Source organism: Macaca fascicularis, chromosome 6 (assembly GCF_037993035.2).
Source record: "Macaca fascicularis isolate 582-1 chromosome 6, T2T-MFA8v1.1".
Classification (NCBI taxonomy): Eukaryota; Metazoa; Chordata; class Mammalia; order Primates; family Cercopithecidae; genus Macaca; species Macaca fascicularis.
Window position 1 is genome coordinate 87,400,623 of NC_088380.1, and position 144,179 is coordinate 87,544,801.

General features: G+C 37.5%; 1 protein-coding gene and 1 non-coding gene across 5 annotated transcripts; both read left to right on the forward strand.

Annotated features, from left to right (window-relative positions):
* The first annotated feature begins 6,428 nt into the window (after positions 1-6,428).
* Positions 6,429-118,109, forward strand: VCAN (versican). 4 transcript variants are annotated; one of them, XM_005557318.4, is made up of 15 exons: positions 6,429-6,708; positions 19,243-19,318; positions 25,714-26,088; positions 29,174-29,348; positions 29,433-29,560; positions 47,664-47,957; positions 54,848-57,808; positions 72,464-77,731; positions 80,985-81,098; positions 83,408-83,521; positions 88,818-88,976; positions 90,349-90,431; positions 108,190-108,334; positions 115,789-115,971; positions 116,117-118,109. In XM_005557318.4, the coding sequence occupies exons 2-15, from the start codon at positions 19,249-19,251 to the stop codon at positions 116,242-116,244; spliced, it is 10,197 nt and encodes a 3,398-aa protein (XP_005557375.3). In that variant the 5' UTR covers positions 6,429-6,708; positions 19,243-19,248; the 3' UTR covers positions 116,245-118,109. The 4 variants fall into 4 exon arrangements, with proteins under 4 accessions (XP_005557375.3, XP_005557377.3, XP_005557376.3 ...); XM_005557320.4 differs by lacking the exon at positions 72,464-77,731; XM_005557319.4 differs by lacking the exon at positions 54,848-57,808.
* Positions 79,055-79,903, forward strand: LOC101867218 (uncharacterized). Its single transcript, XR_012414558.1, has one exon. It is a non-coding gene; the product is annotated as an uncharacterized protein (transcript).
* Positions 118,110-144,179: the final 26,070 nt, after the last annotated feature.

Here is a 144,179-nt window from a genome sequence, read left to right on the forward strand (position 1 = left end):
GAGACTCAGGCTGGGGATTTAGCTATGAGGCAGCCCTGGGTGTATGAAGGTAGCAGTAGGGATGATCCTGGTGGAGGAAAGGAGCTGAGAGAGGAAAGAGTTGATGGAAGAGTTCATACTTATCTCCAATATCCTAAGACTTGTCACCTTATCCTCCTCCAACCAAGGTAGCAAAGCCTGCAACCCTAACCAGGCTTGGTAGTGATGAGAATATTGGGAGTCACAGCAGATGTAATTGGTATCCCACCCATAGTCCCTCACCTGTATCATTTCTGGGCATGCTAGCCCAAGTTCTAATTGCAGCCCCTACCTACATCTTTTAGCTTATTGCTTTCAGTGGTCCCTTGTCCTTTGTGGAAATAAATCAGAGCCCAGTCTGCCTGTGCACAGGACAGAAATTGGACAGGATAAGCACTCCCTGGAGAAGCCCTCCACAAGCAAGTGTATAAATACTTCAGCTCCCTCACCTCTTAGATGGGATGCTTCTGAGGTGCATGTCTGTTCTGTACTGTTCCTGAGCATTTCTGATGGGAATAAGCTCCACTTACCCAGAGTGCAACCTGCTGGAAATGCACCTTTTGCCATCCTCCTTCCCTTCTCTGCCTCATTTCCCACTTCCTTATAGATGGTTGTTGATCTCACCTCTCAAATAAACTATTTGCATTTGAATTCTTCTCACAGGGTTTGTTGCTGTGGGAATCCAAACTAAGATAGTTAACCTTGTGAGATGATATGGGAGGGAGGAGGCAAGAAAAGACAGCTGCCACAAGACCGAAGATAGAACAAAAAGTTACCAAATGAGTTGTAGAAATGGGGATAGGAAAGGTCATTACACATTCTCAAGTTCTTTTGTGAGGGAAGCTTATAGATTGCATATTATATTTTAAATCATATTATTTTAACTTTATGATAACTAAGGAGGAGAGTTTTTCGCACATTGTTCTTTTCTCTTGTTTTCTAGTGACTACATTTGACACTGGTGCCCAGTAGTCAGAGACCCTAGTATCCTTAGAGTGTTCAATTTCCCTTAGCTTCTTTTCTTCTTAGGATGACAATCAATGTTTTTCTTTATCGTTCTCCTTTTTTTCACATAGTACAAATGTTTGACTATGTGTAAAATGTTGTCGTTTTACTAACTATATTGCATACACCAATGTATATAGTTGGTAAATATATATACCAACATGTTAGTAAAATAACATGTTGTTATTATATATGTAAATATATATACCAACATGTTAGTAAAATAACATGTTGTTATTTTACCAACTATATTATAAGAAAATAAGAAACATGATTTTGTCACGTGCAATAAAGTTAGTGTGTGGGATTCAGTGTTAATCACATATGTGCATGAAAAAGATTTTCCACTAAGGGAGATAGATTTGCTGAACTATCATCCTTCCTTCATCCATTTGTAGTCAATGGGATGTTTTTCTAAATGATGTCTAGCTGAACCAGCCAATGGAGACAAAAATATTTATGTATAATTTTCCTCTAAGTTCACTAGTCATTTTGTAGATCAGTTGTAACTTTGGCTACTCCAATGAGTTAATTTCTTTCTAGAGAGATTATAAACTCCTTAAGGATGGAAAATAATTGTTACTTTTTTGAATAATTCCTACTATCTAAAACAATGCACATAAAAGGTACTCAATAAACTTTTATTGAATTGAAGAGAGAAAATATAAAAAATTGAAAGCAGTCTGTTTATAATAAGTATTTGCTGAGCCTTACAGATCTTCTTCTCTTTTTTTGGGGGAATTATTACAACAAATATTTGACCTTTGATTTGTAGGGTTAAAATGTGATTTCTCATATTTTAATGGGAGCAAGCATTAGTCCTGCAATTCTTTTTGTCAATAGAATAAAAATGGAATGTATGCTTGCTACTTCTATGTGCTAGTTGATACCCATGCTGAACACTTTTCTCACAACATAGAGGTTTCCTTGTTTTCTGTCTTGCATTCTACCTTTGCTCACCACAGAGACATTAATGATGGCATGTGTCTTTTTGCATCATGCAGCTTTCCTTATGCTCCTTGTCTCGGTCCCACTGTAGTCAATTAAATACATGGAAACTGGTAGTCACTGAAAATAAACAGCAACTGCAAAAGTTTTGCCTCTTAAGAAATCTTCTGCATTGTATTCCGCCCTGCCTCATTGATTCTAAGATCTCTACCGCTTCCTTGTGTTCAGAAACCAGACTCTTCAGTTTGTCTTGCTCCAGTCAGACAAATGCTTTATAAAAATGACCTATATTTTTCAGACTGTGGGGAGGGAAGAAAAAGACTTTGAGAAAGTGACTAAGGAGGGAGTAAGAGTGATACAATCTTTGATTCAATTTAGTTGGACTGCGTTCTTTATGCCTTCATCTTTTTCTTTATAAAAAAGATAGCGTTTTTGATGCTCTGCTCCAGGCAGCCTCCCAGGGTGAGTGCAGATGTGCTGAGCCATTTGGCTGCCTTGAGGACAGACTCAGAGAGCCTCTCTTCTCACTAATGAAGTCATCTCCTCTCGGCAGCCCGGCCTCTCCCATCACTCCATGTTGGAACTTGGCTTTGGCTTGCATAGTTCTGTCGTGATGTAGATGGTCTTTCAGTTAAGTTCTAGAGAAATCTGCTCAACCATGAAGAGGACATTTACAGCATAGGAGAAAAAAAATTTATTAAAACAAACATTTTACTGTAACATTTTGATTTGGGGGTTGGCGAGCAAAAACTCAATATCTGATTTCTGGGAAAAATCTAATGTTTTATGGCTTTCTGAGGAAATTTGTCTGTGTTTAATTTATCAGACCAATTTTATACTTCAGGTTAAAGCACAATGAGATTGCCACCTTCACCTTGCCTTTTGCAAGATTTCTTTTTTAAGAATAAAAAGAAGGCAACAAAGACCTTATATTTCTGTATTTCCTAGAAAGCCAAAGAGAATTCAAAGTGCTGGATAAAATGTCTGTCCCTAATCTGTAGTGTTTTATTTTATTTTATTTTTTTAAAATTATAACACAATCTTAGAGGATGAGCTTCCTTTTTCTAGGGTCTTTGAAAGTTAATAAAAGTACATTTTTTAATCTGTAGCATTATTGCATCATCCAGAGAGGATAATTTGCTTCATCGTGCCTAGGACCAGTCAGATCAAGGAGTTGAAACTAAGCTCTTTGTTTTCTGAATTTGAATGGTACTGGAATCTTGTCATCCCTAGAGCAGCAATAGATGATGCCATGTCTAAGAGCAGTTCACCTGATCAATAAAAAAGGAGAAGTCTGAAATGTGATCCTAAAGAACCTCGGAAGGAGGTTTAGATGAAGATAATAAAATTCCCTGGAGACACATCTGCCATCTACACCTTTCCTCTCCAAGTCATTGGCTTGCTGCCCCTGAGCTCAGCCAAGATCCCAAAGACAAGATCAAAGCAAGGAAGCAAGGCACATAGCTTCTGGCTTATGGTTTCTTTCAGACACAAGCATTGTGAATGAAGATCTTGCTTTATTTATACCTGGGATCTTGGAGTTTTCATAAAGAATATCCCCAGTACAAGGACATGATTTAAAGGGGGACTCACAGAATAAGATTTTAATTACTGTTTGATTCATACTTGAGTGTAATGGACAAATAAATACAATTTTAGTTATAAAACCTGAAAAAAATATATTTTCCCATTCAAAAACTTCTGATAGTTTTGTCAGGCATTGGAGAATCAGAAATAAATGCTCTCTCATTTTCTTTCTCTTGATGAAAGAAAGTCATTAAAAACAGTTACATAGAAATAATAATACAACTGTAGACTCTATTCTTAATATACCCGGTATGTTTTCCTTTTTCTTTTTTATCCATTTTCTATTTTAGATAGCTAGAGGGGAAGGTCTGCCCTAGAGACAGAAAGAAGATCTCCATGGGATATAATTTCATTTTAGTTATCTGCTAACCTGAAGAAGTATTTAATTTTCTGAATAATAATGTTACAAGTCAAAGAAGAGAGAAGACAGGCAGTATAAAGCTTTTCAACATTGTGCATATTCTAATTCCTTAAGTCAGCTCTGAGAAAGTGCCTTTGTCCTGTAGAACTATTCGGTCAAGGGTTGTGATATCTCTTGGCATTAAAAGAAACTGTAAATTTTGGAGGACTAGAGAATCAAATTTGGCAACATAAATGAAAACATCCCAGAATGTAAAAAGTGTCTAACCCATCACTTTCAACCATGTTCCATTATGTACAGATGGCATTATTTATAGAGAATTTTAACTATTAACATTTCCCTAAAAATGGGCATTAATCTGCTATTACTTGCTTGTTTCTGCTCTAGTTCTCCTTTGTTGAAAGGTTTTACTTAACTGTATCATAAAGGGACAAAAGGATAATAGATAATAAACTTTTCAGACTGGCAGATCTGTCACTCACAAAAACGCCTTGGGCAGGTTACTTGAACTCTTTGAAGCTCAACTAGATTTACTCAAATTTAAGAAAGAGAATAAAAATCCGTATCTTGGAGTGTTTCACAGAAAGGTCTACCTTAATGTCTGGAGTATTTATTTCCATGAAGATTCATTTTATTTTATTTCTCCCCCTTCCTGAATCAAGCAATCTTGAATCTAAAGTTGCTATGAGAAGCACTGAAAAGACGACTGGACTATTAATGGTGTGACCTTGGGACAGTCACTTTCTGCACCTTAGTTTGCTTACATGTTATACATGAAGGTTGAAGTCTGATTCTGCTCTGTGACTATCATTCTAAATATCTGATGAAATCAAATTTCAATATTTGCAATGGTAGTACAATAAATTTACTAAGAATAAATAATTCACTGCAAAAACAAATCGATTTCCAAATGATGTAACTGATAGTTATGTTACTCACGGCAGTGAGCTGATAAATAACAAAAGAAATGAAAGATGCACATTGTGAGACCTGAAATCATCCTGACAAGTCTTCTACCTGTTTATCACTTAAAATCAATGACCACGCTGAATGCCTACAAATTACAAAATATAAAAGAAATCTTATAAATGTGCATGCATAAGAGTCTAGGTTACTAAGAGTTTTAAAGTGTAAGTTTAAACCAAACTAATCAAAGGAGTTGAGAGGAAAAATTGGCTTTCATCTTTAATCACTACTGTTCTGAGGTCCCATGTTTAATATAATTTTCTAAGTAGAGGCTTCAGAGAGAAGAGTTGTGAGGATACTTTCTTATTTGTGTAGAAGGAAAAGTTTGCCACCCATTCTAGTATCCCTAGTGTTATACTGATGTGCACCTTGGATTTATTTTGTTCCTATTGTATAAACTCATACTTGACTTCAAAGAAAAGGAAAATCTAAAGTCCCTCTTTTCTAAGGGGACAGAAATCCTTTGTGTCAACTGTTTGACCCTTTGCTCTATAAGGTCCTATTGGAAATCTTTTGTAGCACAATGCACGGGACTCTTCCATGTGTTGATGCCGTTTACACAGTGGAATGGGCCTCACTGAAGAAAAAAATCGCATAAACGCATGAAAGATTATGGTCTTATTTCCTGACAGCATGAAAGGTGATTGATACTTCCAAGAAGTCCCTGTTACTCAGGAAAATTATCAAATATTGTACTCAGAGATACTTGGAAAGACTGAATGAAAGGAAGAACGAAGAAAGCAGAATCTAGACTTATGTGGGGAGAGATTTGTGGCGGAGGAAAAGTATTCTCTTTGAATTCGACAAGGGATTTGCCTGGGGGAATTTCCTGTCCAGCCCTTTATTACCAGGGTCTTTTGACGCCGGGCTCCCCATTGGGCAGTTCCCTGGGAGTGCAGTGGGGAATTCTTACACTTTCCCTCTAGGTCTCCGAAGGATCTCGTTTTCTTAGTGTCTCTTTCAGGTTGGCAGGAGCCTTGAGCCTGACACTTCCCTTTGATGGGACAGGCAAGCTCTGTGGGCGCGTAAACACGCTGTAACCAAGTTCTTTGCTGATTTTACAGTTTTGTATGCTCCCGAGAAGAAGTGATCGTACTCAATTGTCTATTGCTGGCCTGCCCCCTAAGAGCCTGGGGGCTCCTTTCCCCTAACCCAGAACTAGCTGCACGGGGGGCGGGGAAGTGGGGGTGGGGAAGGAGTGGGAGGGCAATGGTTTCCGCGAGCAGAGCGATGTTACTGAGTGAGTGCCTGAATGGGGAGTGCTGCTGTCCCCAAGCCGATTGGTACTTCTTGTCAGGAAGAAACGCCAAGAGGTGGGAGTGCCTGGGGAGGGAGGCAGGCGGTCCCTACCGCAGGCGCGGGGAGCTGCCTTTCCGCCCCTCCGCCTGCTTTCCAAGCCTGGGCTCTTAGGAGTGGCTGAAGCTGTGGAGCGCTTTTGGAGCCTGTGAATGAACCCTCCTCCTCTCCCTCCTCCTTCTTCTCTCTGAGTCTCCTCCTCGGCTCTGACGGTACAGTGATATAATGATGATGGGTGTCACAACCCGCATTTGAACTTGCAGGCGAGCTGCCCCGAGCCTTTCTGGGGAAGAACTCCAGGCGTGCGGACGCAACAACCGAGAACATTAGGTGTTGTGGACAGGAGCTGGGACCAAGATCTTCGGCCAGCCCCGCATCCTCCCGCATCTTCCAGCACCGTCCCGCACCCTCCGCACCCTTCCCTGGGCCACCACGCTTCCTATGTGACCCGCCTGGGCAACGCCGAACCCAGTCGCGCAGCGCTGCAGTGAATTTTCCCCCAAAACTGCAATAAGCCGCCTTCGAAGGTAATCATGTTTCTTTTGTTCCCCCCTTAAAAAACAAAACCAAAAAAACTTATAGAAAAAACCCCGCGATCTTAGAAAAAAGAAGTACATTGCAATTGGTAGAAGGCTTTAATTAAGGCAAGGAGCTGTAAGGCGAAGTTAAGAAAATGTAGGCACTTAAAAAATGCAGGTAACTTTCAAAAGGGCTTTTGGGGAGAGGGATACAGAGGGACCTTGGTGTTGAAAAAGATTCAGACAAAAGAAACGCAGGGTGGAGTGGGGGTAAAATGACTAACGGAATTGGGGGAAGGGAGGGAATAAATTGTAGAGAAATCATAGAAAAGTGGTGGGTTCTTGAGCTGGAGAGAAGAGAGGGACCTTTGGCACTTTGATTTTTTTTTTGTTCTTAACACGCTCGAGGCAAAAGTTTGAATGGGGACTACCAAGACTTGCCACAGACAAGTCCCCGAAGCCGCCTTGGTGCAGGCCACCTGGTTTCCCAGCCCCTGGTGTGTGGTCAGTGCCTGGTGTTCCTGGAAAGCCACTCCCGGGCAGCTCCTGACAGTGCGACCCGGCGCCCAAGCAGCCTGGGACCTGCGCGGACCTGACCCCTTCAGACCGCAGGCAGTCTGGGAGGAGGTCTGGCCGGGGGAGGTGCAGGATCCCCGCCGTGTCTCTTTGACGACTTGGGGACTGTCACGGTTCTCTCCCGGCGCCCCTGGGTTCTTTTGTCCTGCGCGCGGTGCGAAGGGGCCAGCAGGCAAGGAGCAGAGGATGGGGGGTGGGGTTGTTGGAGCTCCGCGGAGGTCTGGGAGGCCCCTGGGCGGGAAAAGCCTGTTCTGAACCGGCAGGGATGTGCAGTAATTTTTCTCACCCTGAAGAGCGAAATGGGGTCTGTCGCTCCCATCTCAACAAGCAAACCGGCACCCAGAGCGCACTGCAGACAAAGGTGGCGCGGGGACCCGCATCAGGGGCCTCTGGGTCCAGTGCTCTCGCCCAGACTACAGGAGTCCTCCGTTTCCTTACATATCCCCCACCCCCTCCTAGTTCTCCGCTCTAGTTGAGCAACTTTACTGGCAGGTCTAGCGGCAGCGGCGCGCGCGTGTGCCGGGAGCCCCGGGGGACGTCCTTGGCTGGAGCGCCCCACTGTCCTGCAGAGGCGTGGGCGTTGTAGGGCGACATCCCTGGTGCATGCGGACCGAGGGCATCCGGGTTGTCCTGGCTCGTGGTCTGTGTCACTGGGCGTGGAGCGGTCTGGGTGTTAGGCAACGGAGAGCGGGGTACAAAAATAGTGTCATAGCCTAAACTATTTGCTCTCCAATCCAACTGCGTCTCGGCAAGTCCTGCATGTCCCTGGAAGATGCTGCGGGAAGGGGGAGAAATCTACACGGTGCCTGGAGAGTTGTCCTGCTGTGCGCACACCCGCGGCAGAGTCTCTCTCGGTCGCGTTTCTCATCTTTGTGTCTCCCTCTGTCTCCATCTTCTCTGCCTCCCTTCCCCTCTCCCAGCCTCTGTTCTGTCTCTCTAGCTTCTGCGTCCCCTCCCCCACAGCTGACAAATGAATGGCTAGTGTGAAATCCCTGCCTTCCCCGTCCTCCAAGGCAGCAGGGAGGGAGGAGCGAGGGAGGCGGTGCGCTCCTTCGGATCTGCCCCCACTTCAGCGCACAGGACTTGCAGAACCTAGATGTCTAGGAATTGGGAGTTTTGCGGCGGGTGTGGGCGCCCCCTAATGGACAAGTCCCGCACGGGTTGAGAAAAACGAGCCCCCCAGACCTAGCGAGCAGCTTTCACAACCTTGTGTTCAAGGATGGAAGGCCCTAGTTTCCCCTTAAGTCATTCATTTTGCACTCCACAATCTGCGGCGTACATCTAGGGGTTTGGACGACCCTGAAAAAAGGTCTTGGTATGTGCAAAGTGCGGAGACGCCTTCTCGCGAGTCGTCTGGAACGCACGCGGCGCCCTGAGTCGAGTTCGCCGCTTAGTGGACTAACGCACATGGCCTGGGTGGGGCCAGGTTTCAGAGGTCTCGACGCGCCACCCTGTGCGTCTTTAAGAAAGATAATACAAATGCCGCGCTCTCAAAACCCATAACCACTTGAACCCAAGGCTAGGGCCCCGCCCCAGGATATTGCAAAAGAAGGGCTTCTAATCCAAAACTTAAACTTCCTCAACTTAAGGGCGCGCGTCAGACGCGAAAGTTGAGAGAAGGCGGGCGGCAGGAGGAAAAAAGAAAGGGAAGGAAGGGAAGTGGAAGGAAAGAGGACAGTGGAGGGGAGGGAAAGAAGAAAGGAACGGAGATGGGGCAGACGGCATTCAAACAGCCAGGAACGGACCGGAAGGGTTCGTTTCGGGGTTTGGGTCTGAATTTTGAGACTCGTTTTAGGATACTCTTTTTTCTTTCCCAGCGGCAACAAATGTGACTGCAGAGGCGTGTCGGGATGGAAGGGTGGGAAAGAACCAGACGAGCGGAGGTGGGCCAGTCCCGCCCAAAGGGGCTGGGTCTGGGAGCCGCCCCCACTCGCTCAGCCCGCGCCAAGGGAGGACCCGCAACGGGCGCTACCCGCAGCGGCTGGGTTCGCCAGCCGCCACGTGGGTTGGAGCTTCGGCTCCCAGCCCGAGACGGGTGTGACTTCCTGGGCTCGGAGACTGCAGTACAGCCGCACAGGCGGTCGGCGCAGCCGAGGCCCCCACCCACCGAGGCCAATGGGGGCGGGGCGGGGAAGGCGGGGCCCGGCTTAGCCGAGAGCTCCGAATGGCCTGGCCCGGAGGGCTCCGGGCCGGCTGCGTCTGGAGCTGACCCGAGTTGCATCCAGACCGCGCTAAACACTCTTATTAAAAGGCTGTTGAAGGGTTTTTTTTGTTTTTTGTTTTGTTTTGTTGTTGTTTTAAGTTTTTTTGCTTGCTTCTTGGGAGTGGTAGGAGGGGCATAGTGCTTTTGTTTTGAGGCAAGGGAGAGGTTAACATTTACTCCAAGCAAACTTTTTATCAGAAAAATGAGACGACTTTATACTGTGTTCCATTTGTTGACTTTTTAAATACATTCACGTCAGTCTAAAGATCATTTTTAGTCAATTAACAGATTAATTTCGTTCGACTATCATAAAGAGTTCGCCTGGAATGGCAAATATTGCCATTCGACAAGACTAATAGAATTTCATGGGGACAAATATGGAAGGGCTGCGAGTGTCACTGAGGTTCCTGTGCGTCAATGAGGAGCCTTAGCGGGAACCTGGCGGGGACTGGAAGCTCAGCACCTATTTAGGGAGTGGCTGAGCTGGAGACCTGGACAAGCTTGGCGCAGACGAGACGGTGCTACTTAGAGCTGCATTTTAAGTCCTCCCATTTTGCTCTATATTGGAAGAACTGGGTTTTAAAGATCTCTTCTATCACCTCAGATTCTGTAGCTAACATCCACGTCTTTTTCTTTTTGTCTGCTGAAAGCTGTGACCTAATTGTTTTAAGTACTTCTTGACAATTTTGCCAAACCCATCCTGAAAATACATAAAGTCCTAAAACAGGATGTTGTGAGTGTGATATAAAAATAGGAAGGTACCAATGGAAGCAACAATTAGTGTTCTGAGATAGAAGCGGTTCCCAGTTTGTAACTTGGAAATGTTAAGAGCAAGTACATCAGGGAGAAGGTCTCCAAGAGTCTGACTTCTTGCTCTGGGCTCTGAGTAAAGAAAGAAGTATGTTAGAATTATATTGTCTGCCCGCACTAATATTGCAAAGGGTTCCAATGGATTCCAATGTGTTTGAGCAATTACTTCCTCCAGCACCAAGTCCACAGTCCTTAATCTTCTTGTGAGAAGATTAGGTAGGAAGCGGGATGAGATTCAAGACAATCATTTAGGATTTATGTCGGAACTCAAAGTTTTGTTTCTTTTGGTAGATAAAAACAGAGTTGGTTTTAAATTGTATTTCCTGCTTTCAAAAAAACGAGGTTTGAAAGGAAACCCCCTAGATTTACATAGGTTTACAGATGTAAGTTTCTTCTTTTTCCCTGTGTTTGCAAACTGTAGGGAGATGCCTTTGATATTCCAGAATACCTGTATCTATACACTTGTAAATTCTGGTTGGAAAGGACTGAAACAGCTAAACCAAAGGTGACGATGATTAATGTTAAAGATACTATCCATTGTTCTCTCCTTTGTTGCATTATTAGGCTTAAATACTTTGGAGTTAATGATTGGTCACTTAATTGAGTAACAGAACCTTTGAGAGCACAAAGATCAACTAACTCTGTCTCCCAAAGTCTGGCAACTAAGCCCTCTTTTCCTGGTGGGATTTAAACACTTTTGTTGACGTCATTCATGGACAAACATCGGTAAACACTGTATTTAAAATGGGATATTGCCCTGTGATGGAGCAGAGCTTCTCAAGACACACGGTTCTTTTGAGGGAAAGAATTAATGACTGTATGTAGTAAGGTATTTTTTCACCACCCACCTAGAGAAACCAGTTAGGACTGACAAACACTCATTGTTGGGAGTTACTTACTCTGGTCTGAGAAAATATACTGATTGTTACATAGGTCTGTATTTTACCAGAAAACACAAAGCATGTACTCTCCCTGATTTGGAATCAGAAAAAGGGGGATTAGAGATGAATGTCTTGGCCAAGCTCCATTTCAATTAGCAAATTTTTGCCAGTTTCCTCTTGTAGCCTAGACTTGGTAAAGTACATATATATAAAGTCTCTCTCTCTCTGTGCATGTGTGTATGTGTGCGTGTGTGTGTGTGTACAGGGTTTTTAAACACTGCTAAGTTCTTACCATTGAATGTGTTAGAGGTGGTTGTATTTCAGAGGTCAGTACAAAGAATCTTTGTTTAATGTGTCAGTTCTGTTTTCTGAAACACACCTCTGGGTAGATTTACCATCTATAAAAGGATACAAATGTATATACTTTCCACATATATATACATCCTACCTCATTCTTCTAAGGATTTTAAGAGGTGTTTATGTCTGTAAAATGAGATTACATATTTTACAATAAACACATATATTGATATAATATTTTTATTATTAAATTATTGATTTGATATTACTTGAGGTATAGTGGAATGAGCACTGGACTTGGAATCAGAAAGTTTGAGTTGAACTCACTAGCTGAGAAAACCAAGCAAAGACTACTTTTGGATGTTTAATGTCATAATCTATTGAATGAATATGCAATTATAAAGATCAAAAGAGCAAGTACTTTGAAAAACTATACAATAAAGGGATGATAATATATTGTGTCTGTGGGATTCATACTGATCTAATTCTATAATTTTAATAATAACCGCATTACCCAAGCCATGTAGTTTCTACTAAATCTATAAAATAAATCAGAGAGGGGCATATTGTTTTAAAAATTGTTCAGTTTCATTAATCAGAAGACAGATTCCAGAAATTGACTTAAATGAAGTTGGACATTCAGTGGAAAAGAAGAATTATTCAATAAATGGTTTCAGGACCATTGATGGGTCCATGCAAAATAAGAATCAGTCTCTACGCAAAATAAGAATCAGTCTCTACCTGATTTCTCATCGTAAAAGAAATGTAAGATGAATCAAATATGAAATGTAGGGAATAACTTTTTTAAAATGATAAAAGAAAATCATAGGATTAAAAAAATAAGTTAGGAATAGAGAAACCTGTTCTAAGCAAAACATGAAACCCAGTGCCATTCTAGGAAATATTGATAGATCTAAGTAAAAATTACACAAAAGCAAATAACACATTTGGAAAACATCTATGACATATGAGAGACAAAGAGCTAATAACTCTCGATAGTCCATGGACTTTTATAAATAACTTTGAAAAGTTCACATCTATCAAAATATGAACAAAAAATTATGTACAGGTAGTGGCAGAAAGAGACATAAAGTTTTAAAATTATATTAAAAATCACTCAGCCTCATCTGTAATTAAATAAATAGTAATTAAAACACCAATGATATGCTACACCATTTTTTCACCAGAGGAGTAACAAAAAAATAATTTTTTTCTTTTCTTTTTTTTGAGATGGAGTCTCGCTCTGTTACTCAGGCTGGAGTGCAGTGGCACGATCTCAGCTCACTGCAACCTCCACTTTCCAGGTTGAAGCGATTCTCCTGTGTCGGCCTCCCTAGTAGCTAGGATTACAGGCACCCACCACCATGCTTGGCTAATTTTCGTGTTTTTAGTAGAGTGGGGTTTCACCATGTTGGCCATGGCGGTTGATCTTGAACTCCTGACCTCAAGTGATTCACCCACCTTGGCCTCCCAAAGTGCTGGGATTATAGGCGTGAGCCACTGTGCCTGGCAAAAAGAAAATAAAAAAGTTTGATGCAAGTTTGTGTTGGCCAGGTTGTGGAGAAACTGGGTCTCTCATATACTATTGTATAAATGTAAATAGGTTCCTCTACTTTAAAAAATAATTTGGCAATCACATGTTTTTGATTCTTTATCAAAATTTTTAAAAAGATGTAGATACTCTTTGATCCAGCAATTCCACTTCTCAACATTATTACATGGATGGATATTGGTACCAATGTCACCCAAGACAAATGGACAAGGATGTTCTTTGCAGCATTGCTTCTAAGAGCAAATATCTGGAAACAGTGTAAAGGCTCATCATAGGGAACTGTTTAAATAAAAGTTGCTGTATTCCACCTAATGGAAAACTATGCAGCTGTCAAAATAACATGGAAAAATTGTATTTGCTGATTTGGAACATTCTCCAAAATATAATGTATTTTAAGTGAAAAAATTGATAGACAAAACTGTGTATATAGTATACATCTAATTATGTAAAATGGGTGTATATTCATTCTTTTAACAAATATTTACTGAGTGTTCTAGGCATTGTGGATACAGGAGTGAACAAAACATCAAATACTGCCCTGTTGGAACTTTTATGATGGTAGGTAGAGAAAGGCAATTCCCAATCACATATGCAAAATGGTGATATGTGCTAAGATGAAAATAGAGCATGGGAAAGGGAATAGAGTACAGCATGTCTTAGGGAGAGTAATGAGAAAGGAGTTCACCAGACAGAGAACAGAGGAGTGCTAAGAGGTGACAATGTGAAAAAGCTTAGCCAAGTCCAGGATCAGGAATCCAGTTTCAGGTTAGTAATAAATTCACATGATGCTATTACTTGTATGAAGTAAATTCATGAAATTTCACACCTAAATCATGTGATTTCTCTCTGCATTACAATGATTCTTTCTGTGAGAAAGAACCGAGGAGCAATATGATACGTGATACTCATTACATCTACTTTGTAGCTGAGGTATCCTAGAAAGTTGGTTGTCTGGGGTAACTAGTTAGCAGAATGGTGGACAAAACCACCGTGTCTGTGCCCTTAAGTCACCCCTTGTCAGCTGATCTTCCCCCAAATCAAGGGAGAATACTAAATATCTATTTAATAGAATCTTGGCTTTCTCTCTGAGGCTGCCCATCCCTGGTGTGTCCCTTATCCTCCCTGCAGACATTTCTCATGGATAGGAGTTCTATTGACCTTGTCTTTTATGTCTCCCAGGCAATTAAACAGTCTCAGTACCCTGTACCTGGATTGTTCAATGACTTTCTTCCCTTCTCAATGACTTCACTGGAGTAGAAGGCTAAATATAGGCATTCGCTCTTGTATCTCTCAGGTCTTTCCATGCAGACAGACTTGTTATCACTAGTAGACGGTGCTTATAAGAGAGACATGGAAAAGTGGAAGAATGGAAATAGGGATTTGGAGTGGTGCTAAAAACAAAGAAAGAGGCTTCTGAAAGCTTTCCATTTAATAAAATCAAACATAGAAGACACAAGATGTAACTTAATGACCAAGGATGGGGCATAGCCTTGAGAAAATTAGAGAAGTGGAATGAATGCCTTGGACTCCAAGGAAGAAGGAATGGAAATGTAGTTCTGAGGCAGCTAACATCAATAAAGCCCTCTGATATATTTACTATGGAAATAAATGATCATCTTTTAATTCAAGGGTTGCAAACTTAGGTGACTGCAGGGTCGAGGCATGGAGTGGAAATGGGTAAGAGACTAAGTGGGGGCAGCAATGGCCGTGAGCACACAGACTCAAGGGGAGAGACTGCTGCTTGGTTAATGCTCATGATCAGCCAGCTGAAATATAGACTTAATGTTGCTAGACCTTCTGAGTTTTTGAAAGAAGTTAGAGATCTGATATTTAGTGTAAACGGTCTAATTTTTAAATTGAGTAACTCATTCAAACATATTTATGCAACTTATTCAAATGTATTTAGAGCATGTCTGATCTCTTCCTTGTATTCTTACCTAGTCTTAGGGGTAATCTTAGGAATAGTGATGTGTATACTTGTTATACCTATATAGATGGAGGACCATTCTCCTGTCCCCAACAAAAGACACTTTTATAAGGATTGAGTGTGGCACAAAGAGTTTGTTTTTAGTATTTAAATTGAGTAGGAAACTCAAATGCAGAAGAGCCTTTCCTTGGTCACACCTTTGGTTTTTTTATATGAGATTTGACTCTCTAGATATTGACAAACATATTATTGGGTCATGGTAAATCTTCAAGTGGACTGATTCAAAAGCATTCAAAAGTATTTCAGGTGTTAAGGAACTGTTAGCACTGAGTTTCAAAGGTGTTTCTGCATAAGAAATAGAGGCACTGATCATGTATTTGATTTACAAACATTCCTCAAGGATCTACTCTGAACCTGGCACTGAAGAAATATTGTGGGAGTTATTAAGTTGAATGAAGTACTAGCTCTGCCTTCCAGAAGCCTACTGTTCTACAGAGGAGATTAGACGTGTTTACAGATAACAATTTGAAGTACATAGCAATAAGTTATAGGATGACTTATTCCAAGCATAAAGTGTATAGTGCTACTATAGTGGTAACCTAGGTTATAATTTTCAAATGTAAGAGCCCCAAATACTATTCTTTTTACTCTTAGTGATATGAAACTATGTTAGAACATCTGCAGAAAGTCTGAATTAGTAATTTTAATAATAAATATTGCATACTGATATATTGTATATCACTGAGATTTATTTTATATACATTATTATATCAATTCCTGTGATCACTTCAATAAGTACTAATTTTCACAACTAAGTAGCTACGGAAAATGAGGTTTAGAAAGATATAGTATTTTACCTAAAGTCACACAATATAAGTAGAAAATGCAGAACTTGCATTCTGGGCTATTTGACAGTGGATCCCAAACTTTTAAAATTAGGCTTATAAAGATTTCCTGGAAAAAAAGAAAAATAAAAAATAGAGAACAAATTTTCCTGAAGGAAAGTAGGACATTATTATTTATAAGTATAATTAAATAAAGAGTTCTTATTTGGATTCAGCTAATACTCATGGAATGCATTTTCTTTAGCACCTTTTTATGAGAAAATACAATCTTACTTTGGCTGTGCAATTGATACCTTTATTTTTCCTTGAAATATTGTAATAGCATAGAGATGTGGTGTATACTTCCTGCTTGCTTTGCTGTCTTATCAGAAATCCAGAAACGTAGAAGCATTATGGCATTTCCCAGTTAGTGTTTAACAAAATCTATTACTAGATCCTAGTGATTATATGATAAATAACAAACTTAATTAGCAGGGTTAATTTAAGATTATCAACCATATGTTTTTCATTGTGAATTATCAGTTGGTCTATAGATGGAAAATATAGGATGTATAATGTATTAGCTTAAAAAAAGCTCTTCAGGAAATATCTAGAATTATATAATTTTAAAATTTTGTTTTGAAAAGGTCTAATTTTCATTTCAAAATATATGAAGAAATCAAATGCAGAAAAATATTAAGAAAACAGGTCTTAATTAATTAAATACTGTACAAATCCAAGCCCAATTTATGTTCCAGTGTTCAAGATCAGTTTTGTAATTTATGACTAATTCAGCATTTGCTTGTTTTCAATCTAGGTTTGCTAAATAATATAGAATTTATTTTCCAAGGAAGTTATTCAGGGTCCCAACTAAAAAAATATATATCAGTTAGGATGCTTTCAGCTGTAAGGAACAAAAAGTCACGATTTTATTGGGTTTAAACAATAATGACATTTATAATCTCATATAAAATGAAGTTCAAAGGCATGGTCCACTCTGGGTCTAATCCTTAAGGACTTACGCCTCGCCTTTGCTGATTCTTTCTCAGCTTCATTTCCAGAGGTATCTCACTTACTTATGGATGCAAAATCCCTACAACAGTTCCAGCAGAAATATTCCAGCATGATAATGTCCAGGGAAGAAAACTGACCACCTCTTCCTTTGTTCTCTTCTCAGGATGAATCTATCTTTCCCAGGGGCCCTTCCCTGGAGGAAGAGATCCCCTCACATCTCACTGGCCAAAACTATATTATATACTGTTCCAAATCCAATCATCGGAAAAGGGAATGGGACCTCTGAAATTGACTTAGGATATCAGGATCATCCCTTGGGCTGCGGTTTGACCCAGGTCCTCCAAAGTATATGGCTGAGGGTAGGCACTAGAATGGAACCAGAGTTGTGTTAGAAAGGAGAAACACATGGCTATTATAGAATAGTTCTAAATGTTACCAAGGAGGGCACAACTGTGGAGACCAAATAATCTTTTGCCATTCTTCTGAAGTTGGCACTTTGATTTCTAGATGGTTCCCCAACACTGGTACTTATCCTCCTCATAATTATAGCTGCCTTGAAATTTGAGCTCGAAGGGAACACTCTGAGACCCAGATTGTTAAATGTCTTTTCCAAAGTCATGCAATAAATTAAATGGCAAAGCCAGGGCAGTTTCTTGACTCAGTACAGGGTATTTTCTTTCATTCTTTACTCTTGAGACTTTAGAACTGTTGGTACCACTTTAAAATTCATGGCAAGAACTGGTCACTTTTGTAATTAACACCTCCTTATAATACATTTATTTTGTTTGTTTAGCCAGCTAGAAACTACATGGAGTCTGTGCTTTAAAAAGTCTGTGCTGAAGTCCTTATTCTCTGTTTTGGTATTATGTGCATGAACCACCAATTGGTTTCTTCTCACCTTACACTTGATGAAGATGTCTTTCGTTCAACATCTCTCTCTATTGCTCCCCATCTTCTTTTGCTCCATTTATGATCAGCTTTCTGTTTCTAAATAGACTTTGTGATCACCCATTTCTCTTTGTGCCAGCTCCTAGCCACTAGTTACTTGAGCTGTGGTCTCTATTGTTCTTCCTACAGCCTACCCACTTGTGGTTGTCACACACACATCCACATTGTTATATGTTCCCAAACTGTATTCTGGAATGATTTTGGCAATGGCTGCATTGGATGAGATTCAAATTAATAAAGCGTTGAGATAACTTCTGCTATTACAAGTTTCCTCCTGTTTTTATAGTCCAAGAGGAGCTACTTCTTCTTTTTTTTTTTTTTTTTTAAATTTATTTATTATTATTATACTTTAAGTTGTAGGGTACATGTGCATAACGTGCAGGTTTGTTACATATGTATACTTGTGCCATGTTGGTGTGCTGCACCCATCAACTCGTCATTTACATCAGGTATAACTCCCAATGCAATCCCTCCCCACTCCCCCCTCCCCATGATAGGCCCCGGTGTGTGATGTTCCCCTTCCTGAGTCCAAGTGATCTCATTGTTCAGTTCCCACCTATGAGTGAGAACATGCGGTGTTTGGTTTTCTGTTCTTGTGATAGATTGCTAAGAATGATGGTTTCCAGCTGCATCCATGTCCCTACAAAGGACACAAACTCATCCTTTTTGATGGCTGCATAGTATTCCATGGTGTATATGTGCCACATTTTCTTAATCCAATCTGTCACTGATGGACATTTGGGTTGATTCCAAGTCTTTGCTATTGTGAATAGTGCTGCAATAAACATATGTGTGCATGTGTCTTTATAGCAGCATAATTTATAATCCTTTGGGTATATACCCAGTAATGGGATGGCTGGGTCATATGGTACATCTAGTTCTAGATCCTTGAGGAATCGCCATACTGTTTTCCATAATGGTTGAACTAGTTTACAATCCCACCAACAGTGTAAAAGCATTCCTATTTCTCCACATCCTCTCCAGCACCTGTTGTTTCCTGACTTTTTAATGATCGCCATTCTAACTGGTGTGAGATGGTATCTCATTGTGGTTTTGATTTGCATTTCTCTGATGGCCAGTGATGATGAGCATTTTTTCATGTGTCTGTTGGCTGTATGAATATCTTCTTTTGAGAAATGTCTGTTCATATCCTTTGCCCACTTTTTGATGGGGTTGTTTGTTTTTTTCTTGTAAATTTGTTTGAGTTCTTTGTAGGTTCTGGATATTAGCCCTTTGTCAGATGAGTAGATTGCAAAAATTTTCTCCCATTCTGTAGGTTGCCTGTTCACTCTGATGGTAGTTTCTTTTGCTGTGCAGAAGCTCTTTAGTTTAATGAGATCCCATTTGTCAATTTTGGCTTTTGCTGCCGTTGCTTTTGGTACTTCTTCTACTCTTATTACTTAAAACTTAATACTACCCTTATTACATACAATGCACAAAAAGCGTGTGATTTATGACCTGCTCTAAACCTGAATGCTGGTGATTTACTTTGTGTTTTTCTTAATTTCTAGGCCAAGATGTTGATAAATATAAACAGCATCTTATGGATGTGTTCAACCTTAATAGCAACCCATGCGCTACATAAAGGTGAGTGTGCTAACAACTTCTTTGGTGTTAATTGAAATAAAAATGTAAGTGCTGGAGGACGAAATGGTAATGTGGAATCACTGGAATAAAATATTGATTTTTAAAATCTATTAAGTGCTGAAAACTATTAGTTAAAATATTATTGGACTAAAAACATTAGTTTTAAATAAATAAGTCAAAACAAAATAATAAATAGGATGCTAATGATGCAAGTGAGCTTTCAGTAACTTCCCTGATTACTTTTACGCTTTGCAAAAAACCTCGTATATGGTATTGGGCATATATTAAAATTCTAACACTATTTATCAAAAACTTTCCTATGCAAAAAAAGAAACACTATTAAACACCCAGCGGGCTAGAATTTGAAAAGAATTGAGAAGATAAAGAGAAAGCTGACAGCCATGTTTTTGCCCTTACTTCCCTTAATTTTCTTTTTTAAAAAAGCAGTTGGATATGCTTATGCCCTAGTTTTTTAATTTGAAATTTTATATTCTTCCAACTAGGGTTCTACAATTCCAAGTTTATTATTTAATATATTCAAGGTGATATATCAAGGAATTTGAAGAAACATACTATCCAAGAGTTTCACTCATCTGCTTCTGTCTGTCTAATGTACCTCTCCAGACTCAGATTCCATTTCCTCCTCACACGTATGTGTCAGACTCACCTTTTATGGTTCTCTAGATGAATTCCTTTTGCAAAAGTTTAAGTATCACTCTATCTATCATCCATCTATTTATTTACCCATCCATCCATCCATCATCTATGTATTCATCCATCCATACCTCCAGCCATCCATTCATCTGTCCAAAATCTTTCCATCTGTTCGCTTATCAACATCTATCCATTCATTCATCCATCCATCCATCCATCCATCCATCCATCCATCCATCCCTCCATTCATCCATCCATCCATTTCTCCCACTCACCCATTCATTTGTTCACCCATTGATGATATTTTTTGAATACCTTCTTTGTGCCAGATATTATTCTGGGTATCCAGGAATATACACATGAAGGACTCAAAATTGACGTATCTTTCATTAAACTTATTTCTCTAGTTATAGGAGACCAGCAATAAACAAGTAAACAAACAATCCAGGTACTTTCAAATTGATGAACATAAAACAGAGTGACATCATAGAGAGTGGCCTGAGTTGGAGGAAGTTGATAAGACCTCCTTGAGAAAGTGACACTTAAAGTGAGATGAGAATGATGACAAGGAACCAGCCAGCCAAGACCTGTCTGTAAATTAGGAAGAAACATAGTGTGTTTGAATAGCAGAAATGTCACTATAGTTGAAGAGCAGTGATCAAGGGGAAAGTAGGAGACATGAACAGAGAGATTAGCAGAAAACAGCTCATCTAAATAATAATAACACCCAACACTTGAATAGAACTCCCTATGATCCAGGAACTGTTTTAAGTGCTTAACATTAACTCACTGAAACATCCACACCCATGTATTCTATTGAGGAAACTGTGGTACCAGGAGAGACTAAGCAGCTTGCTCGAAAGCCCATACCCAGTAAGAAGCAAATCTTGGAGATGAACCAGTTCATGGGAGTGTGTGCTCTTTACCACCATGTTATACTTCTTATCTATATGGAACATTGTAGAGTTTTAAAAAGTCTAGATTTTCTACTCAGGAGGCTGAAGCAGGAGAATCACTTGAACCCGGGAGGCAGAGGTTGCAGTGAGCTGAGATCGCATCATTTCTCTCTAGCCTGGGCAACAAGAGCTAAACTCCGTGTCCAAAAAAAAAAAAAAAAAAAAAAAAAAAAAGTCTAGAAAGCATTGAAGGGTTTCAGCAAAGAAAGATGTGAGTTGATGAATGTTTTACAAATTCTATTTTTGATAATCTATGCAGATTTGATTGTAGGAGAGCAAGAGTAGCAGCAGAGATATCATTTAGGAGGTTATTGTGGTAGCCTGTGCATGACATGGGGGGAGGGGGGTAGTTTAGATCATGTAGCAGTAGAAATGAAGAGAAGTGAATTGGATATGTGGACATGGAGAAGTCAGATCCACTGATGGATTGGATGAGGTGTGTAGTGAGGGCATGAGAGGAGTCAAGGACAAATTGACTCCTGGGATGGCTCTCTTTCCCCTTTTCGCCTCCGGATTCCCCTTTCTAGCCAATTTAAAAGCTCCTCCTTGGCTAGGTGCAGTGGATCATGCCTATAATCCCAGCACTGTGGGAGGCCAAGGTCGGAAGAGAGATTGAGCCCAGGAGTTCAAGAGCAGTCTGGGCAACACAGTGAGACCCCATCTCTACAAAAATTTAAAAAAATTAGCCAAGCATGATGGCTTGGACCTGTAATTTCAGCTACTGGGAAGGCTGAGGCAGGAGAATTGTTGATCACAGGAGGTCGAGGCTGCAGTGAGCCCTGATCGCACCACTGCACTCCAGCCTGGGCGTCAAACTGAGACCCTATTTCAATAACTAGTAAATAAATAAATAAATAAATAAATAGATAAATTCCTCCTCCACCCTTGTCTCCTGTGCTGTTACAGGTATAATAACATCTACCATGCTCTTGGGATAAGTAATTGCTTTTCTTCCCAAGTAGACTACTGTAAGCTGCAAAAAAGCCTTTCATCTTCTAGCAGAGTGCCTGACACCCTGACAGCACTTAGTCATTTTGTGTGTTGACAAAATGAGTGAATAAATAAATAAATGCCACAGTGGATCACCCGGATGGTGTTTAGAGTCTAGGCTCCACCAACTGGATCATGAAGACACACTAATCAGATGGTGAAGCCTAAGAGTTGTCTTCCTCAAAGTTTTTGGGAGGTGAAGGTGAAGGTCACAGAGAGGAAAGGACAACAGCAACCAGTGAATATGGAGAAAAGGATATGAAAATGGGAGTGGCATTTGGATGGGCAATATTGGAAGGGAATTTACAGGGAAAGTAGTAGGTGACCATCCCTCGGCGGAAATTTAGACTTTCCACTTAAAGAAAGAACTCACACAACAAAAAACAACTTGCGGTGTAGCTCCTTTACAGTGTTTACAAAAATAATTTTGATAGCCAACAACATTGAGTAATTTCCGCATGTCTGTACCTATTCTTTGTAAATCCATGATCACTGTTATTAGATGTAATTAGTTTGGGACTAATTTCAGGAGAATTTTTTTATACGAGAGGTGAAAGTTGCAAATATACGAGCCATGTAAAACAGATATTCTGGATTTATAGTGGAAAACACAGTAGTAACTGGTTGTTGAGTCAAGACAAGTACTTTCATCTTAAGGTTTTTTCTGTTTATTCCCAGTCACTGACGAGGTCAACGACTAACATAAATGAACACCTTGTCTATTTTTATGGGCTTTATTTTAACCCAGGAAGAACTATTTCCTTTAACAATACATTATATTATCTTATAAACTGTCCTAATCTTTGATTATCTACCATTGACCTAGTTATTTTGATGTTCCCCTTATAGTAGGAAACAGTCATGCACAGTCATGAATAAGTGAATGAATTAGATAGTGATATTTGTCACTTGAAAGGGTGATAAATTCCCATATTCTCAATCTGACATTTATTTGGCCAAGATCTGTGGGTGTGTGTTTGCTCAAACTGTGCAGATGGAATTTACATCATCTTTACTCTGAGGAATCTACTGACAGAGAATGAGGAGTAGTTGCTTATTCATTATTTAGTGATTTCTCCCTTACTGTACTCATTTGGACCACAAACCATCGGTAACAGCCAACGTTTTGTTAGGATTCATTTTTATTACTTGAATTGTCAGCGTTTCAGACAAATTCCTGCAGGTAGCAGATTTCTTTTAAACATGCATACTCTGTAAACATTATACTCTGAACTACTGAATTTCTTTCTTAAAATATTTAGATTTAGTGAATTTCATTTTTGTGACCCAGTGCATTAAGACCGGAGATTTAATACACAAAAGATTTGACCACACAGCTTTTTGTTAATCTTGTTAAGATTGTATTCACATGAGTATATTATTTATATCCAACCAAAGCTTTTAATTTTCTTATGTATATAAACATCTAGAACAATAAACAGCCCTTGGGAAATTGCTTTTTAACACTATTTTGTTCCAACATACCTTTTCTTTACAGCACAGTTGTTTAGCAATACTCTATGTTTCAGAAACCTCCCTATTGGATAGATTGGGTTGAATCTTATGTCTGCCCCTGTATACTTAAAATTGTGAAGATAAATATAATTTGGTAAGAAATATTGAAGAATTGGAAGACATTTATTTTAAACTAATTTTAGAGGACACGATAAAGAGTTTCAAAATTCATACCAGAATTGAAGTTGATGATAAAGCTGTTTATTTTTCCATTTAAAAATAGTACTTTATTTGTGGCAAAGTTAGTCATCTAAATAATTCTTCAGGAAGGAAGATGAGATTTCCTAGAACATATGATGAATATAAATTTGGAGATTTTTAGATCACAAAATTCTCACCCTTTCTCTTCTCAGAACCATATCTTTGTGTTATCATCATCTCCCTAATTAGGTCCAAATTAAAGGAATATGAAATAGGTAGAAGGTACTTTCAGATAGTCCTCTGTGAACCTTATGGATTTATTAAAAAGATCATGAAATTACTAAAAGATTTCAGTTCAGATAGTAATTAAATACTTATAGAAATAGGATGCGTCTAGACTTTGAAAAGGAACTGAAATGAACACTTCTTTTGCTTAATTTAGGGGCAGAGGAAGCACACCAGAGCTAAAAGATTCCTTGATTAGGTGTCAGGAGGCATGTGTTCTGACTCAGGTCTCTCAGCAGCCATCTGGGAGCTTATCCTTCCTCTCAGTGGAGCATCCTTAGTAAGGAATTGGACCAGTTTTACTTTACAGTTGAGCTAAGTTAGAAAATTTACTTTGTAAGCCAAGGAGGCCATTAAAAGTGGAATTATTCCCTTGTAATGATATTCCAAAATGATAACAGTCTTAGCAATATTTCAAAGGATAATTTACTACAGCTAATAGCACACTTCATTTTGTTTTTATTTAATTTCATTAAGTGCCTTAAGTCTGTTTTGGATAAGCTATATGTAGATTAATAAAATAATAAATGCATGATGACAATGGTTATTATACATTTGAAATAAATTAATGATTTATATTGTAAGTACATTAAATATGATACTATATTAATTATTTTGGATTTATTTGCATCACATGAAATATTTTATAGGCCAATTCTTTTATTAGGTTAAAATTTTAATCTTTAGCAACAGAATTTTTTTTCTTAAAGGGTATAATATCTCCATAGTATCTTCTTGCAATTTTCAAAATGCTTTTCTCCAACTGTGTTTACATTGAGAATCCAGTGTTTACATCGAGAGTGATATCATTTCCAATGCATGCCCATGTTGAGATGTGTGTTTCCAATATGTTTGACCACTACCAGAGAGTTAGATATACATCATTTCGTTGGTTAAAAATCATTATTTCATTTCACCTAGAGGCTACTATTAACTTGTTGACCATATTTTCATGAAGTGAGCATTGTTTGTGCATTATCAACAACTTCCATTATTACTAACATATTGTCTAGCTTAATTAATAGAGGCTGGAAGATAGAGAGGAGAGTGGGAGAGAAAGGGATGGATTACTCTAAGAGTGAAAGAACGTTTATTTTGCATGTAATGGTGTTAAACTGTAGCCAATATATTCTTTATCATTAACAGTTTAAGAGTTTAAACAGAAGGACATTCTGCAGATAAATATTTTAGGAGGGTTAGGTGAACAGAAACCAACCTTTCCCCACTGTATAATTGAAGGTAATATCTCACTGCAAAGTGATGGTAGCTGGATTTGTTATAATTATGAAAGCCTTTGGTTCCAACACAGGACCAAAGAGCATCCTTCAAATGTTAGACTTTCCCTGGTTCCAGTCCTATGAAGCACTTTTTATTTCCACTTCATATTTGAATTTTGTTTTCATTTCCTCTATGGTAATGTGGCAGTTATCGTAACAAACATTTTTTGTCTTTTGACCTGTAGACATAATTTTCATCTTTCAGTTGCTCTTCTTAATGTTGGTCCAGTCCTTTAAACCTGCCCTATGGATTCTAGTCTGCCCTTCTTTGCCCTTAATTGCTTGATCTCTTATGCTTGCCTTATTTTATCGCTTATTTTGTTCATGTTAAACACTAAGTTAAAAATATTTTAAAATGAATGATGCGACGTACATAGAAATGAGCATTATTAATCCCTGTTGTTGTAAAACATCATTGAAATTGTATGCTATTCTCTTTATATAAAGTCATTCTAATTATTTCACATGTTGAAGATGTAACCAAACTATTATAAGGGCTGCTTATTCATTCACATATTGAATAGATTCAGTTTGGGTTTTTTAAGATTGTTAATTTGGTATTTTCTCTTTCCTCTAGTCAAAGTGGGAAAAAGCCCACCTCTGAGGGGCTCCCTCTCTGGAAAAGTCAGCCTACCTTGTCATTTTTCAACCATGCCTACTTTGCCACCCAGTTACAACACCAGTGAATTTCTCCGCATCAAATGGTCTAAGATTGAAGTGGACAAAAATGGAAAAGATTTGAAAGAAACTACTGTCCTTGTGGCCCAAAATGGAAATATCAAGATTGGTCAGGACTACAAAGGGAGAGTGTCTGTGCCCACACATCCCGAGGCCGTGGGCGATGCCTCCCTCACTGTGGTCAAGCTGCTGGCAAGTGATGCGGGCCTCTACCGCTGTGATGTCATGTACGGGATTGATGACACGCAAGACACGGTGTCACTGGCTGTGGATGGTAAGGCTTTTAGTATCTGCAAGAAGGTAGTATAACATGACACCTGGTTCAGAAGCATTGTGAAATAGCACTCAGAAGTAACTGTTGTTTGGGGTTTGGATGAGTGGAAAAACACCCATCAATTCAGTAGCCCATGTCTTTCACCAAAAATGAACTGGTATTCATTCAAAGGTCAAGGCAGGTGCATTTTTGGCAACCGCTTCATTGATTCCATGAAGGAAAGTATTGTGTACTGAAAATAACGAATACCTCAAGGCATGACACATAATTTAATAATCATTACTTCAGTGTTGAGTCTTATCAGTGATTCTTTTTCAAGACTCTAAAGGCAAATCTACATTTTAAAAATTATTACATATGTGTGTATGCACATGTACATACATATACACACATACATATACATATATACATGAAAACCCTTTCCCCCTTTTTTCTCTCTTAATATGATCATTAAACTATTTGAGTTTGCTTTTAAGAAATTCTATCTCAACTTACATTGAAGAAATAAGGAATTTAATAAAAACCCTGGTACATATCAGAGTCTTAAAAAGGCCAAGACTTAATAAATATTTGAACTTGATCAAACAGACATTTAGTATATTTTTTAAGATTAATATCCTAGTTGTTATCCATTAAGTATTGCAGTGAGACATTTTAGTTTCACCCTCTTTTCAGGGGTGGTTTATATGTCATTTGAATTTAAGTTGGGAGACAAAGCAAAGAAAAATTGCTTTAATTGGGTACACACATAATGCTGTAGCTCTTGGAAGCGTAATATTTTGGCAAGTTATTAAGCAAAATTCTAATACCCAGACATGATGGAACAGATTTTCTTCCAATCCTCCATTTCCCTATAAAATATTTACCTTTCAGAAATATATACAAAGGGTTTTATTAAAAGTCTTTCTTGTGTAGCCAAAAGGAAATACTTTGAATTTCAGATGCAACACATTAACTTTCTAAATACCCTTTTATATTCAAATTCTATTGCTTCCTTCTATAAATCTATTTTTATGTTGTCTAGGCATCCACTAAGTATCCTGGGTTCTTCTAACCTTTTTATCATTTATTTTTGTTAGCTTCACTACTGTGATTTCTCTCTCTCTCACTCTTCTGTTTACATATCACTTTTTAAAATCCCCAAAGGAGTTTAACAACTTCTTACAATTTTTCATCATTAAAGAATTAGCAATGGATTTGCCCCTTGCCCCTCTGAAACAATGAAAATCCTCCACTTAATCTCCTTAGCTCCATGGGGTCTTCAAATTATTCCAGCAACTGCAGATACTTATACAGATTGAAGTTCCCTGCCTTGGTCGAGGAGGCCTCTTTGTGCCCCTTTACTGCCAATCTTCAGTGCACATGGAAGATTTTTAATTACCAAGAAGACTATTTGAAGCTTTGATCAACATTAAACTAATCTAAATCTATTCAAATTCTTGCTTAAGCCTTAGAGATCATTTTAAGCTATCTCTTATATTCACCAGATAGCACCATATGTATTTCCTGGCAATTTTAGAGAGGTTCTATGAAGGTACAAATTGCCATTTGATTATTATTATTATTTTTTTGGCAAAATCTCCTATTTGAGTCATAAAATATCAGAAATGAGAAAATGAATGCTAGTTGTCATTGCATCTACTTAGTGCCTGTGCAGGTCTTTTTGTGTTGGCACTGATCTGAGGTACTTATCTATGAGATGGGTAGTCTTTTCCCCTGTAGTTATATTACTGTAGTAATATAACTTGGAAGACAGAGACGATCTGATGACAGAAGGATGAACACGTGGGAGACAGTCTTGTAGCTAGAAGTCAGGCTGCAGAAGATAAACTGTTGTCAATCCCAGGAAATTACTAGGAATAAGAAGAGCGGCATGTATCTTGGAAACCACAGTTTATTCCAAATAACAACAACAAAAAGTGTTCTTAAGTGGGAGGACTCTTAATAAAATCTCATTCATAAGACCTGGTTGCCTCAGTTTCTATTTTTCAGTGACTTCTCTGGCACATTAGTTCAATCCACTTTGATGTCTTGCAGAAATGAGTCATCATATTTACTCCAGCTAAAAATGGAGAGACTCTTGTTGACATGGGAAGAGAGGATCCAGAGCTCCACCCCCTTGCTTGCTCTATCCTCATCCCTTTGAAAATTTCTTGAGCCTTGGAGCACAATTCAGAACCACTAGTTTATACAACCCCTAAAATACAACAAAGTGGAATTTGAGGCAAGTATCAGGAGCTTCTACTAGGAAGAATTTGATAATTTATTTCAGGCTTTCTTTGGATAAAAATTATACATGTTATCTGTCATAGCAGAGACGCTACATTATGCTGGTCAGGTAAAGAATATGATAAACATTTGAATGATACATGGTGGTCTACTCAACATTTGAAAATCCTTTACCTAATTTGACCTTCACACCAATCAAGTAACATACATATTTTTAGTTCCACCTTATGGGTCAGGAAATTAAAGCTCAGAGAAACTGACTTGTATAAAAGTAAGGAGCAAATTAGGGATTGGAACAAGTCTTCTCACTCATAAATAGTCCAGTGTCTTTCCCACTCTGGTACATTGTCTCTGAAGGTAAATATCTCAGTGTTTTATATTTGGAGGAAGTGGTGTTAGTGAATATTTTTATGAGACAGGTGAGTGTTTCATGCATAAACATTGGGTTGACCCTGGATAAAGTCCTGAAGTAAAAGTTGATCTTGTGGTCCCTTTAGGTCTTTGTATCTTCTGCAGAATCTACTCCCTTTAGGTATCTGGTGTTCCCATGATAGACAGAATACTACCTGCAATCAGGACAACTATTGGGATTCAGTGACTTAAATCTCTTTCTTGGATCTAGGAGATCTGCTAGGAAATGTTCTGATGGAGCAGAATGGGATGTCTAGATGAATGGCATTTTTGGAGTCCCTCAAATCAACATGATTTTGCATAATGCTGCATAAAGTAAAAGTAAATGATTATTATGATATTACTGTGTATCCAACCAAGTTGATACATTACTCCAATGAGAAATTTTGCATAGTGCAGTGGGAGATTTGAACAGGCTGGCAATTGTCTGCTGTTGTCTTTGCAGGGGTTGTGTTTCACTACAGGGCGTCAACCAGCAGGTACACACTGAATTTTGAGGCTGCTCAGAAGGCTTGTTTGGACATTGGGGCGGTCATAGCAACTCCAGAGCAGCTCTTTGCCGCCTATGAAGATGGATTTGAGCAGTGTGATGCAGGCTGGCTGGCTGATCAGACTGTCAGGTAAGAGGTCTGGGGGCCACAGGCCTTCATTATTAACTTGAGAGTGAGAAGAAAGTGCCACTAACTAGCCATTTATTTCCCCAGATATCCCATCCGGGCTCCCCGAGTAGGCTGTTACGGAGATATGATGGGAAAGGCAGGAGTCAGGACCTATGGATTCCGTTCTCCCCAGGAAACTTACGATGTGTATTGTTATGTGGATCATCTGGATGGTAAGATGTTTAAGTTTCTGTATCTTTGTATGAACTGAGAAAATTGAGGGAAGACCAGAAGTGCATTGGAATAGAGCAATTCTTCGTGCTTGTTTGGATTCCAAACGGTGGCATTTTGTTTATACGACTGTATGATTTTGCGGTAAAATAAGCCGAAATTAAAGTGGAAAGGGAAGGAGGAGTGTGTAAATGGTTATGCAGGTTAGAAATGTCTTCAGTTAATGGCAGGTTTTCTTACAGTCATGCTGCTCTTGGACTGTTTCCAATACACTTTTAGAGCATTGAGAATAGAAAGCTGTAAGGGTGGTACCTATTCTGGTGAGAGCATAAGATAAAAATCATGTGAAGACAATCCACGGTGAATCCAAGTACTGATAAACACCCTAGAGCTAACTAAATAATTCCGTAAACTAGCCCAGAAGGAATTTTCAAGTTTCACTTCCTGTTTATTTTGTTACACTAATATTCAGAGCAATCCTTCCTTCATTCAACCAATCAATACATTAAACCAGTTAACACATAAAAAATCTCCTACTGTGATTTTTATAGGTACTCTGCTAGTTGTTAGAGATGTGAAGTCAGTTAAGATATAGCCCTTCCTTCTAAGTTGCTTACAGTCTGATTCTGGCACTGTCATTTCTCCGTTGCCTGAGTTAGATTCTTAAAGACAAATTTGAGTTCAATAGTGCTGACATCTAAAGAGCATGGTGCAGCTTTATTATAAAGGCGCAGGGGGGCGGGCATAGTGGCTCATGCCTGTAATCCCAGCACTTTGGGAGGGCTAGATGGGAAGACAGCTTGAGTTCAGGAGTTTGAGACCAGCCTGGGTAACATGGTGAAACCATGTCTCTACAAAATACCAAAACTTAGCTAGGTGTGGTGGCATGTACCTGTAGTCACAGTTACTCAGGGAGTGGAAGAAGTGGGTGGGGGACAGGGGGGCTGAGGTGGGAGGCTTACTTGAGCCAGGAGATAGAGGCTGTAGAGAGCCGAGATTGTGCCACTGCATTCCAGCGTGGGTGACAGAGCGAGACCTTGTCTCAACAAATACATAAATAAATAAAATAAAGGCACATGGAATAGAAGTTTCTACAAGTTTTTATTTTCATTTGTATTAACAGCTATTATTAGAATCCTAAAGGTATAGATAATAGTGTTAAATTAAATTATACTTTTAATTTTGACTAGGTGCACATAAAAAGAATGATCTGAATTTTCTTATGTTTAAAATGAGGAGGCTGGACTAGATAATTTCTATGGTCTCTTTCAACCTTAAATTTCTGTGGTTCCCTGATTCTGTGACTTGAATAAGCAACCTTAGAGCCTGAAAGCTAGAATATAAGCAGCTGATATTTTCCTAATGTCTTGACTAAATTTGCATCAGAAGGCCTGCTTTCAAAAAGGGTGCTTAGGTGTGGTTCTCTAGAATCTTAGCATTCTTATTTTCACTATCACTGAAGATTGCCAGATGTATTTTCTAAACCAAAAGTGCAGATGTGAGCAAATTTTATTTTTGTATACAGGAAAAGGGAAAACATAACATCCAAGCTATGGTTGAAATATATAAAACTAGAGCTTTTCTCTTGCGTTTATTTTAATTGACTTAAAAAAATATAATAGAAGATGGTTGGTAGGAGAATCTGATTAAATAATCTAGGAAATAAATTGGGTTGCTGCTATTTTGGTAAGGTGGGAATTTGTATCACTGTTGTTTTAACTTAGTGTAATATCTGCAAGGGTGATAGTTATAAACAATATCTGAAATGCTAGTAATACTAGAAATGATCCAGAGGTAGCTTTTGCAAAAGTATATGTAAGATCTAATTAGCCTAAAAGCTCTTTACCAAATATTATTTAAACGGTGGGCTTTCATGGCCTGATTCAAATATGAATAAGCATCCCAAGCCAGATCCCTTGGTGGCAAGATAGGCTTATGTACCCAGGAAGCCACCAGCCAGAGAGCTCTAGAGAACCCTCGTGTGTTTTTCAGTTTGCTCTGATAGAGGTACTATCAGCTCTCAGCTCTCTAAGGCTATAGACTGCCCAAATTCAAAATTATTTTTTCAAGCCCAGAGAGGGATTTTATAGAAGTCCCAGAAATTTCAGGGCCTCTGCAAGTATTGTTTGAAGAACTTTTGACAAGTCTTGGTGGTGGGAGTCCTTCCAGGGATTTCCTAGTCACACTGTCTTCATTGAATGATGGCTCCCCACAATCTGCTCATAGTATCATAACCAGTGTTCAGGAACTGGACTCTGTCAGAAGAGGAGCTCTGAGGATGAATGTATATCTCCCATGATGAAGGACTTACTAGTCTTATAGACATCCTCTCCCAGTTCCATAAACACAGTCACTTCTAAGGAAGCCAGTTTATGTCCCAATGTAACCAAACTGTAGTTTATAAAGTTATTTTGGATAAATCTACATATTTGGTAACTGAAAACTTGTAATGTGGAATATAGCATAACTTTACTTAGGGTCTTTATACCAAATCAACAGAATTTTAATCTTTTTGTTTTAATATGTAAAACTTGGAAGAGAAATATAAAAGAGTCAGTTCAAATATTAATTCAAGCACTCGCTGAAATTTGTGTCAGCAAAGTAACAAGGCATTTATTTGTTTCATAGAAGAAATTTGACAAATCTGGAGGATATTCACCATGTTTACAATAACATTGTTCCTGACATTTTTTTCCTCCTTGTTCATTGACTCTTGGACTAAGTATCAAATCTTTGGACACTGTTCTTTTCTTTCTTGGCTTGAAAGTGAGCAGGAATGGGGGTGAAAGGTAACTTTTATGGCTGATGAGGTAAGAGGAAGATCATGAAATCATTCTTGTAAGGCTTCTTTCATTTCTTAACTGAAGTATATGTCTTCCCTTTTGAAGTAAAGACCATTGGCTAATCTGTGAATTAATAAAAAATTCTTGTGGAAAGTTGACTACATAAAATTACATCTGATACTTCAATTACCATGTTGATAAAAGATTATTTGAAGGTGAGTCAAGATTCCTTGTAAGAGGCATTGCTAAATTCATGAGTCAAATAATTCCCACCTATATTTTATTGTATTTGGGGGAGCCAAGTGTGAGTGTATGAGAAATGGTGGGGACAGTAAAAGATTTGATGTATTCAGAATGCATGTAATGGAACACACACACACACAGGAGTTATGAACCAAGGTGCAATTAATTTAGATCAGAAGCCGTATATCCCAGATGGTCTGATGAAAAAGCCAATTAAGTATAAAATGAAACCTTGCTCAAAAAGGCAATTAATTTTCTGTTTTAATTTAATTATTTGTTGTGAAAGATATATAGTTGACAGAATGTTGACCTGTTTTTTCTCCTTTCTTGTTTTATAATGTCATATTTTCCTGACATATGTGTTTCTCTATAAAATGTAAATCATTGCACTAAATTAAATCCTGCCAGTTTTGGGAGAAAAATCTAGTAGAGTTCTTTTCCTAAGGTGGTGATTATAACAGTTATGCATATTCAATGAATACTTAATTCTGCTTTTCAAAATAACCTATTAAGTGTTAAAGAGTAATTACATTAGCTATATTCACTAGTAAACATTTAAATATCAGCTTGTGTTCTTAGAAATGGTCTGGAAATTATGATGGCTTATTAGACATGATTCAATCAGTAATATAATGCTATTATTAAGAAATTAATGAAATTAAAATTTATAAATGGGAATCTAGAAATTAAGATCCACAAAATAATCCTTATTAGGAATTTTAAACTTTGTTTCCCAGTAAGACAGATTTGGAAAACACTGGGAGGGTTTTAAGGTAGAGTTGAGATGATTAAATGGCTCAAGAAATTAGGTAAAGGATCGGAATTATTTAAGAATGAAATTAATAGACTGACTATTTATTTGGCTTCCTGATGGTAGCAGGTACTTTAAAAAACAAGTTTCTTTTTTAGGCATTTAATTTACCCCACAGATAAATTGGAGGATTGCAGATGAGGTCCTACTACCTTCTTTCATTGTTGACCCACTTAGTTTCCTTGCAAATGAGTCAATACTTCCAGTCTTGTCCCCAGACCTGACAAATGGTTGGTTCAGGAGTTTCTTTCCCTTATGACATAGGCCTATCCTCTTATGGCCTGCATTTTCTATATAGCCCTGCCTTTTGATATTTACTTCACCTGGGTTAACTACTATCCTACTATTCCAATTCCCTGGTTTTTTACACAAACTTCCCAGCACTTTGACAGGCCTATACTGTGGGCACTCTCTTTCATCTCATATTCCCTCCTGAAGACCTGGTTGATTCTTCTCATCTTTATCATCTCTGAACCTTGAATGTATGACTATAATTACCCTCTTGCAAATATTTGCTTATACTTCTTTCTCTCCTACTAAACTATGGATTTGGGGAAAGAAGGAAACATACAAGTTCATTTCTGTATGCCCAATATTTCCTTAGCATATAGTAGGTGCTCCATAGGTAGAGCTGAATAAATGAGTGAATTAATGCTTCTAAACCATTAATGCCTCCCTACTCACCTTACTTTACAATTGCTTTCTGGATAGTTTCACACTTCTCTAGGCTCCATCAGTATCCTACCAGCTTCCTGATTTTTTTATTGCTTTAATTTTCTTATTAGTTTGTTTAATTTCATTTTTGTTCTCTTATACATAAATTGTAAGCCAAAAGTCTTGTGGGACCTATGGGGCATGAAAGAATACCAAAAGAACTAATAAGTGAACAATGAAGATGTTAATTTCTAGTTTTGCATGTTTAGCCCCCGAATTCTCTTCTGAATTTCATACCCATATTTCTAGTTTGTGAATCACTTTTGAGTTTCATTTTTGGTTTTGGTTGTCACATATAGTCCCCATCACTTTAAGAGTACTTCGGGGGATCTGTTTTACTACCATCAAAACACTTAAACATCATTGCCATGTAATTCTCCTACTTAACATTGTGCGTTGGTTTTGTTGGCTTCATCCACAAGCATATACTCTGCCTGGTCTTCAAATCCTAGACCTGCTCTACTGCAATCTATTCACCCTTGGTTCCCACACTCTTCAGTGTGACCCCACACACGTGCATCTTGCCCTTTACAGACCCTTTGCTTGCTCCTGCTTGCAAGTCTGCTCTGTTCCTCTCAGGGAACACACACCCGTCATCCCTTCAACATTGTGATTTTGCCTGTGCTTGAAGACTTACTGCTTCCAGGATCCCCCTTTTGGCTATTGCAGCTCACACTGAAATTTCTTGACTCTGAACTTCTACTTTACTTAGAGTTAGTTCCATGTGATTTATTGCTTAATTGCTTTCTGGTTTCTTTGTGTTCATAAAATATAAAATGTTATATGTTTGTTTTATTTCAGCAAAATTATTGTAAGCTCTAGTAGAGATAAGACCGTAAACTTCTATATCTTTCCCAACTGCAATCAAGAGCCTGTTCCAATCACAGACACATAATAGTTATCCAACAAATAGTTGGTGGTAATTGTAGTATTTTTCCAATCTTTGTCTCTTCTGGAAACTGCCTTCCACCACCACCTTGCCATTTATCTATAACACTTGAAAAAATGCTTTGCATTATTTACCAAATTCAAAAAGATCTACTTTTTACCATTATTTAATCACCATGATACAATTTTTTTCTCTTTGTATTTCTCCTCTCACTCTTTTCTTTGATGTCTCTTAGAAATTACTCCTTCCCAGAGATACTCCTTTCTGGCCTCTCATGATAATTTATTTTCCTTGCCTTCCATTCCTTCCCAGCAAATTGTCCTCTCTGGGATTGCTTTTCTTGTATTAATACCTATTCATCAATTATAGGTTATTATTTTTACTGTTTCCTGATGTCAAACTCCAAGATGGCTTTGTCACCTCTGTGACTTACCTAATGCCTCCATATCATTCTTGTGACTCACCTAGAACCAGAACAACTTTTGCATTTTCGTTACTTTATGAGCTCCTTTAGATATGAAAATCTAAGCATTTAGATAAACATCATCAAGTAGGTCTTAAAGCAGGGTTAGTTCTAGCTTTGTAGAGGTTTTGATTGAACCAAAATCAGATATCAAATCTGGAAATTGTGTAATTTTTTTCCTATAGATTCTCAGATTGCCTGTTAATTTTAATGAGATTTACAGTATGTAATCCACAGAATACTTCACTGATGGAGGTTATTTAAGAATTAGTGATTTGTGTCCTTACTGGGCTTATTCAGTTAAAAAGCCACATATCAGCTTGAAGAGCCTCTTGCACACTATGATTCAGCTGATGGTTAAAATAGTGATTCTTGATTTCAGAATCTCTTCACATTTGTTGCAGTTGGGCCTAGAAGATGCCGAAAACTTTTTATGCTCTGTAGCTTCCTATATAGACTTTGGAGATTAACACACCTTGCTTGGAGTTGCTTCTGTGTACAGTGTTTGAACAGTCTACCTAAGAGCCAAAGAGGAAAGCAATTAAGCACAGCATGGGGGGAGCACCTCTGGAAGATGATGTCCTTATTCAGTATAGTGACTTCAGTAAGATTGACTGTGAGGTAGCTTCATGAGTAGAATGAGGAAGGAAAACATCTACTGTATGGTTGGAGTATTATTTAACTTAAATCTTATGAAATCTTTGTCAGGAACTTTTTAAAAGAAACCTCACCTTTGCCTGTAAGGAAACTGAGGCACAGACATTAAGTGATTGGATATGCCTTTTTTTCTTCTTCTACTGCCATAAACTCACGGGACCACCAAAGATTCCCCAGTAGAGCAGCAGACAGTCTTGCAAGCCAAGAAGATAAAAAGTACCCTCAAAGCTCCCCCAAATCTCTGATATCTCATTAGAAAAAATCATAATTCTTATTTGAGCAATGATTGCATTACAGATAAGATTACAATGATTGGGATTGCTGGGTCAAATGGTAACTCTACTATTAACTTTTTGAGGAAATTCTAGGCTGTTTTTCAATGTGGCTGTACCGTTTTACATTCTCATCAGCAGTATATTAGGGTCCTGATTCCTCCACAGTCTTGTTAACACTTGCTATTATTTGACCTTTTGTGTAGCCATCCTAATGAGTGTAAAGTAGTATCTCTATGGTTTTCAATTGTATTTCTCTGATGGCTAATGAGCTCCAACATCTTTTTATGTGCTTGCTAGTTATTTATCAATCTTCTTGGTAGAAATGTCTACTCTGAAACTTTGCCCACTTATAATTGTGTTGTTTTTTTATTATTAAATTGTGAGTGCTCTTTGTATATTCTAGATTTGCATGTCTTCTCATGTAAATGATTTACAAATAGTTTTTCTGATTCAGTGAGTTGTCTTTTTACTTTCTTGATAAGGCCCTTTGAAGCACAAAAGTGTTTAATTTAGATGAAAAGTCCAATTTGTCTATTTTTAAAATTTCTGTGCTTTTGGTGTCATATCTAAGAAAACATTCCCAAATCTCCAGTCATGAAGATTTATCTCTGTGTTTTATTCTAAGAGATTTATAAGTTTTAACTCTTTTGCTTTTATTTTGATCCATTTGGAGTTAGCTTTTGTATATGGTGTGAGGTTGGAGTCCAAATTCATTCTTTTGGATGTGGTCCCAGCACCATTTGTTGAAAAGATAATTATTTCTCCATTTAATGACCTTGGCACCCTGTTGAAAATCAATTGACCATAGGTAGATGGGTTTATTTCTAGACTCTCAATTATATTCCATTGATCTGTATGTCTATCTTTATGCCGGTACCACAATGTCTTTATTACAATTGCTTTGTAGTAAATTTTGAAATTGGAAAGTGTGAGGCCTCCAACTGTGTTCTTCTTTTTCAAAATTGTTTTCGTATTCTGGATTTCTTGAGTTCCCATATGAATTTTAAAATTGGCTTGTCAATTTCTGCAAAGAAGCCAGCTAGGATTCTGATATAGATTGCAATGCATCTCTAGATCAACTTGGGGTATATTCCCTCTTAGCAATATTATGGCTTCTGATCTGTGAACCTCAGATATCTTTCGCTTTTTTAAAGATATTCTTTCATTTTATTCAACAATATTTTGTTCTTTTCAGAGTATAAGTTTTGCAGTTCTTTTGTTAAATTTACTTGTAAATATTTTACTATTTTGATGCAAATGCAAATATAATTTTCTTAATTTTGTTTTTTGATTGTTTATTACAAGTGTATAGAAATGCAATTGATTTTTATATATTGGTCTTGTATCCTGCAACCTTGCTGAACTTGCCTCTTAGTTCTAATTGTTTATTAGTGGATTCCTTAGGATTTTCTTTATACACTCTCTTTCATTTTATAATCTTACTTTACATAAGTAGAACGGTCTTGACATAAACTCCTTGAAGCATGTGACAGTCATTTGCTTTAAGGTTTTGATGTCAGGGTTTCCTGGAGTTCTGAATCAAAAGAACTTCTTTGGAAATACAGTCGCCATTTACCTCCCAGCTGTGAAAAGCCAAAAAAACCCAAACTAGGCTGATCCTCCTGTGTTGACCTGAGGTCATTCTGTGCCTGTCAAACCAAATAACACGTTCAATCTTTTGTATATTTTGAAGACTCAGAAACCCAGAAATTTTTAGAACCTCTTTCTCACTCTAATTAAAACCTACTGCTCTGTCAATGGGAAAGAATGAGTCCAGACATTCTGAAAACCGTACAAATGTGTTTACATTTTAGTGGGGGCTTCCTGCATCTTTAACCTCTTCAAATTGACATAGGTAAGATCTTGTGTAATAACACATTTGCAAATATGCAGATTCATTTTCAAATGAATACAATCTGATTTAGAGAATATTAACTATCATAGTAGACTATGGCTAATTCTCTAATAATTAATTACAGGTTAATATTTTTAAAACTCAAAGACTATGCTTTAAGCCACATTATGCTCTACTTTAGCCTAATACAAGGGAGAAATTTGGAGAGGGCCCTCCTAGCTTTCTAGTCTCATTACTCCCAAATTAGAAACATTACCAGCCTAACACTAACTGTGGGGTCTAAAATGAAGTTATTTTGGCAGCCCTAGAGTTTTCTTGTCTCGGTTAACAGAAGATTGGCCTTTGTGCAGGTTAAATAATCAAATCTTAGAGGAAATTGACTGGCTTTTAAATTATCTACAAATGTTAGCCCTTAAAAGATTATATAGCTGTATATATTAGCTGTTAACCAATCCATGTGAAGCTGATGGACTTTGTGATTCAGTGGATAATAAGCATTAGTTTTTGCTGCTTTGATCTTATGTTTATCAATACAGACCAAAATACGACAGAGAGACAGATAGACAGAGAGATAGAGAGAGAGACACAGAGAAGAAAAAGAAAGTGTTGAAAAAGCTTAAAAGTCCAACACGTCAAAGCTAATCATTTTATTGAATTGTTGCCATTACCTTGATACTTGATATATTCTGTTAGCGATTTTATCATATGGGTATTTAGAAGTTCATTTTCATGTAACTACTTCCTGCTTACTCATCCCATTTACTTTTGCATCCATTTATTACTTATATACCATTTTGACCCAGATAGCAAGGAAATGTGAAAACATTTAACAATCTTGAACTTTTATAGTAAAACAACAACAACAACAACAAGCCAAAAAACCAGGGAGTTCTGGTCCCAAATTTCCAAAAGGAAATTATAAATTAGTCTATAAGAACTGATTTTCAGACCAAATAGTGCAGTATAGTAGAGCTATAAGCACCAATGAACAGAAGAAACATAATCATGTATCACATCACCCAGCAAATATACTCTGCTAGAAAACTGGTGAGATCTCAGCTTTGACTGCCACAGAGAGCAGCCCATTTGCTGCAGTCCAGGAAAGAACTGTGTAATTATCTGTGATTAAGTCCTCCTTTCACTTTGGTGATTGCAAGAATTGTCAGTGGGGGAGAAAGATACTATCCCAGTTTTACTCTAGACTCAGGCTTTTTAATCATATTGTTGAGTGACTCCTGAGTATAAACTAGCTTTTGAACACTTTGGGTCATTTTTAATGTTTTGATTTGTTTTCATCATTGCTTGCCATTTCAGTATGTGTCATGTTTGAGTCAGTCAAGAAGCAGCTTTTCCACTTAGCAAACAGAATTGTGAAAAAAATATACATGGTCCACTTTCTAGGGAGTCTTGTAGCAGCTATTGGTCAAATTAGAGTATTTTTTCTCTTAATTTCTGATGTTAATTCCCACAATTAAGATAACTTTAGTTTGTGGAATGTCATCAGATATTAAAGTCTTACAACATCTCTCCCAATTTCTTCTAGGGCATCCCTGGAAAGTTGAAATAACAGGAATATGTCAAAGCTATATGTATTTAATTTGAAATTTTGGAAAACTATGGCTTAAGATACTGCATATGCTTTCCATATGAATATGCAAATTATCCTATGCATGAAAGGCTCTGTTATATATCATATTTTATATGTACACTAATCTGAATATATATGTATGTACCTTGATGAATTTTTTTTTTATTTTTGAGATGGAGTCTCTCTCTGTTGCCCAGGCTATAGTTCAGTGGCACGATCTCAGCTCACTGCAACCTCTGCCTCCTGGGTTCAAGCAATCTTCCTGCCTCAGCCCCCCAGTAGCTAGGATTACAGGCATGCACCACAACGCCTGGCTAATTTTTGTATTTTTAGTAGAGACAGGATTTCACTGTGCTGGCCAGTCTGGCCTCGAACTCCTGACCTCAGATTATCCACCCACCTTGTCCTCCCAAAGTGCTAGGATTACAGGCGTGAGCCATTGCGCTCATCCTGATGAATTCTTATTATAACAATTTAACTTACTTTAAACCTGACATCTTAAGTAATGCATCACTTTGTTTATATAAAATATATTTGATATATTTCCTGATGTATTAGTCCATTTTCATGCTGCTGATAAAGACATACCCAAGACTGGGAAGAAAAAGAGGTTTAATTGGACTTACAGTTCCACATGGCTGGGGAGGCCTCAGAATCATGGTGGGAGGTGAAAGGCACTTCTTACATGGTGGCAGCAAGAAAAAATGAGGAAGAAGTAAAAGCAGAAACCCTTGATAAACCCATTAGATCTCATGAGACTTATTAACTATTACAAGACTAGCATGGGGAAGACCGACCCCCATGATTCCATAACCTCCCCTGGGTCCCTCCCACAACACGTGGGAATTCTGTGAGATACAATTCAAGTTGAGATTTGGGTGGGGACACAGCCAAACCATATCGTTTCACCCCGGCCCCTCCAAATCTCATGTCCTCACATTTCAAAACCAATCATGCCTTCCCAACAGTTCCCCAAAGTCTTAACTCATTTCAGCATTAACCCAAAAGTCCAGTCCAAAGTCTCATTTGAGACAAGGCAAGCCCCTTCTGCCTATGAGTCTGTAAAATCAAAAGCAAACTAGTTATGTCCTAGATACAGTGGGGGTACAGGTATTGGGTAAATACAACCATTTCACATGGAAGAAATTGGCCAAAACAAAGCAGTTACAGGGCCCATGCAAGTCCATAATCCAGTCTGGCAGTCACATTTTAAAACTCCAAAATGATCTCCTTTGACTGCAGGTCTCACATCCAGGTCATGCTGATGCAAGAGGTAAGTTCTTATGGTCTCAGGCAGCTCTGCCCCTGTGGCTTTGCAGGGTACAGCCTCCTTCCTGGCTACTTTCATGGGCTAGCATTGAGTGTCTGTGACTTTTCCAGGCACACAGTGCAAGCTGTCAGTGGATCTACCATTCTGGATTCTGGAAGATGGTGGCCCTCTTCTCACAGTTCCACTAGGGAGTGCCCCTTTAGGGACTATGTCTGGGGGCTCCAACCCCACATTTCCCTTCTGCACTGCCCTAGCAGATGTTCTCCATGAGGGCCCCACCCCTGCAGCAAACTTCTGCCCGGGTATCTAGGCATTTCCAAACATCTTATGAAATCTAGGCGGAGGTTCCACAACCTCAGTTCTTGACATCTGTGCACCCACAGGCTCAACACCATGTGGAAGCTGCCAAGGTTTGGGGCTTCCACCCTCTGAAGCCACAGCCTGAGCTGCACACTGGCCCTATTCAGCCATGGTTTGAGTGGCTAGGGCACAGGGTACCAATTTCCCAATCTGCATACAGCATGGGGACCCTGGGCCTGGCCCATGAAACCACTTTTTCCTCGTGATGGGAGGGGCTGCTGTGAAGGTCTCTGACATGGCCCGAAGACATTTTATCCATGGTCTTGGGGATTAACGTTAGGTTCCTTGCTACTTATGCAAATTTCTGCAGCTGGCTTGAATTTCTCCCCAGAAAATGGGTTTTTCTTTTCTATTGCATAGTCAGTCTGCAATTTTTCAAAACTTTTTTGCTCTGCTTCCCTTATAAAACTGAATGCCTTTAACAGAACCCAAGTCACGTCTTGAATGCTTTGGTGCTCAGAAATTTCTTCCGCCACATACCCTAAATCATCTTTTTCAAGTTCAAAGTTCCCACAAATCTCTAGGGCAGGGGCAAAATGCTACCAGTCTCTTTGCTGAAACATAACAAGAGTCACCTTTCCTCCAGTCCCCAAGTCCCTCATCTTTATCTGAGACCAACTCAGCCTGGACCTTATTGTCAATATCGCTATCAGCATTTTGGGCAAAGCCGTTCAACAAGCCTCTAGGAAGTTCCAAACTTTCCCACATTTTCCTATCTTCTTCTGAGCCCTCCAAACGGTTCTAATCTATGCCTGTTACCCAGTTCCAAAATTGCTTCTGCATTTTCAGGTATCTTTTCAGCAACATCCCACTCTACTGGTACCAATTTACTGCATTAGTTCATTTTTACACTGCTGATAAAGACATACCAGAGACTGAGAAGAAAAAGAGGTTTAATTAGACTTACAGTTCCACATGGCTGGGGAGGCCTCAGAATCTTGGCGGGAGGTGAAAGGCACTTCTTACATGGCAGTGGCAAGAGAAAACGAGGAGGAAGCAAAAGCAGAAATCCCTGATAAACCCATCAGATCTTTTGAGACTTGTTAACTATCATAAGAATAGCACAGGAAAGACTGGCCCCCATTATTCAATTACCTTCCCCTGGGTCCCTTCTACAACATGTGGGAATTCTGGGAGATACAATTCAAGTTGAGATTTGGGTGGGGACACAGCCAAATCATATCACTTGACATTTTATTTACTGTTTTCAATTAGAGAAAAATAAAACATTCTCTCATGGATAGGCAACATTTAGAAACAAGTTCCAAATCTGTGCTGTAATTACAACTTTGATAATTGTCCTATCAATTTAGCTGCTTTGATGAGGCTACTCCTGGAACTTATTAATAAGCTTCTTGTCAAACTAAAAAAAAGATGCTTGTTTTCCAGGAGAGCAACTATCCAGTAAATCTAAAAGTACATTAAATTCTTCAGGTACAACTATCCAGGAGCAGAGAGAGAACACAACCTAGTTCTATGCTAATAAAATAGGCATTCTCTCTCACTGAATGCTGTGCATTCCCCGTCTAACTCTAAAGGTTGTACTGTGATTAAAAACTCAGGAAGAACTTTTATTATTCTCATCAGAGGTAAAAAGGTAGCTTTACGATACCCTCTGGGTAGGAGCTTACACAGCTGGGCCAATTAAATCATGTTGAGAAACAGCAACTAAGCAAACTTGCCTATTTGATTTGCCTGATTTCCCATGTTTGCTGTGATCAGTGGCTTTCTCTTTTGTCCATTCCTTGGGTTCCTGATTTGACTTTCCCTCTAGGCATTAGATTTTATCTTTGGAGGCATCCTTCTATGACCATTCATTTTTGGACCAAGCCTGGATTTACAATTCTGTTGCTGGCCCAGGCTTCATTTCTATCTAGTTTCATTCCACTGTGCTATAGTTTACAACATATAATTTGACTTATAAATAATTCCTGACTATGGATTTAAAGACTGAAAATAGATCAATAGAAACTTTGAAAATGTTAACATCTTCATTTCTTTTCTCAGTGTGGAAATAGATAATGTTTAGCTTAAAAATCTGCATTTTTTTTGTGATATATGGGGTTGAAAGACTTATTCCTGGAATTTATTGTTGAGGAGAAAGCCTGTTGCTATCTGCCATACCTTGGTTTACTTTGTATAAAATGAGCTTCTTTTTAAGTAATGAGCTCTTTCTATGTTCAACTTAAATTGCTGTCTTAGACCCTTCATCAGAGTTCCCCGCTCTGCCTCATTCCCCTTTTTGCTCACTTGCAGTCTTTGACATAACCCTGGGAGGCAACTGGCATCATATATACTTTGCTTTGTTGTCTCCTGCTTCAATTCTGACTGGGTACCCAGTCTGCTCACTTTGCTTCTATCTTAAACAGGCTGAGACACACCAGAAACTTAGTACCAAGTTATGTATGTTGTAAGTTAATTGAGATTCCTCTTCTTGATTAAAATACACGTCTTTAGAGCAGTGTTTTCCAGAATATTCCATAAAACAGATTTGTGTACAGATGTCCCTGCTTAATAATAGAGGGTTGATACATGGAAAGGACAGAAGTTTGGACATTTAACTTATCACATTTGGTATAGATTGGGTGTTAATTATAAGAGATTAAAGGCATACTCAATTCTATAGTGTAAATGCTTCACTGTATCATTAGGTTTTTGAGGTGAGCAAGGTTATGTTCGCACTAAACAATTATGATTTAGGAAAGCTTAGATAGTTATTTTTTAGAACATAATTTAAATATTTTTTTTCTTTTCTCATTCTGTAATAAAACAATAATTATTGCTGAATAAAATAACCGACCACACATTATCTTAATAGATTAATTATTTTAATCCTCACCTTAAAGTAACTCAATTGATTCTGGTTAAATCTTCCTTTTTTCATCAGAATTATCAAAATCTCAGTGGTAATGTTTCTTGTAATATGTTTTATAAAAATTTTATTTGGAAAGTTTGAAAAATTTCTACACACAATTGAAAAGATAAGTTGGGCACAGTGGTGCCTGCCTGTAGTCCCAGCTCCTCAGGAATCTGAGGCAAGATGGATTGCCAGAGGCTAGGAAGTTGAGGACAGAGTGTGCTATGATCATGCCTGGGAAAAGCCACTGCACTCCTGCCTGGACAACTTAGCAAGACTCCATCTTTTTTGAAAAGGAAGGAAGGAAGGAAGGAAGGAAGGAAGGAAGGAAGGAAGATGAATGGCATTGGGGATAACAATTTAATCAGAGTAGTAAAATGATCATTCTATGGGTATCAAACAAATAATTGAAAATTGTATACTTCAAACAAGTGAATTAAATAATTGATATTCTGATATAAAGTCAGATTTAACAAGAGTTTCTACATGAAAAGTTTTGTAATTAGGTCAGAACTGATTTACTACTAATAAGAGAATTCTCTTTGTAACAGGCCAGCACCTACTGAAGCCTTTCTTTCTTTTAATACTGCAAACATGTTTGCTGTTTAAAACTGGGAAACCAGCTACCCGTGAAATCATGCTGCCATTTTTTCCTCATTAGCCCTTTGGTCTGGTCTTCCTTGGAGAAGTTGATGTCCCCCAATAGATAGACTAACAGTGCAGTTGGAGAAGCAGAGTTTTACTCAATTAATTATATTTATTTGCCCTGCTGTGGTTGGCCAATCACACTTCTTACTTCAGAGGAATGGTAGTTTTGCCTTAAGGTAGGAGTATCTCAGGAAATGCAGGAAACTAAGGCAACACAACTAATATTCCAGCTGTAATAACAAGTCCAAGGGTTCTACCTCTCAGGGAAAACTATTGGCACACTGCCTTCTTTACACTTGCAGCCCTTTCAGGCCTCAGGCAAGTGTTATTCTGAGGTGAAGGAGGCTGTTCAGGGTGATGTAATTTCTCTGCCTTTCTACATGTTGCTTTGAGCCAAGTCTATGGTGAGATAAAATGCCTGTTTCAGGCAGCAGTCATCTCTCCAAAGCTTTGTAGCAGAGTTAGCTTTATTTAATGTGCTGTTAGGAAGGATGGGGGAAAAAAGAGACCTAGCTTCTTAATAAGAACTTGAAGAGCCATTCATTTAACAAATCTTATTGAATACATACTATGTAACTGGCACTGTGACCCTTATGCTTTTAAAATGTATTTGGAAGGGAGACACTGTGAGAGCAGGGAGGGGGAACTTTTTCTTTGAGTGTATTGTTGTATTTGAGATTACTGTCCTTTGCCAGACTAGATAATTAAGAATAAAAAGCTATGTTCACCTCTACCATTTCTTTCAGTTAGGTGAAAGTAATTTCCCTCTCCCTTCTTCAAATAGCTCTCACTGAAATTTGGCCTAGTTTTCTCAATAGCAGTTTTAGATATATAGTGAGAAAAGCTGATATGTGTGCTTTGGCCATTTTCCCCATCACTAATTTTTCTTGTTTTATAGTGCTATCGCCCACTCAGAGAAAGTAATAGCACTATTCATTTTAAACAATTGCTTGTTACATCTGGATTTAGTCAGATGAAGATCCAAATCATGACAGCTCTTTGGATCCCAGTTGTCTAATATATCATAGAATCAGAGGTCAGCCTCAGTGAGATGGAAACAGGACTCTCAGCTACAATAGTGGGCTATCAACATTTTAACTTTCTATTTCAGTTTTCATTTCTCCTCTTGCCTGCAATATTGGCTTAGGTATTCTCTAATTCTGCCTCTGTCTTTGGTTACTTTTGCTCACATGTGAAAAACATAATTTAATTTGTGTTGAATTTATTTCAGCAAACTGTTATGTTAGTTAGCTAAGTAAAAGTCCAATTTAATAAACTCTAAAATTTCCAGAATCTTTCATTGTAACATGTTAAATGATAATGAATATACCCTCTGCTAATTAGACTTAGTAATAAAAAAAGCAACTGTCCAGCCTTTTCTTGTTAATCAGTCAGCAAATTAAAAAATCTGTTTAACCAATCTCACCACTTTGGGAGGCCGAGGCGGGTGGATCAGGAGTTCAGGAGTTCGAGACCAGCCTGGCCAACATGGCAAAACCCCGTCTCTACTAAAAATACAAAAATTAGATGGGCATGGTGGCAGGCGCCTGTAATCCCAGCTACTTGGGAGGCTGAGACAGGAGAATCTCTTGAACTCGGGAGGTGTAGGTTGCAATGAGCCCAGATCGTGCCACTGCACTCCAACCTGGGCGACAGGGTGAGACTCCATCTGGGACCCGAGCCGGTGGCGGAGGGGGGTAGTATTTTCTCTCTCTCTCTCTCTTTTTTTTTTTTTTGATATGGAGTCGCGCTCTGTCCCAGGCTGGAGTGCAGTGGTGCGATCTCAGCTCACTGCAACCTCTGCCTCCCGGGTTCAAACGATTCTCCTAAAAAAAAAAAAAAAAAAAGTATCTTGACCTAGTTGAAGCCCCTGCTAGCACTTGGGGTGTCTTTGTAAGAATTAGCAAAAAGTGCTCCCTCTGCGCAGAGCAAGTGAAACAAAGGCTTTCTCCAAAGAGGCTGCAGTTTCTTTGGCTGGCTGAGAGGGAGGCGACCTTGGCCCTCCCTACACACTGGGCCCACTGCTCCTGTGCAGGCCACAACCTTCCTGACCATCATGGCAGCCCTGTTCCTGGTACGGGAAGGCAGGAAGTAGAATTCCGTACCGCTCTGAGCTCTTTCCATCTTCACATTTCTGGAGGTTTTCTTATTTTTATTTTTTATTTTTATTTAATGGCGTTAATTCTTTTTGTTGGTAGTTATAAATGAGAAGGAAAGCCGGATAATTACGATTGGATTTTAGGATAAACAAAGTGGAATAACCGTGGTGGCAGTTCAATGCAGGATTTCCCCTCCAACATGCAGTGTTAGGAAGCACATAGCAGGCTTTAAAAAAAAAAAAAAAAAAAAAATTCCTGGATAGTAATCTAAAGAATCACTCAGAAGGATTTGTTTATTTTTAAGAATGTATTATAAAATGTTATTATCAAATGACTGATTCTATGGCCAATATACACACACACACACACGTACAGAATAAAACTTCTCTGGTATGTTTTATTTATGATTATGTATTCATAATTATAACGAAGCTAAGTCACCATTATGTTTTCTGCTTTAAAGTATCAGAAGCTGCTACCTTGCCATGAAAAAGTATTACATGCTTCTCCAATTGCTCCCCCACCATATTTATCCAACAGGAAAGGAATGAATAATAAAACTTTGGGCTTTTTTTCCCCTCTTCTTTTTCCAGGTGATGTGTTCCACCTCACTGCCCCCAGTAAATTCACCTTCGAGGAGGCCGCAAAAGAGTGTGAAAACCAGGACGCCAGGCTGGCAACAGTGGGGGAACTCCAGGCGGCGTGGAGGAACGGCTTTGACCAGTGCGATTACGGGTGGCTGTCGGATGCCAGCGTGCGCCACCCTGTGACTGTGGCCAGGGCCCAGTGTGGAGGTGGTCTACTTGGGGTGAGAACCCTGTATCGTTTTGAGAACCAGACAGGCTTCCCTCCCCCTGATAGCAGATTTGATGCCTACTGCTTTAAACGTAAGTGTTTGATACCTTTTTAAAAATTACAGATTAAAAAAAATGCTTCGAAGCATGCATTGATGTTCAACTAGCCGTTGGAATGGATTCCATGTCTTGCAGTTTGTGCACGGAATGGAAACAGTTCAGTGATTTTCAAAAGCAAGCAAACTGAACAGCAGTGATATGGTTAAAACCACAGGAATTCTGACAAATGGATTTTTAGAGGGGTGAGGAAATATCAGGTTAAGCTTTAACTGTGCTCTGTTCTGTCCAGAGCCACAGAGCATATTTCTGAGTATTTTATATTAATTGCAGTCCCTAAATTTTGCAATTTGCTTATTGGTGCTACAGTGCTGAGGCCAAGTGAGGCTGAGTTAAATCCTTAAGATTGTTTATTTTGTCTTTGGTATCACTCTCTTTCTTTGAGATGGCAGAGAATTTAAATTTTAGTAATTACAGGTGAGTACTTGAAGCTGACATGGATACTCAAAAAGTCATAACTAAAAATGAACTATACTATCAATAAAAATCTCCATTTATTTCAAGTAATGGAAATTCATGCCTTCTAATCATCTGTAATATCATATTGAAGTACAGTATGTGTTCTTTGCAGCCTATAACAGAGTATCTTTACTTAGGTTTACTAATTAACATTGTTTTTTTAAATAATGTTTCTCAACATTCATAATTATTTTAATTTTCCAGATGTCCTCAAATAATGTTAGCAATAGTCACATGATAAAGTATCATAATTGTAGTATGCAAATTAAACGAGCAAGTAATCTAGCATCTCATTGGAATATTTACTGAACCATCTGTACTGTGCTAGCTAAACAAAGATCTCCCAGAATTTTGGTGACCTTGGGTATATCCAAGACAGAGTCAGGTTATGTTGAAACAAATTTGTAAACAATTTTGACTAAATTTCCAATGTATCTTGTTACAGCAATATGTCACTAAAATGAGTACAAAATGTACTAGCTTATTATATAATTGATTTCTAGAGTGAAATACAAAGGCATTTTTAAGCAAGCAAAAAGACACAGACTGTGATGTTGTAAGTAGTCAGTAGAATGGATGTTCGTGCAACCAAAAGGTTTGTTTTCACACTTTTATCTCCTACTAAGAAGCCTCTGCTTGGATCTCCTCCCTTAGACTCAACTTGAGTGTTAAAGCCATGTGTTGTGTATTAGCTTGATACAAGCTGGTCAATCCATAAAGGCTGTAGAAATGCTAGCTTTTGTTCTCAGGCCCTGAAACAACAGAATTCTTCCTTAATCATTTTCAGGAAAACAACAATAACATAAACCTTATCTCTAAAAGTAGACAGATGTACATTCCTTTAAGCCACATTGTCACAACAATGATTTTTCAAGTACTTCAGGCTCTAAAATCAGTTTTACATTACGTGACTGACATAATTAAGGCACAAAATCAGATTGGTATGCTGTGGGGAAGGCTTGGAGAGGTTAAATTAGGGAAGGAGTAGAATTATCCAGCCTGACTTCCTTATTTGATATTTTCTTGTGCTTTATTAATAAAACTGGCACCGGAAAACTTTTAAACAACGTTTTTCGTCTCTCTGTGGGTAAAATTTAAATCAAAGCCTGTCTATAGCCACAAAGACTATTATTAAAGAATTTATCCTGATGTGTTTTAAATTATTTAATTGAAAAATACACATGAAATAACAAGGTACTTATGTTTAAATAGAGTAACCACCTACTAAAAATCTGCACAAAATTCAAAAAATGTTTAAAAGTTTATATTCATTTTTATCTCTCTAATTCATTTCATGTATATAACTTGTACATATAATGGATTCATATTTTGCTTTCTTCCCCACCTAAGCATGTGGCTAGATTCTTATTTATTTCCTACTTAAGATGTTATTATATTCAGAATTCATTCAGTACATAGAAAGTTAAAAGAGTTTAGCCATATAGAAACCTTTCTCTTTTTTTTGAGACAGAGTCTCGCTCTGTTGCCCAGGCTGGAATGCAGTGGCACGATCTCCACTCACTTCAAGCTCCGCCTCCCGGGTTTACGCCATTCTCCTGCCTCAGCCTCCCAAGTAGCTGGGACTACAGGTGCCCACCACCACACCCGGCTAATTTTTTTGTCTTTTTTAGTAGAGACAGGGTTTCACTGTGTTAGCCAGGATGGTCTTGATCTCCTGACCTAGTGATCCGCCCACCTCGGCCTCCCAAAGTGCTGGGATTACAGGCTTGAGCCACCGCGCCCGGCCTAGAAGCCTTTCTTAAACCACACATAATGCCAATAGTTTTCCAAAATTTCTAATTTATTTTTCAAACTTTTTTTTAGTGTGTGGGTATATATATATACACACACACACATATATATACACATATATATACACACACACACACTTTTTTTTTTTTTTTTTTGAGATGGAGTTTTGCTCTTGTTGCCTAGGCCGGAGTACAATGGTGCGATCTCAGCTCACTGCAACCTCCACCTCCCGGGTTCAAGTGATTCTCCTGCCTCAGCCTCCCAAGTAGCTGAGATTACAGGCATACAGCACCATGCCCGGCTAATTTTGTGTTTTTAGCAGAGATGGGGTTTCACCATGTTGATCAGGTTGGTCTCGAATTCCTGACCTCAGGTGATCCACCCATTTCGGCCTCCCAAAATGCTGGGATCACAGGAGTGAGCCACTGCTCCTGGCCTAGTATATATTTTTAAATAATTTGAAAAATATTTTCAAAATGACTTAATTCATGTCCACCTTTCCCACATAGTCAAGTAGTGACTAAAGGGTAAAATTCGTAAGAGTCATGGCCTCAGCTACAGTTCCAAAAGTGATTTCAGAGATATACAGCTGGCTGGTTATGTAGAGGAATTTGGAAATATAACCATATTTTTCTTGTTTGCTTCTACCAAACGTAGAAAGTGTTTTTTAAGTCACTTGGTGAATGAACAATGCCAAATCTTACTTTGCTTTAATTCCCTTTACCTCACAAAGTCACTGACTAAAACATTCACAACGACAGACAGAAAATATAAAATTAGGCTTTATTCTTTTCAAATAAATTTGAAAAGTAGGCAAAGTAATGTCTTTGTAAGATAAAGTTTTCCTGTATATCTTCTCCTAATGATTAAACAATTTAACGTATTTATTTTTTTGACTTCAGAATTTAGCAAGTTCTGTGAAAGTTGGAGAGTTATACAAGGCTTTGAAAGATCATTTCATACATCCCCAAACTTAAGTGAATCAAAACCATTCAAGACTCATGATCATCTCTCACCGAATGTTATTAATTATCTTCAGAGAGGGAGATGGAACATGTTTCCTAGAAAACTCATTCTAATATTCCATGACCTGCACTCTCAGATAATTTTTCTAATTAAGTACTTTGCATTTGAATTTGAACCCATGTTTTCATTTTTGAGTTGGAGACCAAAATCTGAATAACAGCCCTTTCTATTGTTGATCACAATTGTTTATTTTTCCTTCAGCATCTTCTCCAACTGAAACAATTTTCGTGTTTTACAGTTTCAACCTCCAAATTTCTAATCATTGATAGGTTCTTGCTTTGAAGTTTCATCATTGTTCTTCACATTCCTCTATTTATGATTAAGCTTGGAAATCAAAATGGTGGTCCAGAGAAGGCTACATTAATTCCCACCACTTTCTATCCTATCCTATATACTCATTCGCTGTTAAAATTGGCCTGCCCTTCTAACCTGTGGTTAGTTCATTATCTTTTTTGTGTGTGCCCTAGTTCATAATCTGACCACATGTGTCAAAACTAACCTTTCCCCAATTGGTATATTAGAAATGTTTCCTGTTTACTGAATTTGAATTTGTTAGCATTCCATCACTCATACAAGTTTAAAAAGATAGTTTGAATTGTAATTCCACTGCTCCAATCTTTACAGTTTTCTAACCATGTTTACATTTAGTTATGTATAACAAATTTAATATAGAAGAACCAAGTTAAAATTAGTCATTTCTCAATAATGTAGATAGCATGGGAATGAGTTAAATTGAGTATCATGCTGCTAATAGGGGTTTTAAGTTTTATTAGGAAAATCTGTCTCATGTCTCGCAACAGAAGCAGAGAAGATGGCCCATAGGACAAAAATGCCATAAGTACAGTGATGTGAAACATCTGTGGGCAGACAGCTGCAAAGGTTGGAAAGGAACTTTTGTGGGAAAAGAATTGTGTTGATTTATGTTGGCTTCCTCAATAATAAAGTTGAAGGAATGCTGGTAGTTTTCCAGAACCAAAACGTCTCCATGTGAATGCACCTATTGGAAGGACACTGTTAGAATAACCTGGAATTGTTTTTATCTTTACAATAGTCATCATGAATACAGTGGTATTTATTCTTAAAATATCTCTTTGTAGATTTGTGCTTTATAAAATTATTTCCTTTTCTGGAATGGCTGAAACAAATGGCACAGATCCTCAGATACACTGACTTGTGATCAAAATCAGCTGTTAAGTTGATGAAAAAGCCACCCAAACTGAAAAGGAAGTCTGAGGTTTTCCATTCCAAGTAGTAGAATTAATTAACTTAATTAAAAGCAGACCTTTTCTTTTTTTAAATAGGGCTCTAAAATTATTGAAAACCCTTGTTTTTGGAAACAAAGTCACATCAATACTGGCTTTCTAGAACAGATTCTCTAGGACATATTGCTACTACTTTATTACACAGCAGGACTAGAGGAAGGAATGCAACAACAAACTCCATAGTAATAATTGACAATGAAATCCAGTTATTTAGTTTTAAAAATATGAGTCAATATTTAAAACACTATAAACATATTTTCATAGCATTGTAGAAAGTTGCTAGCAGAGAGCTTGGATTGGAACATAGGAAGCCTGGATTCACAGCCCCTTATGCAGTTGTACCTGTTTCTAAGTTAATTTCATTAGCCAAGGAAATACTCAGAGGGAAAAACTAAATTTAGCTTTTTTGTTGTTATTAATAATAGTATGATTAAATTTTCTCTAATATGCTGTTTGCTAAGTATTTATATTATGTTTCCATGGGAACTTTTTCTGTATGTATCTTTTTACTATTTCCCCAAAGAATGCAGTTATAAGACAAACATGAAATTTGGCAGTTAAATGAAGTAATGGTTATGGAATTTCAGAGGATAGAGAATTGAATTAAAATAGTCATCCACATTTTGGGTTTTTAAGTTGTTCATGTCAATCAAAATAGAACAACGCTTCTTCCAGGAAATGAATGCAGAAAAAGCTTTACTTTAAAAAGGGGAAGAAAAGGTTATTTAATGTTTTTAAACTCCAATTCTTTTTTGGTTTAGTTTTGCTTTAATATTAGAAAGATAAATAATGGCAGACTTTAAAGAATATTTAAATGTATCATAATGTAAATAACCATCAAATGTTCATGATAAAATCAGTGAGGCTGAGCTTTAAAATGGTCTGGGGGAATGACCACAACTAATAACAGCTTGTGCCAGACAAAAAATAAGGAACCTGTTACAGCCCTAGTCTGATTTACAATAAAATCATATCCTTTTATGATTAAGTTTTTACAGAGCAAATGGAGCTAAAAGGTAGCCTGTTTTGTTTTTTTGAGGGCTCCTGTTCTGGAATTACGAAAAGTAAAAAAGAAGATACTATAGATACTATGGCTATTACATCTCTTTTCAGGGCAAACAAGCATTTACTCACAAAACTAGCTTTAAGTCCTATGGGATATAGCAAAACAGTAACTACAGGTTTCTTCAGGACAGTTCTTTCGAGTTCAGTGGCAACTATTAATAGGTTTTTATTTTTAAAAATACTGATTTTTTTAATTAAAAAATAAAACAATCATTATATACTAGGCTGCTGCCTTTTCCCTGTGTTGAGAAAGAACCTTGTTTACAAACTGTTGCTTTTATACACAATTTAAATTTCTTTAAACAGGCCAGGCCATTCTCTGTAAATCTGGAGACATTCTAATGCAGCATTTTATGATGACAAGTTACTTTATATTGCCTGAGCCTGTTCTTACTGATGCTCAGGGTTGTTCTCAGTGATTTGTAATTACAGACCTAAAATACATTATGTGGGTACTTTATTTCCTGTTCTACATTTGTGTTTCAGGCTAAAGTAAGCCTGAAAACAAGATCCTTAGGAGATACAAGCAGAGTGTGTAGAACATAGAACAAAATGTAGAACTACAATAAATGCCAACCAGCCTCTGCCAGGCACATTTTATAATTTATTAGAAACAAATCTATACCATGAAGTTGAAAGAAAGATGAAGACACATGTCCAACACCTGGGATCAAGTGAAGAGTGGTATTAAAAAGTTTTAATATCCTGTTTTTATGAAAGTCTCCACATTATGGACAATGTAATGGTTTATATGTAACTTGGACACATTTGATGTGGCTTTTTTGTTGTTTTGCAATCTGAGGCACACCCTCTCCCCTGAGATAATGCACAGCAACTTCAAAAGAAGGGAGTATGTGGAGAAAGCTAGAGGCAGGGTTCAGAAGCCTCCAGAAGAATAGTACTCAATTCTCCTGTGAGGCTTCAAATTGACACTGTAGTTTCTGGTAAATAAACAATCTACTGTATCCAAAATCTGCATTTATATTTTTGGGAGCTTTTCCTTATCTTGAAACTATATAATATTAATTTTCCTTAACTGATAACAGTCATGCATACTTTTAGGTAAAAGCAATGATAACCCTTATAACGTAAAACAACTGATCAATTTATGACTATTAAGTGTTCAATTATCTGTCCCTGGGTCAATTCCAGTATAGTTTTAAGACTCTTCTCCATCACAGAACATTTCTGGGTCACCCCAAAATACTCCCTGCAAAATACTCAGGAACACTTAACAAACACTGGGCATACAACTTTTTATTAGTGACTTATCTAATCAACTCTTTGAAATTATTTTTCTAGCTAAAGAGGCTACAACCATCGATTTGAGTATCCTCGCAGAAACTGCATCACCCAGTTTATCCAAAGAACCACAAGTGGTTTCTGATAGAACTACACCAATCATCCCTTTAGTTGATGAATTACCTGTCATTCCAACAGAGTTCCCTCCCGTGGGAAATATTGTCGATTTTGAACAGAAAGCCACAGTCCAACCTCAGGCTGTCACAGATAGTTTAGCCACCAAATTACCCACACCTACTGGCAGTAGCAAGAAGCCTTGGGATATGGACGACTACTCACCTTCTGCTTCAGGACCTCTTGGAAAGCCAGACATATCAGAATTTAAGGACGAAGTGCTCCAAAGTACAACTGTCGTCTCTCATTATGCCACCGATTCATGGGATGGTGTCGTGGAAGATACACAAACACAAGAATCGGTTACACAGATTGAACAAATAGAAGTGGGTCCTTTGGTAACATCTATGGAAATTTTAAAGCACATTCCTTCCAAGGAATTCCCTGTAACTGAAACACCATTGGTAACTGGAAGAATGACCCTGGAATCCAAAACTGAAAAGAAAACGGTAAGCACTGTTTCTGAATTGGTAACCACAGGTCACTATGGATTCACCTTGGGAGAAGAGGATGATGAAGACAGAACACTTCCAGTTGGATCTGATGAGAGCACCTTGATCTTTGACCAAACGCCTGAAGTCGTTACAGTGTCAAAGACTTCAGAAGACACCACCGACACTCAGTTAGAGGACTTGGAGACAGTCTTAGCATCCACAACTGTTTTGCCTTTAATTATGCCTGACAATAATGGATCATCCATGGATGACTGGGAACAGAGAGAAACTAATGGTAGGATAACGGAAGATTTTTTTGGCAAATATCTGTCTACTACACCTTTTCCATCACAGCATCATACAGAAATAGAATTGTTTCCTTATTCTGGTGATAAAATATTAGTAGAGGGAATTTCCACAGTTATTTATCCTTCTCCACAAACAGAAATGACACATAGAAGAGAAAGAACAGAAACACTAATACCAGAGATGAGAACAGATACTTATACAGATGAAATACAAGAAGAGATCACTAAAAGCCCATTTATGGGAAAAACAGAAGAAGAAGACTTCTCTGGGATGAAACTCTCTACATCTCCCTCAGAGCCAATTCATGTTACAGAGTCTTCTGTGGAAATGACCAAGTCTTTTGATTTCCCAACATTGACAACAAAGTTAAGTGCTGAGCCAACAGAAGTAAGAGATATGGAGGAAGAATTTACAGCAACTCCAGGTACTATAAAATATGATGAAAATACTACAACAGTGCATTTGACCCATAGTACTTTAAGTGTTGAAGCGGCCACCATATCAAAATGGTCATGGGATGAAGATAATATAACATCCAAGCCTTTAGAATCTACAGAACCTTCAGCCTCTTCAAAATTGCCCCCTGCCTTACTCACAACTGTGGGGATGAATGGAAAGGATAAAGAAATCCCAAGTTTCACTGAAGAGGGAGCAGATGAATTTACTCTTATTCCAGATAGTACTCAAAAGCAGTTAGAGGAGATTACTGATGAAGACATAGCAGTCCATGGAAAATTCACAATTAGATTTCAGCCAACTACATCAATTGGTATTGCAGAAAAGTCAACTTTGAGAGATTCTATAACTGAAGAAAAAGTTCCACCTATCACAAGCACTGAAGGCCGAGTTTATGCAACCATGGAAGGAAGTACTTTGGGTGAAGTAGAAGATGTGGACCTCTCTAAGTCAGTATCTACTGTTCCCCAACTTGCACACACTTCAGAGGCAGAAGGATTAGCATTTGTTAGTTATAGTAGCACCCAAGAGCCTACTACTTATGTAGACTCTTCCCATACCATTCCTCTTTCTGTAATTCCCAAGACAGACTGGGGAGTGTTAGTACCTTCTGTTCCATCAGAAGATGAAGTTCTAGGTGAACCCTCTCAAGACATACGTGTCATTGATCAGACTCACCTTGAAGTGACTATTTCTCCGGAAACTATAAGAACAACAAAACTCACAGAGGAAACAACTCAGGAAGAATTCCCTTGGAAAGAACAGACTGCAGAGAAACCAGTTCCTGCTCTCAGTTCTACAGCTTGGACTCCCAAGGAGGCAGTAACACCACTGGATGAACAAGAGGGTGATGGATCAGCATATACAGTCTCTGAAGACGAATTGTTGACAGGTTCTGAGAGCGTCCCAGTTTTAGAAACAACTCCAGTTGGAAAAATTGATCACAGTGTGTCTTATCCACCAGGTGCTATAACTGAGCACAAAGTGAAAACGGTTGAAGTGGTAACACTAACACCAAGCATTGGGCCAAAAGTATCTATAAGTCCAGGGCCTGAACAAAAATATGAAACAGAAGGTAGTAGTACAACAGGATTTACATCATCTTTGAGTCCTTTTAGTACCCACGTTACCCAGCTTATGGAAGAAACCACTACTGAGAAAATATCCCTAGAGGATATTGATTTAGGCTCAGGATTATTTGAAAAGCCCAAAGCCACAGAACTCATAGAATTTTCAACAATCAAAGTCACAGTTCCAAGTGATATTACCACTGCCTTCAGTTCAGTAGACAGACTTCACACAACTTCAGCACTCAAGCCATCTTCCGCGATCACTAAGAAACCACCTCTCATCGACAGGGAACCTGGTGAAGAAACAACCAGTGACATGGTAATCATTGGAGAATCAACATCTCATGTTCCTCCCACTACCCTTGAAGATATTGTAGCTAAGGAAACAGAAACCGATATTGATAGAGAGTATTTCACGACTTCAAGTCCTCCCACTACACAGCCAACAAGACCACCCACTGTGGAAGACAAAGAGGCCTTTGGACCTCAGGCACTTTCTACACCACAGCCCCCAGCAAGGACAAAATTCCACCCTGACATTAATGTTTATATTATTGAGGTCAGAGAAAACAAGACAGGTAAGTCTTTGCTTTCTAGACTGCCATTGAAGGCAATCCGCATTTTATCTTGAAAGTTACTTTTGGGAAAAAAAAAATCAACATACCAAATGCTGCCATTAGAAGATAACTGGAGTGTGAAAAATAAATGTTTTAGCTTCATATATTTATACAAGAATTGGAAGAATATGTTAAACAATGTGGAAGAATGTTAGATACAATTTTATGTTAAAAGTCATAAGAAGCCCTGCTTTGTCATCTAATATAACCAAATCATCACTGTTACATCACTTCAGAAAATGCAGAACAAAATGTTTTAATTTCAGTGTCTTTTCATACATTACTACTCAAGTGTAGCACTAGACTGTGTTAACATTCCATTGGTCTTTAACTATTAACCTTCAGTACTTACAATGTGGATGGCTAAAATGGTTTTGCATATCCCTAAGGTTAACAGAAAGATATTTAAAGGTTTGCTTTGGTTTTTCTTTTCCAGGATTTTACAGGTTTATTATATGGCTTGTGTGGTGGGTAATAGGTCTCTAATGTAAGTGTTATTTTAATGTAAATGCAACATATTCTTATGCTGTTGTTTTGGGGTATTATACTGTGGTTTTATCTATTTAGAGCAAATACAGCCTAGCTTAGTTGTAGGGAGTATTATAGTTTATTGTATTAAATATAATTTCAGAAGGTGGCTATGTATGCATTATCCTTGCTTCCTAAAAACCAGGCTGTAACGTTGTTTATTTTATGATTTAATTATTTTACCGCTAGGAATATTTGTGATGTCTTCTATTCCACTCAAATATTTTAGCTCTCTGACAGAACCCGTAAAAGCTCTTTGTTTACATTGATTAATACTTGCAGTTGTCATGAAAAAATATGATTTATTGCTGTCTAAAGGTGAGACCCCACCATCTTTTACATTTGATGAGCTGAGTTGAGAATATATAGCAAATGCAGTTCAATAAATCAATTCAGGTTTGTCTCTTTCTAATTTAGAAATTAAGATCTTGTTTTTTTGTTAATTTGCTATATTCTCATTTTCATATAGAATTAAATGAATAAGTATTCATGTTTTTCTTGACCTGGCTCTGAGAAGACAGAATAGAAGAATTTTTTTTTTTAAGCAGGGTTTCTATCTTGCTGTTGGAATATTCCCTTTCAAGTATCATTTTTCTGAAGACTGATGCTATCCTCATTAGAGTGCTCAGGAGTGCACCTATTGGAAACAAACAAGTAGCGTTATTGTCAAGTGTGTTTGCATGTTGTGCTGTTGGTGGAAACTTCATGGCTTCTATAGGTTTCTACTCTCCAGAATTTTCCGTGTGAAAACTTTCTTGTCAGTGAATAGTAGAGAAGAGAACACACCCACAGAATATTAAAATTAATCTCTACTTCCCAATATAGTTTCAAAAGGTTAGGATTTGATCATGATTTTCTTGCTAATGATATTGTTTCTTGGAAATCATAACATATTTCCTCTTTTCTACATCCTTTTCCATCTCTCGGAACTGGTGTAGGAAAGAGAAAATGAATTGCCAAGAAGTCGGAATGAGGATTGCGTTAGTAAGGCTGGAAAAGAGACAGGAATATAACTATGAAAGAAAAAAAAAAAGTAAAGAGAAGCAAAAAGTAAATGACTACTAACACTTAGTTTCATAATTCAAACAAATACTTGAATGGATATGCAGATTGTTTTTCAATTGATATTATCCTGTTAGTGTAGATAATAAGTTGAGTTGAATAGTATAAAATCCAGTAAAAATGTTCTGCATTTAAAAACTCTTCTAAGTGGGAAACTGCCAGTTAAAGTTAGGATAGTCAAATTACAAAATGGAAAAAGTGAAACTTGATCTCTCTGAAAGAATTGGCAGTCATCAGAAAAAAAGAACTAAGTTATAAATGGTTACTGGAAATGGAGGGTCTGAGTAAGCTAAACCTGAAACAATTTATTACAAAGGTGTATATTTATAAGCGAATTGTGGACTTGATTCAGCTAGACCTGGGAGACATATATAGGTGTTTCTTCTCCTTACTTCTGCTTCTAAAATGTGGAACTATAATCCACCTTCAAATTAATTTTGTTTTGTATAATAATAATGGGTCAGAAAACTGTGCAATACTTGGTTACTTCCGTCAGGCAGAATTCTAATGTGAGAGTGTGTGTATGTGTGTACAGGGGAGGGGATGTATCTGTGGAATAATTACGTATCTACCTACCTACCTTCTTACCTACCTACCTACCTGTCATCATCTGTATTTTTATGTGTTCTGTATATGCTCTTCTCCTTAACTAAAAGCATTGTTTATTGTCTTCATAAGACAATGAAGTTTACTCACCTCTAACTGCTCACCTATACTAATATTATTTATTTTCTATGAGAAATTTTATCTTCCAACATTTTGAGCTTTGGCAAGGGAAAATCCTAAAGCAGATGTTCAATTAATGAGTTTCAAGGCAGGTGTATACCTTAATAAGGAAAAGTGCATATGTGCCTGGAGAACCAACCTTTTTATGTATCAAGGCACACTTTTCCAGACTGGAAAGTCCTTGGTGCATGTGTGAACTTGTATAAATCTATTCACAGGAATAGAATACACCTTTATATATACTGTATATCCAAGTAAGCAAAAATACCACCCATGCTATTCTAAACCCAGGCATTCAATAATTTTTTGCTGTACTCAGCGAGTCATATAAATCTTTTTTTTTTTTTTTTTTACTACTATGAAACAAAACATGCTACTCAGGACACACTTATGTTATACTTGCTCAAATGGATCTTAATAGCAACTTACGGTGCTGTTGCTAGAGGGCAACTGTAGTTAGCAGTTAAAAAAATCTGAAGGAACTTTTCAGCTCATAAAAGTTTTATGAGCTGAAAAATGCTATGGGGTGTGTTTAACAGTGGTTCAGGGGATACTGAAAACTTTACTCCTGTCTATTTCAGGAGTAATTTGCACACCTGCATTTTGAAAAATTATTGAAAGGCTTTCTTTGTGAACATGCATGAAGGCCAGAATTTGAAGGTGTAGGAAGAGTTTCTTCAACTCTAGACTTTTTTTTTTAAAGAGCACTCCTCTAAATCATCTAAAATGTCACAAGGTAGTGGAACAGAACTGCGAATGTTTTTAAAAACTGACAAACAGGTATTTTTAAATCAAAGAATAATTTAGAAATGTATGGATATTAAATACCAACGTTATTATGCAAATGCTCATAGTTATAACCTTAAAATAGGCAGCTTATTACCTTTTTTAACAAACAAATTCATATATGCTACTTACTATGTGTCAGACCAGGTTGATGCTGTCTTGTTAGGTGTTCTTTTTCCTACTAGTTTTATAACTTATATCTACCCAAATGTATGTGTGCAGATGCAAAGCAATATTAAATTAAATGATAGAAAGATTAAGATGTTAGTAAAATTATTAGTGTAATGCTATTAAAGATTAATTAGATTTTGAGAAATATACAAAAAGCTAAAGACTTATTGTCTAAATATGGTGTTATGGAAAGGATAAAGAACAAGGAACATTGGCTCTGAGGGCAGGAGACATCTGGGCAGATACCAATATTTACATCATTGATTACAGAGTCATCACATTTTTTTTTTGAGATGGAGTCTTGCTCTGTCACCCAGGCTGGAGTACAGTGGGGTGATCTCGGCTCATTGCAATCTCTGCCTTCTGGGTTCAAGCGATTCTCCTGCCTCAGCCTCCCAAGTAGCTGGGATTACAGGTGATCACCACTATGCCTGGCGAATTTTTGTATTTTTGGTAGGGACAGGGTTTCAGCATCTTGGCCTGGCTGGTCTTGAACTCCTGACCTCGTGATCCACCTGCCTTGGCCTCCCAAAGTGTTGGGATTACAGGCGTGAGCCACTGCACCCAGCCAAGTCATCACTTTTTAGAAGGTAATATTTATTTAAGATAGTCTCATATAATTTTTTTAAATCACATATTTCCTATTTTTATAGAATTTTATAGAAAGTTTTAATTATAGAAAAATTATTTTCTGATTTGTTATTATGAGATCCAGGTCCTTTCTTCAAACAAAATGTTATCGAGAGCCCCCGTATCTTGAACAGACAAAAGAGTAGCTGTGTTGGTTAATGTTTTAGGGGGACATGGGGAGCCTCAATCCCTTGGGACCTCCTCCTCATCTCCTGTGGTGGTTTCTAAAATAACATGTACCTAGAACACAGCTAGAAAAAGAATGATATCTAGACAATTCAAAATAAAGCAAAAACAGTGACTCATTCCTGAGAGAATTATTAAAAGTAAAAATATTTCAAAAATTGGTCTGATTATCTATATCTTTATCTCATTATAATGATACACATTTAACATTTACCTTTGAATAGCACTATGCATGGTGCTGAATAAAACACATTAAACAAATATTGTTTCAATCTTATTGATGCCTATATGTCATCAAGATAATATATAATGGTATGTCAGAGTCTCACATGTATGTGCAAAACTAAGTCATCATCAAATTCACACTTCGGGTTTGATACTTTCAGACCGCTTTTTCTATATATTATCATGTCTAAACCTCAAAGATAGTTTGTGAGACAACTAAGACAACTAGGGGAAGCAGATAGGCAAACGAAGGTACACTGAGCCTGACATTCTTGGCATTGGGTCTAGCAGCCCTGGCCCTCTTTGGAGCATTTTTGCTATAAAGTGATTCTCTCCCCTGATGAGCTCTGAGAAAACAACCACCCCCTGCCCAGTCGCTTAGGTACTGCCCTGTCTGTCAATTCCTGAAAGAGCAAACTCTGGGAAGACTGGTTTCTCATTGGCATTCTAGTGGTTTGTTAAGAATATATAATTTAGATTTGGTTGCTGCTAATATGGGGCACTATGCATGCTATTCAGATACCTGACATAGCAAGGAAAGCGCGTGCTGAAATTGGTAGTATGTTATTCTGCAGTTCTGGGCAGCTTCTTTCCTGTAGAATTTTGGAGCACATCTCTGAAAGTGGATCGGTCTGGTGCCTGCACACTTCCGTGGTTCCTTTTCCTGAGCTCCAACTGTGGCTCTCTGCCAGAGAAGCACATTTTTCTGCAGAGAATTAGGATGGCTTCCCCCATCTCTCAAGGACTGTCCCTTTTCTAGAAAAGAATCAAGTTCCTCTTCTATTAGTCAAATAAAAGGGAGGAGAATGTTTGTCTTCCTTTCCTTTCTGTAGTGTTAAGAAAATAAAATGACCGTAATGATTCTAAATTATCAGTGAGCTTAACACTATACTATAGACCAAAGATTACCTTTTTAAAAAGTCCTTTGAGGTGAAATATTTTGTATATATAACAAATAGGTGCACATATAAACACACACATATAGAATCTCAATATTTTAACACCACTTTGAGTAGTTTTACTAACCCACTAACCTTGAGGAAAAAGTTAAGAAATTGAAAGTGTTTTCTTCAAAAGTTGAGGTTTAACAATAAAAGGCGTTACTTTGATAACCAAAAGGAACTTTATCTTCTTCCTAAAATGAAACAATGCCTATTCTGAAAATGGCACTTACAGTTACAATTTGCCATTATCAAAGCTACCTCTGAGGTAGGGACATTGTCTAAAACAAATACCACTTAGCATTTATTGGCAGTTACCTTGAGAGAGACCCATGCACCATCTTCCAGCAGAGCACAGTCAATCAAATCACCTTCAGGTAAAGCTATAGCATGTCTAGTCCTTTGACAGATATTAAAGGTGGTCATAAAAGAAACATAAACCATAGGCTGTGCTCCTAAGGCCTTTAAGTGCATATTGGCCAGATAACATTAACACAATCAAATACAATTGTCATACTAAAACATATAGTGACACAGTAGGTAGTATGGTATGACCAACTGTGAATGATAGGTGAGGTCAGAAAAGGAAGGAATCAATAATGGCAGGAAGTTACAGAATATTTCATGAGAAGGAGGAGACTTATGCCAGTCTCTGTTGGAGGGATAGATTACAATCCAATTAATGAGAGGCCAGTTATTAGCCAATTGCTTCCCAACTTAGGCTCACCAGTGGGGTTAAGGAGGCCCAAGTATAAACAGCTGTTTTTCTAAATAGAGCTTCTAAACAGCTTCTGAAGGAGGCCATGTCATCCCAGCACTATTTGACACGGCCTGCTTCGAAAGCTGAGTACCTTCATAGGCTTCACGCAGAAACTAGTACAGTTTCTGGAAACCAGAGTTATTCTCCCAGCTTCTTGAGGAAGGAGTGTTCTCATACTTTTCTGAGCTTCAGTGATTTATACATTTTGATAAGACAGCATGTTCTGTGGGTTAAGTACATTTACCTTTTCAGAATATATTCCCATGAAGTATCATGGTTCAGAATTACACACTTACAAAGTTAAATGGCATAAAACTACTTTGTAAAAAGTGCTTACACTCTCTAAAAGGTGATTTAAAGGTTTATAACATCTCAATTCAAGTGAATACTGAATCAGTAGGATTATAGAGCAGGTGCTCTAAGTTAGGGAATCTGGAGTCAGTCTCTCCTTTGCTTACGTGCAATGTGGACCAAGGGATTTCTCAGTTTTTCTGTCAGAATTTTTAACATGGTAAAATGGCTATTACTATATGGAATGATATTTCCTAAACTTCAACACATACTCTTTCTCCAAATCACAGGGTTTATGAAACAAAGATACACACACACACACACACCACACACACACACATATACAGATAATATACAGATACATTTTTTCTAATTTATTTAACAGTCAAATAATGACAATATACTAACTACAGTAGAACTGAATTTTTTTGAAGTAGATTCTAGTTAATATTCTGAACCAACATGGAGATGTAGTTAGTTTGTTTCATAGGATACATGGAAGAGGCAGTTAATGTGGTAGAAAGAGCCTTTGGAAAGAGACCTGGGTTCACTGTCAACATTGTTACAGGAGCCACTCTGTATCCACAATTCTGTGTCCTCTGATTTGACCAAACATGGATAGAGAATATTTGGAAAAAAAAAAAAAAAAAGCACCACAATAACAAAGAACAATACAACAATAAAAAATAACACAAATAAAACCCCAACACACTGTAATAACTATACAGCATTTATATTGTATTAGGTATTATAAGTAATTTAGAGACAACTTAAAGTATATGTATATGAATGTATGTATAGGATTCCTGCAAATACCGTGTCATTCTATAGAAAGGACTTGAATACCATGGATTTTGGTATGATTGGGGGTCCTAGAACCAATCCCCCTTGGCTATTGAGGGATAACTCTATTTACAGTCTGTTTGGTCTTATATAAATTACTTAACCTGCACAGGCCTCAGTGGTTACATAATTAAAAATTTATAATAATACTACAACCTCACCACATTGCTTAAAGAAGGGGATCTCAGAGTGATTGCCACATGCAAGTCGCTGGGACAGGTATTTCACACATTTAATACTCCTTCAGTGACTAGAAAGCACCAAGCACAATGCCTGATACATAGTAATGACTTAGTACAAATTCATCCCCTATGGGCTTTAAAAATTATTTCATTTCCAACTTCTAAGTACAGGAAAATATAGACTGTTTTGTACTAAATAGGTAAAAGCCAAATGATCTTAAAATTCAAGATCATTTATGCCACAAGGAGCCAAGTATAATTGTACTTTAGTGTCTGCTTGACTGAAATAACTTCTTAAAATTTGAACCTGACATAGGTTGTGTTTTTTTGGGTGGTGCCATTTTGGGTGCAAATCAGAAGCAGCTGCAGCCCTTATTTAAAATTTAAATGTAGTATTGGCTCTATAGGACCTAAGAATAGAATTTATTAGCTTTTTGCTTTTTCTCAGGTGTGAAAGTTGGGCTTATGATTTTGATAACTACCAATTTAATTTTTTTCTCATAAAAATCATTTTACAAATTCTCGATACATTTCCCCAGGTATTGGGCCTAGCTTCTTGCATATTTATAGAATGGATGGACATTCCCTGCTGTCTTTTTGTTGTTGTCAAGGAAACCCCCAGTTCTCTACACAGGGATTACATTCTTCTTTCTTAATAGCTCTTAGATCGTTCATTTGTGCAATGAATAAAAAATGTATTCACAGGTCCAGACAGTGTTCAGAACTTTTTTGGTGGGTGAGGGGCGTAGCTAAGGGGAGAGACGTGCCTGGTGAGAGGAGCAATAGGAATAAAAGAAAAGGAAAAATAAATGCTTGCTGAGGTTCCATTTTAATGAGGTAAAGCTGAAAAATTTCTGCTTTAAAAAAGACATTGCCTATTTTTGTCAGTTTAGAAAGTGTATAACATTACTTTTCATTGAGGCCAGTGTTTCATGTACAAAAATGTTAGTTATTAAGTGGCTTCATTAAGAGAATGGTTCCAAGAATGGGGCCCAGGTTGGTGGGAGTGGGATGGACGAGGGAGTAGTGATATGTTTTAGTAGAAACTATTTTCTCATTTCTATTGAAGTATTCTGAATTTTTTACAACCTAATTGAGGTGATATAAAATACGAAAATATTCCTTCATCCTGGGGCATCATGTGGACATCTGAGAATTCATCGATTACATTAAAAATGGTGTTCCTTAGAGAGAGTGCCAGTATTTAGACCTCTTGAGTATGAATCAGGAGGGAAACATACATCCATTGACAAGAAGATGGATGTAATTATTTTTTAAGAGTGATTTGATCCTTTGGAGGAAAATAAATTCTGGTGAACCTTCTAAGTAACTGCTAGAATGATTGGGTAATGTATCCAGCTTTTGATTCTCCATAAATAATGTAAGTCTTAAAAAGGAGATTTTAAACTAGAAAAAAGGAATCTCTGGAGTGAGAGGAAAAGTTTGATTGTATTTCAGTATCTATGTCTATGAAAAGTTGATACACGGTGTCACTGTGTTATACCCAAACTTGCTTATACACATGTATAACCAGTACACAGTAAGTACCGTGACTGGCTTTTAGTGATTTTATCTTTTGACCTTGTAGTACAGTCTCCCTGGTGTCTCACAAGGGTAGTTTACTAACTTTGGCCATGTGCTTCATACAGTAGGTTTCTGGAGGTTTTGTTTTTTCTAAGATGGGAAAGGGAAAAGGTAATGTATTTTTCTGGAGAGTATATTGGAATATAGTATAATCATCATTTTCACTATGCTGCACTTCGGGACGGCTGTCTACTGTATTTTTTAAATAAGAAAACAAAATCTTTTTGTTACACATTAAAATAAAATTCATTTTAATAAAGAAATGTGATCCGAATATACTCTGCTGAGTAGATTGGTATACATTTATATTTAATTAAAAACTCTTAAACTTAAATTGTAAAATTCCCCAAAGAGAACGTGAACTTTAACCAGCTGCCTATGCATCTTAGCAACTATGTTTTGTGTCTGGTAACAGTATGACTGGAAGACTTGTGCTCTGTCTACAAAACTTTCTTATGAAGTACTTAAAAATACTTGGTGAATAATTTGAGGTCAGCTAGCAATAAAGCTTTGTGTGAAATGTCATTAAAAAAGCCTATTAACCATGGTACTGGTATATTCAAGTCAAGCTGTTAAAATACATTCATATAAACATAGAAAAGATTATGCATACACTCTGTGGAGTTCTGTGGTTTGACTCTTGAAATCCAAATAAAAGTTATATTGCTTTTTGAGTAAAATTCTAGAATAGAGCAGTCTTTTATAAGACTAAGAGTTTCATCTAAGAGCTTGGAATGTCAATTACACCACTGGGTTGCTCTGTTCCTGCGAAATAGAGCAGATCACCATTTCAGAATGAGATACCTCCTCTCACAATAGCACAGGTGTACCCTCCACCCCCTTACTATACACCACAAAGAAACGTTTCTGGTTTACAATAATCTCTGTTGAGATTCTCTAATAACGTGTGGTGGGTGGAGGTGGTGACAGGAAATGGGGATGAAGAGGTAATTTCAGAGGAAGAATAAACTAAGGGGGCAAGTAGGATTTGGTAAGATGCAAGGGGTTAGTGACAGACATTTGGGTGACATGGCAGGGAAAAATTTATCTGCATATATTAATACTGATAGGTTTTATATCCCACCTCTCCCTGCTATGAGATGTTAAAAGTATGGGAAGAAATAAACTATACTGATAGAATAAAATTTCGATTGTATGTATAAGAAATGTCAGCAGAAAATTTTAACTTTAAAACCCTAGGTAATTAACATTTCTCTCTCCTTCAAACTGATATTAAGAAATCCAGCCAGGTGCAGTGGTACACACCTGTAATCCCAGCACTTTGGGAGGCTGAGGCAGGAGGATTGCTCAAACTCAAGAGTTTGAGGCTCCCTGTAATGGTACCCCTGCCATCCGGCCTGGGCGACAGATCAACATCCTGTCTAAAAGAAAAATTCAATAAAACCATTTGCAAGTTGTCACGACTTATTTAAAGAATAATAATGGTTGCTTAATTGTGAGACTATTACTTTCAGAAAAAGGAAAAAAATAATTTCAACTCCCATTTTGCATATTTTTTGAAATTACAGAATTCCTGTTTAGTAGACAGTTTTTTTTCTGGGGATCTAATATACGACATTAAGACTGTAGTTAATAAAATTGTATTGTATGAGGGATTTTGTTAAATAAGTAAATTTCAGTTGCTCTTCTCACAAAAAGATGGTATATATGTTAATCTGCTTCCTTTTACCATCTATATATATCCCATAACATCATATTGTAAACCTCAAATACACAATAGAGTTTATTTTAGAAAAAGAAAATTTCTATCATACTTATTAAATGAGCATATTATTTTATTTATATGTAGATTTACTTCTCAATTACTTAATTTATTTTGATGTGCTGCTAGCTTCTTGATGAGAAACGTAAGATGAAACTGCATAATACATTTCTGTTTTCTATCATTTTGAAGGCAAATCAGATCAAATTGTTGCGAGGTGGGTGGAGAAAGGAATCCTAACCTAAATTCAATGATTGGTACATTTGCAATAAGTACATTGAGGAAGTTTCCCATTAAAATAGGGGAAAAGAGTGTAGTAAGGCCAGTTCTCTAACTTACTGGCAGGAACATTTGTTTTAGAGAGAGAGAGAGAGAAGGAACGGGGCAAGAAGAGACTTGGAAAGTACACTTGGGTCTCTCTGAAGTTGACAAGAGAGTGTTTACCCTAGGGTCTGATACATAACAGGCACTTAGTAGATTTTGAGAAATCAATTAGCGCCTGAAGAGATACTACATTCAGGGCATGCATGGTTGTGGTTGTAGTGAATTTCATTTTGTGTGCAAAAACCAATATGAAGCAATGCTGTGTTTGTGCAATGTATGCAAAGGTTCAGTCTCTGATATGCTTGTACTGCTGTGATTGAAACATTATCATATTTATTTAGGTTGGAAAATGGAATTTACTACATCAGACAGTTGGGTTTTTGGTGCAAAATTCTGGTATGATAGTCTAAAATGGCAAGGAAGTCCTTATAGATCTGTGAGCAATTGGAAGTGTTAGAGTTCTTGCTCTGAGTAGAATATGAACTAAAAGAATACTGTACTTTGTCAATTGGAGCTAAAATCAGAAACTATAAAGTGAATGCCATAGTCTTTAGTAGAATTAAGTATTCTTAATATGAGTTGATAGTTAGCTAAATTATTGTATAGTGCTGATTTACAATTAGAGTTCTTCTTTATTTTCTTTCCTGGAAAAACAAAACAAACAAACAAACAACAAAACATTTCAGTGAGCATTATGACCATCCATCAGTTTCTTACCATACTGACATGTGACATGTTGGCATAACTTTGTGTCTTCTCTCTCTGCTTTTCTCCACCCCACTTTTTTTAGAGCCACGAACATACTTGACAGAACTTCCATCTGTAATTACTCAATAAGAAGATCATGAGATATGTCTGTATCAGTCTTATTTTTTTAAAGTAAAGAATTTACTTAGAAACCCAAGTAAATCTATAATAGGAATGAGTGTTTTTACCCTATTCTTGGCCTAGGAGTTTGTAAATATACAATATTGATCAGATATTTCCTTATTTATCCTTGTGTTTGGCTGGAGAAACCTAGCTGAATGGCTTGTTTTAACTTCATTATTTACAAAAGGGTACAAAATATGGTAGAGGTTCTTTATATGCTTGACACTGACCCATATTTCTTACTTAAAATCTCTTTTCTGTATTTAAATGAAAGTTATGGTGTCACCAAACAGGGTAAGTAAGAATTTAGTGTATCTGTGTCTAATATTTCTTAATCATCAATTCTAGTTTTATTTAAGTCTAATGAAGCAAAATAAAAGGGTTGCTTGCATGTGAAATGATAGTATGAGCAATTTAAGATATGCACATTTTTAAACTCCAGTTAAATCCCACGAAATCGTACTGAATAGTTTAACTGAGTCTGGCTTAATTCAACTATATTCAAATAGTTTTAGCAATGAGAGACTCCTGGCTTAGATAAAAATTGTTGATGTGAATATTTCAAGAGATTCTTTAGTACAGAAGGCATTTTAAATGCTGCCTCTCATATAGTTTAAACATTTTCTTCACATTCTTTTTTCATAGCATAAAGTTTACCTTCAATGCAAACTGTATTAAGAGGATGTTATCATCTGGATATTTTATGGTGTCCTGTTTTAAAACATATACACCATGGATACTATATATAAGATCAGAGTAACAACTTTAGTGACCTAATATTGAAGAAACCTAGTCTTTTTAATTATATATATTTTTAAATGACACGGCATTTAATAATTTCCCTGCACTTGGCAATTACTAATAATTGCAACATCTGTGTCAGAAATAATTTGTATTCATTTTATGTTTTTATAATACACTAGAGTTATATATTTATCTCACTTCTCTTTGTGGTAGAAATATTTTCTCATTCATTTGAATATCCATGTGCTGTAGTTTGTATAGTTAAAAAGCTGAATGTATAGAATGGAATGGAATAGAGAGATAAGAAATGAACTGTAGTGTGTAAAAGTTCAATAGGAAGGGTGTTTAGTTAGGGTAGGAATAACCCAGTCCTACACAGAAGTATTTTAGTGAAATAATTTAGTGAAGATGTGGTGGCATACAAAAGAGAGTTTTCTTTCTTGTTTCTATTAGAATAAAAGGGATAAATGTATATGTCTTCTGATTACATAAAAGTCTTATTGTCTGGGATTTTTAATTTAAAAAAAAATCAAGGAACTTCTGTGGAATTTGTCTTAGTAGTTCCTACACTTCTATATTTGTCTTGATTCATAAAATAGATTAGCATATAAGCAACACTGATTCCTCTTCAGTAGGGTTTTTTCTTCTCTGATGGAACAGCAAATGCTAGATATTGTTGCTTCTATACATAGAAGGAAATAGCTTCTTGCAACAGGAGCAATTCAGGAGAAAACAGTTGTTTTCTCCCCTTTAGATGATAGGGTGGGAAGCAGGGTTGGCTCCGTCATAATGGTTTCTCCTCAACCCTTCTCGGGTTCAGCCTATGCATATGTGTTATGGATTGGGGATAGTTTGAAAACGAATTCTGCAGTATTATTCCTATGGGCAAGGTGGTGAGTAGTGTGGAATTCTTTGTCTTCTTTATGGATCAGTACATCCACAGGCACATTTTCATACTGCCTTGTCACTAAAAGTAAGGCAGCTGCAGTGACAGGACCCTGTCCTGGGACAGTTGAATGCCTCGATCATGAGGCCTCAGAATTTCCTCTTTCCTAGTGCCCAAGACAAGGAGCTTTGCTGATGTATTTCTGATAGCAGAAAAGGCCATTGAGCTTAGTGGTTGGTACCATATGGTAATTTACAATCTAGGAAATATTCTGATGACATGTGCTTTTCGAAGAATGCTAGTTAGAATATTTAGATAGGAGTCCTGAACTTTCTTCAGAGAAGATGTTAAGAAGAAGAACTAAAATTGACCTAATCTGGGTCACATCCCATGAAGGATAAAGGTCTACAGGTGTGGAAGGCTCTTTCTGGTCCTTTCAGTGAGCTATTTCCAACAGAGCCCTCCTATCCAGAGCTTCCCACTCTTGTGCATGGGATGTGGTTAAGCTCTTGTCTCAGTGCCACAGTGGGTAGAGGATGCCATTGCAATATGAAAGGGCTATAAATAATACTCTCTTGTTTTTCTATAAAACAATCTGCTCTAGAACAGATTATAAAGGGGCCAGAAGGAATCTCTTCTCATTTTCTTATTGAATAGAGAGTGTATAAATATTCCCTTACATAAAGGACAATTACTTTTTCTATATAGATCATATATAGAAATAGGTCTATAGAAAAAGTAATTAATTCTATATGATATGGCCTTGATTTTTAATTTTTAAATTGTTTTTATATGAAATAGTCTTAATTTTACTCTTTTTGCAGTTCACAAAAGATGAATTCCTGTACTTCAAGATTGCATTGTATATGTGATTCCTTGCTTCATTTTAAGGACTATGTCATTTTCTTAAATGCGTTGATGAGTGTTTATAACCTGTTTTAATAATGTTAAATTGAATTCATTTTTCTTATTGTTAATACAAAAACAGCAGATTTGAAGACTGAGAACCATATAAGAGGGTGATTGCACTTAATTATGAAAAGATTTGAATCCTCCTTTTTGTGTGTGAGTGTGACCAACCTTGCTATCAATTTCTTCTGTCATACACTGCCAAATTTTCTATTTAAGTATTGTGAAAACTCTGTTTTTTTCAGGTCGAATGAGTGATTTGAGTGTAATTGGTCATCCAATAGATTCAGAATCTAAAGAAGATGAACCTTGTAGTGAAGAAACAGATCCAGTGCATGATCTAATGGCTGAAATTTTACCTGAATTCCCTGACATAATTGAAATAGACCTATACCACAGTGAAGAAAATGAAGAAGAAGAAGAAGAAGAGTGTGCAAATGCTACTGATGTGACAACCACCCCGTCTGTACAGTACATAAATGGGAAGCATCTAGTTACCACTGTGCCCAAGGACCCAGAAGCTGCAGAAGCTAGGCGTGGCCAGTTTGAAAGTGTTGCACCTTCTCAAAATTTCTCGGACAGCTCTGAAAGTGATACTCGTCCATTTGTAATAGCTGAAACGGAATTGTCTACTGCTGTGCAACCTAATGGATCTACAGAAACAACTGAATCTCTTGAAATTACATGGAAGCCTGAGACTTACCCTGAAACATCAGAACATTTTTCAGGTGGTGAGCCTGATGTTTTCCCCACAGTCCCATTCCATGAGGAATTTGAAAGTGGAACAGCCATAAAGGGGGCAGAATCAGTCACAGAGAGAGTTACTGAAGTTGGTCATCAGGCACATGAACATATTGAAACCGTATCTCTGTTTCCTGAAGAGTCTTCAGGAGAGATTGCCATTGACCAAGAATCTCAGAAAATAGCCTTTGCAAGGCCTACAGAAGTAACATTTGGTGAAGAGGTAGAAAAAAGTACTTCTGTCACATACACTCCTACTGTAGTTCCAAGTTCTGCATCAGCATATGTTTCAGAGGAAAAAGCAGTTACCCTAATAGGAAATCTTTGGCCAGATGACCTGTTGTCTACCAAAGAAAGCTGGGTAGAAGCAACTCCTAGACAAGTTGTAGAGCTCTCAGGGAGTTCTTCAATTCCGGTTACAGAAGGCTCTGGAGAAGCAGAAGAAGATGAAGATACAATGTTCACCATTGTAACTGATTTATCACAGAGAAATACTACTGATACACTCATTACTTTAGACACTAGCAGGATAATCACAGAAAGCTTTTTTGAGGTTCCTGCAACCACCATTTATTCAGTTTCTGAACAACCTTCTGCAAAAGTGGTGCCTACCAAGTTTGTCAGTGAAACAGACACTTCTGAGTGGATTTCTAGTACCTCTGCTGAGGAAGAGAAAAGGAAGGAGGAGGAGGGAACTACAGGTACGGCTTCCACAGTTGAGGTATATTCACCTACACAGAGATCGGATCAATTAATTTTACCCTCTGAATTAGAAAGTTCAAATGTAGTTGTATCTAATGATTCAGGTACCAGGAAAAGTTTTATGTCCTTGACAACACCAACACAGTCTGAAAGGGAAATGACAGATTCTACTCTTGTCTTTACAGAAACAAATACATTAGAAAATTTGGAGGCACAGACCACTGAGCACAGCAGTATCCATCAACCTGGGGTTCAGGAAGGGCTGACCACTCTCCCAGGTAGTCCTGCCTCTCTCTTTATGGAGCAGGGCTCTGGAGAAGCTGCTGCTGACCCAGAAACCACCACTGTTTCTTCATTTTCATTAAATTTAGAGTATGAAATTCAAGCCAAAAAGGAAGCAGCTGGCACTTTGTCTCCATATGTGGAAACTACATTCTCCACTGAGCCAACAGGACTGGTTATGAGTACAGTAATGGACAGAGAAGTTGCTGAAAATATAAGCCAAACATCCAGGGAAATATTGATTTCAGAACGATTAGGAGAACCAAATCATGGGGCAGAAATAAGGGGCTTTTCCACAGGTTTTCCTTTGGAGGAGGATTTCAGTGGTGACTTTAAAGAATATTCAACAGTGTCTCATCCCATAGCAAAAGAAGAAACAGTAATGATGGAAGGCTCTGGAGATGCAGCATTTAGGGATACCCAGACTTCACCATCTACAGTACTTACTTCAGTTCACATCAGTCACATATCTGACTCAGAAGGACCCAGTAGCACCATGGTCAGCACTTCAGCCTTCCCCTGGGAAGAGTTTACATCCTCAGCTGAGGGCTCAGGTGAGCAACTGGTCATAGTCAGCAGCTCTGTTGATCCAGTGCTTCCCAGTGCTATTGGAAGGTTTTCTGGTACAGCTTCCTCCATTATTGACGAAGGATTGGGAGAAGTGGATACTGTCAATGAAATTGATAGAAGATCCACCATTTTACCAACAGCAGAAGTGGAAGGTACGAAAGCTCCGGTAGAAAAGGAGGAAGTAAAGGTCAGTGGCACAATTTCAACAAACTTTCCCCAAACTATGGAGCCAGCCAAATTATGGTCTAGGCAAGAAGTCAACCCTGAAAGACAAGAAATTGAAAGTGAAACAACATCAGAGGAACAAATTCAAGAAGAAAAGTCTTTTGAATCCCCCCAAAACTCTCCTGCAACAGAACAAACAATCTTTGATTCACAGACATTTACTGAAACTGAACTCAAAACCACAGGTTATTCTGTACTAACAACAAAGAAAACTTACAGCGATGATAAAGAAATGGAGGAGGAAGGCACTTCCTTAGCTAACATGTCTACTCCAGATCCAGTTGCAAATGGCATGGAATCTTTTACAACTCTCCCTGAAGCTACTGAAAAGTCACATTTTTTCTTAGCTACTGCCTTAGTGACTGAATCTATACCAGCTGAACATGTAGTCACAGATTCACCAATCAAAGAGGAAGAAAGTACAAAACATTTTCCCAAAGGCATGAGACCAACAATTCAAGAGTTAGATACTGAGCTCTTATTCTCTGGACTGGGATCAGGAGAAGAAGTTTTACCTACTCTACCAACAAAGTCAGTGAATTTTACTGAAGTGGAACAGATTAGGAACACATTCTATCCCCACAGTTCTCAAGTGGAAAGTACCTCAAGTGACAAAACTGAAGACTCTAACAGAATGGAAAATGTGGCAAAAGAAGTTGGACCACTCGTGTCTCAAACAGACATCTTTGAAGGTAATGAGTCAGTAACCAGCACAACTTTAATAGAAATTTTAAGTGACCCTGGAGCAGAAGGACCCACGGTGGCACCTCTCCCTTTCTCCGTGAACATCGGACATCCGCAAAATCAGACTCTCAGATGGGCAGAAGAAATCCAGACTAGTAGACCACAAACCATAACTGAACAAGACTCTAACAAGAATTCTTCAACAGCAGAAATTAACGAAACAACAACCTCATCCACTGATTTTCTGGCTCGAGTTTATGGGTTTGAAATGGCCAAAGAATTTGTTACATCAGCACCAAAACCATCTGATATGTTTTATGAACCTTCTGGAGAAGGATCTGGAGAAGCGGATATTGTTGATTCATTTCACACTTCTGCAACTACTCAGGCAACCACACAAGAAAGCAGCACCACGTTCGTTTCTGATGGGTCCCTGGAAAAACATCCTGAGGTGCCAAGCACTAAAGCTGTTACTGCTGATGGATTCCCAACAATTTCAGCGATGCTGCCTTTTCATTCAGAGCAGAACAAAAGCTCCCCTGATCCAACTAGCACACTGTCAAATACAGTGTCATATGAGAGGTCCACAGACGGTAGTTTCCAAGACCATTTCAGGGAATTCGAGGATTCCACCTTAAAACCTAACAGAAAAAAACCCACCGAAAATATTATTATAGACCTGGACAAAGAGGACAAGGATTTAATATTGACAATTACAGAGAGTACCATCCTTGAAATTCTACCTGAGCTGACATCAGATAAAAATACTATCATAGATATTGATCATACTAAACCTGTATATGAAGATATTCTTGGAATGCAAACAGATATAGATCCAGAGGTACCATCAGAACCACATGACAGTAATGATGAAAGTAATGATTACAGCACTCAAGTTCAAGAGACCTATGAGGCAGCTGTCAACCGTTCTTTAACGGAGGAAACATTTGAAGGCTCTGGTGATGTTCTTCTGGCTAGCTACACTCAGGCAACACATGATGAATCAATGACTTATGAAGATAGAAGCCAACTAGATCACATGGACTTTAACTTCACAACTGGGATCCCTGCTCCTAGCACAGAAACAGAACTAGACATTTTACTTCCCACGGCAACATCTCTGCCAATTTCTCGTAAGTCTGCCACAGTTATTCCAGAGACTGAAGAAATAAAAGCTGAAGCAAAAGCCCTGGATGACATGTTTGAATCAAGCACTTTGTCTGATGGTCAAGCTATTGCAGACCAAAGTGAAATAATACCAACATTGGGCCAATTTGAAAGGACCCAGGAGGAGTATGAAGACAAAAAACATGCGGGTCCTTCTTTTCAGCCAGAATTCTCTTCAGGAGTAGAGGAGGCATTAGTAGATCATACTCCCTATCTAAGTATTGCTACTACCCACCTTGTGGATGAGAGTTTAACAGAGGTGCCTAATGTGATGGAAGGATCCAATGCCCCATACTACACGGATACAACATTAGCAGTTTCAGCATTTGCAAAGTTGTCTTCTCAGACACCGTCATCTCCCCTCACTATCTACTCAGGCAGTGAAGCCTCTGGACACACAGAGATCCCCCAGCCCAGTGCTCTGCCAGGAGTAGATGTCGGCTCATCTGTAATGTCTCCAGAGGATTCTTTTAAGGAAATTCATGTAAATATTGAAGCGACTTTCAAACCATCAAGTGAGGAATACCTTCACATAACTGAGCCTCCCTCTATATCTCCTGACACAAAATTAGAACCTTCAGAAGAGGATGGTAAGCCTGAGTTATTAGAAGAAACGGAAGCTTCTCCCACAGAATTTATTGCTGTGGAAGGAACTGAGATTCTCCAAGATTTCCAAAACAAAACCGATGGTCAAGTTTCTGGAGAAGCAATCAAGATGTTTCCCACCATTAAAACAACCGAAGCTGGAACTGTTATTACAACTGCCAATGAAATTAAATTAGAAGGTGCTACACAGTGGCCACACTCTACTTCTGCTTCTGCCACTTATGGGATCGAGGCAGGTGTGATGCCTTGGCTGAGTCCACAGACTTCTGAGAGGCCCACGCTTTCTTCTTCTCCAGATATAAATCCTGAAACTCAAGCAGCTTTAATCAGAGGGCAGGATTCCACAGTAGCAGCATCAGAACAGCAAGTGACAGCGAGAATTCTTGATTCCAATAATCAGGCAACTGTAAGCCCGGTGGAATTTAATACTGAGGTTGCAACACCACCATTTTCCCTTCTGGAAACTTCTAATGAAACAGATTTCCTGATTGGCATTAATGAAGAGTCAGTGGAAGGCACGGCAATCTATCTACCAGGTAAGATCACAACATTGATAAATCTGTTTTCAAACCTGGAAACAGTCCCTTGGTGCTAATATTTATATGTATATAATTTTTATTGTGATGTTAAATCAATGGAGAGTTTCATGTTATTCACATAACAGCAGGCCAGGCCACAGTACTGAATTCATAATGAGATGAAATGACAGTAAGTATAGATTAGTTTTGGACGTTAAAGTAGACTTTGTATTTTACTGGGTTTTAGAAATAATATACAATTACAACATGGAAAAGATGAAATTATTAATGTTATAAAAATTCAATTTGTTTTTACTCACTACTAGAGTATTGCTTTGTCATATGTCTCATAGTTATACATTTTAGGTTTAAAAGTAGATAAAAAGTCCTATTTTTAAAAACCCTCTCATTGATGGATGCTATTGGTGCAGTATCAAAATCTGTCAGGCCTTTAACATTTGAGAGTAGTAAATAGCTCTAATAACTATTTCAGAGTTTGTGCAGTATCAATATCAGCTCATACTTGTATGCAATGTCTTTGTTTAAGACAGTTTACATAATGCATCAAACACAGTGCCTACCAGTAGTGAGTAGTCATTTATTATATAAACATATTGCCTATTGAGAGAAGTTTTCTGTTTATTTAGTGAATGTATGGAAAGCATGAATTTGATACTGATTCATATAAGCCATCTCTTCTGATTGTCACAAAAAGGCTATATAAGCCCTATGTGAAAGAGTAAGAGGTGAAGATTCAGAGAGGTTCAGTAACTTGCCCAAGGTGGCACAGCCACCTTGTGGTAAAAGTAGGATTTGAACCCAGCTTAGCTCTACTCTAAAGTCCATAGTCCTTTCACTGCTCTTTGCTGGTTTCAGTATAGTATAAAAATAAACAATTGATATTAAATAATATATGAACCAGGAATCTTGGAATATTTACTTTGTAGAATTTATTTTCGTCTTAATCTAGCCTGAGAATGTTAAGAAATCAGTTCTAATGGTGTTTTCCCAGAATGTTATTATTTAAATTAACAATGTTAGTGGAATCCACAAATAGACATCACCAGCTAGCTGCTACCTGGAAAAAGAGAAAAAAATCTGTACTTTAATGTCTGTCTTGGTTGAAAATATATGTTTTATTTTAATTAATATGTTTTATGCCATGACTATCATTAAAATTATTCTTCTGATCATATCAATGTTACCTTTTGTGCCACCAATGCTTTATTTTGATGTGCTTCAGAAAGAGTAAAATAGTCAGAAAGTACAATGTTTAATAAATGGCTTGAAATATTTTGAGGAAAATTGATCAAAGGTAGTTGACATTGGGTTTTTTGTTATCACTGTGTTTAATCTGTAAATGATAATCTAGTAATTTGGCTAATATTTATCGTTTTTTAATTTAGGTCAATATACTTCAGTTTGTTAAAAATATGCTATAAAAATAACTGGTAATAACTAGGTACATATAGAGTTTAGTTTGACGAATGAGAAATATGTACCAATTATCCAGTGTGCAATATTTACCAAGAATTATAGTTTGCGTCTTCATTGCAAAACAAATGGTCTCTTTAGTTTCATTCAGTAAACAGCAGCTCATATGGGATTACCTGGTCTATCTGTTGCAGATTCAGCTTTCAGAGGTTAATATGAACTGTTTAGGGGAGAATAACATTCATAAAAACAGAAGTTTCCTTTTAATTGGAACGACTTCCAGTTCACAGACTCATTCAGTCCTTGTCTCATAGTCTCAGCATGGTGTCTAGTGTCAGTGGTGGGAATAGTAGTAGTACTTCTTCACATTTGTGTGGCACATCACAGTCTGATAAAGCACTTTCACATAGTGTCATTTGGATTCAGCACAAAGGGCAGCATGTGGCTATGGTGTGTGTTAACTGCAGCCTTGTCATCCTGGCAGCGTACTTGTACTTTCAGATCCAGAAAGCTAAAAGTGTTAGGGAGGTTTCAAACAGTTTTGGAACTACAGGAAAAACTGTCTTAGAAAATTCAGGGAAGTTTGTGGAGCAGTTGATGCATCTGAGTTAACCTAATTTTAATGTGAATCCCAAACGTGGGAATGAGTTCCTATCCAGGTTTATATTCATCCAGAATTTACTTAACAGTCAGAATTTGAGTTTGACTTTCTGGTGTGGGGAAGCCTCAGTTATCTTTTATAGCAGTACCTTGTTTATCCTAATATTCTTTAAGCTAATGTTTCATAAGAAGTTAGACATCTTTCTTCTTTTACGTGTAATTATTTCAGGGTTTCAGGACTTAAGATTCTTGAAAATATGGGCGTATTCCATAGATAATCTAGTTTATTTCAATTATTTTGTAAAACTTTCAACTCTCATTTGGATCTTTGAACATTTGGAAATGTAAGCAGTTCTGAAACAATATACAAAGAATAAGTATAAACTCAATGAAAATACACTTACCCAAGCAATATTGCAGCGTAAAATATATGCTTCAAGTGGTATAAAAGTATTTGCACTTAGAAAATATATTTAAACTGTTTGTCCTCATAAATTTATGTCTTCAACCTTCATATTTATCTCCCAGGAGTGTCAGTTTTATTTGTATTTTAATAAGAAAATTATAATAAAAACTTGGTGTTTCATTTTAGGTGAGGTTTTTGTATTTGGGTTTGTTTTTCTACAGTAGAGTTTAATCCATGTGTTGCTTTTCTTCAAGTATAGTTTAAAGGAGTACATTTGGAACGTGTTTTTGGAAAAAGCATATTAATGTAGCAGAAGAGACTTCAGTGCACACTTTCGAAGAAAAACAGTTTCTGAGCATTAAGTGGTAAAAGGCAATAATAATTCAAATGATGATAACAAGCCAACCTGCTAAAAAGAATGCATGTTCTGTGTATCCAGCCATTTCACATGAACTAACCCCATTTAAAAGAATACATTTTCCATTCACTGTGCACATATGTGTAATCATTTTTGACTAAAATCAATTGCCATTATCATGCCAACTAAATCTGCAGTAGAATATATTAGTTGCCAGATACAGTACAAAAAATATCATTTAAGAGTAATCATGATTGAATCCCAGAAATGAATAGATGCAATTTGTAACAATTAGTTATAATGCCAAGAAACACTCCAGAGAGTAAAGTTAATGTTAATTTTTATATGTAGTAACTCTAAATTGCTATGGTAAAGCCTATAATATGGTAGCAATATGGGGCATTTTATGCTAAAATACACTGAAACGTTAGAGATGGGCCTAATTGCTTTTCTTACTTTCCTGAATATGGTAGGACCTGATCGTTGCAAAATGAACCCGTGCCTTAACGGAGGCACCTGTTATCCTACTGAAACTTCCTATGTATGCACCTGTGTGCCAGGATACAGTGGAGACCAGTGTGAACTTGGTAAGATGGTACTTGACTGAAAGGGTGCAGTTCTTTCACAGAAGATATATTGGGGGAGAATTTATGTTGTCGAATCAATCAGAGATTTCAGAGAAACCCATGTGTAGATTAATTATATGTTATTTGAAGTTAAAATCTGAGGGTAATTAACTAGGGGCTGGAAAATGGGTACAGACGTTCAGTGAATTCTGTTAACATACCCAAGACTCAGTGAGGCCTGCTGAGCCTTTTTGTGGTTTTTACAGGTAGAATTTACAAATATAAAGATGCATAAATATTAACAAAAATGTACATCTATCTCCCAAATCTGCATATAAATAAAAATCAATTTCAGTATAAAAATCTTTTTAGAAAGCTAGACTTAAAAATTAGGAAAATAATAAAAGGTAGAGAGCTTAGTCCCTAGTTTTCGGATAAGTTTTTCTTGTCATTTGGAATGGGAAAGACCTTTCCCTGACTCGCAGGAACCAGCCCAACGTGCCTCAGCCTCAGGGAGCTGTGCAATTGCTGGTGTCTGCCTCTCTTTCGGTTCCAAGGAATATAATTGACCCTTACATATTCTTATTTAGGCATCCTTCTCTTTAAAGAAAAAAGAAGGCACCAGTGTTGATTTGGCTACATATAGACCTCACTTCTGAGAAAAGAATGATGAAATATGTTGTCCAGATGTTCCTTTTAGAGATATCATGAAGGTTTGCTTGATTTGCTTACAATGGTTGAGTAAAGAAAGCTCACCAATAACACTTTAAATTATACATAAATATTGAGATACAATCCCAACATTCATATTAAAAAAAAAAAAAAGTCAACGAGGCCGGGGCGGTGGTTCAAGCCCATGACCCCAGCACTTTGGGAGGGCAGGGTGGGCGAATCGCTTGATCCCAGAAGTTCGAGACTAGCCTGAGCAACATGGCAGAACACCACCTCTGAAAAAAAAAAAAAAACCCAAAAATTAACCGTGCCTGTAGTCCCAGCTACTTGGGAGGCTGAGGTGGAAAGATAGATTGAACCCAGAAGGTCGAGGCTGCAGTGAGCCGTGTTCATGCTACTGCACTCCAGGCTGGGTGACAAAGTGTCTGGCACTCAGCAAGCACCATAAACATGTTTGGTATTATTACTATATAATAGCATCATTACTAAGACCATTTCTTTAGGTAAGAATACATTATATGACTGAGAAATTTAACTTGCTTTGTTTATTCATTTAAAAATATTCTTAAACATTAAATTTTTAGTGTAATTGCAAAATGCTATGGAAATAAAGTCACTAATTTCATCAGGGGAGATCATATGTAGAAAGATTAGAATCTGTGTAGAAAGATTTATTTGACATAGATTTTAAAGTTGGGAAGATTTGACAGGTGGTGGAGGGAGATATGGACACAACAAACAAAAGCACAGAGGCCAAAAACTACAGAAGGCATTTGAATGACGGCCTGGATCCAGGTATGCCTACTTAGGGGTTTGGGAGAGAGAGACATATTGGGAGACAGTACCAGAAAGCAGGTTGGGTCTAGAAAGCCCTGACGGTCTAAGAAGGTCCTGAGTTCAGGATACCGAATAGTGTTACTTCACACTCTAGTCAAGTGATTCTGAGACCTTAGCATGCATCAGAGGGCTGGTAAAACAGATTGTTGTCTCCACCTCGAAGTACATGATTCAGTAGATTTGGGGTAGAATTGGAAATGTGGATTTTTAACATTCTTAGGTGATGCTGATGCTGTGGCCCAGGGAGCTCACCTTGAAGACTGCTGCCCTGGGCAATTGGGATCCATGGAATGTTTGAAAGTAAAAGAATAAAATTATCATGACTGTGTTTTAAAAAGATGACATTTAGCAGAGTGATGGATATATTGGAGAGGAAGGGGCCCAGGGATGGTGAGGCCAGTTAGATACTTTGAGTATTCCATGTGCGAGGTAATCAGAGAATGAGCCATGATTGGAGGTGGGAAGGCTGGGGGTGTTGGTTCTTCATTAGTTTTGGGGCTTATCTGTTTCATTTATTAGCAGTGGAGACAATGACCCTACTCTGAATACCTTTGACATTTTCTTAGGGTTGCTAAATTTAGGAAATAAAAATTCAGGATGGCCACTTATATTTGAGTTTCAAGTAAAAAAGGAATAACTTGATAGTATAGGTTTGCCTTAAATATAGCACGGACATACTTATGCTAAAAAATTGTACTTTTTTAAAATCTGAAATTCAAATTTAACTGGCTGTCTTGTATGTTGTCTTGTAACCTCACACTAAATGGAATTCTTTGATACTTTTTGAAAGTATTTTGTGAGCTTTTACTATTTTGTTTCAGATTTTGATGAATGTCACTCTAATCCCTGTCGGAATGGAGCCACTTGTGTTGATGGTTTTAACACATTCAGGTGCCTCTGCCTTCCAAGTTATGTTGGTGCACTTTGTGAACAAGGTAAGAGTTATTGCAACATTTGTGTGATGAACATTATTGATTTTTTTAGCAATTTTGGCCTCAATGCATATTCTTTCCTGCAGTGGAAATTCACATTTCCTTAGGTTTCCTTATTCATGGATAGTTCAAAATGTCTGAGTCATAGTGTTGACTTGATTATGGTTGTTTAGCTGATAGACTGGAATTGCAGGCAGGCACACTGAGCTGAATTTAAAGACATCCAGCCAATAGAAGGAATATTGTCATATGTATTTTTCTTGGGGACAAGCTAAGCACTGACCTTACTGTGGCTCGTGTATGAAGGAGTACTGAATTCAATGCTAGCTGTTTTTATTTTCTCCTTCTAAGCACTTGAGACTCAATGGACTTATTTTTCATAGTCAATCATATCTGGAGAATGAGTTGATATAGTTGTTAGAATACATTTGCCTTGGCACATGCTAAGTAGAAGATATTGTGAATCTGCTCACCAGGAAATTTTCCTACTAAAGAAAGGTTGACTTTTTCTGAATGAAAGAAAGCCCTATGTTCACGATGGCTTGAATCTCATGATCCCTGTAATTTGCATTTTATGGCCAACCTGAGAGTATATTTTGGGTGGTTAATGGGAGCATTTCTTGGTCCATCAATAAGAAACAGATTGCGTGCTAAGCACACTCAGCTTTGGAATGTCGATTTCCTCTACTTAAACTCGTACAGTGGTTTGGCTTTGATAAAAGTGTTCAGTGCCAAACTTCCATTCCACCAGACAAACTGAAAATGCATTAGACACTCAGGCACGTTGGTCTGGTCCCACATTCTGCTTCATGGTGTTAATCTGGACGTCACTGCAATGAATGCAAATCCAAAAGGAGCATGTATTGAATTGCCATTCCAAGTGGATGGATGATGGCTACATTTTTAGGTGTTGGTTTTTTCTTTTTTTATTGCATAGGGTGAATCTGTTTGTTTTAGGTTTTGAATATAAAGATAGACCAAGCAAGATCCTCTTCTTAAAGTAGAAACATTAGAAAGATGGCATTTGTTGAAGAAAACAAAAGCCTGAGACAGTTGAGACATTGCAATATGTTAAACATGATTCTGGCTTCTGTTAGTTCCAAGTACAAGAAGCAATTCAAAAAATCATTTGTTCAACATGGCACCTACTGTCTTCCAGGCACCGTTCTGGGCATTGGAGATAGAAATACGAACAAAACAAAGTCCCTGATCCTGGTGACTTAGCATAACTCTTGTCAGAGAAGAAAATGTAATACTTTACAGACTATCAGATGCATCCTGGAACATTTCATTTGGTTGGCGTGGCATTTCTATGCATTAAAATGGGCTAGAAATTAAGGCTCAGAGAAAAAAAAGTAATGTGTTTAATGTCACACAGCTAGTAAATCATACAGTGGGAAAAGTGAACCTAAATGGCTTAACTCTACAGCCCAAGTTTCTCTGAATATCTTCACATTTCTACAGTAACTCTCAAAGATAAACCCTGTATTTATGTTTATCTGATGGATTGAGTAGTAACAGATTTTTGGAAGGGACTTTGGTGCTGTTGACCTTTTCTCTTTCTTTTCAAAAGAATATTGAAAGTAAAAAGTGTTAATTAATTTTATTTCTGGTGCCACCTAACTTTCAGGTACTTTCTATTTTATTTTCAAGCAAGTTTGATTTTCATACACATTCTTTGCTGAGAAACATCGATCCCAGTCTGTTTATGCAGTGCAGCTGTGCTCCTGTGATTTATTGCCAGGATACTGAAAGATTTTTTTCTCCTCTTTCCAGGTTGCCTAAGAACAAATGTTTTCTTCATTAACAGCAATTTTGTTGTCTAAACAATTTTCTATCCAAAGTTTGGTGATGACCGTGTCGGTGTTCCTTCAGCTGACATTTTCTGTTCTCTGCACTAGTAACTTCCCAAGTCACAGTTACTCTGAAATGGGGGACACATTTTGGTGCAATAATTACAGATACACAATCTAGAAAAGGCTATTGGAACAGTAGAGAGGCAGTTCTGGCTGCACAAACTGCCCTGGCCAAAGTCAATGATACAGCTTGCGCAGTGAGAAGCATAGAGGATGGGCACTTTCTTAGGACTTGACGGCTATGTGTCAGAGATGTTGAAAACATTACCTGTACAGCATCAAAAGAATACATTTTTGGTGACATTGTTTGTGATAGTTTCACCTTCTATGTTCCAGGAGCTGTGCACACTACAATCTGGGTTTGTTTTGTAATCTATCGAAACTGTAACCTCTTTAAAACCTATAGGAGTTTTAAAGCATAAGATGTCTTTCCATCCATTGAATGATTTTTAGGAAAATGTCATCCACAAGGGTTGCCTTTTAATAAATAAAAAGAGTTTCACATAATTTTTAGGTAAGGTTGAGAAAACAAATAGACTATTTCTATGAATAATATCTCCTATCAGAATAGCATCCTGGGAGATGCAGCTTGACACATTATCCTTCATTACATATTTGTTGCATTCATGAATAATAAAATTTAAGTGGCCAGGCATGGTGGCTCATGTCTGTAATCCCAGCACTTTGGGAGGCCAAGGCGGGTGGATCACCTGAGGTCAGGAGTTCGAGACCAGCCTGGCCAACATGGCGAAACCCCATCTCTACTAAAAGTACAAAAATTAGCCGGGTGTGGTGGTGAGCACCTGTAATCTCAGCTAATCAGGAAGCAGAGGCAGGAGAATAGCTTGAACCTGGGAGGCAGAGGTTGCAGTGAGCAGAGGTCATGCCACCACACTCCAGCCTGGGTGACAAGAGCGAGACTCCATCTCAAAAAAAAAAAAAAAAAAAAAAAATGTAAGTGAATCAATGTGGACAGTTGGCTTTATTTTTTTTACACAAAAACTAGATATATTTATAATCATTGGGAAGCTATGATTTAGATAGTACAAATAAATACATTCTCCCAGTTTGGTTTTAACAGAAACTCTGCCTCTGTTTATTGGACCTGTGTTCTGATAGGAACGTATGCATCTGCTAACTGAGACTGGCATTGTTAGTAGTGACGTCGTCACTCATCTACATTTTGTGATCATCTGGGTTTTCTTGTTTAGGAGGAAAAATACTTAATGATAAACTATTTAGAAGACAAAAAGGGCTGGGTGCGATAGCTCACGCCTGTAATCCCAGCACTCTGGGAGGCCAAGGCAGGTGGATCACCTGAGGTCAGGTGTTCAAGACCAGCCTGGGCAACATGGTGAAACACCGTCTCCACCAAAATATACAAAAATTAGCCAGGCATGGTGGTGCATGCCTGTAGTCCCAGCTTCTAGGGAGGCTGAGGCAGGAGACTCGCTTGAACCCGGGAGGCGGAGGTTGCAGTGAGCCAAGATCATGCCACTGCACCCCAGCCTCGGTGACAAAGTAAGACTTCATCACACACACATACACACACAAAAGACAAAAAAGGGGAAACCAAACTAAAACCAATTGGGGTAATAGCAGATAAGAAAGGGTATGTAAAAAAGTTTTTTCTGATGTATTATTCAAGAGGTTAAGATCCTCCAGAATTGTACATCGTGTATCTTAAGTTAAATGATAATGTCCATGGTTAAGGAAAGTTATATGCCATTACAAATCACATTATTTACATTGGCATAAGAATGTTCTAAAAAAATGTTTGATTCTCCTCCTCTGTAAACTAATACCCTCATATAGGAAGAGCTGTGTTCTTCCTACCCCTCTCACCTTACCTCTAAATTCTTACAAATGAACTTCCCCAAAGTGAAAACACTACATCCAAGTAGCCAAAATTTGCTTCATTTTGAGGCACTGAGTGCTACTTTTATACCAAACCATCTAGCTGTGTCTTGAGTCCTTTCCTATGAGACTTGGTGATCTCCAAACAACACTTTAACAAACGCAAAACTTCCAGTGCACATTACTCAAAAGAATTAGTCAGCTGGCTGCAACTAAACAACAGGCCTGATAGACTAAACTGAAATAAATACTGCGCTCAGATAAGCTGCATCTGTTGTGTGAGTATGGTTTTAATCACTGAAGCCAGGAAAGAAATGAAATCTTTCAGAATTCATACTTTCCCACGGTTATAGAAAGAGGAGTAACAGGAATGAGAGTCAAGAGACAATCTGAGTTTCAATCTGGCCACCAAAACTAACATATAAAGCAAACATTAATTTAGTCCAGTCGTGTTTTCTTCTATTAATCGGCATATTTGGGTGGGGGGAGATACTTATTAGGTCCTCTGGAAGGTTTTCTTGGTGCCTGAAATTCTATAAACTTTGCAGTTTTGTTAGTTTTTATATGCAACAACTTCAATATAATTGTGGGGTGTATTTTTTGAAAGTCAAAATTATTTCTACTGATTATGATTTAATATATAGTGTAACCCCACCTGTGGATGAGTGATTCTGTGGGAAGACTGCCAGTGAAGAATACAGTTGCTGTGAACAAGGCTACTTTCCTGTGGAATTATGTAAAAATTGGCAACCTAGAAAGTGTAGCTGATACTGCCAGTGTAAAATTTAGATATATTTGAAAAACATTTTCATCTCACTGGAGTATCAGTTATAGTGTGCTTATTGTGACACACACACACACACACACACACACACACACACACACACACACACATATGTATATGACCTGGTGGAATAGGGGAATGAGTTAAATAGTTTATTTTATTTTTAATAAACTTAAAATCTTGATGCATTTTCATTGGGCGTTACCTATCTTACCTTTCTTTTTAGGAAGAAGGCATACAGCTCTAGTTATATCCCAAAAGGTACCTATTCATAACGGATTTTTTTCTCTTTGTCAGTTTCCTATGACAAGAGCCTGTGACTTCTCAGATATCTCTTTGGGAAGTGGGAGAGGACTACTTCCAGAACCTTTGAAGTTGTTATGCAAATAGGGCATTCGTAATCCTATTAGCCGGAATTCTTATCTATCACTTGAATGAGTCTCTTAGAAAAGTTGTGTTGGTAAGGAATTAGCCCCAGTTGCTTCACAAGTAAGTCAGCCAACACTATAGCCGCCCAAGAGATTTTGGCTGGCCCCTCTTCCAGTTTTCTCTGGTTTTAATCAAGGAAGTTGCTGTTAGATGCTGCCTTTGCAGTCCAAAGATGTACAGCCATCCACTTCACACGAATCAATTGGGCTAACTTTAAAATAATTTCTTTGTCATCATGACTAAATTTTATGAATCAGTTACTTCAGGGACATTGCACAGATACTGGCTTGGGTATCCTATTAACACTTGGATCAGGGTGCCAAGTTTGAATGATGTGTGTGTGTTTAATAAGCTCCTGCCTGTTTCTTCTCAGACACTGAGACATGTGACTATGGCTGGCACAAATTCCAAGGGCAGTGCTACAAATACTTTGCCCATCGACGCACATGGGATGCAGCTGAACGGGAATGCCGTCTGCAGGGTGCCCATCTCACAAGCATCCTGTCTCACGAAGAACAAACGTTTGTTAATCGTATGTACCAAATAGACATGAGTTTCCGGGAACTTCACTCTTTCTCATCACTCTCTTAGTTTTGTCTGTGTGCAAGTGAAAAGAAGTAGCTTTTTCAATCATAATACAACTTATCAAATCCCTCATCTGTGGGTTACTTAAAATCATCTCGCCTAAGTCCCCCATTTTGGGAAACATTCAACTATAATATATGTAGGCATTGGTTAGTCGGCCGGCAGTAATGGTTGAAACACTTGCTATAGGTTGAATCATAAGAAATTGCTATTTGATCATTTTTAAATTTACAAAAACAGCCAATTCTTATGGCTCAATAGAATTCTTACTGTGGTTATACTTTCATAGTCTCTATTTTGAATATTTATATGCCTGTCTAAAATTACAGTTACTTTCAGTTATTTTTGTCCTGCTAATTAAAATTGAATTGTTAATAATAGTACCCTAATCTTACCCTTTGGGCATATTGATTCTCATTCAAGTTTCTAAATATTTTAAACTGTGGAAAGTGAGCTCCATCCTAAGAACTTGAATAGGTGGAGATTGAAAGCTAATGAAACTTAATATCAGAGCTGTTTAATAACTCCTTCAACTGCAGCAAAAAGGAGGGCAAATGGTTTTCATGTAGCAATATGTAGAAATTTGTTGCTCATAAAGCATTTTTTTAGGAGATAGTGTCTCACGATATTGTCCAGGCTTGTCTTGAACTACTGGCCTCAAGTAATCCTCCCACCTCTGCTTCCCAAAGTGCTGGGATTATAGGCGTAAGCCACCATTCCCAGCCTCATGAAGCATTGTTTGATGTTCTATTAAATATTTTCTCATGATGCCTACTATCTTTTAGAAGTTTGTTAATTTGTAATCTGGATAGAGGTTCATTTAACTTTACTGTGTGATATCCTTGCCAGTGACTCATCTTGTGGTAAAAGTAAATATTTTTGAGGATAAATTTGTAGAACTGTCTAGGTGTTCACTAATTAAAATGCTTTGAAAAAAAACACATGGCTTCCAAAATGAGGGTAGCATGGATAAGATCTGGCACATTTCATTGGGCCACTGAATTTTTGCCAATGGCATCACTTAACAACAACAACAGAAAAATAGAACATTTCTATCATGAGTGAGGATGGAAAAAAAATTAATTATAGTAAATTGCTAGGGAAATTATTGTCTATGTCATACTTTAATGCTTTACAGTGTTTGCACATTAACTTTTTCATTTAAAGCACATTGGGCAGAAGAGCAAAAGATAGACTAGGAGAGATTTTTATGAGCAACTAAATAAACATGATTCATCCTGAAAATAATTTTCTTTGATATATTTTCATCCATATATGGAAAAGTAGTACCAATATCTGTGTGGTTTCCTATCCCTTAGGTGTGGGCCATGATTATCAGTGGATAGGCCTCAATGACAAGATGTTTGAGCATGACTTCCGCTGGACTGATGGCAGCACACTGGTAAGATGTCCTTGAAAATGATGTCAAGTTCTACCTTCTGGAAATTTGGTACTGTGCACTGATTGCACATTACAGAGGGTGCATTAGACTGGAGACAAGTGACTTGCTCAAGGTCACTCAGTGAAACAGGGAAGGGTTAGAAGAGTTCCAAGCTAACTGATCCAACATCCAGTTCTCTCTTCAATGGTTGTGGTTCTCTTTAAAAGAGGAGTGTACTAGATTTCCATCAAACCAGAAAACCAGACAATTAGTAGAATTACCTTGGGTCTGTCTTTCAGATGGTTATCTTTGCTTTTTCTAGCTTCAGAGCAAGAAGAGAAGAATAAATGTAGGAGAAAAGTCCTTTTAAAAAAATACCATTCCCTCTTAAAAATGGCATTGGAAATCTGCTATAAGGCATGGCACATTTCCAAGCAAAAATATGCATTTATTTTTATCTTAAAGAAGATTGTTGATATGATCTTACGAATCTCTGCTGACTAATTACGTATTTCAACTGGTTTTCTATATTTTGAAGAAAGAAGTGACTTGGAAATGCTGGCCACAACTTTGAGAAGGCTATAATAGTTTCTTAGAATAGGTGAAGCTGTTTTGAGTCACTTCTACTAAACTCAAATAAATCTAATTTTTTAGAAAGCGTTCAGATGTGATTGGCTATACTAGTGGTACTCAGTGCTGGCTGTTCATTAGAATCACCTGGAATATGTAATTAAAAACTGGTGCTTAGGCCTTATCCCAGGTCCATTACAACAAAACCTCTAGCCGCTGTATTTTCTCAGTGTTCCACAGGCGATTCTGAAATGCAAAGTTGGGATCCACTGGGCTAGATAGTAAGTGTAAATTAAATTCTAAATTAGAAACAAAGTGTAAAAAATTGAAGATAATTTTAAAGGCCTTTTTGTGTGTGAATTACTTAGGTACTTCAATTTCATTCATTATCTGCCACTTGTTTGGATTTAATGAGTTTGGCAAAATATAAGGTTCATTCTAAAACAGATGCCAAAGTAATCTCTGCTTTTGGAAGTTCTGCTGTGTCTTAAGGGAAGCTGCTCCGTCATGGACACACTACTCACTTTATCTATGTGTTAGCCACTGTATTAAGCCCTTGCATATGTTTATTCCCCACAATAACTGTTACAAGAGGCATTGGGTTTTCCTTCACCTGTTTGACAGGTGAAGAAAGGGAAGGTCAGTTAGACTGAGCTATTTGCCTGGAATCACAAAGCTGTTAACTGATGAAGCCAGAATTTGAACTTAGGCTTGTCTCCAAAGCCACAGTTTCATCTGACTAGTACCTTCTTGGCTTTAAAAAGAGTATATCCTGTATTAAATTTTTGCTTCGAGCAACCCAAAATAAGACCTGAGTTTCTCTCTCTGTCACCACTGTTTATGTTTAATCAACACTGTTTCACTGTTTGTCATTGAAGTTCTTAAGTAGGTTCTTTGGCAAGATGTGAGAAAAATAGGGAAAAGTAGGTTGTTCTTAAAATATGTTCCCAGTAAACTATAGGAAACACAACCTTAGAATCAGTAGTCTCAGTTTCTTCTATTAATAGTTGTCCTGGCTGGATGTATTGGATGTGTATTTGCAATTGTTGCCTCTTTATGTTTTCATTTTGCTGTACTTAGGGGGATAATACTGGTCCATTCCATTAATAGCGATTGGTATGGCATGAATCTTTACATTACATTCATTTTAACTGAAGATAATTTTGTTCTTATTAATTTCTAAGTGAACATATGATTGAGATTATTTCTATATATTATAAACTGTTTTTTATAATTTTATTAACGTATATCATACAGTGTATACATTTAATGAGTTTTCCTTGTTAAATGTGTACTTCATTCTCACGGAATACATTGGGTTTTAGGGTGCCACTATTACGCCTACCTCCCACAAATTTCCCTTATTTATAGCCCAGTGAAAAGTGCAGGGTTTTGTGAGCCCCCATCATGTATACAGAAGCTGACTTGCCCAGGACTCAGCTGGCCATTTCTATCTAGTTACTACTTACTTGTGCTTTGCAGATGCAGCCCATAACTTATCCCAAAGTGTACCTATTGTCTGGGTTCCTATAGATTCCAGCCCTGAGCCTAGAATAGCTGCATTTGACCAGGTGGAGTGTATGAAAAAATCTCTTTTGCCTACACATTGACCTGACTGAACCAAGTCCCGTCTATTTCTAATCTGTCATTGGTTACACAGATTTGATGTGTGTGTTTTTATTCTTAGCATGTATGTGTGTTACTAGATGTTTATTCTGGTCTCTCCCTTAGCAGTTCACGTCTTTCAAGAAGTGATTCTTTTCCCTGCTTTTTATTTTTCATGGCGTCTGAGATAAAGTGTAATCCTTTATTCCTGTGTGCTTGGTTAAAGAGACTTCATATTGGTCTATATCTGGCAGCTATGTGGGTTCTGTAGAATATCTTAGGAAATTTATCTTCCCTGCCAAGTGCCATACAGGTGAGCTTGATTCATCATATGTCATTATTCCTCTATGCCAAAGCAAGGCAACTCAACTAGTTTTTGTCTGTGGCCGTTAATTTTTAATGTAGGTACACAAATACTCTGAAAAACATAACAGTTACCATTTCCATAGTCTAGAATGGTCCTAAACATGGTAAATTAGTGAGCATTGCACCTTGTCAAAAAAGAAATATTGATTTTCCTCTGAAATTTTCCTCTGAAACTTCCAGAGGAAGATAACATAAGCTAATATAGATAATTATACAACGTAAACAAGAACCTTACTCTTAATTAGTTGGCACTTTCACTTGAAATGTAAGGATTATGGAGAATGCACCGAGGGCCTCAGTTTGAAGAAGACACGTGATGAAATGTATTAACAAGCAAAGTTTATCAAAGAAATGACACAAGTAAATCCAGAAAAAAACTCTGACAGACCCTTGGTTTCTTCTTAATTCACTCTTTGTGTAAAATAGAAGTGTGCTAAGGAGTGTCCCTTAACTTTGAACATTCTGGAACAGAACAGACCATCTGTCCTAGAGCCTGTCTCCCTCGCATTCGACTGATCTCCTGCCCACTTTCTTGCTTTTGTAACCACCCTTTCCTCTATCCTTTTCCTCTCTGACACAGCCTAGGTGTCCCTTAAACTCCTTTGTAGTTTTTTCTACAGTCACCATCCCCTTAACGGGTTCCATATGTGTGCAGGCCTTTGAATAAAATCCTTCTGCTTTGTTTCGCTGTTTACTCCAAGGTTTTTGCTTTTAAAAATATCCCTAACAGTGAAGTCTTGGTCACAGGGAGCGGTATCTGCTTATACGTGGAATGGTGTTAACTTGACTGTGTGCAATTTTAAGGACTTTGTTTATGTTTTGGAGTGATTTCTCTCTTCCACACCCTCTCTCCCTCCATTTTTTTCTTTGAAAGATTTATTAGAGCTTTTCCGTCTTGGGTGGTAGAACAGTATTAAAACAAAAAGAACCTTTCATATTTACCTTAAAGTATCTTTTGATATTTAGCCTTACAGTCCAGTAAGAACAGACAAGTTTATATTAGGTCTCAATTTCAACGATCCTTTTTACTGAAATAATTAAACTTTGCTTTCAATAAACTTGCAGTATAAATGTATCATATTTAATGTTATTATGCTATACAGCTAGACTAATTCAACTAATATACTAAATTAATGATGTTGTTTGGCTAAATGATCTAAATTGCCCTTATTCTTGAGATTCTGATGGATTCATTCCACATTACTGGCCACTATAATAGAATGTTGTTATCATTGATAAAATGCCAAATTCTTATTTCTGTTATATTTTAAAAATCTATTAATTTTTTTATTTGGGGTGTTTGCCCAATAAATTTCACAAAAGTGAATTCATGAAGAAAATTGTGTCTAGCCTTATCCTTGTGATTTATATTAAGATTATTTTCTTTTAATACATTTCAGTTTTTACTTTGTCACTTGGCTTTCTCCTAACCCAGTTACTCTTTAACTTGACTATTGTAAACTTGAGGATTGCTCTCTATATGCACCTACTGCTTTATTGGAAACCCTAACAAATAACTTCACTAATGAATTGCTTTGCTTGTCACCCAAGTAATATCTTCAAAGACACTCAGTTAAACCATCCAAGTTAAATATACATTAAAGCTGGCAAACTTAAACAAACTTTTCTTATCTAGCTTATATACTATTAGCTGACTTATAAGTTCTTTCTTAAACCAACTGTTAAATGAATGACTAGTCAGAGTGTTTTCCTTCAAATCTGTTTTCCAGTGCTAATGACCTTTCCCTTCCCTGGCTATGAACTCTTCTTGCTCCCTTAAACTTCTTCAGTGTCTGCTCATTGCCTTCAGTATCAAATTTTAATTATTAGTACGGCAGACAAAGCCAATCCATTCCACCTGCCACTTCCTAAGCGATAGCACCTCAAAAATACTCTCAGTTCCTGGAAGAAGCCATGGGTTCTCACTCCTGGGGGGCTTTGCCTGTACTGGCCCTAGTGTTCAGCATATTCTCACATCTTGTCCTAATTTCATCTCACAAATAGTCAAATACCCTGCATAGCCAAGGGTCTCCTTCCAGGAAGCCTTCCTTGCTGGGTATAACTCAGAGCTCCTCTTCTGTGCTGCCACATCTTTTCTCTCCTCTTCCCATCTTAACTCAGGCCCCTGTGAAATTGACTTGCTGACACTGAGCCTTCTGAGATAGGAATTAACTTTCATCTCTGTTTTTTCAGCACCTAGCAGAGTAGTTGACATAGAATAGATATTTAATAAATATTTGAATGAACAATGATAATCAGTATACACACATTGCTCAGCTAACTCTACCTTTTGAATCCTGAAATGAACACATTATGTCTTTTGGCTGAATCTCTTTGCGACATTTTTGTTTACCTAAATTAAAGATTTTATTTAAAGTTGTACCAGTATGAAAAACATCAAAACATAATAGATGGGTTTTATGGTGAAAAGACCAAAAAAAAAAAAAAAAAAGATATTCTTTAAAAATAGAAGTATATAGTCGAACATAGTGCATCTTATAAATGTATCAACCCAAAGGAAAACAAGTGTTTTTACTAGAAATGATGACAATTTTGTCCATGGTTGTCCTAGAAACAACTTTGCAATAAACTTTGGGAATTAAAAATGGAAAGTAAACTTTCAAACTCTGCCACCCCTGCAGGTTTGAGTTATATCAGGGCTGGTTTTCCATGAAACTTTAAGAAACCAACAATTACTCAAAACTTTGGAGGAGGATTTTTTTTTCCAGATAGGCACATATTCCGTAGGTATACTTTCTGAAGAAAAAAGAGTTTTAGAAACCTTATTATTTATATCCAAAATGGAGTGAAACAAAGAAAAGGAAATATCACTCCCAAATGTTATCAGCTCATTTTACTTTTTATAGATGCTTTGGCTAAGAATGGTTTGGTTGCATAAGATGGGATAGGGCTTCATTTGTAAATCCACTATCTGAGGCTGTTTATTCAAGTGCAGAGGAAGCCAGACAGGCAGGGAATGTTATGGAATCATTTATATTTATCTATCAATATACCTCCTGGCAAAATGATTTCACAACACTGTTTTCAACTAAGGACTATAGTGTCTATGGGACAGCCCAATTAAAGAGCTATCAGAAACTCTTACATGCCTTCATCGTACTCTCTTGTCTGATAAACCTCTCCAACAAGTGGTTTAAAATCAAATTGTGGAGCTCAGACATTTAAAGCTGTCATATTGCTTCCTTCTCTCTTGGACCCTCTGGAGTAAGAGTCTCATGAGGGGAGTCTCTGGGCTCCACATGGCTCCTTACTTGCCTTTCTTCAATGATTCCCCCCAGCGCCATCAAAGCTGACCCCTCCCCACTGGACACTGTTGTCTTCAGTGGATCAGATGCACTTACTTCAAAGGGAACCATCACTTTAGATGGCCATGTGTAGAGGTGAGGACTGAATAAAACTGACATTGCCATTCCAGTTTTAGAATATTGAGGAGCTTTTGGAAGATTTAGTTTGTTCTGCAGAAAAAGCCCTGACTTTATTCCTAAACATTTTAAAAATCATTTTCTGCATCTCCTTCACTTTTTTTACTTCTGTCATCTCTATGTTGTCAGGACTCAAATGTCACCCCCCATGAGGCTGCTGGCTTCCCTGCTTCCTGGGAAGTTGTCACAGCTTCCTTCTTTTCACTTTCCATTCCACAGTTGGGAGAAAACAGAGAGACTTTCTCCTCCATTTGTCCAAATGTGGTCAGGAAGTTCTAGAACAAATTACTAAATCACAGATTCATAAATATCTTATTTTCTAGTTCTAACCAACTCATCTTGCTATGGCAGTTATGATATAAACTAAAAAAAACCTAATTGATAGGATAATTAGTACAATTGATTGTACAATTAATCTTCATAACTTAAATTCTTCTTAAAAATATTTCTGGAAGATAACTCAATTTTGCATTTTGTTTTTCATTTTGGTAAGCATAGTTCAGCTTTGGCAACTTAACACCTACAATTTCCAACACCCGCTTGTCCCCCTTCACCAGTTGATTCGAGTTGATGCACAAGAATAGCTAGATGTGTGGATTTGACTCTAAATCCAGAGGCCCCTTCTTCTTTCATAAATAAACACATCAGTCTGTCAAGCAAAGTATTGTGAGAAAAGCCAACTTTGAAAAAGATAGAAACAATAAAGAAATAGCCCTTAACCTAGGAAGAGACACTTAAAAGGGGCAGAAAAAAGGGAGTAACAAATCACAGACCATAAACCATTATTCTTTTCCTGCAGCAATGTATCATTATTACCCTTTCATAAACACAAACGTTCCAATTCCCCTTCCTCTCCCAGATGTCTTGGACATTGTAAAGAGAATATGGAGTATTAACTAATTCCGGTGCTTTCTAAGCTTGTTTGTAGGTTTCTGCTCGTTTGAAAGGATTTCACATGATTTGGCAGAAAAACAATGCAAAACAGAATCTCCACAACAAAAATTTAAATTTCCCTTTTCCTACCTGAAAATCTTAGAAGACTTTCTATACAATGTTTGCGGATGGATGTGTGTCAGCTGTGGTGTGACATTAGCTCTAAGTCAAATACCATTTCTCTGTGAACAAGTCACACTGCATATCAACATTAATTTAATTATGTTAAACTTCACAGTCTTTATTGTATTAAGCCAAAAGCCAAGGAAAACATATGCTCATTTCTCATCCTTTAACACATTACTCGTGAGTGGAAGAATTCTCAGATTCCTTTCTGCAAAAGACTACTGAGTTCTTAATGAAAATTTCGACTTGTGTTGTAGTTTAATTTAATTTGGAATCAAGAACTGATTCTTCCGATTCTAAATATGAGATATTGTGAGTCATAGAGTAGTCCTAGAACACAACCCTACTCTCTGCCTTGTCTTTCAGTTCAGACAACAAGTGGTGGGTTGAACAGCTGAAAGAACCATATTTACTCACTACTGGAAAATCATTTTATAATTGACAAGTTATTATAAAGAATAAGAAAAGGAGATTTAGTGCAGTAGCATCTCACAGATGCTTTTCCAACAGTCTTCTATGCAACCTTAAAATCACATGCAGATATTTAAATCTAATTGCTAATTAGTTTAAGGCAATGCATAACCATGGAAAAGGCCAAAAAAAAAAAAAAATGTTGAATGAGTTTTGGCAGTCTCTCCTTACATTTGGATCGTTAGCCCTTCATGACTGGAGACCTGTGCAAACAAGCTTGGGGTAAAGGAGCCTACTGGCACCATTCATTCTATGGATTAAATGCAAGTTGCTCTGTGGGCCTCTGCCTGAGGCCCCCTCTCTGACAGTGGTCTCACAGTGCAAGTAACTCACATCCTTCTGAAAATGCGTTGATAATTACTGCTTTGTAGGGCAGTGAGCTCACACTATTACACAAGATTAGTGCTGTTCTCAAGAGCTGGCCAGATTGTCTTTCCCGCACAGAGGTTTGCCAGCTAGGAAAATAATGGGCATATTGCCACTTTAACAACTATCAGGAGACCCCAAGTTAGTTTTTCTTCCCTTCAGCATATTCATGTTTGTAGGATCCAACTCCAGGCTGCCAGCATAGGGTAGTGACACCAAAACAAACGGCTCTTTCTCCTTTAAAACAAAGCTGCTCTTTTCTTTTCAGTTGTCGGTCAGCGAATTACCCTGTTCAACTAAAAGACAGCAGCAAAACCATAACCTCCCTTAAAATATAAATAAATAAGGACCCAGACTAGACTAACCTTAAGCAAGTACAAGGATCAGAAGAAGGTTTATCTTTACCTTGCAGGGAAGTCATTTGCCCCTAACAAACAAGACAAAGTTAAATGCCCACTCCCCCTCCAGACTGCAAACAAATGTCTATTGTGTACACCAGCCATCTAGGGATAAAAAAGTCATTTTAAAGTTACCAAATGTTTTGATTTCTGTAATAAGTAGTCTTCAGAGCCTCTTTTCAGATAACCATTTGACCTGTGTTCTGAAAGGCTGGTGCTAACCCCAAGTGGTTATTCTGTTTGTTATTTAATGAAAAGATGGTTTCTTATCGGCGTATGTTTAAAACAGGTACCTGTCCTCTTGGGAAAGTGTTTTCTATTTGGAATTTGCTTTCCTACTTCGGTGGTTATCTGCTTGCCCTTGGCATCCAGTGTGTTTGGATTGAATTTTGTAGCTCTGGGAGTACAGCAGTGGCCCAGGTGATGAAAAGAGTTTGCACACAAAGAAGTCAGTTCTTACTGCAGGTGTCACGTTTTCATAGCTAATCTAGACAAATTGTTACTGAAAAACAAACTAACTGTGATTCACACTGCAGACATTGCATTTGTGTGCTTGGGTGTTGATCTATGATCTGACCTGTCCTAAGGATTTTAGGTGGATATTACACATTTGGCTTTGGTTCTGATGCAATTTCACCTTTGATGTAAATCACCTGATAATTTTAAAAGACAGAATGGAAAAGAATCAACTGCTGTAGGTGAACATTTTAGTCAGAAAGAAAATCCAGATTATAGACAGAATGGACTTCAACAGAATAGAATGCAGTCAGGTTGGTAAATACTGGTTCACTGAGGTCTGTCTGCTTGCAAAGTGTTCTCTTTGTGTTTTCACTCACCAAACTGAAAGAACATATCCCAGACAATCTTTCAATTTTTTTTTTTTTCTACATGGAGTACATAATCACAATTTGGGGGGACATATTCTAAGTTCTCTTTTGTTAAGTGGTGTAGCTGTTAATTCATAATATGAGAGTAGATACATATCACCACCTAGTGGTCGTATTGTATTTTGTGTTTCAAACCGCATTCGCAGAACTCCACCCAGATACACACAGGAATAATACTATCTGTAAATCAAGTTCCTGTAGCTTTGAGTAGTTTCTAAATTCTAGTATAAATTGCATGATACTGTGATCCTGAAAGTTAAATGTGAAATGAGAGGATTTTTCAAACGCAGCATGAAACTAACACATGTAGTGCTTAGTAAAATCCTAGCAACTAAGGCATATATTAGGACTTATCTGTCCGGTGTTTTCACTTTATACACAATAGTAGAACCCTCGAGAAAGTTTTCCTTGGCCAGTTTCCTTGGGAGGTGAACCGAGAGGGCTTTTGCGGGGTTTTTATAAATGAATTTTTTGTTTTTTTTTACTGTGAACTAAATTAGCACTGTTTGGAGGAAAAGAGAGTAAGTGAAGAGCAGTGACTGAACCGTTCAAGAGAAAAACTTCCAAATCATAATTTGAAGTTCAGTAAGTTCTCCTGACAATTAAACTAATATATTGTGAATGGCTTGACTAGACACATGTCAAGAATGGTTTTTCCCAAAGGGGTGTGTTTGGCAAAATCCATAAAATCTGTACAACATCATCTTTAGTTGGTCATTCAAGGTAATCTAAACTATGGCGAATTTTAAAAAACAAAAGGTGACTGCATCTAAGCTGAAAAATTGTAGATAATATATGGATAGATAGAGAGTTGGAAAGTAGGCCCTTGGCAGTTACAGAGTCAAGATTTGCAGTTTCAGTTATACATGAGATCCTGAAGGTCTGCAGTATGAAAACATTTGTACTTTTTACTCAGGCACAAATTTGAACTGTACCCAATGACTGGCTAGTGTGTAAAAACTCTCGGTGAGCTCTCAAGTCTGTCTATTGGACAGCTCAGTTTTCCCACTGCAAGAAGTAGGTTGCTGTCTACTCTGCTGACCATTTTGGTTGTTCTCTACTGTATTTATGGCAGGAAATTATCTGCTACACAGATGTGTGTTAATAGAAGCATTACCAAGTCTTAGGTCTTAGGCACTTCTTTAATGCCAAGAAGTACTGTATGTGTGTGTGTGTGTGTGTGTGTGTGTGTGTGAGTCTCAAATTTATGACTCACAAAAATAAGGACTTTAATTTTGTCTAGTGTCTATGAAAATTCTGTCTCTTTTTATTTATATTGTATGATTTAGGAGCCAGTAGAGAGGAAAAGAAATAGAAAGATTCTAAACAAAGACCCTGACTCTTCTGTAGAACCAGTGTTCATTGATTATTTTTTGTGGTTATTTGACCAAGTTAAGGAATTGTGAAATCTCAGTGAAAAGAACTTGAAATGGGTTGAGTATTATAAAGAAGCGCTAGTTGTTGATTAGGTTGTGATAAGAACAATTGCTCTTAAAACTTCTTAGTCTTTTGCTCATAGATGAATTTGCTTCTCTGTGTGATGTGCAAGGGCCAGCTGGGACTTGACTGTGACAGCAGTGACTGATACTGGATGGTCTGGTTTCCTTTCAACTGAAAGTAGTGCTAAAGATGAGCCCAAGAAAACTCATTTTTTAACACAAAGAAGGAAAAAAAACTCCTGATTTATTTCTAAGTCTTATCTATTTCTGAAAAACTGCTTTTGTTTTGTTTTGTTTTGTTTTGTTTTGAGATGGTGTCTCACTCTTGTTGCCCAGGCTGGACTGCAATGGTGTGATCTTTGCTCACTGCAACCTCCGCCTCTCGGGTTCAAGTGATTCCCCTGCCTCAGCCTCTCCAGTAGCTGGAATTACAGGTGCCCGCCATGACACCTGGCTAATTTTTTGTATATTTAGTAGAGACGGGGTTTCACCATGTTGGCCAGGCTAGTCTCGAACTCCTGACTTCAGGTGATCCACCTGCCTCGGCCTCCCATAGCGCTGGGATTATAGTCGTGAGCCACTGCACCTGGCCCTGAAAAACTGATTTTTTTAACCTTTGCAAAAAGGCAGTTATCCATCACTGCATAAGGAAAAGGTCTATTAGTGTACATTACATTTGCATCATCAGTTTGTATAGTTCATGCTTGTGATGCTAGTTATCTGCTGAGATTTTAGGTCATCGATCATGGCTACCTGGTACGTATTTTAAAAGATAAAAGATATCTCTGAATGACAATTGGGACTTCCTAGACACTGTGTAATTAGAAATTCTCCTTGAACAGATGTAAACCCCATCTGAATTTGGTAGATTGTTGGTAACTTTCAAAAGCAGAGACCTCTCTCCACCCACTATCATCTTTTTTTCCTTGGTATATTGATTGAATTAAGTTGGAGACTTGCAAAGAACTGGGAAGGAGAGAAATAACTCTCCAATCATTCTGAGTGAGAAAAATAGTCAAATCACTCTGAGACGTGTAGAATTGAGGTCACTCTGACGGTTAAGGTTGCTGGCGTGCACAGAAGTCATGTGCACCGCAGAAGACCTGCAGGATGAGTCTTCTCTTTTGTGTTATTGTGAGACAGAAATAATTTTTTGACAAATACAGATTATTTGGAACAAAATAATCGAAACATTTAGAATTCAATAGACTTCGATGAATAGCTTCAGTCTGCTCTGAGTTTTCACCCTCTGTTAGGATTGGTTCACAATGAGTTCTCTAGTTTGTGGAGAGAATCACACTTATTAGCTGTTAGATTTTGTCCAGGGTTTTTTGAATCATTTTATTATTTTGGCAGCTGATTTGCTTGAGTTCAATTGGGGGAAAAAGAAAGAAAAACAATAGCTGAAAAGTGACTGATTCCTGCTTAATTGAAATAGTTGCCCTTTTTGGCATGTTATTACAGACCTGGAGAACTAGTTAATTAATTGGACTCTAAAAATAAAGCAATTTTATCATATATTATCCAGCATTAAGCAGTTATATACTAGATATAAAATAATTATCTCTTAATAAAATGCAAGAAAAATGTGCATCTGAGATGGCTTTCCTCTACATCAACTATTTGCTTTTTTTGTTGTTTGTTTTGAGATGGAGTCTTGCCTGATCCTCCAGGCTGGAGTGCAATGGTACGATCTTGGCTCACTGCAACCCCCGCCGTCCAGGTTCAAGTGATTCTCCTGCCTCAGCCTCCTGAGTAGCTGGGATTACAGGCGCCCGCCACCATGCCCAGCTAATTTTTTGTATTTTTAGTAGAGATGGGGTTTCACTATGTTGGCCAGGCTAGTCTCAAACTCCTGACCTCGTGATCCACCCGCTTCGGCCTGCCAAAATGCTGGGATTACAGGCATGAGAAGTGCTGGGATTACAGGCATGAGACACTGCACCCAGCAACTCTTTGATTTTTATGTCACGATTTCCTCTGCCATCAGAAGAGAGTGAAAATGCAAAGTAATTTTAGGGTTCTCTTACAGGTAGAATAGTGATCTAATTCTTGTCCCTGGGAGGCAACAAGAGTTTGAGGTATGTAGCTGAACTTGAGTCCCTGAGGCACAGACAAACATGCAAGGGAATGACCAGCATTTATTTTTACCTAAGGGGTTAAAATGAATCTTCCTAACCCATGCTGGCTTCTGGGAATAATTCTTAGTTTACACATTCAGCCCTAGAAGAGGGTTGATCCAGGATAGATCACTCAGGATGTTTGCTCATAATTCCAAGTGAAGAACAAAGAAATCCAGATGGGAGGTACTGAGTTTTTCCCTGCTAATTCCAAGAATCTGTATTCCTGTATGTTTGAGATACCATATTGTGCGAGAAGATCTGTTACATTCTTATAACCCATAATTGATTCCCTGAGAAGGGATTCCTTCTTAACATTTAACTTTAGTGAAAAGAAAAGTACATTATTGAAGCTAAAGTTGAATATTTTTTTTAATACTCTCTCCCTGTAAGTAATGTTAAATAAGGCTGTAAAGAATTCAGAAGGACACAAAGAAAGTTGTTAAGAAAACTGGAGTTTTCTTTGCTAAGTCAGTTTGGCAATAACATGAAGCAAAATCAAAGCATCCTAGCCAAGATAAATCTGCACAATGGAATGATCAGATATGAGGTAACAGTGTGACATGCCTGTGGGTATCAGACATTCTTGTAAAAACCACAGATCTAAAATTTAGTCCTGCACCATTAAAACACAGCTCTGCCAAGCAACAACAGGAACACTCATTTTAAGTCATTGCTGCAAGCCAAATGTAATTCTCACCCAAAACAATTAAATCTTTTACCAGAGGCCTGAATCTGGGCAATTTGAGCCCTGAGAATCACTTTAGTGGCATGGAATCCGAATCTCATTTCAGTGTGAAAATGAGATGGTTATTGTTCAGATCAGGAGGAAGTGTCAGCTGCAAAATACAGGGCAGTCAGGTGACTTTAGTAACTTGAAGTGATATTTGTTAAGACTAGATTTAAAAATGATTAGCTAAGAAATTTGTATTTTTTGTGAGAAATGCACATATCATTTTATAAAGTTCATTTTTAGCAATTAGAAAAATAATGCTCACTCTAGAGAACTTGGAAAATATAAAGAGTAAGAATATATAGAATAAAATATTATCTCAGTCTCATATCACTCAGACATAAACTCTGGAAGATTTTGCCACATTTGCTTTTGGTCTTTTATATGCACACACACATGCAAACACAAACATGCACACATACATCCACCCATACACACAGCTGTATCTGAGAGCATGAGTAAACTTTGGATCATTATAATATAATAATTTAACACTTCTTTTACTATCCCCCATTTCTTCATTTATTCTTCAAAGAAAATGTTAAATGGTGATACAATATTCTATTTGTCTGGCTATATCAATTTATCGAACATATGTTTACTCTATAAATTGTTTTCCCTTTACTGCTAATAAACATAGTATTTCATATAAAATGTCATTCACATCTCTGATTATTTTTTAGTACAGAATTTTAGAAGTGGAATTTTGGAGTCCAAAAGCGAGAACTTTTTGAGGCTCCTGATATGCATTGCCAACTGTTTTCCAGAAAGGTTATTTACTTCCACTGGCTATGTCTTTAATTGCCTGTCTCACCTATTTGCTAGCAGCAAGTAGGATGTTTGATTAGGGATTGGTGTGGATTGGGAAGAATGAAACACCCTCTGTGGTTCATTATTTCTAAGTATCAAAACTATTTATTAAACAACTGGCCGGGCACAGTGGCTCAAGCCTGTAATCCCAGCACTTTGGGAGGCCGAGACGGGTGGATCACGAGGTCAGGAGATCGAGACCATCCTGGCTAACACGGTGAAACCCCATCTTTACTAAAAAACACAAAAAAACCAGCCGGGCGAGGTGGCGGGCGCCTGTAGTCCCAGTTACTCGGGAGGCTGAGGCAGGAGAATGGCGTAAACCCAGGAGCCAGAGCTTGCAGTGAGCTGAGATCCGGCCACTGCACTCCAGCCTGGGCAACAGAGCGAGACTCCGTCTCAAATAAATAAATAAATAAATAAATAAATAAATAAATAAACAAACATAAGTATGTGCCAAACATAGTTTCTGGCACTGAGGAGACAGTAATGAGCCAAATAAACCAAAGCCCTGTCCTCAATGAGTTTACATTCTACTAGGAGAAAAAAATGCAATCAGTGAGTAAATTATATAGGATGTTAGAATATGATAAATGTTATGAAGAAAAAGAAAGTAAGAAAGGGAGATGGGACAGTGTAGGTTGGGACAAAGAATGAGGGAATAATGGACAGTGTACACATAGTATTAGGACGTTGGAAAATTTTCCACCTTTGAGGACATTACTGGTTTCCTGTAAGAGACTAGTTGGAAAGTAAGCTAGAAAATATTGAGCTCCTAAATCCAAATTTAATATTCGGCGAACTCTGGAATCGTTGACCATAGAGAGTACTAAATATAGATTTTGTTAGTTTTAGTGGATTCCTATTCTTTGGTTTTAAATTTTTATCCTACTTTAACTCATTCATTACAAACAACTTAGTTCTGTATCAGCAACAGGCAGAACATGACATATCTCTGCTTTGTTGATTATCTACTAAAGGAGAGTATCAAAAATGTAAAAAGGAGGCTTGGTGAGTGGAGGCTGAGGGATGATGAGGGAAATGAGCAACGAAAAGGAAAATACGGAAAGAATTAGAAAGCCAGTTCAGAGCCAAGGTGAGTTCCTGGTTGCAGGGAGACCTACCAGTCAAGGAGTACTTCAGTGAGTATGGTCCCCTGAGCATCTTTTCCGGGCCATTTGGAGAGTAACACAGTGGGACCATTTAGGCTATAAGTTGGATTTAAATTTGCCTCACTTCTGGATTAGGTTTTCCCCCGAGAAATAAAACCACCCTTCATGCTGTATTTTGGCAAAAAAAAAAAAAAAAAAAAAAAAACTTCCTTAAGGGTCTCTTGGTTTTTTGCAAGTTTATCACTCTTCAAAGACTCTTTTTTTACATAGCAGTGATCTCTTGTCTCATGTCTTAATTCTGGCAGGATTGAGGAGGACACAATCTAAAAAGACAAAAAGCTAGAAGACTGAAAGAAAAGCAGGTTTTCAAACTTTAGGTCTTTTCACAAATTATTTTATCCAAGATCTAAGTTTTTTTTTTTGTTGTTGTTGTTGTTTTTTTTTTTGTTTTTTTTTTTTTTGTTTTTTTTTGTTTTTTTTTTTTTACCATATTTAAAAGTTTTGAAAACCACTTGTTCTGAGAAGAAAGATTACAGACATCCTCTAGTATATTAATTATACTGTTTTGGTTTTTAAACTAGAGTTTATTGGTATACAAATCTCAGTTTCATAGGTAGGAGGAAAAGATTTAAAACACAAAAGAAACATTTGGTATTGAAAACACTGCAGATAGCTAAGTATAGTACTTTGGGTAAATACAGTAAAATGGATCAGACATATTATATATTTTAAAAGACATAAAAATAGTGATGGTGCTGTTGGGAATAAGTAGGTAGTAAGAGTAGTTGGACCCTCCTTTTTTTTCATTTTTGCATTCACTGATGCTCTGAATTGAGAATAGTTGCCTTAAATCTTATATACACTTTAATCTCTGACTTTCTCTTTGCCAAACAAAGTCACTTAACTTATTGTCTCAAACCATAAACTTACTTTAAACTTAATTCAAGGAAAGACTAACAGATCTGTAGGCCCAGAAAAGACAGTCATATTAGCCATTGTCACATAAATTTAAATCTGTATTTCTAGCATGTTTTGGAAGTTTGTCACCACTAATGTTGTCATGCTAGACATGATAAAGCATGAGAGTAGGCAAAGCATGGTGAGAAAGTGATGCTCAAATTGACCCAGAAAGGCGCTGAACAAACAAACTTGTCTCATACCACATTCTAGTTAAGAGGACCCAGGACTGGGAAACTGGTCTCTTATTTATAGGGCAATATTATTTTCGTCTTATCAAAGTTTGTTATTTTTGAATAGGCACAGTGACTATGTTTTTTACACAATTATTATTGCCAGGGAGGCAATCTTTTAAGTAACAAAGAAATGAACCTAAACCAGAGAGTCCTGGGTGCGTAACATCTCTAAGGTCCAAATAATTCCCTATTATGCTTGATTGTGGTAACAGATAATGCATATTAAGTACCTAGAAAAGGGCTTCATCTATTGTAGATGCTAAATGAATGACACATATGATGGAAGGCAAAAGATATTTCCAATTGTATATTATTGCTCAGAGTAGGATATATATATATATATATATACACACACACACACACACACGTATATATAAAGGTAACCAGCAGAGAAATGTCAAACCCATAAAATCCTTTTCAATGATCTCAACATACATTTCACAAAAAAAAATCTATAGTAAGATCTACTTTTGAAGGCGTATCTTTTTATATCAATATGCATAAATGTCATAAATGTTTCCACTAAAAACATTTCATATTAAATCATAAAGGACAACTCAACTGTATGGTACAGATAAGAATCACATCTAAAACAAACTAGCTCTGAAAAGTTGTATATAAAATGATTAGCATAGGTATGTCAGATAAATACAAAAAATAAATATTGCAACTATCTCAACTTTTTTAACCAAATAGATGAATTTGGGTGAAAAGCAATTACAATAAATGAGACAAAGGTACTTTATAGTAGTAAAGATAAGAAAAGACAGGCTGAAAATTCAATTGAACTATCATCACAATTATATAAATTTATATGTGCACATAAGAGGTAGAAGAAAACAAGATTAAAATGATGAGATTTTTTTTCTCTAGTTCTACTTCCATTAATTTTATTGAATTAATAATATGATGAAATTTCCTAAATTGAGGGTTGGTTATATATTTAGAAATCTAGAATAACTAGACCAAAATTTCTCAATGATATCTCATTGCCAAATTGTAGACATTTGTTGAATTAAAGACTTTGAGACACATATATTTTCTACTCACAGTTTAAGTCTTTTTCTTTACCACCAAAATAATTTCAGCTATATGAAACAACAGAAATTGTTGAGTCTATTCCAATTAGATTGTGATATAATACCGTCGTTGCTCTTATGTTACTATTTCACTAGCAAGTAGTTACCTTCTCCCTCCATTTTGACAGCAATACGAGAATTGGAGGCCCAACCAGCCAGACAGCTTCTTTTCTGCTGGAGAAGACTGTGTTGTAATCATTTGGCATGAGAATGGCCAGTGGAATGATGTTCCCTGCAATTACCATCTCACCTATACGTGCAAGAAAGGAACAGGTAATGATTACTCCGTTAATAATGTGTACTTAATCTTCATTTCAGTTATAAAGATAATTCAGGAATTTGTGATTCAAATTCATTGTTTGAGACCTAAACTGGGTATGTCCATGGATGTCATCTCTCGTTGCTCTGGAATAGTTCACTCTTCCAAAACGATTGAAAAGTTTGTTTTCAGCAATGTTCTCACCTTAGATTTCAGGTCCTTAAAGATAACAACGTGGCATTAATGTAGGAATGCTGCCTGGTAATATCTTTAAGAAGAACAACTGCCAGCCCAAAGGACAATAGACCTTTTTATTTTTATTTATTTATTGTTATTATTATTATTATTTTTTGAGATGGAGTCTCTCTCTGTCATCAGGCTGGAGATCTTGGCTGGGTGGTGGGATCTTGGCTCACTGCAACCTCTGCCTCCCGGTTCAAGCAATTCTCCTGCCTCCGCCTCCCAAGTAGCTGGGACTATAGGCGTGCACCACCACACCCAGCTAATTTTTGTATTTTTAGTAGAGATAGGGTTTCACCGTGTTAGCCAGGATGGTCTCGATCTCTTGACCTTGTAATCTGCCAGCCTCGGCCTCCCAAAGTGCTGGGATTACAGGTGTGAGCCACCGCTCCTGACAGAATTCTTTTTTTTAATTTTGATGAGTAGAACATTACAAAATAAAATACTTGTCTATATTTTTAAAATCTAGATGTCTAGCTTTTTTAAGAAATAAGAAGACCTGGTACCATGTGACCCATATTCAAGTTTGTCAGTGGTTTCAAGTACTAGAGCTGAGAACCACTGCCCTCCCTTGGTTGGGGCTGCAATCTCCATTTATTGCAGTCCTCATTGAGTCCTTCCTTTGTTTTATGTGAGTCTGTGCCCCAATCCTGAAAGACACAATCCCAAATGCCATAATCCTAAATGCTGAAATCCCAAAGGATTAAAAGCCTGAAAATAGAGTTCTGGAAAAAAACAAAGTTTAAAGACATTTATTTTAAAGAGAAAAAAATTTTAAGACATTTATTTACATTTTAAAATGATGATTTATTAGAGAAACATATAAAAACATGACAGCGTGCTTCATAAGCCACTTTAGACAATAAAATAAATAGACAATAAAAACATACATATATTTTCAAGCATAAGCACTCAGGTATACTAATGGCAGTTGGGGAAAACCCAAAATGTATGAACGCACATCACTCTGGTTGTAATTATGTGCACCAGCTTTATAACGGTGGTCATGTGAAATACTATGATGAACAACAAATCTTTTCACAAGATTGATAAAAAACTGAGATGGGTTACCACCGCATGTTCAGTCGCTCAAAGAGCCAAGATCTTGAGAAATCTTATCTTTCATAAATGGAGATGTACAAAAGAACATCTCTTCATTTATTGAGGAAGTGTCAACCTTTTTATGTTGAGAACCAAGGAAGGAAGCTGAAGCCAGTAGTGTAACTCTCAGTCTGAGACCGAAAGCCTCAAGACCTGGGGGGCCTCTGGTGTGTAAGTCCTGGAATCCAAAGGCCAGTGAGCCTGGAATTCTGATGTCCGTGGTGGCAGAAGTCTGTCCCAGCTCTCAGAGAAAGACCAGCTCACCTTCTGTATCTGTTCTCTCTGGGCCCTTGGTTGATTGGATGATGCCCATCAACAATGAGGGCAGATCTTCCCCACCTCATCCACTCACACTGACACATTAATCTTCTCTGGAAATACCCTGAGACATGCCCCAAATAATGCTTTCTTAGGTTTCTAGATATTCCTTAATCCAGTCATGTTGACACCTAAAATTAAGTCCACAAGTCTACCCCTTGCAGCTTGGCACCCACATGCATCTTGTTAAACCATTATTTAAATTTCCAAATAAAGACAATGACAAGGTAATATAATGATTCCTCCTGACATGATATAACTATCCTGCATACAACCAAAAATGCACTAATCCCTTCCCTAGAATTTGGCTTTCAGGATTTCAACATATTTCAGAATTATGATTTTGGGGACTTTAGATGTTGGGGATTTTAACCTCTACGGATTTTGGTCTTTAGGAATTTCAAAATTTGGGATTATGACTTTTGAGATTGTATCTTTTGGGATTATAATTGGCACTGTTTTTTGCCAATTATAGGCATTTGAGTTTTTTAATCATTCCCTTAGAAAGCATTTGAGTTTTTTAATCATTCCCTTAGAAGTTTATTTTATGCTTGTAAACTATGGAACACAAATGCCATCCTTATATCTGTAGTTGAATATTTATAAGATAAAACAAGAACATGTGTAATGTAAATTTTATGAGAATTGTTTAGTTAACATTAAACAGAAAGTATTTTAAAAGCTAATTTTTTAAAAGGTGTGTTTATCATTGGCCAATTTCTAAAGCACGCTGTACAGACTTTTTCCCTAAACAAATAGAAATTCTGTAAAATATTTTAACCTATTTGCAATTAATAATGGTGTTATCACATGAATATTTAGCCCCTAGACCCAGACTTTTACCCACTTCAAATAAGAGTACAAAGTACAAATACAAAATATAAACCTATTTGATTCATTTGTCTTTGGATCCAAAAATAATAAAACTAAAAATCACACTCTATAAACATTTTAGTAAAGATTTAAACCCCAATAATGAGAAATTCTATTAGAAGAAAGAGAACACTAACATACACAAAGCCTGAGTCTCATGAAAGTCAGCTGTTAGCAATGAGTACGTTACTCTGCTATTTTCTCACCCAAGGTAGAACGTATTCTCAATACCTTTTCTACATGAGAAGCTTTCCTGACCACATCCCTTACTTCAGCACCTCTGCGATGGGATTCGTAAAAATAGCAAATCAAGTATTTTCTGTTTTTCTTTTTCCAGCATAGAAAACTTTCCTAAATTGTTCGTCTCTGTCCAAATGTCATGTTTGCCATTTGTCTCCAAATGGTCCCCGGAGTCATACTTTTCATTTTATGATTTATACATTCTTACATTTCCTATTTTATTTTTTCCTATAGCAGGGTTTCTCAACAGCAGAGCTGTTGACATTTTTGGTCAGATAATTCTTTATTTTAAGAGGCTATCCTGTGCATTAAAGCATGTTTAGCATAATCCCTGCCCTTTGCATACTACATGTCAGTAGCACTTTTACATCCCCTCTGCCTTGTAAAAGGCAAACATGTTTCTAGACATTGCCATATGTCTCCAGAAGAGGTAAACTGCTCCACGTTGAGAACCACTACCCCATACCAAAAAAGATTCACAAAAACACCATGATTGTTTACATTTCCCAAAGGAGAACAAATTTTATAAAATACTGATTCTACCTCATTAAAGAAGAAGAAGAAAAAAAACCCCTATTTTTGTATTTTATCTCCCCTACTCACTGATTTTTATATTTGTGCAGTCAATTCTTTGCTAATCAGTACTTTGGGGAAGTTTGGAAATGTTTATAGGCTTTTTAAAAAGATACCCTTTTCTGTTTTTAGATATTTTAAACCTACAGACCTACGTAGTTCTCCTTTTAATTAACTATTAAATACTTGCAAAGAATTATAATATATATACAAAAGGCATATTTTTAAAAAGAACACCTCAATGCATACTATCCATACATCTATGGAATATCCTGTGGGTTCCTCTCAATCCCATCCATTTACTTCTCAACTCCCACCGAGATAATGACTTAATTCCCTTGCTTTTCCCTTTTCTATTATGATATACACTTGTTTCACTAAACAATAAATTATTTAGTTTTTTACATTTTTGAACTTTAAATAAGTGGAATCATACTATATATATTCTGTGCTTTGCTCTTTTTTTGTTCAGCATTATGTTTGTGAGATTTATTCATGTTGATGCATGTAGTGGCATGTTCTTTGTTTTCGTTTCTGTATTGTATTGCTTGTATGACTATACAACATTTTACTTATCAACTCTCCTGTCAGTGGACACTTGAGTTATATTCAGTGTTTTTGCTTTTATAAATAATGTTTCTATGAACATTCTTGAACTTCTTCTTGGTCAACTTTTGTGAGTTTCTGTAAGATATATTTCCAGGAGTGAAGTTGCTGAGTCATAGGATATATGTACCATAAAATCTACTTTAAAAAGCCAAATTTTTTTCCAAAGTGGTGGTACCAATTTTCACTCCCACCAACAATCTGTGATAGATCCTGTTGCTCTACATCTTCTCCAGCATTTGGCACTATTGGACTTTGAAATTTTTGCCAATCTGGTGGGTATAAAATGTAATCTCTTGTGACTTAATTCACATTTTTTGATACGTCTCTCTGAATATCTTTTCATATATTTATCAATCACCTGAAGCTCTACTTTTGTAAAGTTTCTGTTCATATCTTTTGGTTATTTTTGAAAATTGTTTACTTATAATCTTATACATACTAATTTGTAGGAGTTCTTTTTATATTCTGGTTACTAATCCCTTGACAATTTTATATGTTGCAAATATGTTCTCCCAGTTTGTCACTTGAGTTCACCCTTACCTAAAATTTTCTGATGAACAGAATTCTTAACTTTATTGATGTTTTTTTCCTTTATGATCTAATCTTTTTTGTATTTTAAGAAATCTTTACCTACTGATAACCTACAGGTCACATTGGCAGGCTTCCAAATTAATCCACCTGGGGGAGGTCTTATGATTCATGGCTTACATCCTGTCCCTGAGTAAACAGTTTTATCGTGAGTTCCTCAAATCTTATCATGAATTCCTTAAACTGTTGACATACTGATTAATATGTAGCCTACTGACACTGGAAAAACACTGATTTGTTTGTGAATCATGAGGTTTTACTGATTGTTTTGCACATAGAGCATTTTAGCTTGTATTTTGTAGTCTGTAGCCAATGATTATAACCTCTGTCTTGTACCCTCCAATGAAAATCACAACTCGGGTCTGAGGAGTTGGCCTCCCTTCTGAACTTCCCCATAAAAGCCTTCCAACCTGTAGCAGATTCTGGAATATGCCCAGCTTTGTGGTGTGTCTTCCCAGGTAGATCCTCGCATTTCGCTTCCAATAAACCTTTATCAAATTATTTCTGCCTCAACAGCCTTAATTTTGGTTGACACTATCCTGAAGTCATAAAGATATTCTATAGTTTCTAAATGTTTTATAGTTTTGCCTTTTGTGTTTATATATTTCAACCATCTAGAATTTATTTTTAATGTATTCTCTGAAGTACAGAACCAAGTTTATTTTTTTCCGTATGAATACACAAGTGTTCAAATGAAAAGACTACACTTTCCCTCTGCTCTGCCATGTTGCCTCTTTCAAATATCAAGCATATGTGTATAAAGCTGTTTCTGGTCTATTTTCCTGTCCTTGCCAATACCACACTCACTGAATTATTTTAGCTTTTTAATAAGTCTTCATATTTAGTTTTAGAAGAAATCTATACAATTATTTCCTCAAAAGTATAAAAATGACTTCAAATTTGTTAGCACCAAATCAAGTATATTGAATTATTGAATTGATCATTTTTAACCTTCTCTATCACTTTGGTCTTATTCCATCTGATACTTGCTATTATCTGGACCCTAGTATAGGCTTTTCATATTGCAATAAAAGAAGTGTGCACCATGGAATACGATGCAGCCATAAAAAAGAATGAGATCATGTCCCTTTCAGGAACATGGATGGAGCCGGAGGTCATCATCCTTAGCAAGCTAACACAGGAACAGAAAACCAAATGCTGCATGTTTTCACTTACATGTGAGAGCTAAACAATGAGAACATAGGGACACAAAGAAGGGAAGGACAGACACTGGGGCCTACTTGAGGGTGGAGGGTGTGAGAAGGGAGAAGATTAGAAAAATAACTATTGGGTATTAGGCTTAGTACCCGGGTGACAAAATAATCTGTAAAACAAACCCCTGTGACATGAGTTTAGCAATATAACAAGCCTGTGCATTTACCCCTGAACTTAAAAGTTAAAAAAGAAAATTGTGCAGGTATCCAGATTGAGGTCAAGCGGAGGTAAATTAGAAGGTCAAACATTTAAATTAAACCAAAATTTGTCATTGCAAAAGAATATGGTTGTAAACAGTCTTCTGAATATGCAAATATATTTAATAACTGTAAACTTTTAATATTAGAATGTTGGCATTCAAACGTTTGGTACCAAGGTTTCTGATAATCATTTTCCCACTGAATATTTACAATATTTCATGAGAGAATGTGGCATGTTTTTGTGGGCCTGTGGTGTCAGAATTCTTAAACAATAGAAATTTCCACTTAGGGAAAATTATATTTAAGCTACATTCATATTAAAGAGATATAGGAAAATACAATAATTTAATCAAAGTTGATTTTTTTAAAGTATATCATTTAAAATAAGTGTGCTAATGTTGAATAAAACTATGTTAACACAAATTCAATTAAATCAATTTTCCAAGTTTTTGAATTTTAAAATGAAGATATTTCTTTTACTTCTACTTCTTTTTTTGTTACTTATATTATTGCTGTTTATTGATATTTATAATTTTTCATTGTAAATTTAAAATGATGGTTAAGAATTCCAAGCTTTACCCTCATTTACCTGTCTCAAGGGTTTAAATTTATATTCATTAAGGTATTTATGACATTCAGGCATGAATATTACGGTCTCTTTTTCTTGTACCAATACAGAAGACAAAAAAGAGCAAATAAACGTAAATGGAACCAAAAGATATTTGTATTTAGGAGTCTTTGTCCATATTTAAAAACTATAATGTTATTGTAGATTGTAAGGTTTTTGTTTGTTTGTTTTGTTTTGTTTTGTTTTTTGAGATGGAGTCTCGCTCTGTCTCCAGGCTGGAGTGCAGTGGCACAATCTTGGCTCAACGCAACCTCTGGCTCCTGGGTTCAAGTGATTCTCCTGCCTCAGCCTCCCATGTAGTTGGGACTACAGGTGCCCACCACCACTCCCGGCTAATTTTTTGTATTTTTAGTAGAGATGGGGTTTCACCATGTTGGCCAGGATGGTCTTAATCTCTTGACCTTGTGATCCACCCCCCTTGGCCTCCCAAAGTGCTGGGATTACAGGTGTGAGCCACCATGACCGGCCTGTAGATTGTAAGTTTCTATAAGGAGGTAATAGTAATAGTTAAATTCATTATTGTCCCAATGAAGGTAATTAACAAATAAAAACTTACGGATGGTGATGAAGACAATATGCTTTTTAATTTGGAATTTTCGTCAGAAAAGTGGCCCTTCCAGAGGGGTAGACGAATGTATGACCATTTAGCCCTATGGTTGTTTAATAAAACAAATTTCAAGATGGCATAATCTGAGATTTAAAGTAGGCCCAGAGCCTCAACATTAAATTTTTTTCTTGAAAAATTTCATATTCTTAATTCTGAAAGATTGCTTTTGATGAAGTTGCTTACTTTGGTACCATAAAGAAAGAGAGAAAAATAAGAGACTCATATTAGCTGAAATACTTAGATTATTTGGAAATAACCCAATTTGCTTTCCTTTAGTTGCTTGCGGCCAGCCCCCTGTTGTAGAAAATGCCAAGACCTTTGGAAAGATGAAACCTCGTTATGAAATCAACTCCCTGATTAGATACCACTGCAAAGATGGTTTCATTCAACGTCACCTTCCAACCATCCGGTGCCTAGGAAATGGAAGATGGGCTATACCTAAAATTACCTGCATGAACCGTAAGTGGTCCTTTAGAAAGAATGGACTACCGTGCTATAACAACTACTAGACACCTTCATTTTACGGCTGTGGTATCGGCAGTTTAGGGTATGGAGCAAGTAATATTGTTGTGTTTTCTTTTTTTCTTTCTTTCCTTCCATGTAGCATCTGCATACCAAAGGACTTATTCTATGAAATACTTTAAAAATTCCTCATCAGCAAAGGACAATTCAATAAATACATCCAAACATGATCATCGTTGGAGCCGGAGGTGGCAGGAGACGAGGCGCTGATCCCTAAAATGGCGAACATGTGTTTTCATCATTTCAGCCAAAGTCCTAACTTCCTGTGCCTTTCCTATCACCTCGAGAAGTAATTACCAGTTGGTTTGGATTTTTGGACCACCGTTCAGTCATTTTGGGTTGCCGTGCTCCCAAAACATTTTAAATGAAAGTATTGGCATTCAAAAAGACAGCAGACAAAATGAAAGAAAATGAGAGCAGAAAGTAAGCATTTCCAGCCTAATTTCTTTAGTTTTCTATTTGCCTCCAGTGCAGTCCATTTCTTAATGTAAACCAGCCTACTGTACTATTTAAAATGTTCAATTTCAGCACCGATGGCCATGTAAATAAGATGATTTAATGTTGATTTTAATCCTGTATATAAAATAAAAAGTCACAATGAGTTTGGGCATATTTAATGATGATTATGGAGCCTTAGCGGTCTTTAATCATTGGTTCGGCTGCTTTTATGTAGTTTAGGCTGGAAATGGTTTCACTTGCTCTTTGACTGTCAGCAAGACTGAAGATGGCTTTTCCTGGACAGCTAGAAAACACAAAATCTTGTAGGTCATTGCACCCATCTCAGCCATAGGTGCAGTTTGCTTCTACATGATGCTAAAGGCTGCAAATGGGATCCTGATGGAACTAGGGACTCCAATGTGGAACTCTTCTTTGCTGCATTCCTTTTTCTTCACTTACAAGAAAGGCCTGAATGGAGGACTTTTCTGTAACCAGGAGCATTTTTTAGGGGTCAAAGTGCTAATAATTAACTCAACCAGGTCTACTTTTTAATGGCTTTCATAAAACTAACTCGTAAGGTTACCGATCAACGCATTTCATATGGATATAGACCTAGGGCTCTGGAGGGTGGGGGATTGTTAAAACAACACACATGCAAAAAAAAAAAAAAAAAAAAAAGAAATTTTGTATATATAACCATTTTAATCTTTTATAAAGTTTTGAATGTTCATGTATGAATGCTGCAGCTGTGAAGCATACATAAATAAATGAAGTAAGCCATACTGATTTAATTTATTGGATGTTATTTTCCCTAAGACCTGAAAATGAACATAGTATGCTAGTTATTTTTCAGTGTTAGCCTTTTACTTTCCTCACACAATTTGGAATCATATAATATAGGTACTTTGTCCCTGATTAAATAATGTGATGGATAGAATGCATCAAGTGTTTATTACGAAAAGAGTGGAAAAGTATATAGCTTTTAGCAAATGGTGTTTGCCCATTCTAAGAAAGGAGCGAATACATAGAAATAGTGTGGGCATTTCTTCCTGTTAGGTGGAGTGTATGTGTTGACATTTCTCCCCATCTCTTCCCACTCTGTTTTCTCCCCATTATTTGAATAAAGTGACTGCTGAAGATGACTTTGAATCCTTATCCACTTAATTTAATGTTTAAAGAAAAACCTGTAATGGAAATTAAGACTCTTTCCCTAATTTCAGTTTAGAGCAACTTGAAGAAGAGTAGACAAAAAATAAAATGCACATAGAAAAAGAGAAAAAGGGCACCCAGAGATTGGCCCAATATTGATTCTTTTTTATAAAACCTCTTTGGCTTAGAAGGAATGACTCTAGCTACAATAATACACAGTATGTTTAAGCAGGTTCCCTTGGTTGTTGCATTAAATGTAATCCACCTTTAGGTATTTTAGAGCACAGAACAACACTGTGTTGATCTATTAGGTTTCTATTTTTCTTTTCTCATTACAATGCACATAATACTTTCCTGTATTTATATCATAACGTGTATAGTGTAAAATGTGAATGACTTTTTTTTGTGAATGAAAATCTAAAATCTTTGTAACTTTTTATATCTGCTTTTGTTTCACCAAAGAAACCTAAAATCCTTCTTTTACTACACTGTGACTGGTCTGGTTATTTACAACTTTAAATCCTAATGTGCACCAACATTTTTACATTCTGGTTCCATCATGGAGAGCAAGCTTCTAGCCTGGATGAAATGATTCTGTGGCAAGCAAAGAAATGATTATATATATACCCGCAAAAGTTGCGATAATAATTCTGATAATGTTTTTATCTGAATACTATGTATTAATTTCAAATATGAAAAATATGCAATGGAAAAAGTGATAGCTCAGATCACAAATCTTCCTAGGAATGAAGGCAAGTGTTTCACATGTAATATATCACAACAAGCTTATGAAACAGGGGTCATCATTACTGATTGATGAGGGATCGGGCATAGAGGGCTCATTATTTGTCCAAAGTCATGCAGTTAGTGTGTAGCAGAAGCAGGAAATCCCTACAGCCTACACAGCATTTCCAAGAAAAATATAAAATATTATATCCCTGATTGTTACACATTTAAGGGGTTAATTTACTGGTGAGGAAATCATATGCAAATAATTATCAGAAACTGTCAAAAATATAAAGTTATCATCCATTCAGATATCCATCCATTCCTTCAGTTTTCATTCATTCATTATTTAAGTATTTAATGTGTGCCAGGCACTGTAATAGGCTCTGAAGATTCACCAGTGAATGAGGTAGACAGGATTTTGCCTACATAAAGTTTTTATACTGGCTGCATCCCATTGAAATTATCATAGAACCATTCTATTCAATATCTTTATTGATAATCTGCAAGAACCAATCAATACATTTTATGCTCTGAAGTTATAGCAAAGATATAAAGGTCAAAGGTGAGCTGAAAATTATTTTAAGGTTCTTTCTAGAAATGTCAAAAATATACAGGGAGTTTGGCATGAATAAGTGTGGAAGAGAAGAGATTATTTTCCTTTCTGAGCTTGTCCTTTTAGTGTGCACTCTGTCATATCTTTTACATAGAATTTAAATATGATCCAAGGGAATATGTAAGAATTTATATTAATTGTGCATATATACCCTTCTTAGATTATTGCTGGATCTAGGTACAAATAACAGAATCTCTGGGATGTTTAGAATATTGGGACAGAGTGAGACATTAAAAAAGAGTTACACTAGTCAAAGTCAGCAAGAAGTAGTTCTTTGTCCATTTTTAAAGGTTAAGTGTCGTATCAGAGGGAAGAATGTGCCCCTGCGTTGGGGGCTATTTAAGAAGAGGTGGTCTTCCAGGGTAGCTGTATTACTGAAGAGGTAAGAGCGACTGTATAAGGAGGGATGCATCATTTTAATGTGATAGTAAGTAGACCTTTGCTGATCTTAAGTAAATTTTCAATGTAGTACCAAGAGTAGGAACTGAATTAGCCTTAAGCTATTTGCCTGGAAATCATATATCATGTACAATAAACTCATGGAGTTTGCAAATAAAGAGAAAAAAAATAAAGTAGTTGTAAAAAGGTTCAGGGTTAATTTTGTGCATGACTTGTTCATGACTATTTCCTATGAAAAGAATCTGTGAGAGAAAATATATTCTAGATAAGGGCAAAAGATGTTATTATCAAGTGGCAACATTTGTAAAGTGTTTTCCTTTATGTTTCCTAATATTAGAAATGCAGTGAAATTGTTTCTGGAAAAAAAAAGGTCAGCAATGTATGTTAGCACTGATATTGGTGCATCTTTCTTTTTACTGTATTGCAACTTGCATTTGCTCTAAACAAATCAGAATTCACCCAAATGATTCTTTTCTGAAACAAGTCTAAACAGAACATTTATAAAGGTCCTTGAGTGAGTCATTCAAGATTGTATAATCTTTTCCCATTATTACTCATTTCTGTATGTTTAGATCCCAGCTGGACAAGAAAGAGCAAATGCCAAAATAGAACAAGAATGGTTTTGTTGAGGTGTTTACAGAATAAGCAAAGCCTGGGTTTTAATTGGAATTTAATTCAGAGTTCTGTCTGAGTCTATCAAATGATCCCTGTTGAAGATTAAAAGTTTACTGCCTTAGGCAGTAAGTCTTAAATTATTTTTGATAGTATTTATTCTAAAATTTTAAAAACTGTGTACCTCTCACAGTTTAAGTTGTCAACAAAAATTTTTTTTTCATCATAAAGTTAAACAACGATAGAGGATGTAATTTTTGACCTATTTTAAATATTGCCATTCTAAAACAAGCGTATAACATCACTTTCAGATATATTCAGTGGAATCTAAATAATCTAAATATCATAGTAGTTTGACCCCCTACATCATTCTTTTAAAAATAGTCTTTATTAACAGTCAAAAATTTTTTATTTTTACTTTCTTAGGATTAATGTTAAAATTTAAGTTCCTCTTATAGAATGTTATCAAAAATTATATATTTATATGCTTAGAAGTCTTCTATTAAGCCATCAAACTTAAGTACATCAAAATTTGTAATTTAAAGTTTAAATTTTTTTTCCTTGTGAACATAATCCTATAAAAGTTAAAATTTTCCTGGACTGAGTTATTTTTGTAGCTTACTAATATACAATTGATCAAAACAATATAAAGCTATTATAACGTTTGAAATATTACACAAATTGTAAAATTTTGTTGGAAATATATCTTAATGAGGTAATTAGGGCTGTTTTTCCCAATCTGCATTTCCATAGGGAAATATTCCTTAAAATTAGAATGTGGCATAGCTTAGCACATTTCACTCTCATTTTGTTTGATAGATTTAAATACCGAGAAAATCTGTTTACATAAGTAGATGAAAATGATAGTTTTATTGTGCACTGCTACTCATTTTTTAAAGCAATTTCTGAGTTATATGCCAAAAATCACAGTGATCTCTCAAAAGTTATTTTCAAATTACCTCTCAGCTGACATGTCAAGTTCTCCTTAATTTTTTTTTGTTTTGTTTAATAAACACTTGGTTTGAAAAAGGATTTGTCACACTGGCATCAGAATTATTCAGTGTGAGTTGTCTTTTATTTGTTCTAATTCTTGCATTCCATGGCAATGTATCCTAAGACTCAGAATGGATAAGAGGTATGTTTCATGTAGTGGTTTATTTATTTATTTATTTTTTATAAAGTAGTAAAGGAGCAATTGTCTAAAGTATTGGTCCTCAAAGTTTGTTCCCTGGAACAACAGCATTAGTTTCACGCAGGAACTTGTGAAAAATGCAAATCCTCAGACCTTACCCTATTGAGTGAGAGATTATGGGAGTGCGGACAGCAGTATGGGTTTTTGCAGACACTCCAGTGATTCTCATGCATTCTAAAGTGTATGAGAACTGGCATAAAGGGGGACGCAAAAGCAGAAGCAGAAGCCTCCACCACAGACACCTCCCTAGGCAAATGAGTTTTAGAAAAGCATACAGGTGGTAATCAAAGTTCTGGAAATGACTTCACTTTTGTATATCCCTTGGAAAGTCTTAGGGCACTCACACAGTAGGAGTACTACCCTGGGAGTATACTAAGTTTTCCCCTGGTTTGGAGAAAGCTGCTTTAAGATACAGAGTCCTTCAAGTGCTTTCTGATTTTTAGTACATCATCTGTCCATATTTATGACCTATGTGTTCTACTAGTCTGGTGGTGATTACTTCCCAACCTTTTAATGGGCCTCTGGTTTTAAAGAAAAATGTGAGAAAGGTTTTCTTTACAGGAAAAACTGAATAAAGCAGCATGATTAAAAATACTAATTTCTTAAAGACCTGATACAAAGTTTTAAATGTAGGAATTAAGAGAAATTTAAAAACAGAAAGAGAAGCAAAGAAGATATATTGTAATTTCTCTTCAAGAGCCAACCAGGAAAAGGAACCTCAAATTCAATGATGAGCCTTAAAAGAGGCATAGGTGGGAGAATCCTTTGGAGTGCACTGATCTCTACATTGTTTCAGTTCCCAGATCACCTCATCCTCTCCTATATTCATAAGCCAGATTAAACCCATTTTTCATATAATAATACATATTGAGCACTTACCAGGTTCCAGGCAGTATGTTAGGTGCTGGGGATACTGTCATAAACAAGATTAGCTGAGTTTCTGTTTTTAGGGAGCTTACAGTCTGATGAGAAAGATTAGTAATGGCATTAAAGTAGAAAGAGTCTGATTTCTCAAAATGCGAAAGCCTCTGTTCTTGACCATCTTTTTTTTTCCACTCTCCATCTTTGCCTGATTCCATTCGTAACTGTAGCTTAAATCCCTACATGATTACTTCCGTGTCCAGTTGGTTGGATTCTACAGGCACATGAAGATCTTTATCTTTCAAGTTGAACTATTATCCCTCTCTCTCCCCCAACCATTTTTTATAACTAGTAGTCATTCTGGCTCCTAATTTAATGCCCATGTTTAATCAATTGCCAAATTCTGTAATTCTACCTCCAAAGCCTTCTCATATCCATTCTCTTCTCTCTATCCCAACTGTCCTCAATATCTCACATAGCCTTACTATCTCTAGACACACTGCTTTCCAAATTACCTTTCAAACTACTGCAGAGTATTCTTTAAAATGTGCACATCAGAGCTTGGCATTCCCCAGCACAGAATTCTTCAGAACTTAATGCCTACAAAATAGAATCTAATTTCATATGCATAGACTTTACCTACTTGTCCAATCTAATATTCTGCAAAATGCTGTGAACAAAACCCCATACTATTTGATTTCATGTCTTGATTTAGAAATCGTAAGTGGAAAAACTATCGAATTTAAGTTCTAATGTTTTTATTTAATTGATCACTTTGGTTTCCTGTTCAGTCTCTGATCAAATGTCAGACTCTTCTTGTAGCAATTGTATGGGAGGCAGAAATGGAAGACTGAAACTGCCATTTGACTCAGTAGGACATAGGTGTGTCTTTCCAGGTAAACTCTGCACTCTTCTCCTGCTCTGTGCTCTGAGATACTGACAGTATAGACTGCTCCTATTGGGTTCAGCCACGGAGAGCATTGCAGGAAATCAGAACCAGAGAGGATAACTCTTTATCAGTGTGTAGCCCCTTGGCTCCTCCCAGTCCTGTGGGATTGCCATGGGCTGGTGGTACTCTATAAGAAAGTTATTAGATCCTCCTGGGCAGCAGTCTCCACAGAGTCCTCTTTGCCTCCTGGTTCCACAGCTGCTCATAAGACCTTTCAGGACTGGCCTAGTAAGAGCTCTCCACTGTTTTTGGCCCCACGGATACTGTATTATGAAGTGTGATTTCCTTAAGCTTCTCACTTTTGTAAATAATCCCTTTATTAAACACTCTGACTAATTTTATTCGTGTCATCTATTTCCTGTTGGATTCCTGGCTGACAGTGTTATTTGATGCATTTCTTCAGGGGAAATGATGGAAGTAACCCCATTCATTTCGTTCATAGGATAGGCATGCTGCATTGCACACTGGTTCCCTTGGGTTATTTCTAAGGCGTCTTATTGTGTACTTATATGAGGTTATAGCTTTAATTCCTTTCTGGTAACCATTATACACAAAGCATGTGATTGTTGTAACTGCCAGCCATTTTTCTGCCTCAGCTATGTATAAACATGGCCACACTGCAGACTTCTTCGTCTGAACGTTGTGTTTTCTGGCTTAAATTTCCAAAATAAAATGTATTACTCCTTAACTTGAGTTCACAATCAAGGTCAGTTTTCAATGCTTGTTTTATAATTAGGAGGAAAAAAAAGAGGAGGAGTGAAGTAGTATAGGTGCATAACAAGTTTCTCTGAGACTAAATTCCAATATTTTTGGAACGTTATGCTTTATGGTTACCCACAGAGAAAGTAGGATGAGAAGGGAGGAAGACATTGCTATTTTAAACCTGCCAACTGATATTGTTTCTTTGGATAGAAGTATGCCTTTATCCTTCAGAGATGAATTTTTCCCTCTAGTTTTTGGAGAAGTCATCCCAGGGGAGGTCTTCAAGTTACACAAATTTAAGACCAAGTTCATACTTCGGGATGAATTGGTAAAAGGAGAAACTGAGCTGCTCTGCATTAAAAAGTAGATGTTGTTCTCTTCTCATACAAAATGTTGTATCTTTTAGATGGAACTTTAATACATATTCTGTTCGTTTTCTCTGGGGTCTTGATAAATTCTTGGCCAAGGCTTTCTGTGTTGAAGAGGAAAGCTGAGTCCAGCAACATGGTGGCAGATGTGCTGAAATCAAGAGAAACCTCTCCTAGAGATCTGTGCAGAGGCCTATACACTCTGGAAGTAGTCTACTAAAGTACACTGTTTTAAGTGTGGCTTGGTTGTGTTAGAATTCTTTACGTTTCCTTAAATTCTCAGGATAATTTAGTTAAGTCCTGGCTATGCTTTTCAGAACTAAGACATGGACCATGGCTTCATTTGGGTAGGGTTGAGCAATAATAGATCAGCAGCGGTCTTGGTAAGCCTCATAAAGATGGTTGGGAATCACATGCGTGGTATGCGAAGGCTTGCTGGGGTCAGAGTGATGTGCAGGGCAATTTATGGAACAGGGCAGCGTTCCTTAACAAAATGTGCCAAGAACATTTTGTGAGAGGGGCCTCATATGATTTTTAAATTTTTGGCAGGTAACGTGTGTTTTTGGGAATGCTGTTTTGGTGATAAAGGGAAGTGCAACTTCTTAAAACTAAATTTGGGAATATCTATATGATTCAGGCTTTCTTATAAGTAGTATCTTCATTGCTTAATATGTGGCAATATTTTGACTTTTAACTTTGAATATCTTCTCCTTAAACATGAGGTAAATTAATAGATAATTTCATTTTGGATAAGGATATGTCATTCAAAAAAGTGATTAGGAAAATTGTTAATGAACATAATAAGCAAAGAAAATAAAAGTAACCCAGCAAAAGAAGTAGAAGAAAATTAGTTCCAATGGTGGGGAAAAAAAATAGAAAATTAGTAAAGTAATTCCAGATGAATGAGAGTAAAACAACAATATCATTATTTTGGAAAAAGATTGAGGAAAGAAAGAAGACTTTCAGGGATTTTAGAGGCTCTAATAATCTAGGTTGAGCCAAAACATACCATTAAAAAGCAGGCTTTGGGATTCAGTGATGCTCTGATTATGAAAGGAGGAAAGATGAAAATGGTAAGTGCAACATTTAGCATACAGAATTGAGGAAAATAGAAATAGTATAAAGCATTAATGTCAACACAGTAGACAGTTTACATGGAACACCAAGAAATATTGGAAGCTCGCTACCAAAAGGACTAATGTTAGTGAAGGGCTTGGGAATTTCAGATTTTATAAGAATGAAACAAATTTAGAATTATTTTTTATTTAAATGAAGGTTTGAAAATACAAAAATAATAGCCCTGCTTATCCACAAAGGAGGAACTTCAGGATAGAGATTAGACCAAAGGACGAGAGATGCTGAAACAACTGAGAATGAATGGGCCACTGTGCTAAAGTTGGAAAATATGCAGCTAGGCTGAAAATGGCATGGGCAATTAGTACTTATTGAATATTGCCTAAATCATAACTCTCCATTGCACACCATGAAAACATTCCAGATATGTGCTAAATTATGTCCTTGCTCTTTTGTTGTTGTTATTGTTAATTTATTAGCTAAGTAACACCTGTTCAGTGTAAACTTGTGGGAAAATACAGAAAAGCACAAATAGGAAAGTAAATATTCAAGAGACTGTTTCCTTCAGATCACTACTTTTAACCCACGCGGATCCAAAGAGTGCTCAATAACTGTATGTAGAGGGAACTATTTATTGGGTGCCAGTCACTCTCCTAAGTGTATTGCCATCTGTTTCTTTTCACAAGAAAGTAAACTCCGTGAGCACAACGCCTCCTCTGTCTTGTTCATCACCATGTTCCTAACACCTGCAATAGGGCCTGGCATGCAGCAGGCACTCAATAAATATTTATTAAATGAAGGACTAAATCACCTCTTCCAGTGTTCCTATCGATTTTATTGTCATGCCTATTTGCTGATGAGGAAACAGAGGTACAGCAAGATTATGCTGACTTCCCAAAGCTGCTTAGTGATGGGAGGTAGAGCTAGGATGTACACCTAGAAAGTTTGACTCTGGAGCTCATTAACGCATTTGGTTATTACTCCGTAGGTAGTGGGGAGTCGGTAGAAAATAAGGTCAACGTGATGGTATTAATAACATCACACTGGGCTGGGCGCGGTGACTCACGCCTGTAATTCCAGCACTTTGGGAGGTGGGCAGATGATGAGGTCAGGAGATCACGACCATCCTGGCTAACACGGTGAAACCCTGTCTCTACTAAAAATACAAAAAAATTAGCTTGGTGTGGTGTTACGCACCTGTAATCCCAGCTGCTCCGGAGGCTGAGGCAGGAGAATCACTTGAACCTGCAAGGCGGAGGTTGCAGCAAGCCGAGATGGCGCCACTGCACTCCAGCCTGGTGATGAAGCGAGACTCTGTCACAAAAAAATAAAAAATAAAAATAAAAAATAACATCACACTGAAACTAAAACAGAAACCCCTTACCTCCATAAGACAGGTATTGTCAATAACCTATTACATTATTCATTGAGCAGTTCTGTCAACCAGCAGCATCAGAAGCTGAGGACAGAAAAAGAAAACTGTAAAGCCATTTGTCTCTCACTACTCTGCTCCAGAAATATGCCATCCATGGTTGTCTGGCACCTAAATTAGTGGCTTAATGATTTAGCAAATAAGAATCACAGAGCCTGTTGGGATTTCTAGAAGTTCACATAAATGAATGTTTAGAAAAAATATAGGTACAATTTGTGTCTATTTAAGACTGCAGAGTCAGAGTGAATGTCAGAGTCATTTCATTCTGGATTTCAGCACATTGTGACTTTTGTTGTTGCCTATTTTACCAAAATAAATATTTGCCACTTATTTTGGGATGCTGGGAACATGCCAGGACATCAGTGGAAATGTCTAGAACAGAATCGGAAGTTGTTTTCCAGCAAGCTGTGGACAAATCTCCATGCAGCCATTTTGCATGATCCTGGAGATCAAGAAATGCTTGCATGAATTTTCAAATACAGTTTACATTTTAGCATTCACAGGAGTCACTGATATGCCTATGGCATACCCTAGTTCACATAAGCATACAAGTCTGTGAATTTCTGAAGTGAATGGAGATTAAACAAAACAATCCAACTTTTACTTTCAAAGAAAATGTAGCAGAAAAAAATGACAACGTGTTCTAAGTTTTGATAAACCTTAGGAATGTACTTCAAATTAGGCTATAAATGTAAGAGCACAAATTCATTCCTTTGTTCATTTAGTTTTTCATTCATTCACAATGCTTTTTAAGCACAAACTACATTTCAGATATTATTTTATTTCTGAGATTCATTTCAGACTTTGTTACATTGTTACTACAATAGGACAAGACTCTTCTGGGTTTTAGTAATTGCTCCTCAAACATGAAACATTCAACCCTCCAGAAACGACCTGACAACATCCAACACTTATACTGGCACACTGAAAAGATATGTTATCTGTATCAGGATTAAAGACATCACAAGGTAGAGCAAGCTTTGTTGGAAACTAGAAATAGCCTGTGAGTTCAAGTTGGAAATAAATGTTTGGAGGCAGGAAGGAAGATTGGTATTCAAGCAACAAGTAGTTGTAATAATAAGTTTGTAATAATTCTGTGCCAAATAGGGACTCTCTATTTGAAACTATTGCCTCAAATATTTCATTCAACGTCATGTCTTATGCCTTCTTGTAAGTTGATTTAAGACGTACTGAGACAATGACAAAAAACACAATGTTCTAGCTGAACTTTCTTTTCTTGTGTCTTTCAGTTCCTTGTTTAGGAGTTGGGAACTGGTTACTTACACTCAAAATAGACAGGAAAGCCCCCTTGAGTATCCCGAATGCCACTGAAAGATCCCAAGTTGACCTGTGGACTGGGGCAAGGCAGGATTGTCAGACCACAGTCAACAAAGGCAGAGCAGGTGTGGTAGAAAGCAGATGGGCCAGAAATCAGAAAATGTAGGATCAGGCCGGCGCAGTGGCTCACACCTGTAATCCCAGCACTTTGGGAGGCTGAGGCAGGTGGATCACTTGAGGTCAGGAGTTCAAGGTCAGCCTGACCAATGTGATGAAACCCCGTCTCTACTAAAAATACAAAAATTAGCCGGGCATGGTGGCAGGCACCTGTAATCCCAGCTACTCGGGAGGCTGAGGCAGGAGAATTGCTTGAACCCAGGAGGCGGAGGTTGCAGTGAGCAGAGAGTGCAGCACTGCACTCCACCGTGGGTGACAGAATGAGCCCCTGTCTCAAAAAAGAAAATGTAGGCTCATACCCCAGTGTCTATCCAGTAACTGAGGGACTTTTGACACCCAGCCCCTGAGATTTAGTTTCCTCAGATAATGTGGCTGGCTCCCAATTGGACCTAAGCTGGTGGTTAGGATTTGGTACTGTCTGACAAACTGTGAAGAGGTCATTCTTAGGTATCATTTTTATGAACACATGTTTTGGGGGGTTTTGGTTTAGCTGAAAACTAAAGGAAAAGATTTTTCCTTCTTGTTTCCTTGGTGGAAAAGTGAAAGGACAGAGGTCTATCCTATGTATATCTACCATTTAAGGCAGAAGAAGAAGGAACTACTTTTATTAGAGATTGAAACCAAGACATATGCAGCGCTGTGCTTCACAACATGAGGGGCAGAATGTGATCTGTAGTCATAGGGCAAGAGGCAAGGGAAATTGTGTCACTCTGGTACATGAGGGCTTCAGGGAACATGCCAGGGCATCAGTGGGAATGTCTAGACACCCAGACAGAACCAGAGGCTGCTTTGGGAGCTGGAGATGCTGTTAGGGCCTCTGCATAGATGGAATCAAGAGTCAGATGATTAGTTATTTAAGTCATTATGATCCCTTCAAGGCTGTTCTAGTGAAAACAGGGTAAATGAGGCTAAAAGTGTTTCAGACATTTTCGTTTAGTAGTAGTAGAGCCCTTTCTACTCACAATGAAAGCGTATTCTGAACACAGATACATAATACAGATAGAAGTAGAGCTCTCTGTGTTGAAATGGTAAGAACCTGGAGCTATCGACTTCGCTCAACCAGCATCTCTGTTTCTGACAGCTCCCTAAGTGCTTCCAATTTGCAGCCAAGGTGGAGGACCACTGCCTTAGAGAAATGCTTCTCAAACATTAATGTACTTACTAGTCACCTGGGGATCTTGTTAAAATGCAGGTTTCTATTCAGGAGGTCTGGGATGGGGTCTGAGGCTCTGCAAGTCTAACAAGCTCCCAGGTGATTCTGATGTTGCTGGTAGGTGAAACACACTTCGACTAACAAGGTCTTGGAGCACTGGTTCGCTCACGTTCGTGGGCATAAAAATCTCATAGGGTGCTTATTAAAACAAAGATTATTGTGTTTGGCTCTCAGAATGTTGGATTCAGTAGGTCTATGGTAGGGCCTGGTAATTTGCATTTCTAATGTGTTCACAGGTGATCTAGCTCTGGGCATGATCACATAGGGCAATATTTCCAAAACCTGGCAGAACTTGGCAACCTCATAATGTATACTCATGCTTGGCACCGCCACCCCTCCCCACTTCCCTTGGCCCTCCATCCCTGCCACTTGCAGAATCTGCTTTAAAGGCTCCTTGGTGATTCCAATCAAACCATTGACATAAGACCTTGTAGGTCACATGAGGACTTGAGATTCCATTCTGAATACATACTATATATTCATTGTCTCTGCTTTTCAAAATAATTTTTGACTGGATCAAAGATATTTTAAAACAGATCACTGATGAAATCCTAACACTTGAACTATACATTTTCATCTGGTTCCCTATGAATTATGTCATCTGAATATTATCTGATGAATATTATTTCAGCAAATTATTTCATCTGAATAATTCCCATGAGGTAGATACTGCCTCCATTATCTCTTTTATTACAAGTGAGGGAGACTCAGAAATGTTGTTAGCCAGACGGTTCTTTAATTCCTGTAGAGAAATAGATTAAGAGGTTCAAAATTGGTTAATTTTGGAATCTACTCATGCCAAACTAGCTATATTGTTTTCCTCCCACTTTCTATTAACTTGGGTCTGTTCCAATATGGGTTATGTGGCAGAAGCTAATTTCTGGGAGCCTGTAATTTGAAGTGACAGGTAATTGAAACTTCAGTCTCTATGAATATCTGTGTAATGCATAATACATTATTAAGAACTAATTATTTAAAACACAAATGAAGCTGATTGAAGTCAGCTGCAGGACTTGGTGGTTAATATTAAAATTGAACTACAGATAATTAACTTGGGTCCAAAAAAGCTCATTTCAAGCTAGCTAGCAAAAATTATTTTTTGTCATTTGTTATTAATTATGACATGCTAATAAGCCTAATTTTATTTGGTCCATGTACATTTGCCTCATGTACTCAGGATAAAAAGCAGAATAGAAGTTCTAAATCCAAGAAAGGAAGAAAATAATCTGTCCCACACTTGTATTAATATTTAACTTTTTGTTGAATTAATACTCTGAGGTTGCCAACACAAACCTCAGTGGAAATGGTGATTCTTTTGAAAGAATATTAAATTGGATTTTAGTTTCAAATGGGATGTTATTATTTTATAAAATTTTATCACCCAAATTTTTCTAAATGGAATATCTAATTAGAACAATAGGATGCATATCCCAATAGTTTATGTATATACACTGTAAAAATATATGCTATATAAATAATATATAACATATTATGATATATCATAATATATTATATAACATATGATATATAATAATATATAAGCTATTATATATGATATATCACATATAATATATTATATATCATATTGAGATATAATATATTATATATCATATTATGATAAATATATATTATATAATACATTGTATATTATATCATATATATAATATCATACCTAATTTCCTTCTTGGTTTTTGTTTCTGGAATTGTCCACCTGAGGCTTTGTATCCTGCAGCAGCATATGATGATGTATCTTGTATAAACACAGGAAACAAGTGAAGATTTTTTAAAGTATAGTTGAAGTAGTACCTATTGATAAACATATTTCTGTGGTTTGTGGAAGAGATCCCAGAAGTGTACATTTCTCCAGTACAAATACGCCATAGTGCTATGAAGATAGCAGCTCTAACTTCCTCTGCCACCTATCTGCAACTTTGGGCATTGGGAGCAAAATTAAAATCCTTGCCCGTTAAAATCCTTGTGGGGCTTTAGAACTATAACCTCTAGTACTTAGTTTTCTTCAAGAGCAACAATCTCCAAGGCTAGCTACCTTGAGGATTTATAAGTTTAGTATAGATAGAAATGACAGATTTTCCTGCCCCCAGGTCTTCTTGTTGATTATTGAAAAAATATAGATTATTTTCCTCATCAAATATTTAGGGGGAAAAAAAACTGATAAAGATAAGATTTCTTAAAGGTCCCCTGGCCAAGGTGGACACTTTGGCAGTAATTTTTTTGGTAGCATTTGACTCAGTTGATCTTTCACTTAAACTCCTCCTGTAAACATTTTCTTCATTTGACTTCCAGGAATCAAATTCTCCTGGATTTTATTCTATTTCTTAGACATCTTCCTTGCTGGTTGCTCCACATGTTTTCTATTTATGTTTTCTCTCTTGTTGATATTATCCAGTCTTGTATTTGTAAATGACATAAATGTGTTTATGACTTGACCTAGACCTCTACATTGAGCTCCAAACATAGCCTACCCTACATCTCCACCTGGATGTTAATAGTAGGATCTCAACTTAACACACCCAAATACAAACTCGTGATCTCCCTCCTACTTGCTCTGTCCATCACCTTCCCTATTTGAGCACCATGACTGCTACCACCCTGGTCCAGGTCACCACTATCTCATGCTTGAGTTAAGCACTAATAGCCTACTAGACTGTTGGGTCCATTCTTTCTCCACTTTGGTTTAATTTTATCAGGGCAGCTAGAATGAGCCGATTCAAACCCAAATCGGACTATGCCACTTATTATTGAATGTCTCCAGTGGGTGCCCATCTATCTCAGAGTAAAAGACACAATTGACTCCATTCCTTCTGCTGCTGTTCTCCCTGCGCTCACTCTGCTAAGGCCTCACTGGTCGTCTTGCTGTTCCTGTGCATGCCAGGCCCACTCCCTTAGTGCTTTGCGCTGCTTTTTGGTCTGCCTGGATCAGTTGTCTTTCAGATACCCGCTTGGCTTTTTCTTTCACCTCCTACAGAACTTTGCTTTAAAAAAAGTGCCACTTTCTCAGAATAAGACTTACTTTTTTTTTTTTTTTTTTTTTTTTTGAGACAGTCTCACTCTGTTAGCCAGGTTGGAGTACAGTGGCACGATTTCGGCTCATTGCAACCTCTGTCTTCCAGGTTCAAGTGATTCTCATGCCTCAGCCTTCCACGTAGCTGGGATTACAGGCATGTGCCACTATGCCCAGCTATTTTTTATTTTTATTTTTAGTAGAGACGGGGTTTCACCATGTTGGCCACATTGGTCTCAAACTCCTGACCTAAGTTGATCTGCCTGCCTCAGCCTCCCAAAGTGCTGGGATTACAGGCATGAGCCACTGTGCCCAGCCAGTAAAACCTTTCTTGAACATCTATTTAAAATTCCAACCCCCTTGTTCAACATTCGTCTTCACTGACAATAAGAACAACTGGCCCCTTGTAGGCACCCAATATTTGTTGAATGAATGCATGATTATCTCCCTATACATAATTCTTCTGAACATTTGAGCAATGGGTGACCCATGTTTACAGAACTGTATCTTACCATACTCTTTCTCCATATTTCTCATTGCTTGTTTGTTCTAAAAGCTAGATTTCCATTTTCTATTTCTTTCATTCAATAAATAGTTATTGATTTATTTCCATGTGCTGGACCTGTGCTAGGTGCTGAATAATACAGTAATGAAACAAACATTGTCCCTATTATCAGAGAAAGACATCGAATAAATAACACAAAGACATGTAATATTATAAATTGTTGTAAGATGTTGTGAAGGAAGAAACAATGTACTGTGAGGAACAGTAACAGTGGAGGGAGGGTATTTACTTTGGTGGGATGGGAAGGCCACCCTAAAGAGGTGATATTGAAGCTGAAGTGAGTTGTGAAGAACCACAAGAAACCAATAAAACAAAATATGAAGACTGGGTTGGGTGGGGGAAGTACACATTTCAGGGAAAGAAAACAATCCTATAGGAAAGCTCTGAGAAAACAAAAAACATGGCATATTTGAAAAATCAAAAGGAAGCCAATGTAATTAAGGTGGGGGATTGGCAGTTCCTGTAAGTTCCACAACATTGTATAATGATTAAGGGCTTTGATCCCTAGAGGCCGACTCCCTGGGTCAAATTCAGGATTCACCTCTTAATAGCCTGTCATATTTGACAAGTTATTTACTCCGTGCTTTAGTTTTCTCATCTGTAAAAGAAAGACATAGTGCTTATCCCATATGGTAATTGTGTTACTAAATTAGTGATTGGATGGTAAGTACTTAGGATATCTTCTGCAATGTAGTGTCTTAGTCTGTGTGAGCTGCTATAACATAATATCTTTAATTGGGTGGCTTATAAACAAAAGAAATGTATTTCTCACAGTTCTAGAGGCTGGAAAGGCCAAGGTCAAGGTGCAGGCAAGTTCAGTGTCTGGTGTGGACTTGTTTCCCAGTTGCCTTTTCCTGTGTCCTCACATGGTGGAAGAAGTCTCTTTTATAAGGGCACTAATCCTATTCATGGGAGCTCCACCCTCGTGACCTAATCACTTCCCAAAGGCCTTGCGTTTGTCACAATCCTCCCTTTCTTTCCTACCCAATGAATAACAAGGGTCTTCCAGAGATTTCTGGTAAATAAGATTTTCACAAGTCAAGTCTTCTAATCGACTCATTAACCAAAATACTTCAACAAAGCTTTTAATTCAAGTTAGCACCTAAAAGCTAAACACTGACATCAGGCCACTAGAGTGAACCCAGTAAAGTGGAACATAACTTTCAATATTCTATTTGCATCTAAAACTCGTTTTGCTAAAATAAAAAAAATTTACTAGTTGATATCACCAATTTGCATTAGCACTGGTTGTTCAGTCTAAATTAGTTTTCTTTTTTGCTTCCAGGATATCATTATATTTTTCATGCCTTATTTCTATAAATATAATAAAAATATATTAAGAGTATCCATACACAACTTCTTGGCTGCAGACTAGGTCTGAATGCAGAATTGGCAACACATATTAGAACAATTACCAACAAAAAAGTCTTTTTCAAAGTTCTTTATGTGTTTCCCTTTCATGACACAAAGGACTAAGCAATGCATTATTTTCTATGCTATAATAAAATCATCCATTTTTAGCATTTTAACTGGTGGAGAAAATTATTTTGCTCTAAATGAAAATAGAAATTCTAAGTGCTAGTAGATGAATTCATATCGAATTATCTAAATTCTCTTATGGAAAGGCAATACTGGGATATTTAAGTTGAAATATTCTGCCTAGAAATCAATGCACCAGAAGCCTGATTTTCTGTAGAGAATGTTCCTTATTGTTGTAAAACATATTCCAAATTTCTGTGTATAGATTTATTTAATAAATTTTTACATTAATCCAATTTTAGTATTTAAATATATTTTCAGAGGGAAGGGGAGGGCCCTCTCTTTGCAATAAAAACCTTGTGTTGACTCTTAGGATAGTTAACTTCTTGCAGACACTTACGTTGTATGTTCCCTTTTCTAACAGTCAGATTTGTAACAAGCTATCTGGTATAGTGACAAATAAGCAAGAATTGCCCAAATCACCATGGAGGATCAGGGCACATCTTGCATTTTGCGTCCCCCAGAAGCATCTACTCTGCAATCTGCTCTAGTTGTATCATTTTTCTTAAACCAACCAGATCTGAGATAACAAAGATGAGTCCTAGGGAAAGAACAAGGAAATTTTATGTAGATTATTCTAACTTTGCATTTTATATCTTCTATATTACCCATGGCATCCCAAAATAGTATGATACTGACTTAGGGTAATAAGGGCCTAGAATACAAATGGAGAAAAGACAAAATACTCTACATGAACTGCCTGTACGTGAAATACTCCATTTGTAAGAAGTCCTTACAAAGAATAAACAACCATTTGTAGTTATAAAAATTATGTACAAGGACTTGGACAGTTCCCACCAGGATAGAATAATAGAGACCAGATTTATCCTTTTAAGCAAGAATTAGCAAAACAAAGTATATAAAATAATGGTTTTCAGATATTGAACATCATGCAGCACAGGACAGTCATCTCTGCAAGAAAAGAAAGCAATGTGGCAACTGAAAAGATGCCTTTCTATTTGCATAGATGAAAAGAATATCGCCGAGAGAGAATGTACCACTGGAGCAGGGGCCAGAGGGTGAGAAGGATGCGACATGGTACAGGAGAAAGCAATCCTTAAACTCTGGCATCAGCAAGACCTGCCCTTCAAGCTCAGCTCTTCCATTTACTCAATACACACAGCAGGCATCCAAAAACAGGAGAAAATGTTTATCAGATATCACATTTGAGGCAGAAATTATCACGGAGGGAAAGAATAATGAATTCAGAAATAAAGAGAAAAGGTTGTAGAATAGGCCATTTTTTTTCCTTAAATATTGCTTCTGCCCTATTCTCTCATCCCTTTCCTTCCTATACTCCAATTAAACAGATTTATACCTTTTGATTATGCTTTGTACATCTCTTACTTTATGTTGTTTCTTCTATTTTTGTTTCTCTTTATGCTTCTTTTCTGCATATTATTTTTCTTCTGTTTTCTGATTTACTGATCCTGTTTTATATTGGGTTCAGTCCATTATAAAACCCATCCAATGATTTGTCAATTTCAAATACTATATTTTTCTATTCTAAAGCATCCACTTGATTTTTTTTTATATTTCAATTTTCAGCTTAATTCTCAATCTTTTCTACTATTTGACCAAATTTCCCTCTAATGCCTAAATCACTTCTCTCTCTCTCTCTTTCCCTTTCTCTCTTAGTTTTTAGTAAACCTAATGTATCCTAGGTATTGGCATGCCTCATAGGTTTGGATATTGTGAGTAAAAAACAAAGAACTGTAGAAGTTCTTATTGATTTCTCGCAGAGAGAGTTATTTTTAGTTCTGGTGGGCAGATCTTATTAAGGTGTGATTTTATGCTCTGTTAGGGTTAGGCTAAAGTTTTCTGCCTTATTTGCTCTTACGTGTTGCACTTTTTCTTGTGAGTTTTTTCCACTTCTAGTGCCTGCCCCATCTGAGTGTCTAATAAAGTTTTGTGATATTTACTGATGCCTCTCTACTTTGGTGGAGCTTAACCTCTATAACCTCTGTTTTCTCAATGCTGTATGCTGCGGAAATCTGTGATCAGTTTTTTAGCTTCCCAGCTGCTCTGGGTTTTGTAGAGTCTCACTAGACCATGTGCAGCTAATGTACTGACCAATAGCTTGTGGGGAACACATATATCATTATCTGAGCTTCTTTTCTGAGTTTGACTCAGTCTCCAGAAATTTGCTTCATAAGCCTGGGCCCTGACCACCAATATCTGTCTCCTCATCCCTGCAATACTTTCTACTTGGACCCAATTTTCACAGGGTTGAATGTGGGAAAAAATGCTTTAGAGAAAAAAGCAAGGGGAAATGTGGAGCTCGCCTTGTATGTTTTGTTTCTCTCAAGGGTTATAGCACCTGTATTGCTTTCTCTCCAGTATCAAGCAGTTGTTTTGTATATGTTATCCAAAGCATATGTTTTGTATGTGTTTCATTAATCAAGGACAAGATTCTCTATCATGGCCAGAACTGACTCCCCTTTACTCTTCAACTTACTATAATTTCCATCCTATTATTCCATTTAAGCTGTTCTTGATAGGGTCACCAGTGACTTTCATGGTGCCAATCCAGGGTGTTCTTTTCAGCCCTTATCCTACTCTATCTCAGTAGCATTTGACACAGTTGACCACTTTCTGTCTTTTTTGGATTTCATGCCATATACCCATATACCCTCAGTTTTCCTTTTATTTCAGTGGCCATTCTTTCTCAGTCTCCTGTCCTGACTTAGCACTCCTTTACCCAGCTTTAATGCTGGACTTCCACAGCCCTCTGACAGGAGTCTTAGGTGCTCTTGTGTCCCACTTTACAATCCTTCCGTAGGTGATCCCATTCAAATCCATGACCCAAATTTATCTCTTCTCATGATTGCCACAATATGCTGAAACTTTCAAATTTATATTTCCAGCCCAGGCTCCACTTCTAAGCTTCACAACTTAGATCTCATGGTCTACTTGAGATCTCCACTTGGATGACTTACAAGGATTTCCAAACTTAACAGGTCTAAATCTGAACATTTTTGTGCTCTATACTGATCCCTTGCCACGCTTGCTCGCCCAGTTCCCCATTTCAGCAAAGGACATCTTTCTTCCCCTTGTGTCTCTTGCTCCACATGTGAAATTCATCCTTGATTCTTCTCTCTCATTTGAATGCACTAGATTTCAGTACCTTGTATTTTGGTCAGATTTTCAACTTCATGAGAGTCCCATAACTTTGCTGGCTGATGACCTGACTGTTGTTCTGCCCTGGACCAAGTCCACAGTTCTGGAGCCCTCAGAATCTTTCCTGTTAGGGTACTTGAGGGCATAGGGGCTGTGAACCCTGAAATCTCACTGTATCGTAGCGTAGCATAGCATAGATATAGAAATTTGTAAGCAAGACCAAAGTAATAATAAATATTAATTCTTGTCATCTATGCTGTGTTTTAGATGGTTAGAACATTTAGGATGAATTTTTAAATGATTTCTAAGAGTTTTAGAAATGTTGAGAGCTAGAGAGATGGGATAAAGATAGATTCTGTAAGGTTTTTCTTATGGAACAGAGTAACCGTTTCATGAAACAGCATTTGCAATTTCTGAAACTCTATTAACTGGATGGACCATCAATTTATGTTTTACAGGTTGAAATTTCAGGCTTTTATCACTCATAGATAACTGAAAGCTTTAGATTTAGCATGCCCTCCAGTCTATTAAATGTCTTAAAAAATTAAAATGCTTATTAAAAAGAACAGTATATTTTAGCTAAAGAGTTCGTAGAGAATGATCTGAATCGGGGGTGTCCAATCTTTTGGATTCCCTTGGCCACACTGGAGGAAGAATTGTCTTGGGTTACACATAAAATACACTAATACTAATGATAGCTGATGAGTTAAAAAAAAAAAAAAACAAATCACAAAAATATCTCACCTTTTAAGAAAGTTTACAAACTTGTATTGGACTGCATATGGCCTGCAGGCCACAGGTTGAACAAGCTTGGTCTAAAGAAAACGATATTTTTATTTTTATTTTTATTTTGTTTTATTTTATTTTTTGAGACGGAGCCTCACTCTATCGCCCAGGCTGGAGTGCAGTGGCGCATTCTCGGCTCACTGCAAGCTCTGCCTCCCGGGTTCACGCCATTCTTCTGCCTCAGTCTCCCGAGTAGCTGAGACTACAGGAGCCCGCCACCACCCCCGGCTAAGTTTTTGCATTGTTAGTAGAGACGGGGTTTCACCGTGTTAGCCAGGATGGTCTCGATCTCCTGACCTCGTGATCCGCCCACCTCGGCCTCCCAAAGTGCTGGGATTACAGGCGTGAGCCACCGCGCCCGGCGATATTTTTATTTTTTGTAAAATTGCTTTAGAATCCCTAGATACAGCTTAGGACCCACTGACCCTGGGTAACCTTGAGCAGGCCACTTACCTCCTCCATCTTCATTTTCCTCATTTATGAAATGGTGAGCACGATGGCTTTGCATGGGCAACAATAAGTAGCAGTGAATACTTCCCCTGTGCCAGGCGCTCTATGAAGTGACCTGCATCTGATTTCATTCTTACAACTACTCCTCTAGATAGGAGGTAAAAAAAAAAAAAAAAAAATCATCTTCATTTTACCTGAGGCTTGGAGAAGATAACCTGCCAGAAGTCACACAGCTAGTAAGTGTGGCATCCACACAGTGTCTCCAGAGCGCAAAGTTTCTAACCACCACTCTGAGATGATCATGATCATTCTTTCCCAGTGGGCGCTTATGTCTTACTTACAGAGTGATGCTTAATTTTATGTGTCAACTTGACTGGGCTGTGGGATGCCCAGATGCCTGTTTCGTGTTGCTGTAACAGATTACCTGAGACTGCCTAATTTATAAAGAACAGAAATTTATTTCTCACAGTTTCGGAGGCCGAGAAGTCCAATATCAAAGAGCCAGCAGACTTTTGTGTCTGGTAAAGTCCTGGTTTCTATTTCCAAGATGGTGCTTTGAATGTTATGTACTTTGGAGGGGAAGAATGGTGTCCCTCACACAGCAAAACGACAGAAGAGAGAGAGCCCACTCCTGCAAACCCCCTTTATAGTGGCATTAATTTATGCCCTTTAAACTTTCCATTAAGGCCCACCTCCCAACACCATTTCATTAGGAGTTAAGTTTCTAACACATGAGCTTTGAAGGGAACAGAAACATTCAAATCATGGTGCCAGATATCTGGTTAAACATTATTCCTGCATGTATTTGAAAGAGTGGTTCTGGAAGACATTAGCATTTGAATTGGTGAACTGAGTAATGCAGACAGCCTTCCCCTGTGCACTCATTGGGTTGAACATCACCAATCCAATGAGTGCCTGAGTAGAAGAAAAAGGCAGAAAGAAGTCAAATTCTCTCTCTCTGCCTGACTGCTGGAGCTGCGACTTTGCTCTTCTCCTGTCCTTGGGCTGAGACTTACACCGCTGGTGCTCCTGGTTCTCAGACCTTCCAACCAATGTTTATACCACTGGTTTCCCTGTATCTCCAGGTTGTAGATGGCAGATTGTGGGACTTAGCCTACTTCTCTATCAATGTATCTGTCTAAAACTGGTTCTGTTACTCTGGATGACCTTGACTAATAAAGCTTTTGTTGTTGTTGTTGATGGAGTCTCATTCTGTCACCCAGGCTGGAGTGCTGTGGTATGATCTTGGCTCACTGCAACCTCCACCTCCCAAGTTGAAGCAATTCTCCTGCCTCAGCCTCCTGAGTACCTGGGATTATAGGTGCCTGCCACCACACGTGGCTAATTTTTGTATTTTTAGTAGAGATGGGGTTTCGTCATGTTGGCCAGGCTGATCTCAAACTCCTGACCTCAAGCGATCTGCCCCTCTCGGCCTCCCAAAGTGCTGGGATTACAGGCATGAGCCGGTGTGCCTGGCCCTAACAGAGCTTTTAGGCATTGGAAAGCAGCACAGATTTCAGTCAGGCCTCTGCATTTGAAAACTGTCTGCAGTTTTGTCTACAGTGGTCTTTGAGATTGTCCCCTTATTGGAGTGAGACATCTCTGTTGACTTCTAGTGCAGTTTGGGTCTAGCCTGATTCAGCAGCTCACTATTTGCTTCTAGAGATGAATAATGGGAACTTAGACTGGCCTTTGTTCCTTGATTTTTGGCTCATCTCTGTCATTTCTTTCTTTCTAGGATATATTTGCAATTATGACAAAGAAATCATGCAGACTGTAAGCATTATGTTACCTCTTTAGCATTTTCTCCACTGAATCATGTCCTAGTTTCCCTTGGCAACCATACAGATTAACCTCTTACAAACCAGGTCTCCCCATAGTTTTAGCATTTCATAACTGAATCCTGTTTGTCAATATAATTGCATGTTATCCAGAATCCAGATTATTCTTGCAGTGGTGTTTAGGGGACAGGATATTTTTCCATTTATTATTTAATACCTTTTCAATCCTGATGGTGAGAAGAACAGACCAGGAAGAAGGGAAGGATGATAAAGTGTCAGGGTAGTGTGTTTTCAGACCAGCAGGCTTTTGTGCTATCTATTTAATCACTGTGTTTGGTTGGGGTGGGTGGGGATTTGTCTACTCCTCCACACAGGGCCAGTAGAATCAGTAAATGTTAGTGTTAGAAAGGATCACCCAGCATTCCAGTCACAAAAGAGATGAGGACATAGAGGCCCCTAGGGGCTCATTGCCTTTCTCAAGGTCCAGCAGTCAATATACATTTGACTAGGACCAGCTTCCCTGGCACCAGTGCTGTCAACTGTGTGTGGTGTCACCTCTTCCACCCCCAAACCACTACAAAACTGAATCTGTGGACTGGGATTCATACCTTTTGTGTTTCTGAAAAAGATACGTTCAAGTCCTCACCCCGGCACTGTGAGTATGACGTTATTTGGAAATAGGTTCTTTCCGATGCAATCCAGCTAAGGTCATATTAAATTAAGATGAACCCAAAATGCATGGACTGGAATGCTTACAAGAAGAGGAGAGGACACGAAGAGACTCACGCAGAAGTCCATATGAAAATGGAGGCAGAGATTGGAGTGATGCACTCAAGCCAAAGAACGCTCAGGATTGCTGGCCACCACTAGAAGCTAGGAAGAGGCAGGGAGGGAATTTCCCTGAGAGTCTTTGGAGAAAGATGGTTCTGCCACCACCTTATTTTAAACTTCTAACTTTCAGTCTATGAGAGAATAAATTTCTGCTGTTTCAAGCCACCCAGTTTATGGTTATTTGTCATGGCAGTCCTAGGAAACACATACAAGGTGGCTATTACGTATAATTTTATTTTTCTGTAATTCAACATGACATTTATTTTTGCCTGAGTTCTTCCAGGTTAAGTAGATACTTAAGCTCGGTCAATTTAGGTTTACCAGGCTGGGCATAGTGGCTCATGTGTGTAATCCCAGCACTTTGGGAGTTCAAGGTGGGTGGATCATGAGGTCAGGAGTTCAAGACCAGCCTGGCCAACATGGTGATACCCCATCTCTACTAATAATACAAAAATTAGCTGGGCATGGTGGCATGCACCTGTAGTCCCAGCTACTTAGGAGGCTGAGGCAGGAGAATCGTTTGAACCTGGGAGGCAGAGGTTGCAGTGAGCCAGGATTGTGCCACTGCACTCCAGCTTGGGAGATGGAGTGAGACTCCATCTCAAAAACAAAACAAAACAAAAACAATTTAGGTTCACCTGCCCCTTTCTTCTTCCCAAGGTGGTGTCTAAGCTACAAACCCTTCACGCTTGTCCCACCCAGTTGTTGGGAGATACTCCTGTTTGTGTCCCCATGACCTCTACAGGTCCAATGGCCCTAGTAGCTTCCAGCATATCACAGGGTACATGATTCTCAGACAGGCAGTTCGCACTCCTGTACACCTAGCTGTGGTGCTATAAACATTTTCTCAGTGAGAGTTTTCGTTGTCATGACAGCTCTGCCAGGGACGAAGGCTTTGGGTCTCCTTTCCCAAGACCACTATGTATTTCTCTCATCTTTACCCTACCTCTGCAATCATGAAAAATAATTAGATCCAATTTTCCCCAACCTCATTTCTTAGCACGCTTCCTATACTCTTTATCTACGTTCTGAATTCTCTTTCTTAGACTTTTAGACCACAAAACCCCAATATTTGACTGCTTTTTCAGTGTTCTGTTTTGTCACATCCCTCCCCTGAGGCAATGACTGCAGAATATTTGCTACAAGGGAGAATGGGAAGGAAAGTGAAAAATACTGATGGAAAACCAAAAAATATTAATTAGTCAAAACTATTTTCTAAATAAATGTGATATGGGAGAAAAATACAGTCCTGAAGCCAAAGAGACATGGAATCAGATACCGATGATGCTACTTTCTAGCTTACTAGGGCAAAGTACATTTTGTCTCTGTAGGCTTTGCACTCCCATTTACTCATATGGGGAAATTAAAAACCCCATCTTCTAGAGTTGTTGTGAGGATGAAATTTAGTGAGATAATACATGCAAAGTCAAAGTGTCTCCCAGGCTGGTGTGGTGGCTCACACCTAAAATCCCAACACTTTGGGAGGCCGAGGAGGTCGGATCACTTGAGCTCAGGAGTTCAAGACCAGCCTGGGCAACATATTGAAAACCTATCTCTACAAAAATACAAAAAGTAGCCGTGCATGGTGGCATGTGTCTCTAGTTCCAGCTACTCAAGAGGCTGAAGTGAGAGAATCTCTTGAGCTTGGGAGGTAGAGGCTGCAATTGAGCAGAGGTGACAGAGTGAGACACTGTCTCAAAACAACAACAACAACAACAACAACAACAAAATGTCTCCTTTCAGCAGAAGCATAAAAACAAAACAAAACAAAACACCTCGCCAATATTGTTGCAGAAATTATTTAAGACTGAGCTGATTTCCCAGTTCTTCCTAAGTGGTTCTTTAGGAAGACCCATAAAGCCTCCATAAAGACACCAGCTATTGAGTTTGAATATTCATGTTGAATGTGGTTTCCCACCGGTAAACAAGATGCTGCTATGGCAGATGTCTGGCTCTTTAATTTTCTTCCTTTTGTGAAGGGAGAAATAACCTGATGATGAGAGCTAGATTTTCAATTCATTATTATCTTTATTTTTGAGCTTTAGTGCACTTTGGCCCTTGTGCTTTCCTGTATCCACGGGAATACGCTATAGACAGAAAAACATTTTATATTTTAATCTGCCTGGCTCTTAAATTGTAATGCTATTGAACACTCCTCTAAGGAATTAGGTGTGCTGTAGCGCTTTTTCAGGAGCTGGCAAAACCCAGGCGGAGCTGGTGTTGACTTTGCCAGATTTTCCTTCTCTAAGAAGTTGTCATGCAGAGGCTGAGCCACTAGATGTCACAAATGGGGAAGTGTTCTGCCCTGCTCTCTGCGGTTTTCTCCTGCAAGGAGAGGGTGAGACCCTATACTCCTTCTTCAGCTGGAGTGATCACCAGCATCTTACCAGTGACAGGCTGGGAATGTCTGTGGTCCATCTTTATAGCAGGAAGGCTATACATCTTCTCTATCCATATACACACACACACACCTATATATATATTTAATATATGTGCTTATTTTATATATATATATATATCTCCAAGATGGAGATTGTTTGAGAAGACTTGACTTGGAATACTGGCTATGCAGGATAAGAGGAAGATAAAATGATATAATTGAGGCAAAGACTACGGAATTACCACCCTAGGGATTTTTTGTATTGTCTTGATAAGTGGTTCCCACAGTGACCTATGACATGTGAGGGACTGTACTAAGGCCTAGGAAAGAAATGGCAACAAAACAGTGGGTTAGTGCAGAACGCAGAAAGGTGGACTATAGTGAAATCAGAAACACAAAGACATGTAGTGAGTTTTCCTGTAGCTAAAGATATTTACCTTGAAGAATTGGCCTTTCAAAATTATTTCTGTTTTATGTTAATGTTG

Excerpts from the sequence above, each read along its gene's own strand:
- VCAN (XM_005557318.4), top strand. The coding sequence starts at position 19,249 with ATGTTGATAAATATAAACAGCATCTTATGGATGTGTTCAACCTTAATA. Across the intron at positions 57,809-72,463 it reads GGTCAGAGAAAACAAGACAG|GTCGAATGAGTGATTTGAGT; the intron begins GTAAGTCTTTGC and ends TGTTTTTTTCAG. Across the intron at positions 81,099-83,407 it reads TGGAGACCAGTGTGAACTTG|ATTTTGATGAATGTCACTCT; the intron begins GTAAGATGGTAC and ends ATTTTGTTTCAG.